Genomic DNA, 144,179 nt, shown 5'->3' with positions numbered 1-144,179 from the left:
AATTTCTGTCAGTCCCAATAGACTGGCTAGAGATTGTCGTCCTGTAAGGTAACACGCCAGAGACAAGGAGTAAGTAATAACCAACGCAGCATTTTACAAAGTGAAGGTTATATAGGTGGACACAGACTGCACTTATATCACATACATACTCCGGTGGTATAAAGTTTGTAAGTACCAGTCATGTCGTGACGTAAGCGTGGATTCCACGACTTGTGAGAATCAGCGGGCCTTCATCTCCTCTGAACGATTCAGGCACAACTGACCTCCAACTACACCTTCACCTGTGTGTGCTGCAGCGCATCTGACGCACTCACAACAGCGCACACAGCTTATCAATGCTGTGTCCTCCAGAAGACACTGTACACAGGTTACATTGAAGAGCACCGAACTGCCTACCACTCAGACGTACCAGAATTATGTCTGTAGTAATACTGTTCAAACAGCCGTCGATTTGACTGTTTATTAGGTAAACAGTTTCGACGTTCCAATCACATGGCACCAATAGCCGTATCTGGTTCCGTAGACATCTGAACGTTTAGACTGCAAAAGAGGGCGCACACTACAAGGACTTTGTTACACTTCCACCATACGGCACATAGTTCCCAAGTGGACATCCATCTGCCAAATGTCGACGTAAGTATACACACCACTCCACTCAGCAGTTAGTCAAGTCGATTAGGTAGTGTTCAAGACAATCATCAGGACAGTATCAGGAGCGTCTCAGGACTCAACTGCAGTCATCGCTGAGGAAAGACAAACTGGACATTACGCAGGTGATGTTAGTCATCGTTCGTTGGATTTAGCACTACACCAAGGTTTAAAGACATATTAGTGTGAGTGAACATTGATCTATATTGCCATCCACAATCTTCATAATCCAGAAGTAAAAACTTCTGTTAATAAATCATCGTAAATTGTTGTTACTCTGTATTGCAACCTATTTTCGCCATATGCGTTTTCCTAACCCTACTTGGCCTTGTGTCAAACCTTTATAGTTGCTGTGTGCAACAAAGACTCCCCATAACAGAAACTACTCGGTGGTGGGAGTATCTCTGCCAGCCATATGGAAAAACATTTTCTAAATCACGGAGGTCGCCATCGTGTTCTCACCTGGAATAAACAAAACGAAATCAAGAGAACAGTGTGCTTTTTATTACAGACATCGCAAAAATTTACGATATACACACATCAAAAAAAGTTTTGCATCACCCCGGTTCCAAGAACTCCTGAAGATAGACATTGACTGTGCGTATTGTATCAAAGACACAGTCTCTTTGACTGTTCAGAGATGTCACTAAACCCGCCCAAAGACGTAAACAACCATGCATGAGCAGCGACTGATTAGACGGAGGGGGTCCGACAGCCGATCAGTTCCAATCATTCCATCCGGAAGGAGGTTCACGGCTCGTTCAACCATGCCTAGATGGCCAGTACCGGGGTTCGATCACGTACGCATTGTTACTTTGTGCCAGGAAGGGCTCTCAACAAGGGAAGTGTCCAGGCGTCTCGGAGTGAACCAAAGCGATGTTCTTCGGACATGGAGGAGATACAGAGAGACAGGAACTGTCAATGACATGCCTCGCTCAGGCCGCCCAAGGGCTACTACTGCAGTGGATGACCGCTACCTACGGATTATGGCTTGGAGGAACCCTGACAGCAACGCCACCATGTTGAATAATGCTTTTAGTGCAGCCATAGGACGTCGTATTACGACACAAACTGTGCGCCGTAGGCTGCATGATGCGCAACTTCACTCCCGACGTCCATGGCGAGGTCCATCTTTGCAACCATGACACCATGCAGCGCGGTACAGATGGGCCCAACAGCATGCCGAATGGAGCGCTCATGATTGGCATCACGTTCTCTTCACTAATGAGTGTCTCATATGCCTTCAACCAGACAATCGTCGGAGACGTATTTGGAGGCAACCCGGTCAGGCCGAACGCCTTAGACACACTGTTCAGCGAGTGTAGCAAGGTGGAGGTTCGCTGCTGTTTTGGGGTACCATTATGTGGGGCCGACGTACGCCGCTGGTGGTCATGGAAGCCGCCGTAACGGCTATACGATATTTGAATGGCATCCTCCGACTGCTAGTGCAATCATTTCGGCAGCATACTGGCGAGGCATCCGTTTTCATGGACGACAATTCGTGCCCCCATTGTGCACATCTTGTGAATGACTTCCTTCAGGATAACGACATCGTTAAACTAGCGTGCCCAGCATGTTCTCCAGACATGAACCCTATTGAACGTGCCTGGGATGGATTGAAAAGGGCTGTTTATGGACGACGTGACCCACTAACCTCTCTGAGGGATCTACGCCGAATCGCCGTTGAGGAGTGAGACAATTTGGACCAACAGGGCCTTGATGAACTTCTGGAGAGTATACCACAACGAATACAGGCATGCATCAATGCAAGAGGACGTGCTACTGGGTATTAGAGGTGCCGGTGTGTACAGCAATCTGGACCACCACCTCTGAAGTTCTCGCTCTATGGTGGTACAACATGAAATGTGTGGTTTTGATGAGCAATAAAAAGAGTGGAAATGATGTTTATGTTGAGTCGTATTCCAATTTTCTGTACAGGTTCCAGAACTCTCGGAAACGAGGTGATGCAGAAATTTTTTGATGTGTGTATTTCCTCAGTTAACTTTGCCGGTGGACTTCCCTGTGCTAACATACTTTTATTTACCATAAAAAGTTTAGGCCACGAACTGTTCGTTAATCGGGAAAACCAGCGGCAATGAAATAAGCTAGCCGGTACACAGTATCTTACCAACGTTGTGAAACAGTGTGAAACGTTGTCCGGCAGCCGCGCGTTCTCGTGAACATTTATTGCCCCGCATGTGTCAGCCGCAAATCCTTGGTGAACCTCTAAACAAGAATAACAAATGTTCCCTCTGATCACGATTCACAATTAGTTAGGATGCATACGATAGTACCTTACAGAATAGATACACCTCAGTGGATATCAAGTAGAATAATTAATGACACTAGAACATATTTTTTTAAGAATAGGTACAAGAGAGGACCAGGGAGGAAATGCCTAATGAAACAAATGCAGCCATAAAATTTAACATATTCCACGATAAATTCATACCATTATTTGAAAACAGCTTTCTGCCATTTACAAACCATGGAGCACTAGAGAGAATAAAGTACATTAAGAAAGGAAAAAAGAAATGTATCTGTTAGCATGAGCAAGTAGAGAGCCTGTAGTATCTGTACTCTACAAAAACTACTAAAAATTGCTAAGAAATTTATTACAACTGAAGGAACATGCACGTTATGTCATAAATAAATAATTGCAACAATATACTTAAGGCTGTATGGAATGTAGTGAAATGAGAACAGAACAATCGGCCACAGAAGAGGATAAAACCACTACTGAATGAAATGGAAGGACTATAAATGATTCACAAGTCAGAAATATAGGACAAACAGTTCAAGAGAAAACTCATAGCACGTATACTGAAAAAATAACTCTCATAAATTGCAATAATATGAATGTAGCACCAGCTGCTCCATAAAAAATTAAGAAAAATACGTATTCTGTCAAAAATAAAAGCTCATCTGGATTTGATGATGTTTCCGACAGAGTACTAATGACTTGTTCCCGTATAATAAGCACTGTGTTTTATGAAATATGCAATACACCACTAATGCAAGGCATTTGTCCAAAGAGTCTGACATATACTATTGTCAGACACCTTAAGAAAGGTGATAAATAATAACTACAGATCTGTTTCACTGCTGACATCATTTTTCAAACTTTTTGAAAAGATGATGTATTCTGAAATAGTACATGACTTGAGCAATAATATTATCCTCAGCAAATCACAGTTTGGATTTCAAAAGAGTTGTTCCACTGAGAATGCCTTTTACATAACCACTCGCTAAATTTTACAAGCTTTAAATAATAAAATAGTGCCAGTTGGTGTTTTCTGTGAGCGTGAAGAAATTGATGAAATGTATGATGAGATAAAAGAAATTTTTCAGGTAGTGAAGGGAGACGAAAATTTAATAGTCATGGGTGACTGGAATTCGACAGTAGGAAAAGAAAGAGAAGGAAATGTAGTAGGTGAATATGGATTGGGGCTAAGAAATGAAAGAGGAAGCCGCCTGGTAGAATTTTGCACAGAGAATAACTTAATCATAGCTAACACTTGCTTCAAGAATCAAGAAAGAAGGTTGTATACATGGAAGAACCCTGGGGATACTAGAAGGTTTCAGACAGATTATATAATGGAAAGACAGAGATTTAGGACCCAGGTTTTAAATTGTAAGACATTTCGAAGGACAGATGTGGACTCTGACCACAACCTATTCGTTATGAACTGTAGATTAAAGCTGAAGAAACTGCAAAAAGGTGGGAATTTAAGGAGATGGAACCTGGATAAACTGAAAGAACCAGAGACTGTACAGAGTTTCAGGGAGAGCATAAGGGAACAGTTGACAGGAATGGGGGACATAAATACAGTAGAAGAAGAATGGGTAGCTTTGAGGAATTAAATAGTGAAGGCAGCAGAGGATCAAGTAGGTAAAAAGACGAGGGGTAGCAGAATTCCTTGGGTAACAGAAGAAGTATTGAATTTAATTGATGAAAGGAGAAAATACAAAAATACAGTAAGTGAAGCAGGTAAAAAGGAATACAAATGTCTCAGAAATGAGATCGACAGGAAGTGCAAAATGGCTAAGCAGAGATGGCTAGAGGACAAATGTAAGGATGTAGAGGCTTATCTCATAAGGGGTAAGATAGATACTGCCTACAGGAAAATTAAAGAGACCTTTGGAGAAAAGAGAACCACTTGCATGAAAATCAAGAGCTCAGATGGAAACCCAGTTCTAAGCAAAGAAGGGAAAGCAGAAAGGTGGAAGGAGTATGTAGAGGGTCTATACAGGGGCGATGTTCTTGAGGACAATATTATGGAAATGGAAGAGGATGTAGATGAAGATGAAATGGGAGATATGATACTGCGTGAAGAGTTTGACAGAGCACTGAAAGACCTAAGTCGAAACAAGGCCCCGGGAGTAGACAACATTCCATTAGAACCACTGACAGCCTTGGGAGACCCAGTCCTGACGAAACTATACCAACTGGTGAGCAAGATGCATGAAACAGGTGAAATTCCATCAGACTTCAAGAAGAATATAATAATACCAATCCCAAAGAAACAGGTGTTGACAGATGTGAAAACTGCCGAGCTATCAGTTTAATAAGTCACAGCTGCAAAATACTAAAGCGAATTCTTTACAGACGAATGGAAAAACTGATAGAAACCGACCTCGGGGAAGATCAGTTTGGATTCCGCAGAAATGTTGGAACACGTGAGGCAATACTGACCATACGACTTATCTTAGAAAAAAGATTAAGGAAAGGCAAACCTACGTTTCTAGCATTTTTAGACTTAAAGAAAGCTTTTGACAATGTTGACTGGAATACTCTCTTTCAAATTCTGAAGGTGGCAGGGGTAAAATACAGGGAGCGAAAGGCTGTTTACAGTTTGTACAGAAAGCAGATGGCAGTTATAAGAGTCGAGGGACATGTAAGGGAAGCAGTGGTTGGGAAAGGAGTGAGACAGGGTTGTAGCCTCTCCCCGATGCTATTCAATCTGTATATTGAGCAAGCAGTAAAGGAAACAAAAGAAAAGTTCGGAGTAGGTATTAAAATCCATGGAGAAGAAATAAAAACTTTGAGGTTCGCCGATGACATTGTAATTCTGCCAGAGACAGCAAAGGACTTGGAAGAGCAGTTGAACGGAATGGGCAGTGTCTTGAAAGGAGGGTATAAGATGAACATCAACAAAAGCAAAACGAGAATAATGGAATGTATTCGAATTAAATCGGGTGAGGCTGCGGGAATTAGATTAGGAGATGAGACGCTTAAAGTAGTAAATGAGTTTTCCTATTTGGGGAGCAAAATAACTGATGATGGTCGAAGTAGAGAGCATATAAAATGTAGGCTGGCAATGGCAAGGAAAGCGTTTCTGAAGAAGAGAAATTTGTTAACATCGAGTATTGATTTACGTGTCAGGAAGTCGTTTCTGAAAGCATTTGTAGCCTTGTATGGAAGTGAAACATGGACGATAAATAGTTTGGACAAGAAGAGAATAGAAGCTTTCGAAATGTGGTGCTGCAGAAGAATGCTGAAGATTAGATGGGTAGATCATATAATTAATGACGAGGTATTGAATAGAATTGCGGAGAAGAGGAGTTTGTGGCAAAACTTGACTAGAAGAAGGGATCGGTTGGTCGGACATGTTCTGAGGCATCAAGGGATCACCAATTTAGTACTGGAGGGCAGCGTGGAGGGTAAAAATCGTAAAGGGAGACCAAGAGATGAATACACTAAGCAGATTCAGAAGGATGTAGGCTGCAGTAGGTACTGGGAGATGAAGAAGCTTGCACAGGATAGAGTAGCATGGAGAGCTGCATCAAACCAGTCTCAGGACTGAAGACCACAACAACAACAACATTTAAGGCATTTACCTGTGTGAATCACAGTACTCTCATAGATAAATTAAAGTTTTATAGAACTGACGGTATAACCAATCAGTGGATATTGTCATATCTAACGAAAAGAATGAAGAAAGTTGGACTTAGTAATTCAACCAATGTAATCTGAGGAAATTATTCTGTCTGGAGGGGAATCACGTATGGAATTACCCAAGGTCGAGTTTAGGTCCACTATTGTTCCGGGTAGATGTAAAAGGTCTTCCACATAATATACAACAAGCATAATTAGTTCTTTTTGCAGATGACATTAGTATTGTAAACAGTCCAGTCATACAAAACTATCATTGACTAGTTTTATGCGAATGGTCTCACTCTCAATTTTGAAAAGACACAACATATTCAGTTGTGCAGATCTAGAGGTAATACAGCAACGATAAGTGTAACACATTGTGAGAAAGTAATAAAAAGGGTGGAAATTTTAAAATATTTAGGTGTCCATATGAATGAGAAGTTTAACTGGGAAAAGCATATTTTGGATCTCCTGGAACAACTTAGTTCATCTAAATTTGCGCTTAGATCATTGCATAACTGCAGAGAGACGAGTCAGTAAGATCACATGCTGTATTTTGTGTATTTTCGTTCAGTGATGTTGTGCGGAATAATGTTTTAGAGTAACTCATCTTTAAGAAAGAAAGTCTTCATTTCTCAAAAACACGCCATAATAATATGTGGTACTCACCCCATGGTAATGTTGTAGGCATCTATTCAAGCAGTTAGGCATTTTGACTACTGCTTCACAGTGCATTTATTGCTTTATTGTAAATAATTCCCTGCAGTTCGGAAGGATCAATAATGTTCATAATTGCAATACCAGAAGAAAACCGACGTTCATTAGTCCATATTAATGTTATCTTCGTCACAAAAAGCGGTGTACAACGCTGCAACCAAAGTTTTTCATCACTTACCCAGTGACATAAAATGTCTAACGAAGTGCAAAGTGAAATTTGCAAACACAAAGTTCCTCCTTGACAGCTCCTTTTATTCCCTCGGACAATTTCTCTTATTGTAAGGTGTAAAAGATGGTGGGTATGAATTACTAATTCACATCCGTATATTAAAAAATATTGTAAATGCTGAGCATGTAACCAAATTTATAAATTTATTTGTGAGGCGAAAATAATATGACTCGTTCCACATCATTAAGATTTATCGTGCAAATAATCCATTGAACATGCCACTAACTGACTGTTCAGAATTTACATGAACACATAACTGATACATTACGCATGTAATACATTCCTTTGAGTTATGTTTGCATCACACGCCAGCTTTTAATAGACACTATCCGACCACTACAGTTGCACAACTCCAGTTCTGGGGGTTATCTTAACAATCAGCACATGTGTACATCCTTCTTCTTTCCATTTTCCTCTTTCCATGAGTACTGTTAACTTACGGTCTCAAATGTATTGTATACACACTGGGCAAAGTGAAACTGACCCGTAAAATATTGTTGTGAGTTGGGTTAACTGTCTTAATGAGCATGAAATTTTTTACAGTCTAGTTTCTTTTTGCCCGCCGTGTACCTTGCGTACAACGTTACGTGTTCATCAAGTGACATAACTGTGCTGAGCCTTAAGATAGATAGTTACCTGCGGACCGCTCAGAGGAATCTAATCCTGTGTGTCTGCTTTGTGGAACTGCTCGGCAGTTAAGTGAGTGAGTGAGTGCAAGTCTACAAAGTTCAGAATTCAATTCCGTAGGGTGTTTTAGGACTATCTTTTGTCACTTATGAGGTCTTATGCTTCTGTCAGTTGTCTGTGTATGTTATAAATTCTTAGTTACGGGAGTGTAGGTCCCCCAACTGACTGGGTAATTAAGAAGTTGGAGGGAGGCAACCCCGCAGACAACTTCTAGCAGACCCGAGCGCTGCGGCATACAAACCAACCTTCTGATTGATGACAACGTTAGTTTACCTCACTTATATTGGAGTTCAGACGAAAGGTGAGCCCATAAATCAAGGAATTGTTGATATAACACCGAATTTTCTTCACGTCGCTGCGTATAGTCTTAAATAAGTTACACGTAATCGAGTAGACGCTGTAACGCATTACTCGGCAGAAACTAAGTAAAACTAGTATTCCTACTGTCAACCACAGAGGATAGGGAGAAGGAAGGTGTATTATCTTGTATCTTGTTAATGTATCAGCCAGAGCCTTAAGCTGTTTGCGCAGAAGTTTGACAATAAACAGGAGCATTACCATTATTAACTTTTTTTTCAAATAAAGGTTTTGTAAGTTAGTCACAGGAGAGAAGAAAATGATAATGGCGTGAATGACCGTCTGCATTTATTTTCAGCTGTTGCGTTCGCCGCCTACTCTGCTTGGAATGCACCAGTCGGATTTGTGGCTCGCCATCCCTTCACGTTCTTTATTCTTGATGAAGAGACGAGAACTGTACTCTTCGCTGGAAGGGTCTATGTCCTCACTATTTAAATTGTAGAAAAACACTGTCGTTGTAACTGTGGACGTATGTCACACATTTTCTTACATTCGTGAGAAGAAATTTTAAAACAGTGTAAACGCAACGAAACGAAACAAACAAAAGTGGACTAGTTGTTTGGGATCAGTATACACAAAACACAATAAATATTTACCAAGAAAACAAATACGCTAACGTACCTTCCACGAAGTGAAACGGTCTTCTTGAATTTCGAATAAGTCAAGAAATCTTAAAGATATTTTTTTTTTTAATGGGAATAAGTAACTTGTCACAAAACACACAAAACAAGTAAATGAGGTGCATATGAGAATTATTAGGTTACATGTAACCATATATCATCATACAGGAAAATCATTTTTCAGCATTTATTTACAATGATGATCTTCTGCCCTGAATTTGAAGACAAGTCAGATTGTACCAATACTCTCGTTATTTGATGTTATTAGTAAGATATACTCATTTGGTTTTGCATAGAAATTCATCAGTGGAATACGTGACAAAACAGGACCTCTATGAATGTTAATCTAGCCAGAAATGACATGGTTCATCTATTAAAAGTGGAGGAAACCTGATCCATCTTCCCAGATTTCAAATTGTTCAAATGGCTCTGAGCACTATGGGACTTAACATCAGTCCCCTAGAACTTAGAACTACTTAAACCTAACTGACCTAAGGACATCACACACATCCATCCCGAGACAGGATTCGAACCTGCGACCGTAGCGGTGGCGCGGTTCCAGATTGAAGCACATAGAACCGCTCGTCCACACCGGCCGGCTCCCTGATTTCTCACGTACGTAAGTTTGTAGGTAAACGAAACCAAGAATATTTGACATTCTGCAGTACTGACTGTAAAGAATACTAGCATTCACGATTCACAATGATCGCTTTCGTTTCTCGCTCCCAATTCTTTGTTCATGCTTTATCTGTGGACCTATCGATATGTTTCTACACCGCTCGACCCACCTTGCTTCACGTTACACTTTAAAAAAATTCCAAGAACATCGATTTACAGTTTCATACAAAATTATAATACCGTGTTATTCTGTTTATGTAAAACATTTTAAGCACCATGTTAATAAACGTGAAAACATATAGAACTAAAACAAATGAAAATAGAAATTACATACATGACCACTGCATGACGTAAACACAAGAAATAAACTTACAGCATTGGTCCTAAAATAACTCTTTCTATGTATCAGGCAAATAAAGTAGAAAAACTGGAAAATAAAGTACAGAAAAAAGGAAAAACAAAATCTACATCGTTCTGTAGTTTTATCTTCAGAAATATAAGACGTTAGCCACCAACAAACTTCTTAGTCTCCTCTTAAACTGAACTTTATTTGTTGTTAAACTGTTTATGGTTGCTGCCACGCTATTGATTAAGCGTGTTCCTGACTAATGGCTACTTCTCTGTTCAAAAATAAAGGACTTTCAATCTTTGTAAAGACTATTCCTATTTCCAGTATTGGTGACATGAACTGAGCAGCTCTTTCACATTTAGTGACGAATTTCATTGAGGAATAAATGTATTGGGGAGCAATATTTAGTACCCTAGGTCTTTAAACCGCATCTGCAGGACGTTCTTGAGATTACACCACAAATAATTCTTATTACCTGGTTTTTACACGAAAAAAGGTCCAATGTGACATTGTGGAATAAAAGTAAGTACAGTATGCTAGCTTTTAGTTTTCATATCAGCTGTGTCTGACAACATTCGCATAGCAAACAGAGACTTGCTTATGCGTTTCAGCAGTTCCATGGTATTCCCCTCCCAGCTGAATTTATTATCGTGCTGTAATCTCAAGAATTTAAGACTGTAAACTTCTTTTATCTGTGTGTCGTCATATTTTAAGGACATACCGGCAGGAAACCACTTGCAAGTTTTAAGTTGCATGTAGTGTATTTTTGAAAGTTTAATGGCGAAGTACTGGCTAGGAAACATTTATTAACGTCGGTGAGAATTTCATTAACCGATCGTTTTAAGAATTTACTTGTTTTGCTGTTTATTGCAATGCTTGTGTCATCTGTAAACAAAACAAACTTGGCATTTGGTAATGTTATTGATGAGAGGTCACTGGTACATACATGAATTGGTGAGGATCTTAAGTACCCTGTGGTCTACCACATGTGATTAGTCAGCAGTTGGATGATGCCGGATAACTTTTAAACTTTGTCAGCATGACAAGGAAGGATTCAGGATTCACACTCATAGCAGTGGAAGTTCAAAAACATAATGAAATAAGTTTTTTTACATGTGGAATTCAATCATTTTTTCACTTGCTTTTGGCTGCATTGTTGCTGTAGGTACACTTTTCTTCATAAGAAAAATTCTTCGATGAATTTTGCACAGCATACGAACCATACTTACAGGTGTATGAAACTCCAGAATTTTCCGAATCTAATAAAAACTGTGTTAAAAATTGAGATAATTAACCATAAAATCTGAGATTTTTCTAAATATGAAGTTTAAAATGTAACAGCTGTAACGTCTAGTAAGAAACAAAAACAACATATTATGTGGTAACGAGAAAATTATATGTATCATATTGTGTTATTGTATAAAATTATGTATTTTTTTTATTATTTATTTTTGAGAATATCTGCGTCGGCGAGTAATGAAACCGCCACAGACGATAAATGTCGAACAAAGATTAAAATAAGTAACTAGTATATAATACGTGACGAATAGCAATTTCTTTGTCTTCTTCATCTGGGAGTCGAACGAGTAAGATATCCTGTGTCGTAGTAGCGAACGCTAGTGTAGCATTCTTTTGTCGAGACTAAGCAATGTACGCCATTACGTGTGAATTCACAAAGGTCTGTAATCACTGAGATATTTAAAGGTTTTAATAGAGTTGTTTAAATGAAAACTTGTATTATTTATTGTTAAGCTTGCTTGCATATTATCCCATCCTGTTGAGACATTTTTCAGTTATATAAATATTATCTGTGGTGCTGAGCTGCGTGGAGAACGAAGAGCCGCTGCCGCGGCGTATTTAAACGACTTACAATATAGTCGAGCATACCGCAAAGAAGCGGTAAAATAATAGTAAAATAATATTATTTCTTTTAGCTCCCAGACTGGCAGTGAAGATCAGCAGATTTTATGATGTGTTGCAGATTGACGCGGGCTGCTGATAGGATATAATTTACAGTGCAAATAATTTAATGTACCTTCAGAATCTGATAGGAATCTTGCTGTGCTCCGTTCTGATCTGGCAAACTTTATAGTGACAACGTATTTTTTAATGAGAGTCTCATGTTCTTGGGCTAGTCGTGGTATGAAATAGCATTTTAACGAGAAATAAAATCCACTGCGAACTTGTGTTTTTGAACGATCACATGGACTGTAACATCAGTGCTCATAACAAAGTAATTTCAACTTTTAATCACTATGAAGTAGGGAAGATATATTGATTCTTAGCATGAGTTGCAGTTACGAAAAATCGTTCCTTAAAGTGTAGGCCAGATACAGAACAATAAGACTTCCATACATACATTTTATTCCGCTAAAGGGTAATGATGATAAAGAAAAGCAAAGCACAGCATTATTAACAGATATTTCGCGGCTCTTTTCGTATACGCGATAATAAAAAACGTGAAACTGTCGCCCAAAAACGCGGGGCCCGAATTTGCAGTGGCCACAAATATAAAATTTTATGTATTTTTCTTTCAGTGTTGATTGTTATGTATGTGTAGATATATATGTATTTAGTGATAAATGTATGTATGTATATCATGATCAATGCTATGTATTAATGAATGTGTAAACACTCTTTCATGACAAAACGTACTACTGCAAACGAGTCTGAGAAGACGATCCTGATAGTACTGAGAAGCTGTAACGACTACGTAATCCGGGGGCAGCCGAACCCCGAGATAAGATAAACTAAAGGTAAGACTACGGTGTAGTTGTCCTATTTGTAGAAGTCGAGCTCCAGTGAAGTGATCTCATTTCGCTAGTGGTGTGCATATTGTGCGTAGTTTGATGTTAGTGTTTGTGACAGGACAAAGTTGATGGTAGATAGTAATTTTTAGTGTGCAGTTAGTGTAGATAAATTAACGTATTTTGTGTGCAAGGGGCAAAACTGTCAGACTTTGTGGTTTAGTAAGCAATTTATGAATATGGTTAAGTTGCGTAGTCAACGTCCGAGCAATATGGATACTGAGGAACAACAATTAGTTAGTGCAGGAAATGTGGAACCGGGTACCTCAAGTAGTACTAGTACTCTCTTTGAGGATATAACATGTGAGAATGTGGGGGCAGGGGCACAGGAAGTGGTGCCACCGCCCACTAGTCCTCAAGGGGATGTAGAGAAAGAAGTTGTACCACCACCAGAAAAGCAGGAACCAGAGAGTGGTAATCTGCCTGGTGGGTATTCGCTTCAGGCTATATTAGAGCGCGTGCTGAATTACCAGGCAGAATTTGCGCAACAGCAAGTCGAGCGAGACCGCCAGCAAGCTGAGCGAGATCGCCGGCAAGCTGAGCGGGACCAGCAACTTGTGCAATCGTTAGAAAACATGAAAAAAGAGATTGCAGATATGAAACAGAATTATGAGTCGATACCTAAGGCCGTGCAGGAGCTGACTGAACAGGTCAACAACCTGCAAGTAGCAAACACTAACAGGGTAGACGAAATAGGTGTATTAGCCAATCGAGTAGAAAAGCTAGAAATAGATTCCACGCAGCTTGTAGAGCAGAAGTGGAACGAAGAAGCAACTAAAATTGAAACAGAATTCAACTCATGGCTAGAAGTGAAGGAGTGTGAGATTGACAAGAACATTAATTCCAAAGTACAAGCAGCCATAGCAAATAGAGGCTCCGAATCGTTCAGTACCGCAGTGAATAGTCAGGTACAGAACGACGTGCAAACCATCAAACAAATACTCAGTGAGGATATTCCGCAGTGGCAAGTGAATATGAACAAACGGATATCCGACCTGGAGAAGGGTTTAGCACAAAGCAGAAAACATTTGGAACAGGAACCTCTGTCGCCAACAGCCCATGGTTTCGGCAACGCACAAACTTATACGCGATACAACAATGGGGAATCTGTAGTCGATAATGCGGAGCACACAGCATATGTCCAAGGAGCAAAACCATGTAGTTCAAAAATATTAGTGGAAGAAAGTTTAATCAAAAATAGACAATTTCAAACGTTTACTACTGAACGGAAATCAGTACACCCAGTAGTATTCATAAAAAGCTTTAAAAATATCTTGCCCAGTGTGTGGAACGAAACACAGAAAATTCAATACGTAATGTCGTACATTCAAGGTGATGCAGCGTTGTGGGCTACAGAAGTAGCAGACAGCTGCATGACATATGAACAGTTCGAAAGGGCATTTCTATCGAAATATTGGTCGCCTTGTATACAAGAGCGGCTAAGAAAAGAAGTATATAATCCCGAACCGTACTCACCTCGTCTGGGGAATTTGAGACGGTATTTTGAAAAATATATAAACAAAACACGCTACTGGGACGAGCCTATATCACCAAGAGACATAATAAGACTACTAAAATCACATTTACCCATTCATATCAAAGAGAAATTAATACACGTACCAGAAAGCGATATGGAAAACTTCCTGTCTGTTCTAGATTCTATAGACTTGATACAGGAAGACGCAAAATCAGCGTGTGATCACTCGCGGAATAATGGGTCAGGAGGTAAACATGACAGAAATAGTAGTGCACAAAACCACAACCATGGAAATGGTGGGGGTGGTAACAAGCGGCAAGAACATTCGCAAAATGGTAGTAATGGTAGAGGCCAGAACGGGTATGGACAAACAACTTATAACAAAAGGCGTCGATTTGACGACCGGTACGAATCTGGAATGTCAGGGACCAACCGCTGGAAAAATGCGCGAGGTCAGTGGCAGAGCAATTATAGTGATAGTAATCGAAATTGGCAGCAAAATCAGCGAAGAAGCCCAGAGCGACAGGGTAATGACCGGTATGACAACAATAGACCACCGCCGCAAAACGCGCCTATTGCGCAGCCGTGGCGGCCGACAAATCAGAGTGTACATATAGTGGAGGTCGCGGACAATAGCCTTCCAAGTACTCCACAAGTAACTAATTCAACAAACTAGAATCGGCCTCGATATGCTCTCCATCGATGGCCGAGGGATGGAGTGAGAGCAACACGAGTGATAATAATATACCTGGGATACGTATGCTGCGATACAACGATGGTGTCAGTATGGATAAAGATCTACTGAACGAACCACACGAATGTCAGAAAGATAATAACGAAAATGTGCAAGCTATTATCGAAGCGAAAATCAATGATGTTGCAGTGAATATAATCATCGACACAGGTGCCTCAGTAAGTGTAATGAGTATGGAGTTATTTAAGGCACTGGGAAAAGGACATAGCGTTCCGACTTTCCCGGTTAATAATTGTAAGGTGTCTGGAGCCATTAGTGCACAGAGCCAATCAGTTAAGTACCAGGTGCAGGTGGAGATTTGTAAGGAGGGCGAAGCCATAGTGAGCTCGTTCCTCGTTGTTAAAGGATTGAAGGTGGCCTGCATTCTGGGAGTAGATTTTCTCCGTGAGAGGGACGCATTGGTCGACCTCTCCTTGGGGAAATTAAGCATAGTTAATAGGGGTAGGAGGATTGAGTTATCTATGATGAAATCGAAGGAGGTACTTGTGACGTGTTGTAATCGAATCAATATCAAGGGTAGGAACCCTTGGGTACTACACCTTGATGATTTGTCACATGCAGCAGACCTCTATTACCCGAATTTAGAGGATCGAAATTTTGAAACAAATGTTGAGGCATTTCAAACCAAAGTGCAGGAATCTGAAGGTTTAAGCGATAAACAAAAGCAACAGTTGACGCAGCTGCTATCGGAATACACTATGGTATTTATCGACCGACCAGGAATAGTCAAAGGGTACCACTATCACATAGAGATGATGCCCCACAAAACATACTGTCGCGCAACTTACTCCATCCCTTGGTCGAGGAGGGAAGTAGTGATTAAAGAGATTCGGAAGATGTTGACACACGAATGTAGCTATTTGTTAGCACATCCCCATACGGGGAAGATCAAAGGATTGTATCCACGTAAAGATGTGAAGTTATTTATTCAGTGACATATCACATATAAAGAGTAATAGTTGTAAGAAGATTTTAATTGTGTTTTAGAATATAAGTATGTTAGTATTAAGAAAGAAATTTGTGTGTAATGAAACTTGGAGGAAGTGGATTCAGAAAGTAGGCAATAGCTTACACAGGAAAGATTTTGTTTACAGACAATTAGAGCCATTTAAAAATTATAGGCTCATTAAGCAACGAACAATCTTCTTGTTGATAAAGTGAGGATTAATTTCTTGAATCATTATACAAAGGATTAATTTCTTGAACCATTTTCTATGTGTAGTATGTAAGTGCAATTAATGATGCAATCTAATATAGTAAGGTAACTGTTGTAATTGTATTAGGATAAGGAACCCTGAGAGAGAGAGTCTTGACTAGCCAAACATGGACTCTGTAATATGCAACAATTATGCGATGTTTGCTGCCAGTAGTGATATGAGAACGACACTGGAGCATAAGCTAATCAAAAAACAAGCCCGTTCCGTGGAAAATCCGCTTTGTATATAACAATGCTTCAATTGAAGCCTGTGTACTTGGTACACGCCCTTGAATATTCATTACGCGATACGCGAATTAAGTCAACCAATGTGGAACCTACACTGTAGTCATATAGGAAAAATCATTAAAAATAATGCTAGTGCTAAATGAAGTATTTATTGATCAATATGCCCAAGTCAAGCTGTCATGCACATGGTAAAATCTGTTTGATAGATGGGTGATAACCAGGCAAGCTACACTGATAAGAAAATTAAAAAATTTCACAAAAGGGCTATATACGCCTAGTAACAATATGAAAAGTGTGTTGTGATAAGGTAAAAACAAATAGACGCCATGTAGATGAGAGTGAGTATGCGAAGAACAGTTAAAAGGTATTAAAAAATAAACTGTGTGCATAAACAATGGAGGAAAGGACGGAATATTGTGTGTAGCAGGGACAGAAAATGACTGTTGTATCTGCACCAATATATACGTCGATAAGTCTAGTGTTGAGTGACAGACTGTCCTAGTGCAGTGCTCAACGAACAATAGACAGTGTATAAAAACAGTAGTTATTGATCCGTTCGGAGTCGAGTTAAACGAACCTAGCTCGACGGGGACATGTAGTATGTGTGTTACGAAACATTTTCACGTGTTGAAAGACGCTCTGGCAGTGTACCAACCGTGGAGTGAGTGAAAATGTGTAGTACAATGTGCGTGTGACGAACCTTGAATACCAGTGTCACAATGCCACAAGAAACCTGTTATCACGCCAAACCATCCTGTGCATACCAGTGAAGCGACGGCTTACTGAACAATAATCGCTTTTAACAAGTTGCATCTTCTTCCACAGCTAGTAATCTGTGTCCTTAAAGGCAGTACACCGTTGTGGAATGTTTGTTTCATGCGCTATAACGGGGAGCCATGTGGAGAAGCCGAGACGAGTGCCGTGCGGCCAGCCAGCCGGTCGCGGTAAACCACTGCCACTCACCGACATCGGCGAATGGTTCGCCGCGGTTCGCGACTGCTTGGGCGCCACGTCAGCACGACGTAGCTGTTACTGAGAGCAGGTCGTCGAACCCAGCGGCCGTCGGCACGCGGCGTTCCAGACGACGCAACTCAACAATTGCTTCGCGCCGCCAGCTCCGTACAACATTGTTGTCATTCAAATGAACTACCAAATATGTGTTTAATGCACTAACATGAATAGGGTTTAGTGGACACGAAATGACGTGACAAACATTTGTTTTTTTTTTCTTGAGTTATTCAATACGGACCCAAAGTATTCATTGGTTCAGTGATATATAGATATAATATGTTTTCGTCATGTTAATGAAGTATACTCGCATGAATGCTAGACATTTTAAACCAATTGTCGCGAGTAAATGCAAGGACGATTCATGATACTACTGTAAAAATGTGTAATAAGTGACTTTCATTACAATCCAAAACACAAATATTATATGGGTAACAAAGAGACTAAAGGTTTAACATGCTCTCACAAATAGCCTTTGTTATATGTGAACATTGGATAGAATCTGAACTTTTTGTGATCAAACTGGGTATTAAAACAAACCAGACGAGATGACCATGGCTCCGGCGCAGTTTTCCCAGGTTTTCTGATCGCACGTAGCCCGAATGGGGGAGCCAAATAAATGTAATGACCCTGGGACTAGGTTTATGGTCACCTCGCAAAGTGTAAGAACAGTATAAAAAGTGTAATTAAACCTACAGTGTAAAAGAACTAAGAAGTTTAAAGTGAATGTTCTAACCAAGGTAACAGACAATAACCAAACAGACGTTAGTGGCAGCATATTGCCGAACATTCTTAACGTTAGTCAATTGCTGCCAGGGGGCATTGTAACGTCTAGTAAGAAACAAAAACAACATATTATGTAGTAACGAGAAAATTATATGTATCATATTGTGTTATTGTATAAAATTATGTATTTTTTTTATTATTTATTTTTGAGAATATCTGCGTCGGCGAGTAATGAAACCGCCACAGACGATAAATGTCGAACAAAGATTAAAATAAGTAACTAGTATATAATACGTGACGAATAGCAATTTCTTTGTCTTCTTCATCTGGGAGTCGAACGAGTAAGATATCCTGTGTCGTAGTAGCGAACGCTAGTGTAGCATTCTTTTGTCGAGACTAAGCAATGTACGCCATTACGTGTGAATTCACAAAGGTCTGTAATCACTGAGATATTTAAAGGTTTTAATAGAGTTGTTTAAATGAAAACTTGTATTATTTATTGTTAAGCTTGCTTGCATATTATCCCATCCTGTTGAGACATTTTTCAGTTATATAAATATTATCTGTGGTGCTGAGCTGCGTGGAGAACGAAGAGCCGCTGCCGCGGCGTATTTAAACGACTTTCAATATAGTCGAGCATACCGCAAAGAAGCGGTAAAATAATAGTAAAATAATATTATTTCTTTTAGCTCCCAGACTGGCAGTGAAGATCAGCAGATTTTATGATGTGTTGCAGATTGACGCGGGCTGCTGATAGGATATAATTTACAGTGCAAATAATTTAATGTACCTTCAGAATCTGATAGGAATCTTGCTGTGCTCCGTTCTGATCTGGCAAACTTTATAGTGACAACGTATTTTTTAATGAGAGTCTCATGTTCTTGGGCTAGTCGTGGTATGAAATAGCATTTTAACGAGAAATAAAATCCACTGCGAACTTGTGTTTTTGAACGATCACATGGACTGTAACATCAGTGCTCATAACAAAGTAATTTCAACTTTTAATCACTATGAAGTAGGGAAGATATATTGATTCTTAGCATGAGTTGCAGTTACGAAAAATCGTTCCTTAAAGTGTAGGCCAGATACAGAACAATAAGACTTCCATATATACATTTTATTCCGCTAAAGGGTAATGATGATAAAGAAAAGCAAAGCACAGCATTATTAACAGATATTTCGCGGCTCTTTTCGTATATGCGATAATAAAAAACGTGAAACAGCTCATTCATTTTCTCATAAATTAAGTAAATTCTAAAGTTTCATACACCTGTAAGTATGATTTGTACGCTGCACAAAATGCATCGAAGAATCTTTCTTACTTACGAAGAAAAGTGTATCTATAGCACCAAATGCACCCAATAGTAAGTGAAAAAATGATGGAATTCCACATGCAAAAATTTTATTCTGTTATGTTTTTGAACTTCCACTGCTATGAGTGTGAATTCTGAATCCTTCCAGGTCATGCTGACAAAGTTTTATGAATGTATTTCTAGAAGTGTAGAAAATGGAAATTAAAATATCCTATGGTGCCTCTCAAGCTTCAAGTCGGCCCATTTGACGTCCTACCTCCGTTAACATACGTCTGTTTCGTAATGACAGCCTCTGTTTCCTGTCAGAGATGTAGGATTTGAACAATTTTCCAGTATTTTCTATTACCTCGTAATATTATAATTTACTTAAAAGGATATTGTGATTTACACTGTTAAATGCCTTTGACATTAAAAAATATACCAGATGCTGGTAATTTGCTGTCTAATGAATCAAATACATTCTCACTGTATGTATAGATAGGTATCTGAATATCAGAACCCTTTAGAAATCCGAACAATGACTTTGACAATATGTTACTTGTTATCAGATGATTAAGAAGTAGATTGTTTATCACCTTTTCTAAAATTTTCGAGAGCCTTGGCAAAAGTCAAATTGGAGAGAATTTTGATTGTGTTTCTTTATCTCCTTTTTTAATCAAAGACTTAACTCCAGCATATTTTAACCACGCAACAAATGCCTCCCTCATAAATGACTTCTCACATATGTCTTACTAAACTCAGAGGCATATCCCTTAATTAATTTTACTTACATTTCATCATAACAACTAGATTTTTCTATTTTAATGGTTTGATGCTGGACATTACTTCTACTGGTATGATGAGGGCCACATTCACATTATTAAAGTTGTTTGTACTGATTGGTCTGAGATATTCCGTGGTAGCATCTACTGAACCTAACAATCCCACCTTTTCAGTAACAGTTATGAAATGCTTGTTAAAAAATTTTGCAACAATGCACACATCTGTTATCAGTGTGTCATTTATTCTTAATGCTATCTGTTCCTCTACGTGTCTGGTTCTCCCTGCTTCACTATATCCCATATTGTCTTTATTTTTTATCTGATGTGATTATCTTCTTCTCGTAATGCATTTGCTTTGATGTCTGTATTACTGTCTTTAATATATTGCAGCATGTCTTGCAACGAGCTGAAACACCAAAATCAGAACTGTTACTGATTATCAATTACAGTTTCCTTTTTGTTTTGGAAGATATCTGTATTCCCCGGATTCTTTGTTGACTTTGGTCTAATCTGAGTTAGTTTTGGGGAAAAACAGTACTGAAATAAGATAATTACTTTATTAATAAAAGTCTTGTATTTCTTTTTTTTTATTATTTATTTGTTTATTGTTCCGTGGGACCACATTTAGGAGAAGTCTCCATGGTCATGGAACGAGTCAATACATGAAATTATAACACGATTATAGAAACAGATAAAATGAAATATCAGAAACATATTCAGGCGACAAGTCGTTAGTTTAAATAAAGAAAATCAAGAATGTAACACTGGAATTTGCTTAATTTTTTAGCTCTTCCAGGAGCTCCTCGACAGAATAGAAGGAGTGAGCCATGAGGAAACTCTTCAGTTTAGACTTAAAAGTGTTTGGGCTACTGCTAAGATTTTTGAGTTCTTGTGGTAGCTTATTGAAAATGGATGCAGCAGAATACTGCACTCCTTTCTGCACAAGAGTCAAGGAAGTGCATTCCACATGCAGATTTGATTTCTGCCTAGTATTAACTGAGTGAAAGCTGCTAACTCTTAGGAATAAGCTAATATTGTTAACAACAAACGACATTAAAGAAAATACATACTGTGAGGGCAATGTCAAAATTCCTAGACTATTGAATAGGGGTCGACAAGAGGTTTTCGAACTTACACCATACATAGCTCGAACAGCCCGTTTTTGAGCCAAAAATACCCTTTTTGAATCAGAAGAATTACCCCAAAAAATAATACCATATGACATAAGCGTATGAAAATATGCGAAGTATACTACTTTTCGTGTTGAAATGTCACTTATTTCAGATACTGTTCTAATGGTAAATAAAGCGGCATTCAGTTTCTGAACAAGATCCTGAACATGGGCTTTCCACAACAGCTTACTATCTATCCGTACGCCTAGGAACTTGAACTGTTCCGTCTCGCTTATAACATGCCCATTCTGTCTGATTAAAATGTCAGTTCTTGTTGAATTCTGGGTTAGAAACTGTAAAAACTGAGTCTTACTGTGATTTAGCATCAAATTATTTTCCACAAGCCACGAACTTATATCATGAACTACATTATTTGATAATGTTTCAATATTACACACAAGATCCTTCACTACCAAGGTGGTGTCATCAGCAAACAGAAATATTTTTGAATCACCTGTAATACTAGAAGGCATATCATTTACATAAATAAGAAACAGCAGTGGCCCCAGCACCGACCCTTGGGGAACGCCCCATTTAACAGTGCCCCATTGGGACTGAACATCATTACCACTCTCAATATTGCGGAGGATTACCTTCTGCTTTCTGTTCTTAAAGTAGGAGGCGAACCAATTGTAAGCTACTCCCCTTACTCCATAATGTTCCAACTTCTGCAGTAATATTTTGTGGTCAACACAGTCAAAAGCCTTCGTTAAATCAAAGAAAACACCTAACGTTCGCAACCTTTTATTTAATCCGTCCAAAACCTCACAGAGAAAAGAGACTATAGCATTTTCAGTTGTTAAGCCATTTCTAAAACCAAACTGTACATTTGACAGCAAATTATGTGAATTTAAATGCTGCAGTAACCTTGTATATACAACCCTCTCGATAACTTTAGCAAACACCGATGGCATAGAAATAGGTCTAAAATTGTCAACATTATCCCTGTCTCCCTTTTTATAAAGTGGCTTCACTACCGAGTACTTTAATCGGTCAGGAAACCGACCACTCCTAAAGGAAAAGTTACAGATATGGCTAAGTACTGAGCTAACATACGTGGAACAGTACTTCAGTATTCTGCTAGATACCCCGTCATATCCATGAGAGTTCTTGGTCTTTAGTGATTTAATTATTAACTCAATCTCCCTCTTGTCAGTATCATGGAGGAGCATTTCAGGTAACAGTCTCGGAACACTTTTTTCTAAGAGCGCTATATGATTCCCTGTTGGGACTAGGTTTCTATTTAGTTCACCTGCTATATTCAGAAAGTGATTATTAAGTACTGTACATATATGCGACTTATCAGTAACACGGACATCCCCACTACGCACTGATTCTATATTCTCGACCTGTCTCTGCAGACTAGCCACATCCTTTACGACTGACCATATGGTTTTAATTTTATCCTGAGACTTAGCTATTCTATCTGCATACCACATACTTTTTGCCTTCCTAATAACTTTTTTAAGCACCTTACAATACTGTTTGTAATGGGCTGCTGCATTTAGATTTTGACTGTTTCTAACGTTTTGATATAATTGCCACTTTGTTCTACAAGATATTCTTATCCCTCTAGTCAGCCACCCAGGCTGCCTGTTTGTGCTAGTACCCTGTTTTGAACGTTCTAACGGAAAGCAACTTTCAAAGAACACGAGAAAAGTCTTGAGGAAGGCATTATATTTATCGTCTACTGTATCAGCACTATAAACATCTTGCCACTCTTGTTCCTTGATAAGGTGTACAAAAGTCTGTACAGCAACTGGATCAGCTTTCCTAAAAAGTTGGTAACTATATTTAACATGTGTTGCAGCACAAAAATCTTTTAGACTTAAAATTTGTGCATCATGATCTGAAAGGCCATTCACCTTTTTGCTAACAGAATGCCCATCTAATAATGACGAATGAACAAAAATATTGTCTATGGTTGTTTTACTGTTCCCTTGCACTCTCGTTGGAAAGAATACAGTTTGCATAAGATTATATGAATTAAGGAGGTCTACCAGCATCCTTTTCCTTGCACAATCACTTATACAATTAATATTGAAGTCACCACATATAACTAACTTTTTGTATTTCCTATAAAGTGAACCAAGAACCTCCTCTAGCTTTAGCAAAAATGTTGTGAAATCGGAGTCTGGGGATCTATAAATAACAACAGTAAGAAGTCTAGCTCCACTAAATTTAACCACACCTGCACAACATTCAAACACCTTTTCAGTGCAGTACTTTGAAACATCAATTGACTCAAATGGGATACCGTTTTGCACATACATGGCTACTCCCCCACACCGCAAAGAGCTCCTCGAAAAGCTGCCAGCCAACCTGTATCCTGGTAAAGGAAGCCTCTGAATTATCTCCTTATTTAAGAAGTGTTCAGATATACCAATAATTTCAGAGTCATGACCACTGTGTACATCACTCCAGCTCATGTCTTTCAGGATTGTCCTAAAATAACGAATTTTTGGCTTATTGACCACCCTCTTGAAATCTGATTTAGTGGATTTTACATCCTGATCAGTGTTAACGTTTAACAAAAGGAAATATCAGAGCCTCATAGGCCATTGACTATAGGTTTTGTAATGCAGTTTTGTTCATAAAGTGAGGATCCGATTCATAATTGATTTATAAACGGCACTGCCTGTTTCAGAGCATTTCGAAATAGTCACATATGCATTGCTGTCGGGTTATTCAATATGGAAAGACGGGCTCACACACTCTCATGTGTAAGGGAGTTAAGAGCAGCTAGGAGAACATGTCATCGAGAGTAACGAGAACAGCTTTGCTCATTAGACCTTTTTATAAAAAATATTATCAATCGCTGTTAGTAAGCAATTAGCTACCCTAATGGGGAAGTTTGTGGCAGAAATTAAATTGAATAATAGTGTTACTGAATCTAATAAATTCTTACTGGAAGAGTTTTTAAGAAAATGTACATTAAAATTACCAGCAACTGCAATATTTCTGTTAAATAGATCAGTAGGGCTTCAAAATGATGAACACATCAAAATTACCTGCAAGTACTCGGCATACATTTACTATTATGAATGATTCTGTCGCACTTCCTTCCGATATGCTATTCTAGAAAAAAATTTATGAATTTGTTTGTTCTTAAATTTTTGACAGTTTCTGATGAATGTGACAACTTCTTTCCCCGCCCATACTCTACAGAAGTGAAATGCTAAGCTAAGTCCTGTAAGTCTTAACCAGTGGTCACATGACTTTCAGAGAGACATATTATGTCAACAGTGATATGTTCTCTCATCATAGTATCTCTGCCGCATGTATGGTCTCAGGAGACAACCAATTATTGTTTCGATAATGACCGACGAAGGAGCGAAGACGTACCTAGCGTTCAGATGACACGGATGCAAAGATGAGTTGTTTAAGATACGTAAACAACGGTCGGACGTCATTTTTTACGTAAACAATTTATTCCCCTACAGCAACAACATAAGCTCGTAGTACATGACTTATCGACGGACATCACAGCTTCGGTAAATTTAAAGGAAGAGATCGCCGCCACAGGGCTGTTCTACGCGAATACTCTGTCAGTGAATGTGGACACATCATCTTCGGAAATAGTATAAGGCATAAGTCACAGGCCTCACGCAGTCATGGTCGTCAACAGACATGACGTTGGAGTATGAATCCAGAAACCATGCGTACAGAACTGCTTGCATTTTAGCCTTGTGTTTTGAAATCTCATAGCGAGTGTTAGAAGTGAAATAGAACGGAGCATTAAGTTTTACTTCACTTTCTCAAATACTTCTGCAGTATGCTCTACAACGGGACATCCAGCTAGAATCCCATCAACCAGTTACTCTCCAGTCTCTACTGAGGTTTCAAGTACCAACGATTTTATGTAACCCTAGAAAGAAGAAATTTATAATAGTGAGATCCAACTAGATACTGGCCGTCAGAACTACTTTCATTTCCTACACACGACACAGCTATCTCTTGGTAAGGAGCTTACAACGTATATATATATATATATATATATATATACAGGGTGTTACAAAAAGGTACGGTCAAACTTTCAGGAAACATTCCTCACACACAAATAAAGAAAAGATGTTATGTGGACATGTGTCCGGAAACGCTTAATTTCCATGTTAGAGCTCATTTTAGTTTCGTCCACCTACGCTCAATGGAGCACGTTATCATGATTTCATACGGGATACTCTACCTGTGCTGCTAGAACGTTTGCCTTTACAAGTACGACACAACATGTGGTTCATGCACGACGGAGCTCCTGTACATTTCAGTCGAAGTGTTCGTACGATTCTCAACAACACATTCGGTGACCGATGGATTGGTAGAGGCGGACCAATTCCACGGCCTCCACGCTCTCCTGACCTCAACCCTCTTGACTTTCATTTATGGGGGCATTTGAAAGCTCTTGTCTACGCAACCCCTGTACCAAACGTAGAGACTCTTCGTGCTCGTATTGTGGACGGCTGTGATACAATACGCCATTCTCCAGGGCTGCATCGGTGCATCAGGGATTCTATGCGACGGAGGGTGGATGCATGTATCCTCACTAACGGAGGACATTTTGAACATTTCCTGTAACAAAGTGTTTGAAGTCATGCTGGTACGTTCTGTTGCTGTGTGTTTCCATTCCATGATTAATGTGATTTGAAGGGAAGCAATAAAATGAGTTCTAACATGGAAAGTAAGCGTTTCCGGACACAAGTCCACATAACATATTTTCTTTCTTTGTGTGTGAGGAATGTTTCCTGAAAGTTTGGCCGTACCTTTTTGTAACACCCTGTATATGAGAGGTAAAAGAACGGACCTGCAAAATTACAGATCAGTATCCTCAACTTCGCTTTTCTGCAGAATCCTCAAACAAATTCTCAGTTCGAACATATAAACTCTTGAGACTGAAAAGCTGATGTTCACGAATCAGCGTGGTTTCGGAAAGCATTGCTCTTGCGAAACTGTGCTTGCCCTTTTCTCACATGATATACTACAAACTATGGATGAAGTGCAACATGCAGATTTCATATTTCTAGATTTCCGGAAAGCATTTGACACGGTGCCCCATCGCAGTCTCTTAACGAAGGCACCAATATATGGGATAAGTTCACAGACATGTGAGTGGGTCAGAGACTTTTTAAGTAACAGAACCCAACATATTATCCTCGACGGTGAATGCAGATGATAAACGAGTATTAATTGGACAAATATACTATACTAGAACTGACATGTGATTACATTTTCACGCAATTTGGGTGCATAGATTCTGAGAAATCAGTACCCCGAACAACCACCTCTGGCCTTAATAACGACCTTGATACGCCTGGGCATCGAGTCAAACAGAGAGCAGAGCTTGTATGGCGTGTACAGGTACAGCCTGCCCACGCGGCCTCAACACGATACCACAGTTCATCAAGAGTAGTGACTGGCGTATTGTGACGAGCCAGTTGCTCGGCCACCATTGACCAAACGTTTTCAGTTGCTGAGATATCTGGAGAATGTGCTGACCAGGGCAGCAGTCGAACATTTTCTGTATCCTGAAAGGCCCGTACAGGACCTGCAACATGCCGTCGTGCATTTTATCCTGCAGAAATGTAGGGTTTCGCAGGGATCAAATGAAGGGTACAGCCATGGGTCGTAACACATCTGAAATGTAACGTCCACTGTTCAAAGTGCCGTCAATGCGAACTAGGTGACCGAGACGTGTAACCAATGGCACCCCATACCGTCACGCCGGGTGATACGCCATTATGGCGATGACGAACACACGCTTCCAAAGTGCGTTCACCGCGACGTCGCCAAACACGGATGCCATTTGTTTTGTCATTTGTGCACCCAGGTTCGTCGTTGAGTACACCATCGCAGGCGCTCCTGTCTGTGATACAGCGTCAGGGGTAACCGCAGCCATGGTCTCCAAGCTGATAGTCCATGCTGCTGCAAACGTCGTCGAACTGCTCGTGCAGATGGTTGTTGTCTTGCAAACGTCCCCATCTGTTGACACAGGGATCGAGACGTGGTTGCACGATCCGTTACAGCCATGCGGATAAAATACCTGTCATCTCGACTTCTAGTGATACGATGCGGTTGGGATCCAGCACGGCGTTCCGTATTACCCTCCTGAACCCACCGATTCCATATTCTGCTAACAGGATCGAAAGTAATATTATGCACTAACTTTACAGCAAATATTCTATTACCTAATGATTCAACAAGGTGTCATGCTGTCGTTGTGCAATGTGTTTTGTGAGGAGGAGATGATGATCTGATACTTAACTGAAAATATTGATAATTTAAATTTGCTATATCTTTTAAACAAATGATGTTACATAGATGGTATTTACAACGTTTGTGATTTTAATGATGCGCTTCTATACGAAATGTCGATCATTAAGATCGAATATAGCGTTCAGATTTTAGAATTCAGGTCTTATTTACAAAAATCGTTAATTTCACTTTAACAGTAAATCCTAAACTATTACAGATATGATCAATATTCAAGTTTTATTGGGATCACCATGAAAATTTATGGAGGATGGCAGATTAAAATTACTGTGGCTTCATTCCCTGCATTACTACAGAATTAAATAGTTTTCATAAATGTTTCCCTTTATGGTCGATCTTAGGTCCGCCATATTTAACACTGCTACGTCTCCTTGGCCACAAACGGCTACTACTGGGTTTCCGTATGACGTAGGTTCTCGTCTGTCTCACTCGCACACTACAGCGCGTAGGCCCCAATAGACGCCTGTGAGTTTCCCCATCTCGTGGCGAATCTGCGCCCTTTGTGGCACACGGTCCTGGACGACAGGGTTCGTTTCACAATTCCTGAAGGCTGACTCTTTCGGTCATATACTTACATGAGAGCGAAATGCTCGTTAACTCACACCTTCATGCTATATAAGGAGGTAAGTAATGTCGTGCCTGGTTGATAGAATTAAATGGGTATTGCAAACACGAATAGAAATGAGAATTAACTCACGTAGACGATTACGTGCAAATAAGTCATAGGCCGTGATTAATGAATTAATGACAGTGTTTACATGACATTCTGGGACTGATGGCGTGGTGAGTTCGTCAAAAATGCGTGATGCTTCGGTTAATCTCACTCCTGTCACATTTAGTTTCGCCAGAGGATAATGAGGCTGATACTGACCAAAATGTCGCGCTTCTTACACTAGTTAACTAGGGTAGAAAGCAATGTACTTAACATTTGGCTAATTGATTGGGAAAGACAACGACATACTATCATTGACAACATATTTATTCAATACTGACGGCCTGTCGTAAGAAACGTGTTCAAATAATTTTCAGAACGTGCGTGTAGTTAGTACTCCCGTTAGACAAGATAAGTATTGTTGCTAGTGCTCAGCAGGAAGCATTGAATCAGAGGCAAAGTTTGGCGGCTTTTCTTGCCAAAGCCGACATCGACATGTAGTTGTAATTGTACTTGGTCTCCCTCGTCATGGGGTCCACGTCCTTTGTCATCCCACCCATCCGGCAGAAGCGCTGGAAGACGTCTTCCAGGAACTCAGCTCTCTGGTCCTCAGGTACTCGATTCACGAACGGATTCACCGACTTCAGCACAACTGCAGGCAGAAATTATTTCACTGTTTTCACCAGCGTCCAGTCGGCACACAGTAACACGCTCTACAGTGTAAATAATTCAATAAGTTAAAAACAATAACTTCTAATAAAAGATAAAAAATTATAATGGAAGTACACGTTTCTTATGACTACCTCAACACTGTGGGTACACTGTAACGCGGAAAATAAAATTGAGAGAAATCATAAGGTAGGCGGCAAACTATTAGGGAACTCCACGTTGTTAAATATATTTAGGGCTAATAATAAGAAGCGATATGAAATGCCATCACATGAAGTCAATGGCAGGGAAGGTGAATGCAAGACTAGAGTTGTTGGTAAGATGCTGGAAAGGTGTGACGCATCTATTATTGTCAAATATGCGGGGCTCTAGATAACTGCGCCAGCGTTTCGAGTCCTAATCAAGTGCCGGCCGAGGTGGCCGAGCGGTTCTAGGCGCTGCAGTCTGGAACCGCGCGACCGCTACGGTCGCAGGTTCGAATCCTGCCTCGGGCATGGATGTCTGTGATGTTCTTAGGTTAGTTACGTTTAAGTAGTTCTAAGTTCTAGAAGACTGATGACCTCAGCAGTTAAGTCCCATAGTGCTCAGAGTCATTTGAACCTAATCAAGTACGCTGAACGACATCAGGAATAAGTTGCTGGAATCGTAATACGTCACTACATTAATTCTTTGTTATTTATATTGATCAGAATATGAATAAGATGTCATATTTTGCAGATCTTTTAAAATATAAGCTCTGCAGCTTTCTAATTACGTATAATAACGGACTTCAGAGACAAAGATGTCAAGAAGTTGATCTACTCCTCATATTTTCAATCGCTAGTGTCTTAAGTCACCAAATTCTGGGGCGACTCTTCATTAGAGAAGAAAGTGTTTTTTGAATATAACAGTGTAATAACAATATCGTGCGGTGCTGACTCTAAAATCTTTAACCAGGGATCTCCATCATACGCCTACACTACGTCGACAGAAATCTGATGTCTGCGTCCTACACCAACACTACATCGACAAAAATGAGACAAGACCGTTCGGAGCTATTTGCCGTAGTTTAGTAGTGATCAGGTGTCTTTCGACTTCGAACTGTAGCATTAAAACTGTGATAAGATACACCAGAATCGATTAACCCTGTGGAAGTAGGTGGGTGTTTACTACAGAAGTGTTCCAACTTTCAGCCAGATCGGAGAAACAACAGATCTGGCACGCGGTCTCGTAGAAAACGAAGAGCGGAAATGTTTTCAGCAGTGAAAAGAACGAGTTCTGACGTGTGTGGACTGAAATGAATCCTATACTGAATGTCGTCACCACTAATTGAACACGGTTGCTAAGTAAGTTTCTGATTATTGTGTACAGCATCATGCAAATCAGGTTCAAATGGCTCTAAGCACTATGGTGGTGGTGGTGGTGGTTAGTGTTTAACGTACCGTCGACAACGAGGTCATTAGAGACGGAGCGCAAGCTCGGGTTAGGGAAGGACTGGAAGGAAATCGGCCGTGCCCTTTCAAAGGAACCATCCCAGCATTAGCCTGAAACGATTTAGGGAAATCACGGAAAACCCAAATCAGGATGGCTGGAGACGGGATTGAACCGTCGTCCTCCCGAATGCGAGTCCAGTGTGCTAACCACTGCGCCACCTCGCTCGGTCTAAGCACTATGGGACATAACATCTGAGGTTCTAGACTTAGAACTACTTAAACGTAACTAACCTAAGGACATCACGCATATCCATGCCCGAGGCGGGATTCGAACCGGCGACCGTAGCAGCCGAGCGGTTGAGGACTGAAGCGCCTAGAACCGCTCGGCCACAGCGGCCGGCTGCAAATCAGGCTGCATCTGTGATATGTAATGTCAATGAGCATTTATCATCTTTCTACTGGTGAAAGCTTTGCTTGAATAGTTTGTACACGTTGTTGATGTAACAAACTTCGAAATGATTGCACTGTTTATCCTCGACATGCGCAGTTCTGCTCAAATATGATCAGATTCCCACAAGTGTTTACGCTTTGAGTAATGAGGACGACAGAATGCGAGGTTGCCTTGTACAAGAAGAAACAAGATAGCGAAAACAGTTATGCTATACGTTTGTGTGTGTGTGTGTTTGTGTGTGTGTGTGTGTGTCTTTGTGTGTGTGTGTGTGTGTGTGTGTGTGTGTGTGTGTGTGTGCCTCAAGGCCATCAGGCCAACAGAATCTTACGTACTCGTACCTTGTGGGGTTAATATTATCGACGTTCCTTTGACCAAATGAGTTAACTTACATAATTACAGTTTCTTGAAATGGTCGGATGAGTGTAATGGACACTGCGGTGCATGTATGAATTTCATTGTCCAGTGGCAAACAAGCAAGCAGCTCTTAACCTGTTGTGGAAGTTATCACCGAATTACAGTGTCAGATGAAAATAATTCTTACGACGGCTATTGTTTTCATATTATTGTAGTTACTGGACATTATATTTTTTAACGCTGTACGTTCAGTACAAGTATCATATAATTTTCAGGTAAACATGTGTATACTAAATGGCTGTCATGTCATTTCTGTATCAGTGTACGAAACCAATGATTATATTTACAACTCCATAATCATGTACAATATCGAGCAGCTGTCCTGTTTTCTTCACAGAGTACAAAACTATTGTTGGATTATTTTTACTGTTACGGAAGTTGCCTCTTTATTCATCGTTGTTGCTATTTTGTGCACATTTGTATTTAATGATGTTTTGGAAATTTGTGGTAAGTTCCTATGGGGCCAAACTGCTGAGGTCATCGGTCCCTAAGCTTACACACTACTTAATCTAACTTAAACTAACTTACGTCCGCTCCCGGTAGCTCAGTGGTCAGCGCGGCAGAATGTGAATCCTAAGCGCCCGGGTACGATTCCCGGCTGGGTCGGAGATTTTTCCCGCCCAGGGACTCGGTGTTGTGTTGTCCTAATCATCATCATTTCATCCCCATCGACGCGCAAATCGCCGAAGTGGCGTCAAATCGAAAGACTTGCACCCGGCGGACGGTCTATCCGACGGGAGGCCCTAGTCACACGACGTTTACATTTAACTAACTTATATTAAGGACGATACACACACCCATGACCGAGAGATGACTCGAACCTCCGACGGGGGAAGCCGCGCGGACCGTGACAAGACGCCTTAGACCGCGCGGCTAATGGTGTTTTAATTTCGTTCGTGGCAAGTCATTGTTGCGGAGTTGATAGAGGATGTGAAAATGGGTGATTTTCCAAACTTCGAACTGTGAACATAATTGGCCAGAGCCAGTTGACATAAACGTTTTCTGAATGTCGTACCGCGTCGAGACTGTGTACGCCACGAGTTGCCATAATTCTTGGTAGAGGTTCGGCGAATCCCCAATCAGGAGAGCTAAGAACTCGTGCTAGGTTCTCAGTGCGCCAGGTTGCAATTGGCTGTCCGTGCTGATTAGGTGTATGCCGGATGTGTTAATTTCTATTAATCCCTTCCTCTTATTGGTTAAACAACGATGTTCCACAGAGCCTATCTCAGTGTAAGTGCTTTTTGATTACCGCACTATAGGAGGGGGCGTTATTGTATGCATGCCATCACCCCAGCCCATAGCAGTAGCGTCGAAATGTCGACAGGGAATATCCACACCAATTGCAGTGCTCCTGTACAAACCTGCTGGCGGACATGAAGTGAACGCTTCACGCACCATTACAACCGGCTAGACAAAACAGTGGGCGTCCTGTTCTGTGGTCGCACTGCGTAACGCAGTACTTTCGTATCGCTATGTGGTTCAAATGGCTCTAAGCACTACGGAACTTAACATCTGATGTTATCAGTACCCTAGACCTAGAACTACTTCAACCTAACTAACCTAAGGACATCACACACATCCATGCCCGAGGCAGGATTCGAACCTGCGACCGTAGCAGCAGCGCGGTTCCGGAGTGAAGAGCCTAGAACCGCTCGGTCACATCGGCCGGCCCATGTCGCTATGTGACAATTGATAGTAAAAAGTAGAGTTTCCATGTCCACCATGAAGAGGAAAAACTGAAGAGAGATCAAAGCCCAAAAGTTGGGCCCACAGACTCACCTCTTATCTGCTCCTCTGAAGCGAAGGCGAGCGCCTCAGGCCTCACGGAACAGTACAACACTTCGAAGCCCTCGCTCTGGAGCAGCTCTTGGAAATCTTTGGCAGCGTCCTCTGAGCGACAGTAAGGAGACACGAAGTTCCGCCAGTCCTGCGGAGAACAGTGCATCTACGTTGTGATATAATTCTGTAGACTTCTGCTTTTGTCAATCTAATTGTCATTTCAGGCACTCGGTCTACATACACAGAAGTCATGGGATACCTCCTAATATCGCGTCGGATCTCCTTTGCCGGCATAGTGCAGCAGCTCGAGGTGGCGTGTGTGATTTGTGTGAAACCTTATGGGACTTAACTGCTAAGGTCATCAGTCCCTAAGCTTACACACTGCTTAACCTAAATTATCCTAAGGACAAACACACACACCCATATTTCAAGATTTTAAACATGGCTGAAACAGCAACTGCTGAAATTCTTCACGCTAAATGATGACAGCCAAAACAGTTGCAGGATAAAGATTTATTAAAATTCTTGACCAAGGTTTCGGTATATATAAATATACCTTCATCAGAAGTAAAATATCCTGAACAGGAAGACACTTTCATTAGCAAAAACATATCATCGGAAATGAGAAAGAAAGAAAACACTACAGCTTAAGTAACCGTAAAATTACCAGAGTATTACAGGCACAAAAACCTTTAGTCACTTACTAAAATTAGATCTTGCAATGGAGATTAATAAAATAATTGTGCCAAAGGCGTCGTCAGTAGTTAAGACATCATCTCCATTTATACAACATGATTATGGACACAGGGTCAATGCGAACACAGTTTAGCATCAGTACTTCGCCTATGAACTATCGTGACGAGAGTGTGAAAGCCCTAGGGCAGATGGTTTCGCCGAGAGAGGGCACTTGTGGTATGTGCCAGGCACTCGCGCACATTAAAATCCATAGATACATACACTGCAAGAGGTCCGAGCAGATGTAATTTCGATGTATTGCTCATGCGCTGCCTGCGATATGCAAGGTCTCTGACCAGAGAGCAGTGTTGACTGCAGTAGGAACTGTGTAGCTGTAGCAGTATGTTGTTGCTAGTCTGGAGTCTGCTCTAGTCTGCTCTGGTGTATCGTGTTGGCTGGGCCGGTCGCGGTGCAGCGATGTCGGAGCCTGAGTATTATTGTATAAGGTAAAAAGCAGCCTCCCGCATATGTAGTAATGTTATCTCATGTCCCATGTAAATGTTTTAAAAATGTCCTAATAATAATCCTTTTCATACAAAGTAATTTGTAACAACCATTCATTTCAATTTAAAGAATTTTTAATTTCTTCAATCCATGATCATCCCGATTATTGCAAAAGAAAAATCAGTTGTTTCCCTTTCATAAATGACAAATCTATCGGCCAGCATTGCACAGGGCTGTGCCAGAAAAATTTATTGTAAGAGCAGATATATATGCGTTATCCGGCGACTTCATTGAGGTAAGAATTTTTCTCTTTTTTATTCAGAATGATCTTTCAGGGCCATGACGCAGCACTGCTGACGTCCAAAATTTTCCAGGTTAAATTCACAGTCAATTATTGAAAAGTCATAAGTGAGCGACAATTTAATTGAGAGGTTAGTTACATTGTATTATTACCAGGTTAGTGAATTTATTTTTTTTGTTGGGACGTTACACATGAATGTGAACGACATAATTATAATTTTTACTGTTGAGAGGTTTTGGAATTTTTCTGTTCTGAGGTTACACTAAATTAGAATCATATTCATATTATTTATTTTATTTTTGTGGGGTGGTTACACTTGGCGACAACCGGCCAGGATCGTATTTCTTTGTGAATTTCTGAGAAGTAGTCATATATCTGTTCTTATTTACTTAAATGTAATTTGCATCTGGCCCAACGCATTTACTAATTTGTCACTCTTTGTTTCACAGATCATCGGGAATTTATTGCTCTTTGTTGTAATTGTGTTTGTTCCATTTTTGCTTTGCCTTTGTTTCATTTTGTGCTTAATTTTGATTTGTGAAAAATGCCGCGAAAAACTGTTAACAGTACATCGCGATGTGCAATGAGTGAAATATCCGACTCGAATAATTTGACCGATAGTTCTTGCGACACTCAGTGTAATAGTGATAACTGTCTAATTACAGATAATCAGTGCGTGCCGATCACTAGTACTGATATTGATCCTAATGATGAGCAAACAAATTCAATTATGTCCACCGTAAATGTAACAACTGATGACGCGGCACGTTCCGTTACAATGAATGCTGTCCAGTTTGACACGCCTGATTTGCAAAATTTACGTAGCGAACAGACAATTGTTTCTAACGAAGTTGACCAATATACACAAAAGTGTCAGATTTATTTGATTCCGGTGTGGTGACCAACAGTGCACATCCAATTGGCGAATCTTTTCAAGAATCAGAAAATGACCAAATGGTTACACAGAACATGACAAATGCATATACACCAACACACAGCATAGAAAATAGAGCCACCACTTTTAGCATGGATCAATTTATGGCAGTATTGCCACAACTTAATGAAAAAATAGACTACAATTTCAAACAGTCGAAGAAAGAACAAGACGACAATTACAAACGACTCAATGAATTGAACATATAAAATAATGAAAATCTCAAACAACAACTTAATGAAATACTCGACAACCATTTCAAACAACTTACTGAATCGTGCAAACAACTTAATGAAAGTTTCAAACAGGCGAATGAAAAACACGACAGCCTTAACGAACAGAACAAACAACTTAGTGAACAGATTACAGCCGTTGCCGTGCAATGTCATGATACTAAAGAACAACTACGTGAGGATACTAAAACTTGTGCTAGGAATAGTAGTGAAGAAATTAGATCTGTTGCACAAGAATTAAGTAGCACATGCGTAGCCACAACTAAATTACTTAGAGATGAAATTAGTGCAGTCGCTAAACAATGCTCTGAAAACGCAACACAGTTACGCGACGAGTTTAAATTAATGCCAGCAGAACTTTGACACACGCTGGATGCGAAAGTAGATACGAAATTTGAACAACAGATCAGCCAAATTGACGAATGTTTTAAAGTGACAGAAATGAAAAATGTTTCAGTCATTAACACGTCACAGCATACGCCACATTCCGAACTTTTGTCACACTCACACAGCCAGTGTAACTTAGGTAATTTACAGAGACTACGTGACTTAGAATCCGAAGAGACACAGACAAACAGATTCTCATGCAATCCTGAACCTGCTAAGACATACAGAGACGATAATTTTTATTACAAACACTTTAAAAATGACAGAGCACAGGTACACGTTTGGACTGGATACGACAATTTGCTTTTGTATTTTCATCAGCTGGACCTGTAATGCAGAAACTAGCATTGGACTGGATACAACAATTTGTTTTTGAATTTTCACCGGCATTGCCTGTAACGCAGAAACTAAAATTTATTTGCAGCGCGTAATAGACCTCAGGGGATTCATTACGCTTCGATGAATATGTGCCGTAGCATGCACAGGGCCCCGAGCCGTAGTAGTGCTATTTCATCTTTAGTTTTCTGCACTGCTGCCTTCTCTTTTACTATCCTTTATATCTATCAAAACAGCTCTTCAACTGTCGATCTATCTAGGATTAAGAATGAGTAAAGAAAACCTGATATGACAAGTTTTACCGAAAGTGACAATTTTCATTAGACACTCGCGAAATAAAAAAGAAATACCAGCATAATTTTAATAACAGACAAAATTTTAATCATCAGTATCGTCAAAATTATCAGCAAGAGCAAACAAATTTTGGTAACAATAGAGGTTTTTCCCCACAACAACAACAAAACCAGCCGGTTAGCATACCTAACCAACAATGTAGTCTGCAAGGTCAACCAAGCTTTAATGTTTCGCCGCCTATACGTATAGCGTCGGCTCCGCCAAATAGTAACGCACAGCAACAAGGAAATCACTACGTACAGAAAATACATCATTTCAATTCCTATCGCAACGCGCCGTATAGAAATGACTATCATGACAGACGTAAAAGTAATGAGCACAGTTTTCAGCGTACGTTTAATAACAGTCGGTCTTACCAGCAGCAAAATCATCCGCAACAACAGATTATCATGAATGAACCAGACAGTCGGTATCATCCCGAACGTAATACGTCAGGAAGAAATAACAGAACAGTACAAATAGTTGAAATACCACAGCATCCTCCCGCGAATAACCGAACGTCAGAAAGAATTTGACTAGATACAGTACAGGTTGCATCTTGCAGCAACGCAAGCAATACTTTTGACACACAGAATCTTGTTCAAGAAAATGTTATTACTTTTGACGACATCCGAGACACTCTTTTGAATAGATCTCGTAATGACGCCGAAATGAAATTTTCAAATGCAACTTGTTGAATATACATGAAGCTAAAATTTGCTTGGCAGAAGTTGGTTGCGATGTCTTGCTGATTGTTGCTGAGAGAACGGGATAGTGCGTCTGCTACAACATTTTGTGTACCGGGAATGTGAACAATTGTAAAATTAAATTTCTGTAAATAAAGTTTCCATCTGCTTAACCTGTCATGTGTAAATTTTGCTGAAAGTAAAAACTGGATAGCTCTATGATCTGTGTAAACGGTCGTATGTCTTCCATAAAGAAAATGCCGAAATCTACAACACATAATGTTTCAAGTTCTGTAACAGAATAATTGCGTTCAGCAGGTGACAGAATGCGACTCGCAAAGGCGATGTTTTTAATTACTGTAGAACCATCTTCTTCAATTTCCTGAAAAATGTGTACGCCTAAAGCGGTGTTAGAACTGTCGGTGGCAATGGAAAAATTTCTAGTAAGATCTGGATGTGATAAAAGTGGTGCATTCAACAAAGCTTGTTTCAGATTGACAAATTCAGACTGCGCTTGGCTATCCCAGGACCAAATAGTGTTTTTACCCGTCAATTGACATAATCTAGGGGTGTCTAAAGCAGAGTAATGAATAAATTTACGAAAAAAGTTAATTAAACCCAAAAAGCTGCGTAATTGTTTCTTCGTCGTAGGAACAGTAATGTCACGTAAAGCTTGAAGTTTTTCCGGGTCAGGCGCAATACCTGCGGCTGAAATTACATGTCCAAGAAATTTTATAGAAGTTTTGCCAAAGTGCGATTTACTGAGTTTAACTGTGAGTCCTTGTGCACGAAAAGTTCGTAACAGTTGTTCAAGAATCAAATTGTGTTCAGACCAGTTAGCTTCTGCAATAAGAATGTCGTCTACATACGTTGTTATTCTGTCTTTTAATTCTGTCGGAAGTATAGTATTCAAACCGCGAATAAATGCTGCTGAAGAAATAGTTAAACCGAACGGTAATTTACAAAATTGATAACAGTCACCAAAACAGAGAAAAGCTGCGTACTTTCTGCAGTTCGGATGGAGCTGAATTTGCCAAAATCCCCATTTAAAATCTAACGTGGAATAAATAGCAGTACCATGAAATTTCTGTAGAAGTTCTTCTAGTGACTGTGGGCGATCTGTTTCATTAATAATAATGTCATTGATGTGACGCGAATCAAGTACGAGGCGAAGTGAACCATCCTTTTTCTTAACAATATGGAGCGGGTTTATGTACGGACTAACTGCCGGTTCGATAATTCCTTGGTCAAGCATAGCTTGCAATTCTTTCTTAACTTGTTCTCTGTGAATATATGGAATGGGATAATGTTTAGCTTTAAATGTGTCGTGCTGTTTAACTTGAAATTCATACATAAATCCGGACATAGTACCAGGGATGTTGTCAAAAACTGGAGCTTGCTGTAAAAGAATTTTGCGTAGCTCTGAACGTTCGTCGTCTGTATATGCACTGCTCTGTTTAACTTTATCACAAATCATTTGCATAACGTCATAGTCGGCTTCGTCTGGAGTATTATAGTTGTGTACGTACGTATCTGTGAACAATGTCAAATGACAGTCTATGTTACGTGAAGCACCAATGACCTCTGTACGATTAATTGTTTGTTCTTCTGCAGATAAAGAGTGCTGAAATTCTAATGCCAGTTGTACATTTTCATCCTTTAACATTAAATAGGAATTTAGAAAGTCAATAATTGCGTCGTGTTGTACCAGAAAATTCGTGCCTAAAATAACGTCTGTTGTCAATAAGGGAATAATCCAAAAATCTGAGTGAAACGTATGACCTGCAATACAAAATGATAAGTGTGTCTGTAACTTTACATCTACTCCTTTACCAGATATTGCTCCTTTTACTTTAATTTTGCCTAATGGTAGCGTAGGATAGGTATTCTCTTTGTTACTTTCGTTGAAAGTTTCTTCATTTATAACTGACATAGGTGATCCGGAATCGATTACTGCTGAAAATTTGGATGATCCAATCTTTACTTCAATGATAGGGTGGGAAATGGTTTTTTGAATAGATGTTTTTAAATGGTTCTGATATATTTTATTTATTAAGACAGAAGGTTTGAATTAGCACAACTTTTAATAATTTTGAAGCGCATGTGTATGTATCCACGGATTTTAATGTGCGCGAGTGCCTGGCACATACCACAAGTGCCCTCTCTCGGCGAAACCATCTGCCCTAGGGCTTTCACACTCTCGTCACGATAGTTCATAGGCGAAGTACTGATGCTAAACTGTGTTCGCATTGACCCTGTGTCCATAATCATGTTGTATAAATGGAGATGATGCCTTAACTACTGACGACGCCTTTGGCACAATTATTTTATTAATCTCCATTGCAAGATTTAATTTTAGTAAGTGACTAAAAGTTTTTGTGCCTGTAATACTCTGGTAATTTTACAGTTACTTAAGCTATAGTGGTTTTTTCTTTCCCATTTCCAATGCTAAGTTTTTGCTAATGAAAGTGTCTTCCTGTTCAGGATATTTTACTTCTGATGAAGGTATATTTATATATACCGAAACCTTGGTCAAGAATTTTAATAAATCTTTATCCTGCAACTGTTTTGGCTGTCATCATCTACCGTGAACACACTCCCATGCCCGAGGGAGGACTCGAACTTCCGCCGGGATCAGTCGAGGTGGCATGGACTCGCTGGAAGTCCCCTGCAGGAATAATGATCCATGCTGCCCCTATAGCGGTCCATTATTGTGTAAGTGTCGCCGGTGCAGGATTTTGTGCATGAACTGACCTTTCGATTATGTCACATAAATTTTTGATGGGATTCGTGTTGAGCGATCTGAGTGGCCAAATCATTCGCTCGAATTGTCGCGAACGTTTCTCAAACCAGTCACGAACAAATGTCGCTCAGTGGCATGGCACATTCTCATGAAATCCACGAAAGGCTGCAAATGGCCTCCAAATACCAGAAGATAACCATTTCTTGTCAATGACCGATTCAACTGGACCAAAGGACCCAGTCCATTCCATGTAAATGCAGCCCACACAGTTAAGGAGCCACCACCAGCTTGCGCAGTGCCTTGTTGACAACTTGGGTGTATGGCTTCGTGGGATCTGCGCCTCACTCGAACCCTACCATCAACTCTTATCACCTGAAATTGGGACTCATCTGAGCAGGCCACAGTTTTCCAGTCGTCTAGCGTCGAGACGATGTTGTCATGAGCCCAGGAGAGGCGCTGCAGGCGATGTCGTGCTGTAAGCGAAGGCACTCGCGTCGGTCGTCTCCTGCCATAGCCCATTAACAACAATTTTCGCGGCGCTGTCTTGACGGATACGTTCGTCGTACGTCCCACATTTATTTCTGCGGTTATTTCAAGCAGTGTTGCTTTTCTGTCGGCACTGACAACTCTGCGCAAACGCCGCTGCTGTCAGTTGTTAAGCGAAAGCCGTCGGTAACAGCGTTCTCCGGGTGAGAGGTAATGCCTGAAATTTCGTATTCGCGGCACAATCTTCACACTGTGCATCTCGGAATACTGAATTCCTTAACAATTTCCGAAAAGGAATGTCCTCTGCGTCTAACTCCATCTGCCATTCCGCGATCATCAAAATAAAATAAGAGAAATCAGAGCTCGAACAGAAAGGTTTAGGTGTTCGTTTTTCCCGCGCGCTGTTCGGGAGTGGAATGGTAGAGAGATAGTATGATTGTGGTTCGATGCACCCTCTGCCAAGCACTTAAATGTGAATTGCAGAGTAATCATGTTGATGTAGATAAGAGTCTGTTAATTTCCGTAGTGCGGCCATAATCTCGTCGGGAAGGTTTACACATTAATCACGTGAGTACAAATAACAGTTCCGCTTTTTTTTCCTTTATTGTATTTCGATTCCCCCCTGAAGGGGGCGGGCTGGCAGCAGCTTATTACGCTGCTCTGCAGCCTACAGACTTTTTAAAACGTAAGAAGAAGATAAGAAACAATAAAAGCAGGCGATAAAACGGTTACTGAAATTGTAAAACGGCGGAAAATTGTGGAAAGTTAAAACATAAAGCAAAGGGTTGGCAAAGCTAAAAAAAGTACACAGGAAGCAGACAGGTAACATAGTAGACAGACAATTAAAAAACATGGCGACAGTCTGGTTTCTGTTCGCAAGAGATATAAAAATCACACCCGGCGACAGTATGATGTCGGTTCGCAAGACTTCGGAGAAGACACACAACACTGAACACTCACTGTAAACACTGCACTAAAATGTCGGCACAAAGATAACACACCACAGCCGAGAGCAGATGGGGGGGAGGGGGACCTGGACAGATGGGGGGAGGGGGAAACAAGGAGGGAGGAGAGGAGAAACGAAAAGGGGGGGGGAACCAAAGGAGGGAGAGGACTCATAAGGGGGGGGGGGGAGAAAAACAGTTCCGCCAACACACTGCCCTTTTATACGTTGTGTCCGCGATACCACCGCCATCTGTATATCTGCATATCACTATCCCATGACTTTTGTCACTTCAGTGTACAATTTACTGCTTCAGACGGAAAGCCCTGTTTTCATTATAATCTAAATTTTGGAGTAATGAAAGTTAATCGTGGTGTTACACACCAGATTCATTCAGGTCCAACATTAAAACGTTCCAAGTTATCAGACTCTTCCATAGCAGATGTTTTATTTACTTTTATTTTATCAGCTGTCATCGTGTTAATGTCGTCCGCGGCTAGCTTGCAGCAAATGCTTTTTATGGTGGTTTTGCTGCGTCTTCTGTCTCCTCGGTTGGTTCGATTGTTCCCTCGAAATTTTAACAGAGAGTTGGAGGCTGTTTGGGTGCATGCACATTACCGTCGGAGAGGCTTGGATTGCAGCACCTGTAGCCACGACGTTATTTCTAGTTGGTCTTGAGAGCTAAGCTGTTGTACGGTGGCTCTGTCCTTCCGGGTTCTCCAGACATGGATGACAATTATTGTGATTATTATACTGTTCTCGCGTCCTGGTTGAAACCCGAGTAATGCGTTTACTTTACTGTCAAGTTATGAACAGTGTTGTGACCTCAAGTTGACAGCGTTTTGTTAAGTTTTAAATCAGTAGCTATTGTGAGTAAGAAATGCAGCTAATTTGGTCCTTCTTTACCGTATAAGTGCCTCCCACTATTTTTATGTGTGTGGTTTGGTTGTGGTAACAAATTTATGTATCAGTTACTTCTTTCCAAATATTCCGCTGTGTTTAATGCACTGTAAAGACCACATTGTTGACTGATGTTTTAAAAAACAGCCATTTGACAGTGGGACTAGTAACTTTGTGTTATTATTTGAAGCCAGGCTCTATGCAAACTTTTTTTTAAAATTTGTTATCCTATTGTAAGTGAGTCAGCTGTAATTATTACTTTGCTATTCACGTTCTGTGTACTGTGCGGACTGTTAGTTACAGAAATTTGCTATTTAATTCCAAGTTGTCATTGCATTTTTTGAAGTCTCTGATTGAACTGAGTGTCTTTTAACACTGTAACTCGGCTATTATAGGTAAATATCATTTTGAAAAGGCTGTGCGCTTGTGATTAATTTTATTTCGTATTTGCGTACTCAGGCTTTAAATTTTAAGAGTTGTTCATTAATTGAACTTATGTTGTTACTGCTGTGTTCTTTTTTAAATCTATTCACTGTACTGAACTTCATCACAACGTCATTTACAAGGTTTAATAATTTATATTACAGTTGCAGGCTCATACTGACTTGATCAGGTGAAAACATTGTAACTGGATTACGTCAAAATTTCGTATGCACAGTTACGTTTGTTCAACTCAGGGCTTCACTTGTCTGTCAAGTGAATCTTTCTTTGTGTAGTTATTATCTAAAGTCTTTGAAACTCATCTGAGTTTTGACACCTTCTCTTTTACTGCCCTATAGACAGTGAGTAAAATTTGTGGTTACAGCTTGGTTTCATGTAATTCACCATCAGACTGTTAAGCTGTTATTCCTTGCAGCATGATGTCAACAGATATTGCAATTTGAATTACAGAGCGTGTGTTATTAATTCTGTGAAAATGGAATGAAAGTTTTCGTGTTTTAATATTGAAGTTTGAATTTCTGCGTAACAAATTATTTTAAGCTAAATTCGTAACGTAATTTCGGCCCAGCACCTGACAGCTTCCTTCTCGCTCCTACCACTCCAGTGCCATTAAAGTTTCTACTTCTGGATTTCTTTTCAAAAGATACGTCCAACATTAACAACATTGAATGAAATTTTCTCTCTACAGTGGAGTGTTCGCTGAAATGAAACTTCCTGGCAGATTAAAACTGTGTACCGGACCGAGACTCGAACTCGGGACTTTTGCCTTTCGCGGGCAAGTGCTCTAGCAACTAAGCTACCCAAGCACGACTTACGCCCCGTCCTCACAGCTTTAATTCCGCCAGTACCTCGTCTCCTACCTTCCAAACTTCACAGAAGCTCTCCTACGCACGAGAGTCTCGGTCCGGCACACAGTTTCATTAATAACATTTATTAGACGTTTCATATGCAGTGACGTAATAGGTGTTGTTGTGAAAGCTTCTTTGGGCCAGTTTCAGGAGAGCAGTGCTTAACCTACTTTTTGACAATTTCCTAAAAAGTATTTTCAAGTAATTGAGGTATCTCAGTTGAAGCCTGCAGTCAAAATATCTTGATTCAAACAATCAGTTTCATCTGAATAACATTAATCAACTAAAACATCGATGAAATGTGTTGATAACTATCAAAATACTTTGCCCGAGCAAAACTGATTCCAGATTTCTGCTCCTGTAATCAGCTGTAATGAATCAAATGGTGCCTGCAGCGGCAGCATCTTATTCCTGGCGCCGCTCGCCATGATCAGCGACCGACGCCATCACAGCACCCTTATCAGCGAGCAGATTCCGGACCCTGGCCTACTTCTACGAGGCAACAACCAGTTTTTCGGACGCTGGCCACCGTTCTACAAGCTTTCGTGGGACGGAAGAATGCGGCCGTCCTACCTCTTCCACATGACCAACCTCCTGACAGTAGTATTTACAGTGAAGCGCCAAAGAAGCTGGTATAGACATGCTTATTCAGATACAGGGATATGTAAACAGGCAGAATACGGGACTGTGGTTAGCAACGCCTATATAAGACAACGTCTGGCGCAGTTGTTAGATCGGTTACTGCTGCTACAATGGCAGGTTATCAAGATTTAAGTGACTCTGAACGTGCTGTTATAGTCGGCGCACGAGCGATGGGACACAACATCTCCGAGGCAGCGATGAATTGGGGATTTTCTAGTACGACCATTTCACGAGTGTACCGTGAATATTAGGAATCCGATAAAACATGAAGTCTCCGACATTGCTACTGCCAAAAAGGTCCTGAAAATTTGAACAACGACGACTGAAGGGAATCGTTCAACGTGACAGGAGTGCAACCCTCCCGCAGTTGCTGCAGATTTCAGTACTGAGCCATCAGCAAGTGTCAGCGTGTCAACCATTCAACGAAACGTCATCGATATGGGCTTTCGGAGCCGAAGGCCCATTCATATACTCTCGATGACTGCACAACACAAAGCTTTACGCCTCGCCTCGACCCGTCAACACCATCATAGGACTGTTGATGACTGGGAAACAAGTTGCCTGGTCGGACCAATCTTGTTTCAAATGGTATTTAGTGGATGGAGGTGTACGGGTATGGAGACAACCACATGAACCCATGGAACCTGCATCTCAACAGGGGACTGTTAAAGGCGGTGGAGGCTCTGTAATGGTGTGGGGCGTGTGCAGTTGGAGTGAAGTGAGATCACTGATACATATAGGTACGCCTCTGACAGGTGACATGTACGTAAGTATCCTGTCTGATCACCTGCATCCATTGCTGTCCATTGTGCATTCCGACAGACTTGGGCAATTCCAGCAGGACAATGCGGCACTGAAAACGTCCAGAATTGCTACAGAGTGGCTCCAGGAACACTCTTCTGAGTTTAAAACCTGCACCGGCCACCAAACTCCCCAGACATGAACGTTATTGAGCATATGTGGGATGCCTTGCAACGTGCTGTTCAGAAGAGCTCTGCAGCCCCTCGTACTCTTATGGATTTACGGACGGCCCTGCAGGATTCGTTGTTCCACTCCCTCCAGCAGTACTTCAGACGTTACTCGAGTCCATGCAACGTCGTGTTGCGGCACTCCTGCCTGATCGCGGTGGCTTTACACGATATTAGGTGTACCAGTTTCTCTGGCTCTTCAGCGTCTATCTCCAGGGCTATACAGTCAACATAGGACAGCTGTGCTATGTTATGATGCCCACCACTCTGTGTCGATCGCTGTAGTGATGACAGTGACATACTTGTGACGCAGCTGCCAAGACTGTCACCCGGGCCTCGATCCCCGACTGCTGTCTGAATGCCCAGGCTCTTGGCAGCCCTCCGCCCTGCCCCACCGTGGGGCTACTAGAAGGGATACAGCCGCCTTCCCATACTCCCGCATTCCGTGGCTTCAGGGCCTACCATCACCTGGTTGCCTTACTGGGACAGCGGCAGACATCGCGGCGGGCCTGCTACGGACTCGGTTACACGAGATGTCCACAGGGCCCGACGCAGCGTCAGCGGGCACTTGGGATGTGCTGCTGCTGACAAGGACGGCACAGCTAGGAGAGCTGTGCTGGGAAACACAGTGGTGGAGACGTAAAAAATCGGTCGAAGAAAACCAATACTGGTATTTTAGTACCGAATAACCGGTGTTTTTCGGTTTTTCTATGGCCTTGGTTATAACTGGATGAAAACCGGTATATCAGACGTTAAAGTAACCTCTGGCGTGCCACAGGGGAGTGTTATGGGACCATTGCTTTTCACAATATATATAAATGACCTAGTAGATAGTGTCGGAAGTTCCATGCGGCTTTTCGCGGATGATGCTGTAGTATACAGAGAAGTTGCAGCATTAGAAAATTGTAGCGAAATGCAGGAAGATCTGCAGCGGATAGGCACTTGGTGCAGGGAGTGGCAACTGACCCTTAACATAGACAAATGTAATGTATTGCGAATACATAGAAAGAAGGATCCTTTATTGTATGATTATATGATAGCGGAACAAACACTGGTAGCAGTTACTTCTGTAAAATATCTGGGAGTATGCGTGCGGAACGATTTGAAGTGGAATGATCATATAAAATTAATTGTTGGTAAGGCGGGTACCAGGTTGAGATTCATTGGGAGAGTGCTTAGAAAATGTAGTCCATCAACAAAGGAGGTGGCTTACAAAACACTCGTTCGACCTATACTTGAGTATTGCTCATCAGTGTGGGATCCGTACCAGATCGGTCTGACGGAGGAGATAGAGAAGATCCAAAGAAGAGCGGCGCGTTTCGTCACAGGGTTATTTGGTAACCGTGATAGCGTTACGGAGATGTTTAATAAACTCAACTGGCAGACTCTGCAAGAGAGGCGCTCTGCATCGCGGTGTAGCTTGCTCGCCAGGTTTCGAGAGGGTGCGTTTCTGGATGAGGTACCGAATATATTGCTTCCCCCTACTTATACCTCCCGAGGAGATCACGAATGTAAAATTAGAGAGATTAGAGCGCGCACGGAGGCTTTCAGACAGTCGTTCTTCCCGCGAACCATACGCGACTGGAACAAGAAAGGGAGGTAATGACAGTGGCACGTAAAGTGCCCTCCGCCACACACCGTTGGGTGGCTTGCGGAGTATCAATGTAGATGTAGATGTAGATGTAGATCATTTTTTCATAGCTGTGCTTATAAAATTTTTTGTTTTTAAATAAGACTTTTTTTCAAACGATTGTGTTTTAAAAACGTCATCAGCCGGTGCTCATACCTCGGGTTCTGTTGGTGATAAAAAGGCAAGATTAAGTGTTTTATATAGCACTTGGGCTAGTGACCGTTTGTGTACCCAATAAAAGGATCCCCTTAGTATCACAGTACAGGGTCAGAGTATGAATGTTACACACTTCCTCCTCCTTAGGCAAATGGAGCAAATCACTTGATTCCTCTTGCATTTGATGTTGTCTACGGTGGGCTTGACGGACTTGTGGAGGCACCGTTAGTTCACAGGCGGTTCCTCGGTTTCGCCATCAGCAACGGATCAAGCGGCAGCCGAGAATTCAAATGTCGCTATGCACAGAAAATGGCTGACTTTTTACGATATTTGGATATTTTTATCCCTTCCCCAGATACAGAGGTTCAAAGCTACCCTACCCGTACACGCAAAACATCCACGTAAATATTACATAGATTGATTGATAACCTCTATGCCTACGAAAAACCCTTGATTTAACTGAAGCGACTGGTATACCCGTGAATGAATGATTAACGAATCAATGACTCATTTACGTAAATTTCTGAGAAAAAAAACAAAAATAGCTTTTCACCATTTCTTTCGCCGTCAGCAGTGGACCAAATCCCATGTCGCGGATTCCAAGTCCGCTACTCACAGCAAATGGCTGAAATTTTTGCACTATATACCTAAGATTCCGGTCTCGAACAACATCGTAATTTTTTAAAAATGTGTTCATGAGTTTTCTAGGTACACAGGTTCAAAATTACTCTGCTTGTGCACGTAAAACAAGCAAGTGAAATGCAGTTTGAGGCGACAACGTAGTTTATGAAGTAACGTAGCGCGGAGAAATATGACGCACAGTGTCTCCGTCTCCATTACCATCGGAAGGGTTCTGGGAACTGCAATTTGCAGCACTGAAGCACATGCAAAATTTTTGTACATGTAAAATCCTGTCTGAAGTGTAAAATTAGCAAATGATAATTAATTGAAACCCTCGGCTGCCGACAGGTGTTGTTGATATACCTCGATGTCGACAGCTGAAAATGTGTGCCCCGACCGGGACTCGAATCCTGGATCTCCTGCGAATATGGCAGACACCCTATCCATCTGAGCCACCGAGGACACAGATGAATAGCGCGACTGCAGGGACTTATCCCTTGCACGCTTCCCGAGCGACCCACATTCCCAACTGTCCACAATCTACATACGTAATCTCCTGCCATGTAAGCAGGAGATCTCGGGTTCGAGTCCCGGTCGGGGCACACATTTTCAGCTGTCCACATCGAGGCATATCAACAACACCTGTCGGCAGCTGAGGGTTTAAATTAATTATTCTAGAGAAGCTGCACGGTCATCAGTGGTATCTGTACTTTCGAGAACAGTTACTATCTTCTCATATATGTAAATTTAGTGTTGAATTATTTCAATTTGACGTAAGTAAAGTATCAAAATTTTAATGACTCATCAAATTCTTTCCATATGAGTGGCATGCTCTGCTGTGGCAGGGTAAGGAAAGGAATCATCAGGAAAATGCTCCTATCGGAGCAGAAAAAAGGCGAATATGCTTTTCTTTATTGAAATGTCCTGACTGTAAAGTGGGATACGAACTACTTCATTCTACCTTCCTCAGCACCTTTAAAAGTTTTCGCAAAAATACTGGCACGCAATCATATTCCCCTTTTTTATGCTGAGAGAGAAGGAGACGGTGGCAACGGGAAAGAGCTGGAGAAGTAATAAATAGTTGAAGATAGCGGACAGTGGTTGTGGTATAGAAAGAGCGACGGAGACAATAGGAGTGTGAGAGAAAGAGAGGGATATAGTGTCAATCGAACACAGTAGACAGTGAGGGAAGAGTGACACGAAAAGAGTGAAGGAGACAGTGCCAGTAGAAGAGGAATAAAGAGGAGGAAGTGGAAGTGGGTGAGAGACAGTGATAATGAGAGGCAGTGTGTATGGCAATGACAAAGAGGAAGATGTAGTGACAGTGGGAGGAGACAGCAGCGGTGGGAAGGAAGGAATGAGATGGTGGCAGTAAGAGAGAGCAAGAGGGAGACAGCGACAGTGAGACAACAATACGAAGGGGACTGTGGATGTGACACAAGCAACAGTGACAGTTGGAGACACAAAAGAGGTAATGACAACGATTTGGGCCGAATGAGTGAGTGAGAATGGCCAACTGGGAGTGGATGGGCATGAACGACTTACAGCGATGGAATAGTGAGTATGAGGGAGTTACAATCAGGGCAGCTTGTAGAAGTGATAGGTGACCTGAATGTTAAAAAAAGTGCGAATATTGTCGCATGCCAATACTTTTTTAGGGTGCTGAGGAAGGTAGATTGAGGCAGCTGGTACCCCACTTTTCAGTCAATATGTTTTAATAAAGAGGGGGCAGACTCGCCTTTTTTCTGCTGTCAAAGAAGCATTTTTCGGCTGGTAAGATATTGGGTTGGCCAACGGCCTTGCCGTAGTGGTAACACCGGTTCCCGTCACATCACCGAAGTTAAACACTGTGGGGCTGAGCTAGCACTTGGATGGGTGACCATCCGGTCTGCCGAGCGCTGTTAGCAAGCGGGGTGCACTCAGCCCTTGTGAGGCAAACTGAGGAGCTACTTGAATGAGAAGTAGCGGCTCCGGTCTCGAGAACTGACTTACGCCCGGGAGAACGGTGTGCTGATCACATGCCCCTCCATATCCGCATCCAGTGACACCTGTGGGCTGAGGATGACACGGCGGCCGGTCGGTACCGTTGGGCTTTCATGGCCTGTTCGGGAGGAGTTTATTATTCTTTTTAATTAAGATATTGGATTATTACAGAAAATGGGAGAATCGATCAGTGATATTTCAATAACATCGCTGACCGTTAGAAATGAGTAACAAACAAATGATGTAAGAATAGGTACAGCATTACTGAAACAATAGACAGGGGTGACAAGAAGTGTTGGCATAGCGATATGCAAATATAAAGATGGCGGTAATACCGCATATAGAAGGTATGAAAGAATAGTGCATTGGCGGAGCTGGTATTTGTAATCAGATGCTTCACGCGAAAAAGTTTCCGGCGTGATATGGCCGCACGACGGGAATTTACGGACTTTGAACGCGGAATGGAAGTTGGAGCTAGAGGCATCGGACATGCCATTACGGAAATCATTAGGGAATTCAATATTCCGAGATCTACAGTGTCAAGAGTGTGCCGAGAATGCCAAAATTCAGGTATTATCTCTCACCACGGAAATACAGCGGCCGACGGCCTTCATTTAATGACCGAGAGCAGCGGCGTTTGCGTAGAGTTGTCTGTGCCAAGAGACGAGCAACAATGCGTGAAATAACCGCAGAAATCAATGTGGGACGTGCGACGAACGTATCCGTTAGGACACTGAGGCGAAATTTGGCGTTAATTGTCTATGGAAACAGACGACCGAAGAGAATGACTTTGCTAACAGAACGACCTCACCTGCACCGCCTCCCCTGGGCTCGTGACCATATAAGCTGGACCCCAGACGACTCGAAAACCGTGGCCTGGTCAGATGAGTCCCGGTTTTAGTTGGTAAGAGCTGATGCTAGGGTTCGAGTATGGCGCAGACCCCACGACGCCATGGACCCAGGTTGTCAGCAAGGTACTGTGCAAGCTGGTGGTGGCACCGTAATGGTGTGGACTGTGATTACATGGAATGGACTGGGCCCTCTGAGCCAACTGAACCGTTCATTAACTGGAAGTGGCTATGTTCGGCTACTTGGAGACCATTTGCAGCCGTTCACGGTCTTCATGTTCCCAAACAATAAAGTCATGTCATCGGCCTACAATTATTTGCTACAGGTTGAAGAAAATTCTGGACAATCCGAATGAATGATTTGGCCACCCAGATCGCCCGACATGAATCCCATCGGACATTTACGGGACACAATCGAGAGTTGAGTCCGTGCACAAAATCCTGCACCGGCAACACGTTTGCAATTATGGACAGCTACAGAGGCAGCATGGCTCAATATTCCTGCAGGGGACTTCCAATGACGTGTTGAGTCCATGCCATGTCGAGCTGCTGCCGGGCAGAAAGAGTTCCGACACGATATTAGGAGGTATCCATGACCCTTGCCGCTTCAGTGTAATGTACGTATTGTCCTTTACTACCCAGAAGCAGCGATCCTTTCAATTTTCGGGAGCAGAGTTGATGTATGCCAGGCTTGTCATTTGTGGTCCAAAAATGTGTATCGTTGGTGAAAAGCTCTGTGGCTTCTGGAGGACTGGTATCGCCTTTCATGATGAAAGGGCTCGATATACTGATCAACACAATCTAGAACAAGTATTTACGGACAGATTGGGCAATAAATATTGACTAACGGATTAATAAATTACTGAAATTATAACTGTTGACAAGTAACTGTTCCTGTTGAATGTTCTATTTTGCCTACAATCTAGACTGTTCATTTGAATTTTTCGAACGGATAGTTCTAGTTTCGTCATCAAAAAAATCACTTGTAATCAAATGTCTGTTATAAAGTAAATAGAAATTTTTAACGACAAAAGGGGTTTTCATTCCAAATAATTCCAGAAAAAGAGTGATACAAATTTTACACAAAAAATGATTTGCCTATCATTTATATGAAAAAATAAAAGCGAAATGAAATTCAGGCAACAGCAATAAATTGAAATCTTAGCAATTCATTCATAGTACACAATTAAAATAGAAAGTAGCTGCTCTCCCACATGTGTCTACATAGAACCTCTATCTGTTTGTAGCCTTGGCAATGGACAAAATAACACGAAAAATAAAGTTCTCCATCCTCAGTTTTCACCCACAGTATTGACCACTAGTAATGCTCAGATTGTTGTTTGGTCCTGATTCCAATATAACTTTTGAGCAGAGTTTCAAGAAATTAGAATCAGTAGGACAAGTCTGGTGATCTTTTGTAATATTCAAACCCTCATTACTTTAAGAAAAATAATAGTCAATAGTATACAGGCCTAATTTCCTTTATTTAGCTTTTTCATTTGATATTTTCTTTCTAGGTATCTTGAAACGTGTGATGCAATAGTCTGAGCGGCTCTTGGAATTTTTCAATCTTCGTTTGACGTCTACGTTTATTACTGGAAATAACAGCAATAAAATCCGAAAATCAGTTATTTCAAAAATCAGTTAAACTTGAGACACAAAAAAAGATAAGCGAATACCAGTTATTTCAGCGATAACCGCCATCCCTCTGCAGTGACGACATACTTGTCGCAGTCGCTGATGTCCCAGAGACCAAAAGCCATCGCCAAAGAAAGTGAATAATTGTAAATAATAAGCAATAAGAGACATTTTGTACCCATCGCCCGCCTTTTTCAGCGATAACCGCCATCCCTCTGCAGTGACGACATACTTGTCGCAGTCCCTGATGTCCCAGAGACCAAAAGCCATCGCCAAAGAAACTGAATAATTGTAAATACTAAGCAATAAGAGACATTTTGTACCCGTCGCCCGCCTTTTTCTGCTGCACCCACGTTCATCTGCGGTAGAGAAGCACTCGCCCACTCTAAGCCATCACGGCACCACATCACCTTTGGTGTTAAGTGGGATAGTGAGATGGATGGAAAATAAGAGTGAGTGATTAAAATAACACCTACCACAAGAGGAGAAGGGTGCAGGAAGACGCAAATGAAAACAAAGCGCTCAAGAATCGTCTGTAAGTAACCAGCTTGAACTTCAATTTAAAACTACTCATGGCACTCCCTACTTGTTACTAATTAAGTACATGTGTTACGTAGGATTTAAGGTTATGGCTACTGGGTCAGTCAGGAATATTGGGACATGAAATCTGGAGATAGTGCGACCCCCCCCCCCCCCCCCCCCATGCAGATACACTGCACAACAGAATTAAAGAATCACTTTTTCTAAACTCGGTAATTCTCTCCCACTGCGAAGCGTAAGTTTGAAATTTGGTTTAAAGAGGCCTACAAGCCTCCTCTCTCGTGGTGAAAAGGCGTAGTGCCCTGTGACGCCACACTCGGGGTCGGTGACGCTTCAAACAGAAGAATGTCGACACACGAAAAAAAAAAAAAAAATGGGCAACGGCTCAGAACTTCATGTAATGCACAGGGTGTGTTAATGAAGTCACTTTGCACCAAAACTTCACCAAAGTTCTGTCCAACGCTACTGTGGATGTGTCAGACGATGGTAAGGTCGTCACTGGCCCTCTTACCTAAATTTCACTCCTTCTTTTGATGCCTCTGCGATGGATGATGGAATCGCGATGCCCAGCGTTGATATCACGTAATTTTCTTATAAAGGGCCGAGGAAAACATTCCAGACACACCGTTGCTCAGGATCGTCACTATAAGGCCTCAGGGAGTGGCATAAGGTGCGTCAGTGAAACCATCCCTTTTCCTGGGGCGTCGATTCCCACACATTTCGCTGCCCAAAACGACAGTTAGCAGTGCTATGAGCAACAAGAAGACGCTCTTGATAGCCTGTGACAGTGCTGACACCGTCAGACGTTTCAGCCCTTCTCTAACGACACTGTGGGTTCAAATGGTTCAAATGGCTCTGAGCACTATGGGACTCAACTGCTAAGGTCATTAGCCCCCTAGAACTTAGAACTAGTTAAACCTAACTAACCTAAGGACATCACAAACATCCATGCCCGAGGCAGGATTCGAACCTGCGACCGTAGCGGCCTTGCGGTTCCAGACTGCAGCGCCTTTAACCGCACGGCCACTTCGGCCGGCGACACTGTGGGGCTGCAGCACAATTAAACGTGATCTATCCGCTTTGGAGGGCAGCATGACCGCAATTTCTGCTCTTGTGTATAGGATGGAACCACCAGGGACAGTTCAAAACATTTCGAACAAATCTCAACGTGATCCGCGGCAGGAAATGGTACTTAAGCATTTTCATCCCTCCTTCTTCGCGCCATCCTATGGCCTGATCATGGGGTGTGCAACATTAAGATGTGCGTGAATAACACGGCAAAGGGTCCCTCTGAGTTCCCCCAGTTAGGTAACACCCTGGATACCGCAAAGGCATCTTAGCTGAGCACCTGTCTGAAACTTCGATACACATCAACTCTCGTGGCTTCTCTAGGGCCTGACAGTTAAGCAACCCCTTCGACACCGCTCAGGCGGTGTCTGCCTGCCTTCAGACGCGAGAACAGCCATAAGGCTGAACGTGTATCGAAGTTTCAGACAGGTACATTTGTAACGTGCTGAGCTAAGGTGCCTGTGCGGTATCCAGGGTGTTCCCTAACTGGGGGGACTCAGAGGGACCCTTTGCCGTGTCATCCACGCACATCTTAATGTTGAACACTCCATGATCAGGCCACAGGACGACGTGAAAATGGAGGGATGAAAATGCTTAAGTACCAGTTCCTACTGCGGATCACGTTCGGATATGTTCAGAATGCTTCGAACTGTCCCTGGTGGCTCCAATCTGTACACAAGAGCAAAAATCGGTGTTGCGTTGCCATTCAAAGTGGACAGAACACGTTTAATGGTGATGCAGCCGCACAACGTCCTTAGAGAGGGTTTGATACGTCTGAGGGTGTCAGCCGTGACAAGAGAATGTCTTCCTGCTCCACACTGCACTGCGAACTGCTTTTTTTTTCTAATGCGAAGTATGTGGCAACCGACGTGTCACGGAGAGGGGTGGGTTCATTGACGCCCTCTGTGCCACCCCCTGAGGCCTTTCCCTGCCTATTCTGAGCGTCGGTGTGTCTGAAAAGTTTTCTTCGCCCATTTATAAGAAAATCGCCTGATTCCAAGGCTAGACGTCGTAGTTCTAACCTCCATCGTGGAGGCGGTGTGCCTGAAATTATTTTCTCGGTCGTCCTTAAGAAAACCACGTGAACTGGACGCTGGGCGTCGCGGTTCTGATCTGCGTCACAGATGCGTCAAGGGAAGGGCTGGAATGTGCGTACCAGGGGCTGTGACGACCTCCCCACCGTGTGACACGCCGACAGTGGCGTTGGTCAGATTTTTCTTGAAATTTGGTGCCATTTGACATAATTAACCCACTTTACACGTCACATGAACTTCTGAGCTGTGATCTTTTTTTCGCATGTCTCGATGCCTTGTTGTCTGAAGCGCCATCGAGCCCTATGGTGCCATCGCAGGGTGCCACGCTTTTGCACCTTTAGAAAGAAAGATAGTACGCATCTTTGACCCAAATTTCAAACTTATGCTTCTCAGTGGATGACAATTATGGAGTGATCCTTTAATTCTGCTGCGCAGTGTAGTTCATTAAGACATGTCCAAGCCGTGATATATCACCAGTGAAGTAGAGCAATGATATGGCGTCGCAACGACATTGTTTGGTTTGGTCTTACTGTCTTCACATCATGCGGAATTGCCTCAAAACAGTAGAGTGCTCAGATGTCGCAGAACGCGATGTGAGTCACTGAACGTGACGTTATCAGCTGAGCTGCTCCAGGTCCTTCGGCAAGCAACATTCATGATAGCGGTAGATCCGCCGACAATACCTGGCCAAGTCAAAGATGTGTCGTAGCGGGAAAGTGGAACAGATGCTGGGAAGATATGTGGAAGTAAGGAAATTAAAAGTATTTGCATACAGCACTGGTGGTGCTCGTATACGCCTGTACATGAAGAAGAGTTAAGGAGAATTGTAGGCTGATTAGGCAGTACAGGGAGCGATAGGAAGTAATAAAGAATTGTAGGTTACGGAAGCTCTGATGGATTCCCCTGTCACAATGTCTTGAGAACGAGGCTAAAGTGAGGCTATTAATGATTTGTTACTTATGTCTCGTCCACAAAACTACCAGCACATACTGAAAATCAGCTAAAATATTACAATAAAATCTTCAAAAACATGTACAAAAATTATATGAGGGCTTAAAAACAAACTACCCAGTGGCTGAAGATGACCATAGAGCCCGATATCGATCAGGCAAAAACGTAGATAAAGAAGCTGCTCACAGTAAACAGTAAAATACGAAGCATTTCGTTATCAGGTAAATAAGGAGCAAACAGTATGAGCGTCTAGGGTATTTCATATGACTATTGTGTATTGGCGTGCACCTTGCTGTCAGATTACCTTCATGTACGGCTCCCAGCGCAGATCTTGCGACATCTTCTCATACGCCTCGTATAAGCAAATTTTTGTGATTATCGTGAAGAAGGCCTCTCCGCCAGGTGCCAGAAGCTTGTAGATGTTTCCAAGAGCGAGCCTGGAAAAATATGTGCGTAAAGGAAGATGACAACCTCAAAACACAAATCCCACAAAGAAGTTTACAGTTGCAAGACAAATAAAAGTCAAGGTCTTATTGTATGTCACCCCAGCATCTTTCGGGTTTTTATTGTAGCTACACGCTGGAATGTTTGTTGTGATTCGGCGACACCTGAGAATTTGTATAGCCTTACCATCTGACGTAAAATCGTTATGGAATTGCAATTTCCATGCAGCCTTTTCGTTTCTGTTAATGACGTACACTGTCTGTTAACTGTGATTTATCTATACAGCCACACTGGCGTCTCAATCACCAAATAGTCACAGTACCGTACTCACAAGTAAGTGATCGATACTTTTTGACACTTGTAGTGCAATTTTTAGCCGAAAAAGCGAAGAAAGAAATATGAATCTTCCAGGTGCACTCCCGAAACATGATGGAACAATCAGAATCCCGTTACACATCATACTGTGAAGTATCAACATTAACTTGTTTCTTTCTTGTCCATGCTGTTCTCTGTATCGTTTATCTGCTTGAAGTGGAGGGCTAGTTTATTACAAGACGGTCATCCAGATCCACATTTGGCCTGTAAAGTGTTTATGAAGGAGTGTGCTGTGCATCAATACCATTTCCCCGCCCTCTTTCTAATCTATTCACACGCGTTGTGCAAGAAAAACAACTGTCTGTACATCTTCATACAAGCCGAAATGTTTACAATTTCACTTTATTTTTATTTTGCTTATCAACTAAACTGAATTACTGTCACGAAATGGGTAAAGTCGACATGAGCATCACGGAGTCACCAAACGCTGCTGCAATATGTATTTATTTATCGACAAGCAATTTGTCGTGTGACCAAAACTGGTAGCCGAAAAAAAAATGCACATTTACCAGCCTTTAGAGGCTCCGTGAAGCCTTCCTTTAATTACACTAAAACTGAGCAGCAATGTTTATAGAAAATATTGTCAGTGAAACGCAATGACACGAAATAATATCAGTGAAGTTTTGTTACGAAACTGATTTCTTGATGACACAATATGTGTCCTGTCAAGTGATCAGTTCTTTTTGTCAAGTTGTACCGCAGTAGGAGGACTGTGTACTTCCTGTGAGGATGATTTATGACCCTTATGTAAAAAAAATCTCTCCCCTCCCCCTCCCTCGCTTCCTGTAAGCCACTTGCGCTGTTTTTATTTAGGCTTTATTGCTATAATTTATTTCCTAATTTATTTATTACCCTTATCGCTATTATATCTTACTGAAGATGGCTCCTGGATGTTTTTCAAGATAGCCATATATCAGTTACTATAATTAACGACCCGCCATGATGTTACTGTCAAACACAGCTACCCAAACACGATACAACCTCCGCCAGCTCCGTGCTCCGTATAAATTGGCACGAAATGCGAGATAGTTTGCTTGTTAAAAAATTACTGAAGTGTTTTAGTACATTATAACTTTTTATCGTTGTTAATCATGAATCAGGAACTCGTTATTTACAATTACGATTAGTTCACTTTACACAGGTTGTCTCAAACCATTTGGGTCCAATTGAAACAGGTGATAGTGGGTCCACAACCGATTATATTGAGATGCGAAACCAGTGGCCGGAAATGCATATTTATTGTGTTATGGACATACACAGCGTACGCTGCGCAACAATAACGTAACTCGTAGTAACTGTGTAAGGCGACGACCACCAGTGCGCATCGCAACGACGCATGCAGTTCTGCCGCATTCTCGCAAAGATGCTGGATGTCTAATGTACACTGCAACAGGCAGCGGGTGACGAACAGTGTACATCACTGCCCACCTAACAAACATACTGTACACAATTCAGCTCATAGCACGTGTGTCATGATTTTGAGGACTGCATGCATCCCACCAGCACATTAAATTGTGCTGCACGATCACTATCGCTGGTGTCAACTGCCTACTGCGTCAGACAGCTTGTGATGCGTCCATGGCGAGCAGTCCTAGGGACCCCAGCGTAATTTATTGGGCATTACAAAGAGTACGTTGGCTCCAGTTCACTGAAAGTCAGTGTACCGGGTGATCAAAAAATCAGTATAAATTTGAAAACTTAATAAACCACGGAATAATGTAGATAGAGAGGTAAAAATTGACACACATGCTTGGAATCACATGGGGTTTTATTAGAACCAAAACAAACACCCCATATTGCTAGACGCGTGAAAGATCTCTTGCGCGCGTCGTTTGGTGATGATCGTGTGCTCAGCCGCCACTTTCGTCATGCTTGGCCTCCCAGGCCCCCAGACTTCAGTCCGTGTCATTATTGGCTTCGGGGTTACCTGTATCCGCAAGTGTATCGTGATCGACCGACAACTCTAGGGATGCTGAAAGACAACATCCGACGCATATGCCTCACCATAACTCCGGAGATGCTTTACAGTGCTGTTCACAACTTTATTCCGGGACTACAGCTTTTGTTGAGGAATGATGGTGGACATATTGAGCATTTCCTGTAAAGAACGTCATCTTTGCTTTGTCTTACTTTGTTATGCTAATTATTGCTATTCTGATCAGATGAAGCGCCATCTGTCGGACATTTTTTGAACGTTTGTAGTTTTTTGGTTCTAATAAAACCCCACGTCATTCCAAGCATGTGTGTCAATTTGTACCTCTCTATCTACATTATTCCGTGATTTATTCAGTTTTCAAATTTATACTGACTTTTTGATCACCCGTTATATTAGATTGGTAACACTGCCTACATGTATGCGACGTTAAATGAAACATTTGCATTGCTGTTGCGGTAGTGTCAAGCTGTAAAGTTTGTTGAACGACCGCGGGGTCTTGATTACCCTTGTGTGCGTTCCGTGTAGCTCATTTATGCAGATTAAAAGTAATAACTTGGTAAGTATTGAAAGGTGGCTACACTGTGCCACTGCGCCAGAGAGTGCGCCAAAGAGTACTTTTAAGCCGCCTCCACAGTGCCTGTTTAGAGTTCGTGGCAGTCAGTGGTTGTTAAGAGATCGGAGAGGACAGTGCGTGTTAAGAACTCATAGAGACAGTGTGTGCGTGGGCAGAGCTCGGGGTTGTTGTGAAGTTGGAGCAAGATGTTGTAGTAAAGAGTATAGTTCCATGTCTTATGCAGTTATTTGATGGGAGAGATAGCAGATGTTATTGTAATGAGTGCATTTCGTCAATATATATGAAGGTAAAATTTATAATGTTCCTTTATTAGTTGTGTATCTGAAATAATGTGTCACTACAGGTTCAGTCAACAAAGCATCTGGCTCGTGTTCTTGTATTAGAGTGAATTCTGGTTTTCTTGCGTAATTATAGTTTTTCTAAATTTCTTTTGTCACGTCAGTATAATTGGTATCAAAATTCTTGTCTTGTTGGAAAAGAACCGTGCCAGATGTGGGCGTTGAGTCACACTCCCACATACAGAACAGTTACATTTGTGCTTGGATTTTGTAGGTTTTATAGTTGCTGGGGACTTAATTAATTAACTGTGTTTATGAAAATTTTCTTACATTGTTCTTAGCAGTCAGATAGCGTAATAATACTAGTCAGGGCCAGCCGATTACGAGACTTACGTAATCGGACAGACAGTTACTAAAATTAAAAGTATTTTCAAATTAATTTAATTAAGCCCCCATGCACGTGGCGACCGCTGCTTCGGATCGTCCCTTGGATTCTTCTGATTGTGAAAATTGTAGACTGTAGTATTGTTGTGGTAATTTGTAGTTTATTAATTGTAGTCTATTTTGCATGTGTAGATTTGGTAATTGGCATTCTTCTAATCGTATTTTTCAAAATTTAATTTTCTATTGCCTTGTATACGCGTTTGACAATTTTGTGCAATTATTGCAATTGTTCGATTGATCGTGTTTGAGGGAGACATTGCGTGTGAATAGTATTGTTGGAGATAAGGAGTCATTGTGTGTGATTTTCGAACAGTGACGAATTTTTTTTATGTTTTGCAAATGATTACGCGGTCAATGCAACAGGCAAAAATGATGAATAGTGAGAATAACGAAATTGTTAACATGGCGAACTCGCCAACAGAGGAAAACAGTGTCATGAGTAATGTAGTGGAAAACAATTTAATAAGCAAGGAAAATAGTCCGGTAACAGTTCAAAATGTTTCTCAATCAGAAAATTCACAGATTACGAGATTAACGACAGAAGAGATAAAGCAGTTGATGAGTGTAATATTAAATTTTCAATCTGAATTAAAAACAGAGATAGGAACAATTAAAACTGAGATGGGAACAATTAGAACTGAGATGGAAGCAATGACAACACGGTTATGCTCACGAATAAGGACATGTTTCAAAAATACGAATGACGAATCAAATAATGAAATTAGAGAAGAAGTACAACCGATTTTGAAGGCTCACAATAATAGTTTAATTTCAACAGAAATCAGACAAGAGGAACAGGACAGAGAACGGGAAGAAAATGATCGCGTGATAGTACAGAAATTTTCAGAGTTAAATTTACAACGTGCAAACGATAAGAAAGAAATATTTGAGAGAATCGAAGGATCCGTACCAAATGACAGAATAAATAACTTAACGCAACAGTGTGAACAGTTAACTACTAAATGTGACAACACCGAAACCCGAGTCGCGACATTTACAGAAGACATAAATAGACAGAAAGAACAATTAAGTGACTCATCGGAAAGAGTTGAGGAGATCTCAGATAAATTGACAAGTGTTAGTTTAGCAGAAGGGTATGAAGAAAATAATTTGTTTCATTTACGGGATGCAACAAGAGAGCGCCAGGCGCGTGAATTTAACAATAATCGACATTGGGACTGGGACAGACGCGGTAGGTCTTCGTCGCCACGAGGCGAAAACTTTGACTATAAACGCTTTTTGACTGTCCGGAAATTTAAGATCTTGCGCAATTCTAAGAATGAGATACATCCATGTTCATGGTTAGATCAATTTACGTACGCACTTCCGCCAAAGTTGCCATTAAGTCACAAACTGGAAATTATGTGCAGCTATTAAAGTCCTCAGGGGATTCACTACTCTTAAGTGAATATGTGCCGTAGCGAGCATAGGGCCCCGAGCTGTAGTGGTGCTATTTCTCTTTTAGTTTTCTGTACCGCTGCCTACTCTTTTACTATTCTTTGCATCTGTCAAAACAACTCTTCGACTATCAATCTATCTAGAGAGTAAGTACACAATAACCGGATATGACTGTTTTACCCAAAAGTGACTTTGGAAATTACCGATTGGACTTACTGTACCTATTGCAGCATTCATTGTAGTTTAAACGAAATTTTATCTGTTTATCTTCGTGACAACATTACTTCGTATGTTGACGACATTATTATTGCTAAACGTTCTTGGAGTGAGCACAACAAAATTTTGGATTCATTGTTACGTATCTTTGCAAGAGTTGGCATTACTGTGAACTTGGAAAAATCTGAATTTGGTCGTTCTCAGATGAAATTTCTCGGTCACATTATTTCTACAGAAGGTATTCTTCCTGATCCAGAGAAACTAGATGCTATTCAGTTCGCAATGACATTCTTTTTAAACGAAAATCGGTCGACAACTTTGTTTGGTTAGTTTGTATTCCTGATGAGTGGGTCAATAAATTGATTTGGTATACGCATTTCAGTTATGCACACTTTGGTCCCAGAAAATGCTTTCATAAATTACGAGAAAATTGTTACTTCAGTAATATGGAAAAACGTATTCGATCTGTTCTTGCCAAATGCAAATTATGTCAAATGGCTAAGCCTCCAACGATTTCTCACAGAGCACCGTTGTTTCCCGTCATTCCAGCGAAATTAAAGGAGATGGCTGCAGTCGATTTGTTCGGTCCAGTGGTTCGTTCTACTAATGGTTTTGCGTACATTTTCGTAGCAGTGGAGTTGACGTCAAAATATGCGTGTTTTACACCTTTACGCAAAGCAACAGCTCGTTCAGCATCTAACGCTTTCATCAAACATTTTCTTAAAGAAGTCGGTCACGTTGATAAGGTTATATCAGATAATGGATCACAGTTTCGCTCTAAAATTTGGCTTCGTACTCTTCAGCGTCGTAAAATTAAACCAATTTTCATTTCACTTTTTCACCCTCAATCTAACGCTTCAGAAAGATGGATGAAGGAAATCAATAAATTGTGCCGTCTTTATTGTCATCAGAATCACAGAACTTGGGATCAGTATCTTCATATTTTTCAAAACATTCTGAATGAACTTCCTAATGACTCAACTTCTTTACCGCCTCTATTAATATTAAAAAATAAAGTACCAACAAATCGCATTTCTGAAATCGTTCCTTTTCCGCCTTCACGGAAACTGCGGCATTCTGAAGTCGTCAACCTGGCTCTACAAAATATTGCATCTGCGACTGCTAGAAGAGAGAAATCAGCGAAACGTCCTGGTCGTTTAAAAATCTTGTCAGTTGGTCAAAAGGTATTAATTAAGTCCCACCGTTTGTCTCATAAAGGAAAAGGCTTGTGTCGCAAATTTTTTCTGCTTTATAACGGTCCATACAGAATTCGCAAAATTATTCATTATAACACTGTCGAAGTAGAAACTCTTAAATCTCGTCGCTCTAAAGGAATACATCATATATCAAACGTTAAAATTTTTGTGGAATAACATACTTTAGAGAAACTAACAGCTACATGTAAACATGCGGAGAGTACAAGGATACCGCGCTGTGTTTTGGCGGCGGCACATACTCAAAGCAACAGTGAAGTCTGCGCGCCGCACAAGGCAGTCGTTGACCGCGAACAATAGCTTCCTACGTCACGCGCCCACAGCTGATCGAGCGCTCAGTGCGAATGCACTGACAGCCGTAAACAAATACACAGTCTAATTTCTCCGACTAAATTCTGTATAAAGCTATAAGGACTTGTTGAATTGTGTTATTAACATTCAGTATTTTGCAGGATACGGTGTATAAAGTATTTAAGACCTTCAGGTAAATTCTGTGTGTCTCCGACGTTAAGACGACTTGCTATCGAGAAAATTTCAGAAAGAATGTAATTTCCAAGAAGAAACCAATAAACTAAAAAGGTAACTACTAATTGAGTTCATTTTTCAGGTAACATATTTCCACTTAGGTACGTACTTTAGACGTAATTTGCTGCTCGAAATTGCGTGATTCATACTTTGTGCTAATTTCATGTTCTATGAAATTACTTGCGTACGTTAACTGATTTTGACAATGATTATTAATGAACTGGGTTGTAACTTGTGTATATTATGCATCGCTTGGCTGCACTGCTTTTTCACTGATGTCATATTCTTTTATTATGTGCCTGCTGTGCTTATTTATTTAAATTATAATTGTAACTTGATTTATTGTGCTGATGTGTTTAGGTATGTAAGTTATACTTTGTGATTTATCTGCTTGCGCCTTCATGTTTATTTATTAGGATGACATATGAACATTTATTTGCTTATGCTGATATGATGCTAATGACCTGTTTATTACGTAAGATATATGTTTGCTGCTTTTTGTATGGATTACATATTTACACATTTCTGTTTTGTTGCCATAACTGCTCTTTAATTTGGTGTATAGCAATGCTGATGTACTGTGTATAAACATAGAGTTTAGGTTACACTGTGGTATTAATTATAGATTGTTCGCTTGGCAAAGCCTCGTTGTAAGAATTGTGCTGCATCCACTTGTTGACATTCTGTTCTCTACTGGTATATTTACTCGCTATTGCATGTTTTGCTTACGCTCAGTGCCTTACACTTTTAAGATAAGAAAATTAACTACTATAATTCGACGAACGACATTAGTACAAGAAAGTCATTGAAGTCACATGAGCTGAGGTTTTATGGAAGCTGTATAAATTTATGCTAATAGGAAGGAAGCTAACGACATGACATACCATTACGAGGTTTAGACCATTAACAATTATTAGACTGCATTTTTCGTAAGCAATTGAAATAGGAAGTGACACTTGACACAAGAAATACTCCACATGTTTGCTTCTGTTTGCCATAATTCTTGAAGTGGTGTACACACTGTGAAATATTATGATCATTCACACTCCGTAATCGTACTTAATTACTGAGAGTTATTCGAACTAAGTCTGTTAGAGGTCATGTATGCATTTCTTTGTTTATAATTTATAATGAGTAGAAAATTTGGGTCAGATGGATTACACAGAGGTTGTGTGTGGACACTGTGTCTTCGGATTGTATGGGATGCTGAATTGAAGTTGCATTAGGATTTTATCTGTTCTTGTTCGAGGAGACTGACTAGAGGAAAGAGTTGTTATTGAAGTGAAATGATATTGGTGCTGAGGTTTATATTTATCGATGTATTATTATAGGTATTGAGAGTATATGAAGTTGTTTGTGGACAAGAGGTAAGGTGATATTGGTGCTGAGGTTTACATTTATCGACGTATTATTATAGGTATTGAGAGTATGTGATGCAGATGATTATTGGAGTTTTGGTGTATAAGAGGTAAAGTAAGTGAGGAGCATATTTTTTTTGTTGGTCTTATGGAACAAAGAGGATGAAGAGAGCAGACTAAAACACTAAAGTAGAAAGAAGACAGTCTATACACACACTTTGTTAAATCACTAAGCAGTATATACTTTTTTTTGGAGAGAGGAAGTAATTGCATATCGTGGCTCACTGACAGTTGTTCAGCAACAGTACATTTGATCTGGCTTGGCAAACATTGGTCTTGACATGATGACTATGACGTTGACTTAACTATTAGTGACTGTTATACATTGCTGCCAGTACTACTTGATACACATGATGAACATCAGATTTTGACAGAATTACATTTACACAATTAACACTATTCAGTTACACAGTAGTACTTAATGTGGATGAGAGATGAGTGAGTGTGTTCTGTGTGTTTTCCTTTACTAATCCTACCCACCTATCTCCTAAATATTATTTTATTTGTTTGTAGTGGCTTGCACTGACACCCATGAATATTATAGGTTTACTGGTATTTGTGTATTGTAATAGTTAATAGGACAATTATCTGACATCATTTGTGTGTTTGTTATGATTTGTATGTTACTGTAAAAGCATTTGTATGTGTATTCAAACTATTGTTCATGCCTGAACTGTCTGATTAGTAAAGATATATATTCTGAACTGTTACCTGCACTTTTCAACATGATGTGTGACATTTGGTCGTGTTTAATTTCTGCTGATGAACTGTGTGATCAGTGCTAGTGAATTTTTTGGAACGGCTTCTGCTGAGAGATGTGACTTTTTGCTGTCTGCACCTACTCAATATTGCTGGGTGCCACGGATGGACTGCTTCTACTGAAAAGATGTCCCCTGTTGCTGTGTGCACCTGATCAACATTGCTGATGCCACTAATGGACTGCTTCTACTGAAATGGTGTCACTTGTTGGTGTCTGCACCTGCTCTCAATATTGCTGGGTGCCACTGATGGTCTGCTTCTACTGAAATGGTGTCACTTGTTGGTGTCTGCACCTGCTCTCAACATTGCTGGGTGCAACTGATGAACTGTTTTTACTGAAATAAAGTCACTTGTTGCTGTCTGCACCTACTCAACATTGCTGGGTGCAACTGATGAACTGTTTTTACTGAAATGATGTCACTTGTTGGTGTCTGCACCTACTCAACATTGCTGGGTGCCATTGATGGACTGCTTCTACTAAAATAATGTCACTTGTTGCTGTCTGCACCTGCTCAACATTGCTGGGTGCCACAGATGGACTGTTTTTACTGAAATGGTATCACTTGTTGGTGTCTGCACCTGCTCTCAACATTGCTGGGTGCAACTGATGAACTGTTTCTACTGAAATGAAGTCACTTGTTGCTGTCTGCACCTACTCAACATTGCTGGGTGCAACTGATGGACTGCTTCTACTGAAATGATGTCACTTGTTGGTGTCTGCACCTGCTCTCAACATTGCTGGGTGCAACTGGTGAACTGCTTCTACTGAAATGATGTCACTTGTTGGTGTCTGCACCAATTCAACATTGCTGGGTGCTACTGATGGACTGCTTCTACTGAATGGTGTCACTTGTTGGTGTCTGCACCTACTCAACATTGCTGGGTGCAACTGATGGACTGCTTCTACTGAAATGATGTCACTTGTTGGTGTCTGCACCTGCTCTCAACATTGCTGGGTGCAACTGGTGAACTGCTTCTACTGAAATGATGTCACTTGTTGGTGTCTGCACCAATTCAACATTGCTGGGTGCCACTGATGAACTGCTTCTACTGAATTAATGTGACTTGTTGCTGGGTGTACCTGCTAAACTTTACTGGGTGCAACTGATGAACTGCTTCTACTGAACTAATGTGACTTGTTGCTGGGTGTACCTGCTAAACTTTACTGGGTGCCACTGATGGACTGTTTCTACTGAAAAGATGTTACCTGTTGGTGTCTTTTTTTGTATAAACTAATCATTGAAAGCATTTTTATGTGAACATTTGTATAAACTGATTTTTTGTATATTGTGTAAACTATTATGTAAAGCCACATGCATGAAAAGAAGTTGTATTGCTTACTGTATTTTATATATTAGGTTAGTGAAAGGTCAGTGCAAAGCCAAAATTTTTAACTAATTATGTGATGTTTAGGTATTAATATTATCTTTTATTTTTGTCTGTGTTTTTGTGGACGAATTTGGTGGTATTTTCACCACCAATGCTGGCAAAAATACCATCAAATTCTGGCCTGTGGAGGAGGGGCATATGAAAGGTGGCTACACTGTGCCACTGCGCCAGAGAGTGCGCCAAAGGAAAGGTGGCTACACTGTGCCACTGCGCCAGAGAGTGCGCCAAAGAGTACTTTTAAGCCGCCTCCACAGTGCCTGTTTAGAGTTCGTGGCAGTCAGTGGTTGTTAAGAGATCGGAGAGGACAGTGCGTGTTAAGAACTCATAGAGACAGTGTGTGCGTGGGCAGAGCTCGGGGTTGTTGTGAAGTTGGAGCAAGATGTTGTAGTAAAGAGTATAGTTCCATGTCTTATGCAGTTATTTGATGGGAGAGATAGCAGATGTTATTGTAATGAGTGCATTTCGTCAATATACACTCCTGGAAATTGAAATAAGAACACCGTGAATTCATTGTCCCAGGAAGGGGAAACTTTATTGACACATTCCTGGGGTCAGATACATCACATGATCACACTGACAGAACCACAGGCACATAGACACAGGCAACAGAGCATGCACAATGTCGGCACTAGTACAGTGTATATCCACCTTTCGCAGCAATGCAGGCTGCTATTCTCCCATGGAGACGATCGTAGAGATGCTGGATGTAGTCCCGTGGAACGGCTTGCCACGCCATTTCCACCTGGCGCCTCAGTTGGACCAGCGTTCGTGCTGGACGTGCAGACCGCGTGAGACGACGCTTCATCCAGTCCCAAACATGCTCAATGGGGGACAGATCCGGAGATCTTGCTGGCCAGGGTAGTTGACTTACACCTTCTAGAGCACGTTGGGTGGCACGGGATACATGCGGACGTGCATTGTCCTGTTGGAACAGCAAGTTCCCTTGCCGGTCTAGGAATGATAGAACGATGGGTTCGATGACGGTTTGGATGTACCATGCACTATTCAGTGTCCCCTCGACGATCACCAGTGGTGTACGGTCAGTGTAGGAGATCGCTCCCCACACCATGATGCCGGGTGTTGGCCCTGTGTGCCTCGGTCGTATGCATACCTGATTGTGGCGCTCACCTGCACAGCGCCAAACACGCATACGACCATCATTGGCACCAAGGCAGAAGCGACTCTCATCGCTGAAGACGACACGTCTCCATTCGTCCCTCCATTCACGCCTGTCGCGACACCACTGGAGGCGGGCTGCACGATGTTGGGGCGTGAGCGGAAGACGGCCTAACGGTGTGCGGGACAGAAGCCCAGCTTCATGGAGACGGTTGCGAATGGTCCTCGCCGATACCCCAGGAGCAACAGTGTCCCTAATTTGCTGGGAAGTGGCGGTGCGGTCCCCTACGGCACTGCGTAGGATCCTACGGTCTTGGCGTGCATCCGTGCGTCGCTGCGGTCCGGTCCCAGGTCGAACGGCACGTGCACCTTCCGCCGACCACTGGCGACAACATCGATGTACTGTGGTGACCTCACGCCCCACGTGTTGAGCAATTCGGCGGTACGTCCACCCGGCCTCCCGCATGCCCACTATACGCCCTCACTCAAAGTCCGTCAACTGCACGTACGGTTCACGTCCACGCTGTCGCGGCATGCTACCCGTGTTAAAGACTGCGATGGAGCTCCGTATGCCACGGCAAACTGGCTGACACTGACGGCGGCGGTGCACAAATGCTGCGCAGCTAGCGCCATTCGACGGCCAACACCGCGGTTCCTGGTGTGTCCGCTGTGCCGTGCGTGTGATCATTGCTTGTACAGCCCTCTCGCAGTGTCCGGAGCAAGTATGGTGGGTCTGACACACCGGTGTCAATGTGTTCTTTTTTCCATTTCCAGGAGTGTATATGAAGGTAAAATTTATAATGTTCCTTTATTAGTTGTGTATCTGAAATAATGTGTCACTACAGGTTCAGTCAACAAAGCATCTGGCTCGTGTTCTTGTATTAGAGTGAATTTTGGTTTTCTTGCGTAATTATAGTTTTTCTAAATTTCTTTTGTCACGTCAGTATAATTGGTATCAAAATTCTTGTCTTGTTGGAAAAGAACCGTGCCAGATGTGGGCGTTGAGTCACACTCCCACATACAGAACAGTTACATTTGTGCTTGGATTTTGTAGGTTTTATAGTTGCTGGGGACTTAATTAATTAACTGTGTTTATGAAAATTTTCTTACATTGTTCTTAGCAGTCAGATAGCGTAATAATACTAGTCAGGGCCAGCCGATTACGAGACTACGTAATCGGACAGACAGTTACTAAAAAATTAAAATTAAAAGTATTTTCAAATTTATTTATTTAAGCCCCCATGCAGTATCCAGTATTGAAACATATATTGTGTGTAACTTATGTTTCCTTTCAATGTCGAAATACAGGAACCATCAGGTATGAAAGAGAGTGGAGAAGATGATAATCATGGTAGTTCTTTCAACTCAAACATCCTTCTAGATATGAATGACTGTAAGTGGTCTTCAGCTGCACCATCTAAGAGAGGAAGAACTAAATACAGAAATTTAGTCACTCACCTCCCAGAACCAAAAGGGTCAAGCAAGGTCTATTTCTAGTCCAATTGAAGCATGGCGATTATTAGTGACAGACGAAATGCTCGACATGTTTGTCACTTGCACGAAAGACGAAATTACTCGCAAAAGTTCTTCAGTCGGAATCCCGGAAGCTTACCATAACACTAAAAATACTGTAGAGCTAGGAGCTGCCACTGGACTCTTGTATCTCTGTGGCGGAAACAAGGCTGCTCACACAAATTTAGAATAGCTTCGGTCTCCTAAATTTGGCAATTCCCTGTTTCTCACTACAAGGTCACAAAGGTGATTTCAGTTGATTAGTTGTCTAAGATTTGATGACAAAGCAACCAGCATGCAAAGAAAAGAAGATGGCAAATTTGCACCCATTCGGAACATCTGGACTAAATTTATTGGTAATTGCAAGTCCCTAGACACCCCTTTCGAATACTGAGACGAGCAATTAATGGGCTTCCGTGGCAGATGCCCATTCAGAATACACATGCCTTCAAAGCCGGAAAAATATTGAACTAAGATTTTGATATTGAATGATTCTAAGACCTATTACGTGCTAGACGCTATTCCGTACATTTGCAAGGTAGTAACAGAAAAAATGAAGCTGTCCATCTTATTATGTGAGGAAGTTATCAGAACTCATTCTTGGCACTAATAGGAACCTGTCTGTTGACAATTTATTTTCACCAGTTCCTCTTTATCACACAATGATTGAAAACTTTGGTTTGACAATGTTGGGAACTGTAAGAAAAATAAACCTGAAATACCACAATCATTTTTACGTTCTCAAAATGTTGGAAAAACACAATTTGCCTTTGAAGTCAATAAGACGCTACTGGCACATGTCCCAAAGAAGAACAAAGTTATACCCTTCCTGTCTACCATGCACTACTCAAACGACATCGGCAAAACAAGAGAAAAATCCGAAATGATAATTTCATACAGTAAAACAACAGGTGGTACTGACACTTTTGATCAGCCGTGCCTCGCTTACTCCACTGCAAGTGCAACAAGAAGATGGCCTATGAAGGTTTTCTGTGGCATTTGGGATCAAAGTGAGATAAACTCTGTGGTTCTCTTTACCCTTTCCAGCACTGAAGTTAAGAAGCCATGAAGAAAATTTCTGTATGAGCTGCAATGAAACTTAATTGCGCCTCACCTAAGGGCTAGAATTAATATTCGTTCACTACGAAGAAATGTGAAGAGAACTCTAGCAGAAATATTGGAAACAGATACTGTGGCACCAGACAGAGCAGAACCTCTAACCAGCAAAGCGAGACGTTCACTATGTTTAAGGAAAAGGGACAGAAAAACAAAAATGTGTTGCCAGGATTGTAAAAGGGCGAACTGTGATGAACATGGAGCCCTAATTTGTACCGAGTGTGCTCACTGACAACACAGGTGGTGACTGGTATGTTAGTTACAGTTTTTCACTTAATTCTAATATACGTTAGTTTCATCTTTCGTATGCGTTTTTGCACAAATATGTTACAACAGTAATTTTGTAAACACCTTATGCCGAAATATCCTGTAAAAATCAAGAAATCCATTATATTATATTACATTATATTACTTTATACATTCAGGCTCAGACTCATGTTGAATATATATATATATATATATATATATATATATATATATATATATATATATATATAGTGTTACAAAAAGGTACGGCCAAACTTTCAGGAAACATTCCTCACACACAAAGAAAGAAAATATGTTATATGGACATGTGTCCGGAAACGCTTACTTTCCATGTTAGAGCTCATTTTATTACTTCTCTTCAAATCACACTAATCATGGGATGGAACACACAGCAACAGAACGTACCAGCGTGACTTCAAATATTTTGTTACAGAAAATGTTCAAAATGTACTCCGTTAGCGAGGATACATGCACCCATCCTCCGTCGCATGGAATCCCTGATGCGCTGATGCAGCCCTGGAGAATGGCGTATTGTATCACAGTCGTCCACAATACGAGCATGAAGAGTCTCTACATTTGGTACCGGGGTTGCGTAGACAAGAGCTTTCAAATGTCCCCATAAATGAAAGTCAAGAGGGTTGAGGTCAGGAGAGCGTGGAGGCCATGGAATTGGTCCGCCTCTACCAATCCATCGGTCACCGAATCTGTTGTTGAGAAGCGTACGAACACTTCGACTGAAATGTGCAGGAGCTCCATCGTGCATGAACCACATGTTGTGTCGTACTTGTAAAGGCACATGTTCTAGCAACACAGGTAGAGTATCCCGTATGAAATCATGATAACGTGCTCCATTGAGCGTAGGTGGAAGAACATGGGGCCCAATTAAGACATCACCAACAATGCCTGCCCAAACGTTCACAGAAAATCTGTGTTGATGACGTGATTGCACAATTGCGTGCGGATTCTCGTCAGCCCACACATGTGGCGGTGAATCGAGGAAGTACAGTACATACTGACGAAACTAAAATGAGCTGTAACATGGAAATTAAGCGTTTCCGGACACATGTCCACATAACATCTTTTCTTTATTTGTGTGTGAGGAATGTTTCCTGAAAGTTTGGCCGTACCTTTTTGTAACACCCTATATATATATATATTCAGTATAGTATTGAAGTGTAACATGAACCAAATTTGTAAATACTGTTTGTTACTCCTTCTAACAACTAAATAAAGTCAAGTAAGACATTCTGTTGCATTATACACGTTCAAATATGAGAAAGCTAAACATAACGAAATACAAAACATTAATTGTTAATAATACTATGCGCATTTTATAAATACCATATGTTATTCACTGTTGTTCTAATAAAAAAGTCACTACAGATAACTACATAGTCATTTACAATGTCCCATATACATAAGCCAGTCCAATGTATGTATTAATGTGCCTGGAACACACGATATATGATAATATTTTACTGGGGTCCAGTGAATCCCAGTGTGGGCTGCAAGCTAATTCAAGTCAAGTGTGCAGTGCGAGGGTTAATGTACAGTGCATCAGGAAGCAGCACGAATGTACAGAGAACGCTTTCCCAGCAGGTGTCATTCTCACTAGAAGAAGTTTATCTCTGTGGATATCAGTTTATGAGAGACGTGATTGTCCACGCAACAGTGAGCCGGTAAGGGTTTCCACCAAAAACATGTCCGAACACTGTACTTTGAGTAGATGATGTTGGATCGTATGGACGACCACTCAGCAATAAGCAACCCTCTACTTGCCCATGAGACACACGCACACTTATACAGTGTGGAGAGCACTGGTGGAACACGTATTACACCCATATCTTAAAAATGTGTGCAAGCACTGGGAGCAATTGATTTTGAGTCCTGCGTTCACTTCTATCAATGGATAATCTACAACTGTGCTGTAGCGCCAAACTTCATACAGTTTGTATTGTTCACAGATGAGGCCTCAATCACGTGTGATGGCGTTTTTAACAACCATGTCTGGAGTGAAGACAATCCCCACATCATCCACGTCGGTGGCCACCAGCAACGATTCTCTGTCAACATATGAGCAGCCATTGTTCAGGATCACCTAATTGTACCTTATTTCCAGCCTCCCCATTTGACTGGCCCACGGTACCTGGTGTTCCTGTGAGATGTGCTGCCATAGTTCTTGGAGACTGTACCACTTATTATCCGCGAAAGGAAGTGATTTCCAGACGACGACGCACCAGTCCACTTTGATGTTAAAGGCCGTGAGGACCTGAACAACATGAGCCCTCGTCATCGGACTGGAAGGGGAAGCCCTGTTACATGGCCAGCGCGATCGTCAGATCTCACACCTCTGGACCTTTTCCTCTGGTGCTATGTTCAGACGCTGGTGTGTGAAACCGCAGTATATATGGAAGAAGACTTGCTTGCTGAGGTCCAAGCTGCCTGTCTCCAGGCACAACAGACCCCAGACATCTTTGAGAGCATGTGGCAAAACTTCATGCGCCATTGCCGTGCATGCATTGAGACTGGCGGTCTTCACGTTGAATAGTTACTATGAGCTACATTGTTGTTATGTGGTGTACGCTGTGTACGTCCGTAACACAATTCAAATAAATTTTCGACCATTGATGTCCTACCTCAATACAATCGGTTGTGGACCCTGCGTAAACACACTCTTGCTATGAAACAGTCACGTTTGGAAGGACAGGCTTCATTTAGCACACTGTTGATATGTAACAATTTCTCTGTGGAGGTACGTAAACAATTTACACTGATAGCGCATGGTTCCATGTTTAACAGTTACCACAGCAAGTTTTTATGTCGTCGTGCTGTACCACTTGGTGTGGTAGAAGGAAGGGAACAAATACGCCTTTGTTTGAAGTAAACAAAAGGCAGGAAGACCCATCCCGTGGCCCGTGCGAAGACCGTTACGACGGTGTGCTGTAAGTGCAGCCGCCTTTCAATCCACTGCCTTAGCGTAGAACAAACACCTACCTACTCGCTCGCCGTCCTTGACTCACTAAAAGCCCGCCTTCCTTCCCCCCCTCCCCCCTCCCCCCTCCCCCCTCCCCCTCCCCCTCCCCCTCCCCCTCCCCCTCCCACCATGTGACCGCCGTGCGAGTGCGGCCCCAGGTAGGTACCAGACGGCAGAGCACCTGGATAAACAGGCATTAAACGCCACACCTCACATCAGGAGCAGATAGTCGTCTCTTCAAGAAATCACGCTCTTAGCCTGAGGCGTTGTCCGACTTAATCACCTTATGTAGGGAACAGCCGCCAGTCTTACACTTAAATTTTGTACCTGAGTGGTTTATAGCCTTTTAGCTACCTCGAATATTTCCAGGAATGAGATGGTGTTAACATTCCACCACCCAGACATATTACCCCTAGCAAAATTCTCCTGTATAGAGCTCGATACACTTTGGTCACAAACTTTAAAAGGATGACACTCCTGTACAATAACCTCACAGAGGCAGCAACAACTACACACTTTTTTTGACATAAGATCGATCTCTGCAATATATAACTACTAAAACGATTCTAGGATTTTCGTCTTTCCTCTAATCTTCTAGTGTAGCTTAATCATAGTTTACAGTATGTCCTTACAGCTCTAATTCGACCCATGATTTGTACAGGGACTGGGAATTGACACTGAACGTAAGTAAATGTAATGTAGTGAGTGTGCATAAATAGGTGTAGAAATCCAGTATTGTACGATTACACTAATGACAACAAATCACTAGAAACAGTAGCAACCGTGAGACACCTGGAAGTAACCATGCGCAGCAATCTAAAGTGGAGTGATCACACAAAACAAAATACAGGGGAAAGTAGATATCTGACTTAGATTCATTGGAGGAATCTTAGGGAAAGAAGTTGGTATGAAAACAGTTATTCGACCGATTTTTGAGTCCTGCCCGGCGGTCTCGGACCCTTACCAGCTCACATTAATTGAAGAGGTAGGAAATATAGAATGCAGAGCATCAAAATCGCAGTCACAATTAATAAAATATTCCGGGCTACTATGCCGTGGTCTAAGGGATTTCACTTCAAAACCCAACGTTTCGTTCCCATCTGCGGAATACATTTTCAAGGGGGATCGTAGCTTTGTTGAACGTCCGATTCACACCATGGCTCGGTCAGTAGCGTGCCAGGGTGTGAATTGGGCATTCAACAAAGCTACGATCCCCCTTGAAAATGTCCTCCGCAGATGGGAATGAAACTTCGGGTTTGGAAGTGAAATCCCTTAGACCACGGCATAGTAGCTCGGAATATTTTATTAATTGTGACAATTCCGGCCGTTAAAGTTTACATTTTACAAAATGGCAGTCGTTTAGCTGGTGCGAAAACATTACGGAGGTGCTAGGCAAACTCCAGTAGCAAACACTACAGGAGAGGCGTTGTGCAGTCAGGAGAGGTTGACTGCTGAAAAAAATCCAAGAGGATACGTTCTACAAGAGCTGGGTAACATATAACCTTCTCCCACATACATCTCGCGAAATGAACACAACGAGAAAATCTGAGAAATTAGAGCTGATACGGAGTTTTGACGACAATTATTCTTTCCATGCACCATTCAGAGGGATTTGGTTTAAATAATGGACGTACTCTTCACCACGCAACGTGAGGCAGCATACGTATGTTACACAGTCCTGATATAAATGATAGCATCATCTGAGAAAAGCTTTAGGGAGTGTACATACAATGTCATCTATCGAAATTAGTAGAGGGAGTACAGGTGTAGATTAGGAACGGATAAGGATGTAAATCGATCTCTTACTTCTCTCCAAAGAACCATCAATCCTATCTGGTAAGGTTCAAATGGTTCAAATGGCTCTGAGCACTATGGGACTCAACTGCTGAGGTCATTAGTCCCCTAGAACTTAGAACTAGTTAAACCTAACTAACCTAAGGACATCACAAACATCCATGCCCGAGGCAGGATTCGAACCTGCGACCGTAGCGGTCTTGCGGTTCCAGACTGCAGCGCCTTTAACCGCACGGCCACTTCGGCCGGCCTATCTGGTAAGGACCTCGTACCAGACAGCAATACTGTAAAAGGGGTAGTGTAGGGAATATTTTTTAGTATAGACTTTTTGCATATTCTTAGTGTTCTGGCAATAAAACGCAGTGTTTGGTTCGCTGTTCCATGCCTACTAAACACTGTTGTATAGTCATTTCGCTGGATCTGTGTCTGGACAGATGTTGTTCATAAATGTCTAATTATTACTAACTTTAATGATGGAAGTTATTACACAACCCAGAAATCATTAGAGGATATTATCTTAATGCAATGGATGATACCTGTATTAGGCATTTGATCTCATTCGGTACTTTCTTGACAGAGATAGATTGTGGTGTGAGATGTTCATATCCAAACTTGCGTGGTAACTGCTGCTGACTCCATCCTGTTTTTAGAAAAGTGTAAACTATTTGTTGTCACATACAAACGCAGCACACTGTCGAGTGTGTTGCGTTTTGCTATGCAGCTGTACACTTATCAGCCAAAGCATTATCACCACCTACCTAACAGACAGTATGTCCACTTTTGGCACGGATAACAGCGGTGACGTGTCGTGGCATCGAAGCAATGACGCCTTGGTTGGTCACTAGAGGGAGCTGCCACAAAATCTGCACACACAAGTCATCGATTCCCATATACTCTGGGGAAGGAGGCAATGAGCTCTGACGCCACGTTCAATCACATCCCAGATGTGTTCGATCGAGTTGGGGGTGTGGGGGGGTGGGGGGGAGGGCAGCACATAAAGTAGAACTCGCATCTGTGCTCCTCGAACCACTCCATCATTCGTGGCCTTGTGGTACGGCGCTTCATCTTGCTGAAAAATGCCTCTAACTTCGGCAAATATGATCGTCATGAAGGGGTCCCCGTGGTCTGAAACCAGTGTACTATACTCCTTGGGCGTCACTGCGCCTTGCGCGAGCTCCACTGAACCCATGGATGTCCGTGTGAATGTTCCCCAGAGCATAATGGAGCCGCCGCCAGCTTGTCTCCGCTCCGCAGTGTAGGTGTCAAGGAGCTGTTCCCCTGTTTTCGGTACATTGTGTGGTCAGACATACTTGCACTCTGCCCAACATTAAAGTCTGATGTTAGTTCCGCCTTTTTGAGTTTGCCTAGTCTACGACGTCCGACATCTGCAGTGAGGGGTGGCCGCCCAACCGCACGACGTCTGGAAGTGGGTTCGCTTTGGTTTCGCCATAATGCTGAAGACACTCACCACAGCATTCTTCGAACACCCGACAAGTCGTGGAGTTTCCGAAATGCTCGTGGCGAGCCTCCGGGCCATCACAATCAAACTGAGATAGATCGCGCGCCTACCCCATTCTACACAGGGACAGCACGCTCATTCATATTGCATGCACCGTTCTTGTCTGTGATTAGCAGTCATTCCTTGTCACGTGACGTTGCTATCGCCCGGATGGCTTTATATCGATAGTAGATCGGTGGTTATAATGTTCTGTCTGGTCAGTGTATGATCTATGGACCAGTGGCTTTTAAACTTTTGGACGCTGTTTCTCTTGACCTGAACGAAAAAATGTCGGCTCCTTTTGCACATGACATCCGACTCAGAAATTGCGGTAAACAAACTTACGTTTCGAAAAAAGGAAAGAATGAAAGTAGTTATTTTTGTATTAAGCGTTACTATGACACCTTTTTATGTTGTTATACCTTATTCTTGCAGCGAAAGGAATGGGAAGGATGAGACTACTTCTTCAGCATCATTTCTTTAAAACTAAGCACAAACTTGGAAACTGCGACTCGCATCATTTTCTCCACATTCATACGCGATCTGCATTTCGTGTAGGTGACAGACAATGCTGATAAACATACCTCACTTCACTAGGATGTTGCAATAGATATCGAAACCCGTGAGGTCTTCTTACCTAGTTGCGGATATTCCTATTTCACCAAGCTCCAAAACTCAAGCAGTGATTAGGAAACTAAATTCGATTTCATTGCGGAGTCTGAAGAAATATCAAGAAACTAGATTATTTCCCGCTGCTTCGCTCACGTAGACTTTATGGTCTACATGGAATTTTTTTTCTTTATCGATCTTTTGTGTTGTTGACTGATTGCATCATCTTCTAAGCTTTTCACGCTAATTAAGGCCATAGTATTTTCCGAATGTACTCCTGACCAAATAGCGATCTTGATAGCTGGAGTCGGACATCATTGTTATTCCTGCCTTTTGAGTTCTTGTGGTGAAATTTCCATAAAAACTTTCGTCCCTAACATATATTTCTTTAGACATCAAATACAAATTTTCATAGACTTAACTTTAAATATGTATTAATATAACAAAATATTTTCATAAAAATTTTCAGCCCCTTTTCCACCCCCTTAGCGGCTGAATTTTCGAAAAACACAAATAACACGTATTTTTTTATTTCTAACCGAGAAACCAAATATAAATTTTCAGAGATTTAGTTTCAAAAATGCTTTCGTAATGAAATAGTTCCATAAAAACTTTCATCCCTAGTTTCGCTGCCTTAAGGGTTGAATTTGCAAAACAATGAAACACGAATTTTTAAATTTCTAACCGAGAAGTGTCAAATACCAGTTTTCACAGATGTATCTTTAAAAATGGTTAAGTAGCACCGGTACTTTTAATAACGATTTATTTTCAAAATAAATTACGACAAACTACTTTACTCACTTAGTGGATAATTTTCAAAAATGATGAACCGAGTATTAATTTTCGTAGTTCAAGTTTCAAAATTGGCTTAATAGCAACATATTTTCAAAAAACCTTTCAATCCCTTCTTCGCCCTCTGAGGGGTGGAATTTCGAATAATTCGTTAATAAACGATGCCTACAGTGCAAGATCAACATTCCCTCCAAATTTCAAGTTTCTATCCTTAATTGTATGGGCTGGGCGATGATAAGTCACAGAATCAGTTACGCCCTTTTTCACCCGCTTATGGGTTGAATTTGTAGAAACACTGAAACACATAATTTGTTATTTTCAACCGAGGAGCAAAATTCAAATTTTCATAGATTTAGCTTTAAAAATGCTTTCATAGTGAAATATTTTCATTATGGGATGGAATTTCGGAAAACCTCTTCTTACATGAAGCCTACAGTACAAAATCAACACCCTCCCCAAATTTGTAGTTTCTTTTCTCAGCAGTTTGTGCTGGGCAATGAAGAGTCAGTTAGTCAGGACATTTATAATAATAATTATTGTTATTATTCACGTATGGGCCCAACAGGACCACACGAGGTATAATCCATTAATGTCACTTTTGGCCTCCTCTATGTCCAAATTTGTTTCATCCTTGCAGAATGAAGTCTCTTTCTTTCATCAGACCATGGTGTTCCAGTCCGTTTTATAATTTTCCTCTTTCCAACTTTCCAAGCAAATATCTTTTGTTTGAATGTTTTGCTATCTGTAACGTCTACCTCAGTTATACCAGCTACTTCAAGATCCTTCTTAATCACAGCGATCCACTTAATGGGCTCAGTTTTGGCCTTACTTCTGTTTCCATAGAATTCTACTATTTGTTTTGTCAACTAGTGGGTACCATTCTTTTAATGTGCCCATAAAATTTAAGTCTTCCTTTTCTCATGTCACCATGTATGTCTGTGCATTCTTCTATTTCCTTATTACTTCTCGGAGTACAAGTTACTGCATCAGTAAGTTTGGGGCCTAATATTCTTTCTTTCTTTTTTCTTTCTTTCTTTTGAATTTCTTCAGACTCCCTCTTTCTATTTAAAATTAATGTTTCTGCTCCATAAAGACATTCAGATTTTATTACACTGCTGTAATGCCTAAATTTACTGAATTTAGAAAGTGATTTTTTATCATAAATATTTTGAGTTGGTCTGAATGCAGTTGCCACTTTTTTAACAGTGATCTTCGTTTGCATCTTTTCCCCAGACAGTTCTTTTTGTATTATTTCCTCCCAAGTATTTAAACTGAGGAACCATTTTATTTTTTCCACATTTTGTGTTCAAAAACTTTGGTGCTTTGTTGTCGTATATCATATATCCCGTTTTTTTCGAATGATATTTGTAGTCCTACTTTTTCCGCAACTTATTTAAGAATTTCAGTTTGTTTTTAATCTGTGATAATATCCCTAGTTAAAATTGACAGATCATCTGCAAAGGAGAGGCTATCTACTCTAATATTACTTCTGCCCTTTTTTTTTTGGTCATCACTCTACTGACTGGTTTGATGCGGCCCGCCACAAATTCCTTTCCTGTGCTAACCTCGTCATCTCAGAGTAGCACTTGCAGCCTACGTCCTCAATTATGTGCTTGACGTATTCCAATCTCTGTCTTCCTCTACAGTTTTTGCCCTCTACAGCTCCCTCTAGTACCATGGAAGTCATTCCCTCATGTCTTAGCAGATGTCCTATCATCCTGTCCCTTCTCCTTATCAGTGTGTTCCACATATTCCTTTCCTCTCCGATTCTGCGTAGAACCTCCTCATTCCTTACCTTATCAGTCCACCTAATTTTCAACATTCGTCTATAGCACCACATCTCAAATGCTTCGATTCTCTTCTGTTCCGGTTTTCCCACAGTCCATGTTTCACTACCATACAATACTGTACTCCAGACGTACATCCTCAGAAATTTCTTCCTCAAATTAAGGCCGGTATTTGATATTAGTAGACTTCTCTTGGCCAGAAATGCCTTTTTTGCCATAGCGAGTCTGCTTTTGATGTCCTCCTTGCTCCGTCCGTCATTGGTTATTTTACTGCCTAGGTAGCAGAATTCCTAAACTTCATTGACTTCGTGACCATCAATCCTGATGTTTGCTGTTCTCATTTCTACTACTTCTCATTACCTTCGTCTTTCTCCGATTCTCTCAAACCATACTGTGTACTCATTAGACTGTTCATTCCGTTCAGCAGATCATTTAATTCTTCTTCACTTTCACTCAGGATAGCAATGTCATCAGCGAATCGTATCATTGATATCCTATCACCTTGTATTTAAATTCCACTCCTGAACCTTTCTTTTACTTCCATCATTGCTTCCTCGATGTACAGATTGAAGAGTAGGGGCGAAAGGCTACAGCCTTGTCTTACACCCGTCTTAATACGAGCATTTCGTTCTTGATCGTCCACTCTTATTATTCCCTCTTGGTTGTTGTACATATTGTATATGATCCGTCTCTCCCTATAGCTTACCCCTACTTTTCTCAGAATCTCGAACAGCTTGCACCATTTTATATTGTCGAACGCTTTTTCCAGGTCGACAAATCCTATGAAAGTGTCTTCATTTTTCTTTAGCCTTGCTTCCATTATTAGCCGTAACGTCAGAATTGCCTCTCTCGTCCCTTTACTTTTCCTAAAGCCAAACTGATCGTCACCTAGCGCATTCTCAATTTTCTTTTCCATTCTTCTGTATATTATTCTTGTAAGCAGCTTCCATGCATGAGCTGTTAAGCTGATTGTGCGATAATTCTCGCACTTGTCAGCTCTTGCCGTCTTCGGAATTGTGTGGATGATGCTTTTCCGAAAGTCAGATGGTATGTCGCCAGACTCATATATCCTACACACCAACGTGAATAGTCGTTTTGTTGCCACTTCCCCCAATGATTTTAGAAATTCTGATGGAATGTTATCTAACCGTTCTGCCTTATTTGACCGTAAGTCCTCCAAAGCTCTTTTAAATTCCGATTCTAATACTGGATCACCTATCTCTTCTAAATCGACTCCTGTTTCTTCTTCTATCACATCAGACAAATCTTCACCCTCATAGAGGCTTTCAATGTATTCTTTGCACCTATCTGCTCTCTCCTCTGCATTTAACAGTGGAATTCCCGTTGCACTCTTAATGTTACCACCGTTGCTATTAATATCACCAAAGGTTGTTTTGACTTTCCTGTATGCTGAGTCTGTCCTTCCGACAATCATATCTTTTTCGATGTCTTCACATTATCCTTGCAGCCATTTCGTCTTAGCTTCCCTGCACTTCCTATTTATTTCATTCCTCAGCGACTTGTATTTCTGTATACCTGATTTTCCCGGAACATGTTTGTACTTCCTCCTTTCATCAATCAACTGAAGTATTTCTTCTGTTACCCATGGTTTCTTCGCAGCTACCTTCTTTGTACCTATGTTTTCCTTCCCAACTTCTGTGATGGCCCTTTTTAGAGATGTCCATTCCTCTTCAACTGTACTGCCTACTGCGCTATTCCTTATTGCTGTATCTATAGCGTTAGAGAACTTCAAACGTATCTCGTCATTCCTTAGTACTTCCGTATCCCACTTCTTTGCGTATTGATTCTTTCTGACTAATGTCTTGAACTTCAGCCTACTCTTCATCACTACTATATTGTGATCCGAGTCTATATCTGCTCCTGGGTACGCCTTACAATCCAGTATCTGATTTCGGAATCTCTGTCTGACCATGATGTAATCTAATTGAAATCTTCCCGTATCTCCCGGCCTTTTCCAAGTATACCTCCTCCTCTTGTGATTCTTGAACAGGGTATTCGCTATTAGTAGCTGAAACTTGTTACAGAACTCAATTAGTCTTTCTCCACTTTCATTCCTTGTCCCAAGCCCATATTCTCCTGTAACCTTTTCTTCTACTCCTTCCCCTACAACTGCATTCCAGTCGCCCATTACTATTAGATTTTCGTCCCCCTTTACATACTGCATTACCCTTTCAATATCCTCATACACTTTCTCTATCTATTCATCTTCAGCTTGCGACGTCGGCATGTATACCTGAACTATCGTTGTCGGTGTTGGTCTGCTGTCGATTCTGATTAGAACAACCCAGTCACTGAACTGTTCACAGTAACACACCCTCTGCCCTACCTTCCTATTCATAACGAATCCTACACCTGTTATACCATTTGCTGCTGCTGTTGATATTACCCGATACTCATCTGACCAGAAATTCTTGTCTTCTTTCCACTTCACTTCACTGACCCCTACTATATCTAGATTGAACCTTTGCATTTCCCTTTTCAGAATTTCTAGTTTCCCTGCCACGTTCAAGCTTCTGACATTCCACGCCCCGACTCGTAGAACGTTATCCTTTCGTTGATTATTCAATCTTTTTCTCATGGTAACCTCCTCCTTGGCAGTCCCCTCCCACAGATCCGAATGGGGGGCCAATGGAGAGATCATCATGACACTTCTTCAATTAGAGGCCACATGTCCTGTGGATACACGTTACGTGTCTTTAATGCAGTAGTTTCCATTGCCTTCTGCATCCTCATGTCGTTGATCATTGCTGATTCTTCCGCCTTTAGGGGCAATTTCCCACCCCTATGACAAGAGAGTGCCCTGAACCTCTATTCGCTCCTCCGCCCTCTTTGAAAAGGCCGTTGGCAGAATGAGGCTGACTTCTTATGCCGGAAGTCTTCGGCCGCCAATGCTGATTATTTATCAAAATTTAGGTAGTGGTGGGGATCGAACCCGGGACCGAAGACGTTTTTGATTATGAATCAAAGACGCTACCCCTAGACCACGGGTCTAACTTGACTAATTGATCTATATTTTGAGGCAACTTTTGCACTCGCCATTCTGTAATCACCTTTTCCATAACACAGTTAAACAGTAATGGGGGTGTCCATCTCCATGTCTGACACCAGTCTTTACATCAAATGGTTCAGAAGTTTTATTATCTAGCCCTTGTTCCTTTAAAATCTGGAAAAGATATTCAAGATCAACTGAGTCGTAGGCCTTTTTAAAATCCACAAATGTACATAGAATATTGTTATCAGAAATCCTTGGTGCCTAAAGTTTGGTTTTAAATTAAGAATTTGTTCTGGACAGGATCTGTTTGGTCTCAAGCTTGCATGGTATTCACCAATTTTAGGTTCTAACTGTACTTGGGCTCGATCAAGTAAACAATGCGAGAGAATTTTGTATGTGTTTGGGAGAAGAGAGATTCCTCGGTAATTATTAACATCGGTTCTATCCCCTTTTTCCAGTCCTCAGGTGTTTTCTGAGTTTGCCAGATATGTCCTATTAGTTGACTGATCTCTTTCATTGTGTTAGCGCCAGCTGATTTCAGTGCTTCTGCAATTATGCCGTCTTCTCCGGATGCTTTGTTTTAAGCCTCTTAATTTGTTTAGTTATTTCGATTTCGTCAGGTTCTTTAGAGTTAGGGTTGATGTTATTAGTTTGCTGTGGTTGGAATTCGCTGGTTCTGGACAGTTTTTTATACATAGAGATTGTTATTGTTCTTCAGTGGCAAGTGTTGATGAAAGTTCTGTACTGAAAGGAACTCTGTTCCAGTAGTATTGATCAATTTCTGCTGGAAAGTACTTCAGAAAGTAAATACTGAGTTCAGTTAAATGATCCATAAACACAGACCAAATCTTACCCAACTAGTAGTCACTGTCTTCTAAAATCGTGTGAAGAGCAGAGAAAACGTAATGTATAGCTTTATCATTCAAATTTTTCTTCAACAATCGCAGTTTCTTTGTGATGAATGAAGTTTTGCCTGATAGTTGCAGAATTTGGTCTCATTACCTCGAAGAGACATACTCCAAGGATTAAGATGTTCAAGATGTCACAAAGAGCAAGAAGCTTCAGTAGTCATTCACTGTCTACGAACTTCTCGGAACTCAAATGTTTCTCTTGAACAAGAGAAGAGCAAAGTTCATTCATGAATTCCTACACCATTTTCAAGACCTTCTCACGTGAGACGCAGCAAGAGCTACTTTAACAAATTAAGTAAGTGTGTTCAGGTACGATATCAACATACATTCGTTGATTACATCGCAGCTTAACTGACTTCACTCAATGAGTGCAGAATCTCATGAAGGATAGGGTTCATGATTTTTTATTTTTGATGCTAATGATTCTTTCTTTTCTTTTGCTAGAGCCTTATCCCGCAGTTCTGCAGGGTCGGCATTGTTAGGAACGGATTTGGCAAGGTTAATTTTAAAGAGTGGCCAGATGCCCTTCCTGCCACCGGGAAGTAGCTTGTGTACGCCAGCTGTCTGCAACTAGAGTAATCCATGGAATAGTGTGAACATGTCCAGATGTCTGTGAGTCGTGCAACTGAGGCGGAACGAGGGGACCAGTCCAGTATTCACCTAGTGAGATGTGGAAAACCGCCTAAAAACCACATCCAGGATGGCTGGCACACTGGCAGTAATCCACCGGATTCGATCCGGGGCCGGTGCGCCTACCCGAGCCCAGGAAGCAGCGCATTAGCGCTCTCGGCTAACCTGGCGGGTTTTGATGCTAATGATTCTCGGCGGATAAAACAGTGTTTCCGAATACATTGCGCAACACAGTTAAGCGGTCACCACCTTTTCGAAACCCCGTAATTGTCTCCCATTGCGATGCAGAAATTTGAAATTTGGTTTAAAGACACCTACAAACTTCCTCTGTAGCAGTGCAAAAGCGTGGGGCCCAGTGACGTCACTCGCGGCCTCGGCGACGCTTCAAATAGCAAGTTGTCGACACATGCGAGAAAAAGGCGGCAGCTCAGAAGTTATTATAAGATGTAAAGGTGAGCGCAAAATTTCACCACGATTCTGCCGAATGGCACCATGAACGTGTCACAGGATGGGGAGGCCGTCACAGCCCCTCTTATCCATACTTCATCCACTCTGTTGCCGCACTGTGACGGAGGCTACAACCGTAACGCCTAGCGTCCAGTTCAGACGGTTTTCTTTTGGGTGCCGAGGACATAATTTCAGACACACTGCCACCCAGAAGCCACACGAAAAGTCCTCCCCTTGGGACGTGATTCCAACTCATTTTCCGGTCGAAGACGACAGTTCGCAGTGCGATGAACAACAGAACCTCGCTCTTGACAACCTTCGATACTGCTGATATCCCGCGGACCATTAAACCTTTCTGTAAGGACACCGTAGTCCTGCAACACCACTGTATGTCATCTTGACACCGAGTCTCATTTCGTGTCAGAAACGGGATCGATGGAAAGGAAGAGACTGGTGAAAAGGAGAACTAATACTAGAGGACAAGGGTGCATGAAGAAACAAGTGAAGACAAAGTACTTAAGGATCGTCTTGGACAGAATGACAACATCTGTAACACATGCAGTTCCCTACACCCTTAGGCTTGACCTAGCCCTACTTGTGAGTAATTAAGAATAGGTGTCACGTAGACTTTAAGGTCACGGCTACTTAATATTAAGACACGAAATCTGGGGAGAGTGTGACTCCTACACTGCACATCACCATTGCAGGATCACTTTTCCTATGTCCCATAATCCCCACCCGTTACGATGCATGTGTCTGAAATTTCACTGGAAGGGGCGTACAACCTTCCTCTCTAGACACGAAACAGCGGGATAGATCGTCACCCACGGGCTCTGTGACCCTTCTAAGAGCAAGGTGTCGACACGTGTGGAATGAATGCCACAGCTCAACAGTTTACGTGACGTGTAAATGGGTTAATGATGTCACATTGGCAACATATTTCATCACAGTTCTGCCGAACGGCAACATAGACATGTCACACGGTGGAAAGGTCGTAACAGCCCCTCTTTTTGGTGGCCGAGGGAATAATTTAAGGCACACTGGCACTCAGAATACACACAAAAAGGCCTGAGGGAGTGGCATAAAGGGCATCAATTACACATTTTGAGTCGAAAACGACAGTTCGCAGTGCGATTAGCATCAGTGTTCTTTACAACCTCTCACACTGTTTTTTTTATCCCCCGTCCCCGGACAATTCAAATCTTCCCACGGGCATCACTGGCCTGCTACCCCACTGAGCATGATCGCAGCCCTTCAAAGAGTAGCACAACCGCAGATTTTTCTCTGGTGTACTGAGTGGAAGCACTATGGACTATTCAAAACTATTCGACGAAAGCTGAACGTGTTCCGAAGCAGAAAATGGTGTTTATGATCTTTCAGCTGTCGTGTCACGCGCTCTTTTGTGGGATGATATGCCGGGGGGTGCGGGAGAGGGGGGGGGGGGGGGCATCGACATTAGTTTAAATGGCTCTGAGCACTATGGGACTTAACATCTGCAGTCATCAGTCCCTTAGAACCTAGAACTACTTAAGCCTAACTAACCTAAGGACATCACACACATCCATGCCCGAGGCAGAATTCGAACCTGCGACCGTAGCAGTCGCGCGTTTCCACACTGAAGCGCCTAGAACCGCTCGGCCACACCAGCCGGCTCGACATTAGTGACACATGCATATGTAAGACAGCAAAGGGTCCCTCTCACCCTCCCTCACCCCCCTCCCCACCCCAAGTTTAGCAACAGCCTCGTTGCCATACGCACACCTTTGTAGGTCACTTTAAAAATGTCGCTGTACACAAATAGCCATTCATTGATCGCTAGGCGCCGGTCTGATGAGGCAACCATTTCGACATTGCTCAGCAGAGTGGTGCTATGTCACTGAATTAATGTGAAATCTAACGGGTGTCTAAATGGATACCTGTCATGCTAGGCCGTAGTAATGAGTGAATGGCTCTCTCTGTACAACAACATTTTAAAGGGGGCAACACAGTTGCGCGGATGGCACCGAGCGTGTTGCTGAACTGCGACTCTTAGGCAGACCCTTTGCCGTTTCATTCACAACGCCGCGCGGGATTAGCCGAGTGATCAAGGCGCTGCAGTCATGGACTGTGTGGCTGGTCCCGGTGGAGATTCGAGTCCTCCCTCGGGCATGGGCGTGTGTGTGTCCTTAGGATAATTTAGGTTAAGAAGTGTGTAAGCTTAAGGACTGATGACCTTAGCAGTTAAGTCCCATAAGATTTCACACAAATTTGAACATTTTTCATTCACAATTGTGACTGTGGCACACATCCTGCCCCCTACCCCGGTGATCACGCTACAGGAAGGCGCGAAACAGGTGGGCTGGAAGCATAAGCAGGTTCATTCGAATCTTTTCAAATGGTTTTGAACGTTCTCTAGTGGTTGCACTCTGTACACCAGAGCAAAAATTGCGGTCGTGCTCCACTCCAAAGCAGTGCGATCACATACAGTGAGGTTGCAAGCCTACGCTGTCCTTAGAGATGGGTGGAATCGACGTGGAGAGTCAGCAGTATCAAAGGTTGTCAAGAACGAAGTCCTGTTGTTCTTCGCACTGCGAACTGTAGTATTCGACCGCGAAATATGTGGGAATCAACGCCCCATGGGAAGGACTTTTTGTGAGGATTCTGAGAGACGGAGTGTCTGAAATCTTTTCCTCGGCCACCAATAAGAAAACCGCGTGTCTGGACGCTAGGTGTTACGGTTCTGACCTCCGTCACAGCTGCGACGAGGGAAGGGGTGAGATGTGGGTCAGAGGGGCTGTGCGACCTTCCCAGCGTGTGACACGTCCATGGCAGGATTGCGGTGAAATATGGTGCCAGTGTGACATCTTTAACTTCCGTCAAACCTCGCATGGACTGAGCTGTGGGTATTTCGTCGCATGTGTCGCCACCTCGCTGTTCGAAGCGTAACGAGCACAGCGTGTGGCGTTGCAGGGCGCCACGGTTTTGCACCATTGCAGAGGAAGTTTGTAGATGCCTTTGAGTCAAATTTCAAATTTCTGCTTCGCGATGGGAGAAAATTAATGTGTGTCGAAAATTTAGTGACCATTTAATTGTGTTGCGAAATGTAGCATGATGAGCCGAAAGCATTTTTATTTCATTTCTTTTAACTTGCGTAAAACTTATCCTCGTAAATTGTTTACCAACTTTCTGTTTATTCTTACCATGGTTCGACTGTAAATGTGACTTCATTTTGTTTGGAAGCATACTTTCAGTAGATGCAACTGTGAAACAAACGACACAGAGTGGTCGTTCTTCATTTTCAACAGTAGCGTATGGAAATCCGAAACTGAAGTAACTATCGTCATACTGCAATTTCGTCTATTACTGTCCTTAGGACTGCATGACACATTTAAAATATCACGCTTCGGCTTACATTTAAAAAATTTTCCATGTTGTTGTTGTGTGGTCTTCCGTCCTGAGACAGGTTTGATGCAGCTCTCCATGCTACTCTATCCTGTGCAAGCTTCTTCATCTCTCAGTACCTACTGCAACCTATATCCTTCTGAATCTGCTTAGTGTACTCATCTCTTGGTCTCCCTCTACGATTTTTACCCTTCACGCTGCCCTCCAATACCTTCTTCTGGTCAAGTTGTGCCACAAACTTCTCTTCTCCCCAATCCTATTCAATACTTCCTCATTAGTTATGTGATCTACCCATCTAATCTTCAGCATTCTTCTGTAGCACCACATTTCGAAAGCTTCTATTCTCTTCTTGTCCAAACTATTTACCGTCCATGTTTCACATCCATACATGGCTACACTCCATACAAATACTTTCAGAAATGACTTCCTGACACTTAAATCTATACCCGATGTTAACAAATTTCTCTTCTTCAGAAACGCTTTCCTTGCCATTGCCAGTCTACATTTTATATCCTCTCTACTTCGACCATCATCAGTTATTTTGCTCCCCAAATAGCAAAACTCCTTTACTACTTTAAGTGTCTCATTTCCTAATCTAATACCCTCAACATCACCCGACTTAATTCGACTACATTCCATTATCCTCGTTTTGCTTTTGTTGATGTTCATCTTATATCCTCCCTTCAAGACACCATCCATTCCGTTCAACTGCTCTTCCAAGTCCTTTGCTGTCTCTGACAGAATTACAATGTCATCGGCTAACCTCAAAGTTTTTATTTCTTCTCCATGGATTTTAATACCTACTCCGAACTTTTCTTTTGTTTCCTTTACTGCTTGCTCAATATACAGATTGAATAACATCGGGGAGAGGCTACAACCCTGTCTTACTCCCTTCCCAACCACTGCTTCCCTTTCATGTCCCTCGACTCTTATAACTGCCATCTGCTTTCTGTACAAATTGTAAATAGCCTTTCGCTCCCTGTATTTTACCCCTGCCACCTTTAGAATTTGAAAGAGAGTATTCCAGTCAACATTGTCAAAAGCTTCCTCTAAGTCTACAAATGCTAGAAACGTAGGTTTGCCTTTCCTTAATCTAGCTTCTAAGATAAGTCGTAGGGTCAGTATTGCCTCACGTGTTCCAGTATTTCTACGGAATCCAAACTGATCTTCCCCGAGGTCGTCTGTAAAGAATTCGTGTTAGTATTTTGCAGCTGTGGCTTATTAAACTGATTGTTCGGTAATTTTCACATCTGTCAACACCTGATCTTCAAGATGGTTCATAAAATAACCAGACGCACCAAATAATGTACCTATAGAATTGAAACGTCTTCAAGTGATACTAATTAAAATAATTAAGCGTCTCACAAGGGAACCTCCCCATCGCACCCCCCTCAGATTTAGTTATAAGTTGGCACAGTGGATAGGTCTTGAAAAACTGAACACAGATCAATCTAGAAAACAGGAAGAAGTTGTGTGTAACTATGAAAAAATAAGCAAAATATACAAACTGAGTAGTCCATGCGCAAGATAGGCAGCAAAAAGAAAAGAACAAGCTCAGGGGTGCCGTGGTCTCGTGGTTAGCGTGAGCAGCTGCGGAACGAGAGGTCCTTGGTTCAAGACTTCCCTAGGGTGAAAAATTTAACTTTTTAATTTTCAGTTTATGTGACAAACGCTTATATTTTCATCATGTGACAAACGCTTATGTTTTCATCACTTTCTTGGGAGTGATTATCACATCCACAAGAAAACCTAAATCGGGCAAGGTAGAAGAATCTTTTTACCCATTCGCCAAGTGTACAAGTTAGGTGAGTCGACAACATATTCTTGTCATATGACGCACAAGCCGTCGCCAGTGTCGTATAGAACATATCAGACGTGTTTTCCTGTGGAGGAATCGGTTGACCTATAACCTTGCGATCAAATGTTTTCGGTTCCCATTGGAGAGGCACGTCCTTTCGTCTACTAATCGCACTGTTTTGCGGTGCGGTCGCAAAACACAGACACTAAACTTATTACAGTGAACAGAGACGTCAATGAACGAACGGACAGATCATAACTTTGCGAAAATAAAGTAAGTAAAAATTTTCACCCGAGGAAAGACTTGACCCTGGACCTCTCATTCAGCAGCTGCTCACGCTAACCACGAGACCACGGCGCTCCTGAGTACGCGTTATCCTTGATGTTGCCTAACTTGCGCATGGACTACTCAGTTTGTATATTTTGCTTATTTTTTCATAGTTCCACACAACTTCTTCCTGTTTTCTCGATTGATCTGTGTTTAGTTTTTCAAGGCCTATCGAATGTGCCAATCTATAACTAAATCTGAGGGGGGTGCGATGGGGAGGTTCCCTTGTCAGCAGCAATTTGCATATTTGTACTGCAACTGTTAAACACATTTGTTTTACAAAAAATTTAGTATAGAAAGACTTTGAAATCGAAAAAACGGTTACTTGAAAACGTATTTATATTCCTTTTTGACCTTGATATCGTATGCCAAATTATTTATATTCATCCTTTTTATTGTAATTAACACATCATTTGTATTCCCTTAATACTTAAAACTGTGGTAGTATTGTTTAAGGGACTACAGGTGCGTCCACAAACGTCAGTAGGTCAGTTAGTCACTAGGCTATGAATTCAAGACATATCAGCTTAACTTTTCAAAGTTTCTAGATTTTGTATTAATGTTTGTTAACGAAAAGTTATGAAGTGTCACTAATGATGAGAGAAAATAATGATTGTTGGTAAGTCATTTACACTCTGAGACAAAAAGACAAAAGGATGCTCCACGAAGGAATGATCCGAATGGGACGGAAAGGGTAGGTGCAATGTACATGTACAAATAAACAAATGATTACAATTTCAGACTATTTGGATGCTTGATTCAAGGGAACAGCTTCACAAAATGAGCAAGTCAATAATGAATTAGTTCACTTTGTAAGTAGGCTGTTTAGGTATTATGTTGGTAACGCCACGTAGCACTCTATATGATAATCACTGACTGTGCTGTGTGAATTTTGTGGTTGGTTTGCATTGTTGGAGAGTATGCTATTGTAGTATTGGGAAGTAGGCTATTAACAGCGCGTAGTGTTGCGCAGTTGGAGGTGAGCCGCCAGCAGTGGTGGATGTGGGGAGAGAGATGGCGGAGTTTTGAGAGCGGATGAACTGGACGTGTGTCCATCAGAGAAAGTAAATTTGTAATACTGGATGTCACGAACTGATATATATATATTATGACTTTTGAACACTATTAAGGTAAATACATTGTTTGTTCTCTATCAAAATCTTTCATTTGCTAACTATGCCTATCAGTAGTTAGTGCCTTCAGTAGTTAGAATCTTTTATTTAGCTGGCAGTAGTGGCGCTCGCTGTATTGCAGTAGTTCGAGTAACGAAGATTTTTGTGAGGTAAGTGATTCATGAAAGGTATAGGTTATTGTTAGTCAGGGCCATTCTTTTGTAGGGATTTTTGAAAGTCGGACTGCGTTGCGCTAAAAATATTGTGTGTCAGTTTAAGCACAGTCATTTATAATTTTTCTAAGGGGACGTTTCCACTTCTGGCCATTATGCAAGCAGTTATTCGGTTTGGCATTGCTTGACAGAGCTGTTGGACGTCGTCCTGTGAGATATCGTGACAAATTCTGTCCACTTGGCGCGTTAGATCATCAAAACACCTAGCTGGTTGGAGGGCCCTGCCCATAATACTCAAACTTTCTCAAGTGGGCGGAGATCCGGCATCCTTGCTGGCCAAGGTAGAGTCATGGGGGCTCGTTTCGAAGCGAATCTCACTTTTGAAGACGATTCTACTCCAATCAGTGTGATTCCAGGCCGAAGACGTGTCTGGAGAAACCTTGGACAGTGGTGGGACACCAATCTAACTGTCGCCCGCCATAAGGCCCGACAACTAGAAGAGATGGTCTAGAGAGGGGTTTGTACCTCCCATACCAACACCCCTATCGTTGTCGTGTACGACACCCATACGGCAAAGGTTCATAGCTCGTGGTCTAGTGGCTGGCGTTGCTGCCTCTGGATCATGAGGTCCTGGGGTTCGATTCCCGACCGGGTTGGGGATTTTCTCTGCCCATGGACTGGGTGTTTGTGTTGTCCTCATCATTTCATCATTATCATTCGTGACAGTGGCTATACTGGACTGTGTAAAAATTGGGACTTCGTATGGGAGCTGATGACCGCGCAGTTGAGCGCCCCACAAACCAAACATCATCATCATACAGCACAGCGGTGCGTTGACAGTATTCTGCACCCCGTTTTGTTGTTCTTCATGCAAACCGTCGTGGGCGTACATTTCAACAAGTTAATGCCTACCCACAGAGTGCGACAGTTTCTACTGTTTGTCTTTGTGCTTGACACTAAGGTCGCCAGATCTCTCCCCAATTGAGAAGTTTGGGCTATTATTGGGCTCCAACGAGCTCGGGACTTTGACGACTTACACGTCAGTTGGATAGAATTTGGCACGATATTAAATGGTTCAAATGTCTCTAAGCACAGCGCACATTTCAACAAGTTAATGCCTACCCACAGAGTGCGACAGTTTCTACTGTTTGTCTTTCTGCTTGACACTAAGATCGCCAGATCTCTCCCCAATTGAGAAGTTTGGGCTATTATGGACAGGGTCCTCCAACGAGCTCGGGACTTTGACGACTTACACGTCAGTTGGATAGAATTTGGCACGATATTAAATGGTTCAAATGTCTCTAAGCACTATGGGACTTAACATCTGAGGTCATCAGTTAAAAAAAAAATGGTACAAATGGCTCTGAGCACTATGGGACTTAACATCTGTGGTCATCAGTCCCCTAGAACTTAGAACTACTTAAACCTAACTAACCTAAGGACATCACACACATCCATGCCCGAGGCAGGATTCGAACCTGCGACCGTAGCAGTCGCGCGGTTCCGGACTGAGCGCCTAGAACCGCTAGACCACCGCGGCCGGCAGGTCATCAGTCCCCTACGCTTAGAACCACTTAAACCTAACTAACCTAAGGACAGCACACACATCCATGCTCGAGGCAGGATTCGAACCTGCGACTGTAGCAGCAGCGCGGTCCCGGACTGAAGCGCGTATAACGCTCAGTCACAGCGGCCGGCGGCACGATATCCCACAGGGGGACATCCACCAATTCTCTCAGTCAACGCAAGCTGAATAATTGCTTGCATAAGGGACAAAGATGGACCAAGTTATTGCCTTTCTCAGCCTGTGAAGCTCTTTTTCTTGAACAGATCATCCAGCTTTTAGTGAAATTGTGGTAATTTTTTGTCTGTACATCACACCTACCGATTTTCGTCCCATAAGGATAATTGATCCGTGGTGCGGCTTTTTTTTCGCTGAGTGTTGTAGTGATACATCCCATTGCTTGAATGAGAGGTATCATGTCCCTAAATACACATGTCAGAAAAAAATATGTTTGTGACTCAGAGTAGTCAATAATTGGTGAGGACCCCACTGCTAGGAGGTGTTTTAAATCTTAGGTGCTGATACCACAGCTAACGACACAGTGACTGTAAGGAAGTGGGCAGCGGTCAGACGGCCCCACCTGCTGAGGTGGAGACAGGAGTTCATGGAGCGTGCGGTGCGGAAGAAAGAGCTCTACGAAAACTGAGAACGCGAAATTTCGAAGATAATGAATGTCTTGTAATTGTTAATTATCAAGTTGAATATCAAATCTGTTATGGACGCAGTACAGAGAGGCAGTATACGAGTTGGTAGCTGTCCTCATTTGTCATGTATTGAGTTGTAATTTTGAAGACAATATACGAACGTGAATCGCATCTCCTTTCTTATTAATGTGGTGGAGTGAATGAGAACGAGAAGTTAGTTTTCAGTAGCTTTATCAGCAGCCTGTAATTAAGCGGAGTCTGAGTCAAGTTGGAGGAAGAACTCACACGAATTCAGGGAACAGACTAGACGGACCCTGATTGATAATAGTTAACGGCGACCGAATATTCAGTGAGCAAAATTCATTGTATATAAAAGAGTGTTCAGGTGGCAACTTAGTTAAGTGTTTGGTGCATAAGGTGAAGCATAACAAACCTCCACTCAGCCCAAGCCAACCTGTCATTGTCACCACGTGGAGTGTTCAGGTTGGCTTGGGCTGAGTGGAGGTTTGTTATGCTTCACCTTATGCACCAAACACTCAACTAAGTTGCCACCTGAACACTCTTTTATATACAATGAATTTTGCTTACTGAATATTCGGTCGCCGTTATTATTAATCAGGGTCCAGCTAGTCTGTGACCTGAAACCATATGCCTTCTTGCTCCAACTTGGCTCAGACTTACAGGCTGCAGACAAAGCTGCTGGGAATTAACTTCTCGTTCTCATTCAGTGCACCAGATAAATAAGAAGCGAGGTGAAATTCACCTTCTTAGGTTATCTTCAAAATTACAACGCAATGCATGAAAAATGAGGACAGTTACCAAGTTGTATACTGACTCTCTACAGTACCTACATAAAAGTTCTGATATTCAACTTGACATTTAACAATTACAATACATTTATTATCTTTGACATTTTGCGTTCTTAGATTCCATGGAGATGTTTCTTCCGTGCCACCCTGTCCATGGAACTCTTATCTCCACTTCAGCAGGTAGGGTCGCCTGACTGCTACCCTCTTCTGTACAGTCACTGGATCGTTAGCTCTGGTATCAGCTACTACGATTTAAAACACCTCCCAACAGTGGGGTTCAAAATGGTTCAAATGGCTCTGAGCACTATGGGACTTAACATCTAAGGTCATCAGTCCCCTAGAACTTAGAACTACTTCAACCTAACTAGCCTAAGGACATCACACAACACCCAGTCATAACGAGGCAGAGAAAATTCCTGACCCCGCCGGGAATCGAACCCGGGAACCCGGGCGCGGGAAGCGAGAACGCTACCGCACGACCACGAGCTGCGGACTAACAGTGGGGTCCCCACCACTTATCGACTACTTTGACCCGAACATCTTTTGTCTGACACAAGTATTGAAGGACGTGATACCTCTCATTCAAGGAATGGCACGTATCGCTACAGTGTCTTAGTGTTTATTAAGACAAAATGCAACGTAACTCCAAGAGATTCACCCCTCCAACGGACTAGAATGCGTTTAATTTATCGTCAATAATAAACACCTCCAACTGAGTAGTTAAGCATTGATGTTTTCAGTGAAATGTTTGCAGGTCTAAAACGCTTTATCTGGTAGCTTTTAAACACTCGTTAAACAATTTTGAGTATAATGCGGAATACAAAATCTGAACTGTGTACTGTTTGAAAGTATGATAACGTTGCAGGGCAGTAATTAAGGACAGAGGCGGCGCTACAAGCTATTAACTCGTAGGACGTGACAAATTTTTTGTCCATTTAACGATATTGTGAAAATGCTGAGTCGTATACAGGCACAGCAAAAAGACTGTCGTTAATAATAGCTTCCGGTCAGTAATGCCTTCGTCAGAATTAGATGGCAAACACCCACATACACACTCACGCAAACGGAACACACAATATTGTTACATTCCATCCTGGATTTTCCATTTTTTGATTTTTGTCCATTTAAGTTGTTCCTCGGCCTCTGTAAGCCAGGAGGGCTGGGGAAGAGAGAAAGAGAGAGAGTGCAGGCTGACCTGTTGTCGGGCAGCCACTGGAGCAGCAGGAAGGCGAACGCCTTGGAGTAGGGCCCTCGCCGCCACACGCCGCTCTGCTCCAGCTGCAGCGCGTCCGTCACGTCCAGCCGCTCGTACGCTACGACGCCGGGCAGCGAGTTGTTGGTCTGCGCGTAGCGCAGCATCTCGGCGCTGATGTCGCACGCCACGATCTTCGTACCACGCGGCAGCCACGGCGCCAACACCTGCACACAGGTGGAACGTAACACAGCGCCTGGCGTCGCTATGTGGAAAACGATGTCTGTCAACTGACACGTGAAGATCCGTGCAGTCTTACACTCAGGGTATAGCGGGACTATTCCACTCATTTCAGCCGTAAGCCCCATTTGTATGTATGTATTGATCTGGGGACCTAGAAACGACGGAGAGGCTTTGTCCCCGCCGTACCCCTCAGTGCTACACAACCCCACAACAGGCTTCAGCAGTCCACGCACCGTACCGCCGCCCCACACTGGACCCAGGGTTATTGTGAAGTTCGGCCCCCCCCCCCCCCCCCCCCAGTGGACCCCCCGGGAACGTCTCATTCCAGACGAGTGTACAACCCAATGTTTGCGTGATAGAGTAATTATGGTGTACGCGTAAGTGGAGACAGTGTTTGCGCAGCAGTCGCCGAAATAGTGTAACTGAGGCGGAATAAGGGGAACCAGCCCGCATTCGCCGAGGCAGTCGGAAAACCGCCTTAAAAACCATCCACAGGCTGGCCGGCACACCGGACCTCGACACTAATCCGCCAGGCGCGTCGTGCCGGGGACCGTCACGCCTTGCCGCTCGGGAAGCAGCGCGTAAGACCGCACGGCTAGCCGGGCGGGCTATGCCCCGTGTAATACAATACGAAAAATGGTGCAAATGGCTCTGAGCACTATGGGACTTAACATCTGAGGTCATCAGTCCCCTAGAACTTTTTTTTTTTTTAAAAAAAATCTTTATTACAAAACCATTTTAATTATACAAACTAACCCACTACCTTACTACATTAGTGGGTCCTAAACATTTATACATTTTTATTGAAATGTTGCAGCTAGTTTAGTATTAGTTGGTGAGCTACAGTTAATATTAATGTTAATAACAATGGGCATCTAATATCTACATATACTATTTATTTCTTATTCCTATGACTAATTTAATTATACTGCAGCGTCACATGTTGTGCCAGTAAAGATATAAACCTACTTGCATTGGCCTTGCTCTTCGAGCTAACCCCGAAGAGCATGCCCCTGGCACTGGGCAGGCCTCGATGTTTACTCGCTGCAGTCCCTATCTTAATTTCCTATAACTAAGTCCTACAAACTAACTTATCCTACGTCAAATCCGGTGTGTGTCACGATCGGTGGTTGTTCCCCACTCCCCCTAGTCCTGCACGTGGCGGATTCCAACTTAGATGTGGTCGGCCAGTCCACGCACAGGCGGCATGGGAGTGGGGCTCCTAGACGCAATTGGTGGTTATTGTATCTCGCCTAAATAGTCAATGAGAACTTTTCGAGATACCTCGTTAGCCAAGGTGTTTAAGGTCTGAAATGTTTCCTCTTGTCTGAGTAGTTGGTATGTGTCGCGGTTGGGTAGTCTATCTCGTAGTGTGTTGGCAACATCATTGAAGAGGGGACATTCGTAAACTACGTGCTCGGGTGTACCCTCCGGATCACCACAGTCACACGCTGGTGTTGCCCTCTTCCCAAATCGACATAAATAAGTCGGGTAGGGTCCATGGCCAGTGAGAAAGTGGATCAACCCTCGCGTAGGCTCGAAGTACTTCAGTCCAAGTCGTTCCCTGACATCAGGTAGGAACTGGAAGGTTCTTCGTCCCGTCTCTTCTGCCTCCCAAGTCTCCTGCCAGAGCTCCTCCCCTCTTTTCCTTATCTCTCTTATCCCCCACTCTAATACCCATAATATCAGCAATCTTTTCATGATTTCCCTTCTTGGCCCAATACCATGCCGCCTGCTCTCTTATCTTTATGTCTAGGGGGCAGAGCCCCATTATGGCTAATAGGCCCCCCCCCCCCCCCCCGGAGATGTTCTATAGGCGACTACTGCTCTTAGTACCATACTTCTCTGGACCCTTCTCACGGCCATGGCGGGCACAACCCTCGTGAGCCTGTGCGCCCAGACTCCTGAGCCATAGCCCACAACTGAGGTTAAAATACTATTGTGATAGAGTCTGATTAAGTGTGGAGGAAGATGAAATCTTTTGTGACCTATTGAAATGAGATTATTTAATATCTGAAGGGCTCTTTGGGTGACAGTATCAATGTGTTTACCGAAGTTCCACCTCTCATCAATGATGACTCCCAGGTAGCGTGTCTCTCGTCGTCGGAGAACTGGTGAACCGTCTATTCTTACTGTCGGGTTTCTGATGAGTTGTCCTTTTAGTAGTAAGTAGGTGGATTTACTGGGTGAAATCGTCATTTTAGTCGTGTGGCACCACTGTTGGAGTTTGTCTAATGCTGTCTCTATTTTTGGCTCAATGTCTTCGCGGCTACGGCCACCAACCAACAGAAGGAGGTCATCCGCGTAGGCTGTCACCTCTAGCACCTCATTACTTTGTTGCAGTCTATCTAATAAAGGCTCCATATGGGTGTCCCAAAAGAGGGGTCCTAAAACAGAACCTTGGGGACATCCTTTGGTAATTACCTTCCCAACTCTTTCGCTAGATGATGATAACCAGACCTCCCGATCCTTACAATAGCTCCTCAGGCAACCATATAGCGGCCCTGGACACTCTTTCTCCCGCAAGCAGGAGAAGAGCGAAGGCCACCACAGGTTGTCAAAGGCGCCACTGATATCCACCATGATGCCAACCACGTATTTGTGCGGGGTCGAGTCACAGACCTCGGCCGCCAGGGCAATTGCATCAGATGCCGATCGCCCCGGCCTGAACCCGAACTGCCTGTCACTCATCCCACACAAAACTCGAACTTAGAATTACTTAAACCTAACTAACCTAAGGACATCACATGCATCCATACCCGAGGCAGGATTCGAACCTGCGACCGTAGCGGTCTCGCGGTTCCAGACTGCAGCGTATACAACCGCTCGGCCACTCCGGCCGGCACAATACGAAACTTTTTCAAAAATCTATCAATGTGATACAATTATGGTATGTTGATTGTGAATACATTCCACTATATAAGAGGGTGGGGGGTGGGGGGGGGGGGGTTGTTTGGGGAAGTAGACCAGACAGCGAGGTCTCATCGGATTAGGGAAGGATGGGGAAGGAAGTCGGCCGTGCTCTTTCAGCGAAACCATCCCGGCATTTGCCTGGAGTGATTTAGGGAAATCACGGAAAACCTAAATCAGGATGGCCGGACGCGGGATTGAACCGCCGTCCTCCCGAATGCGAGTGCAGTGTCTAACCACTGCGCCACCTCGCTCGTTGTATATAAGAGGTCGAAATTCCTTTACACGAGCAAAGTATTAAATACCCAAAGAAGGCAGAAATCACAGTATATAAGCAATGATGGGGCTATCCCACCTATCAAGAGTCTACTCCATCCAGTGCACTTAAGTGTCAAAATCTGAGCAAACGCTTTTCGTCCTTTTTGCACCTATGCACACTTGGTGAAACCTAGTAGCACATTGCTGGCAGTTTATCCAGACAAGTTGCCTACAACACACGTTACTGCTTGTTTCATATTTTCGTCAGACCATGAAGCACTTGGCTTTTCCCTCTTCGTATGTACTGATCAACTGAGAACAAACCAAAATAATGTGTTCTCTAGAATTTCACAGTGATTTATCAATTAAACAAATAATTTGACTGATCGGAAATAACCACACGTTTACGTGGCGAAATACCCCGATGTGCAGACATTTCCAAAGACTTGGCAAGTCACATCTTTGCGTGCCAGCAATATATACACACACAGTGTAGCCTGTGTTCTTCAAAACACCGTTACTACAACCATATGCGATGACAAAGAGACCTTTGGCACACACTGAAGTCTCTGTGAGGAACTAGTGTACTACTGCAAAACTTATTATTTCAGGAGGATGAGCCCCGTGAGTGTAATAGCCCCACTGTACCCTAAATCTGAAGCCGTTTTATACCGCAGTCTTTTTGTTTAAAAAGCTCAATAATTATATCGCCACGTTCTATTCTTTTTCCGGTCAGGGATGCTCTCTCTTCGCCCTTGTGCGGAGACAACAGTTCTCTGAGACTTACCTTGCGTAATTGTGACCATAAATTTCGAGAATTTGAACTAAAAAAAACTGTTTTACTTTTCAAACTTAACGAAAGCAACCACGTCAGAGTTTGGCAACAAACACAAAAGAACATATAGGAGGAAAACTCCCGCAAATATATTCGTAAATAATTAAGGAGATGACTACAGTTTTGCTCCGTTACAACTGAAAGAGGTAAATAACTCGCATTTGTTGGTGAGAAAGCCGTAATATGATGTCTTCTTGAATGTAAACAAAGTTTACGTAGTTGAGAGCTGTCGAAATCAAACATTCCGCCAGTAGCGTGCCTTGCACCGATAGCAAGCAAGCAGCTTTGCTACGATTGGTCGGCGCCCGGAATTTAATGGAGAACGCCACAACTTAAGCGGGCTGGCACACACGACAACTAAGCCGTCGTTCCTAAGAGGGACTTGGACCTTATAAACTGCTTCCCTATCTTTACCGAGTATGACTGGCAACGCATAATCGCTGCTATTCCAAGAGTTAAGCAGAAGAAGAAGACCGAACATTCCTCTTCCTCGCACCGCTAGTTTCCTAGCACTCACAGTATTTTATCCTGTCGAGCTCAGACAATTTTATCTTATATAAGTGGAGTAAATGTCAACAGACAAAAGACTCCTATATTGTAGGCCGCCTCAGGGAAGGTTGTCCATACAAGAGAGCAGTGAGACACGACAACCAAACTCGAAACTGCAGTTGGCGGTCGTGTACGCGTGAGTGTGTTGTGTACCCTTGTGTGTGTATGAATGGTGATGTCTCTCCTTACTGATGGAGGCTGTGGCCCAAAGCCTTATGTAAGTGTCTTTAATTGCACCTGTCTGTAACCTGACGTGTCTTCTTTACGGTAAGTAGCAATCTGTCTTTTCCTACATTGTTGATATTCCTATCTGCAGTTTCCATTGTTTGAAATGCGTAAATGTCTGATAAAACACTGCCCACATACATGAGAACACAGCCTCCAAAAGAAAACGTAAAATCACATGCGATAACAGCTACAATAAAATAAAGGAGAAAGAAAGAGGTAGCAAATGGCAATAACTACAGTTAATGGTAGGTCAACACAGACTGTAATTCACCGAAATCACATTTATTTTTAAAGAAAGCAACTATGATGAAAAGTTTGTCTCAAGAGAGAAAGAAATTATATTTAAAACAACACGAAAGTCTCTGAGTATTTGGTGTTGCAGCTTAACTTATTGTAGACAATGCGTTGTGACGTCAGCGGTGGCTCGGTGCTGGAGGCGTAATTAAAGCAACTCCATCGGTTGTGAAATTGCAGAAAATATTTCTTACTTGGAATGTGTTTCTCCACACAGTTATTCCATTCCTCGTTGCATCTCTTACGTCATAGGCCGATAGAACGTAGTTGTCTGTGTATAAATCCACCTTGGTATGCGCATGATTACAATGTTTCTGTTTATAATGTCCCGTACACCGTTTTAAAACAGTATAAAATTCAGTTCCACCTCTGACTGCACTATTACATTCCGTACACTTTTAGTAATCATGATCGCGAATTTACAGTTCTGGCGAAAACGGTGCCACACTTCTCAATCAGTATGCAAGTCTCCATGGCGACAGTTCATTCAGTTCCAAACTATATACACACATCAAAAGGTTTTGCATCACCCCGGTCCCCAGAAATCCTGAAGATAGACGTTGGCTGTAGATGTTGTATCACAGACACAGTCTCTTTGACTGTTCAGTGATGTCACTAAACCCGCCCAAAGATGTAAACATCCATGCATGAGCAGCACCTATTAGACGGAGGGGGTCCGACAGCCGATCAGTTCTAATCATTTCACCAAGAAGGAAGTACACGGCTCGTGTTGTCTGTAGTTCAAACATGCGTAGGCGGTCAATACCGCGGTTCGATCGCGTCCACATCGTTATTTTGTGTCAGGAAGGGCTCTTAACAAGAGAAGTGTCCAGACGTCTCGGAGTGAACCAAAGCGATATTGTTCGGACATAGAGGAGATACAGGGAGACAGGAACTGTCGATGACATGCCTCGTTCAGGCCGACCAAGGCCTACTGTGCAGTGGATGACCGCTACCTACGGATTATGGCTCGGAGGAACCCTGAGAGCAACGCCATCATGTTGAATAATGCCTGTCGTGCAGCCACAGGACGTCGTATTACGACTCAAACTGTGCACAAAAGGCTGCATGAAGCGCAACTTCACTCCTGACGTCCATGTCGAGGTCCATCTTTGCAAACGTGACACCATGCAGCGCGGTACAGACGGGCCCAACAACACGCCGAATGGAGCGCTCAGGATTGGCATCACGTTTTCTTCACCGATGAGTGTCGGGTATGCCTTCAACCAGACAATCGTCGAAGACGTGTCTGGAGGCAATCCAGTCATTCTGAACGCCTTAGACACACTGTCCAGCGAGTGGACCAAGGTGGACGTACCCTGCTGTTTTTGAGTGCCACTATGTGGGGTCGACGTACGCCACTGGCGGTCATAGAAGGTGCCGTAACGGCTGTACGTTACGTGAATGCTATCCTCCGACCGATAGTGCAATCATATCGGCAGCATATTGGCGAGGCATTCGTCTTCACGGACGACAATTCGCGCCCCGTCATGCACATCTTGTGAATGACTTCCTTCAGGTCAACGACATCGCTCGACTAGAGAGGCCAACATGTTCTACAGACATCCCTATCGAACATGCCTGGGATAGATAGAAAAGGGAAGGCGTGACCAACCACTCTGAAGGATCTACGCCGAATCGCCGTTGTGGAGTGGGACAATCTGGACCAATAATGCCTTGATAAACTTTTGGATAGTATGCCACGACGAATACAGATATGCATCAATGTAATAGGACGTGCTACTGGGTGTTAGAGGTGCCGGTGTGTACAGCAATTTGGACCACCACCTCTGAAGGTCTCGCTGTATGGTGGTACAACATGCATTGTGTGGTTTTCATGAGCAACAAAAAGGGCGGAAATGATGTTTATGTTGATCTCTACTCCAATTTTCTGTACAGGTTCTGGAACCCTCGCAAGTGAGGTGATGCAAAACTTTTTTTGATGTGTGTAGTAAGTAACTAGATAATATGTTAGTCCGTGATGTTCGCTTAGCTGCAAACAGTTCAGCTCTCACAACGACAATCACAATCTATTCGCGCAAACATTCTCACTGTTGAATGAGATTTTCACTCTGCAGCGGAGTATGCGCTGATTTGAAACTTCCTGGCAGATTAAAACTGTGTGCCGGACGGAGACTCGAACTCGGGACCTTTGCCTTTTGCGGGCAAGTGCTCTACCAACTGAGCGACCCAAGCACCACTCACGTCGCGTCCTCACAGCTTTACTTCTACCAGTACTTCGCCTCCTACCTTCCAAGCTTTACAGAAGCTCTCCTGCGAACCTTGCAGAACTAGCACTCCTGAAAGAAAGGATATTGCGGAGACATGCCCACGAAAGGCAAAGGTCCCGAGTTCGAGCCTCGGTCCGGCACACAGTTTTAACCTGCCAGAAAGTTTCATATCAGCGCACACTCCGCTACAGAGTGAAAATCTCATTCTGGAAACATCCCCCAGGCTGTGGCTAAGCCATGTCTCCGCAATATCCTTTCTTTCAGGAGTGCTAGTTCTGCAAGGTTCGCAGGAGAGCTTCTGTAAAGCTTGGAAGGTAGGAGGCGAGGTACTGGCGGAAGTAAAGCTGTGAGGACGGGGCGTGAGTCGTGCTTGGGTAGCTCAGTTGGTAGAGCACTTGCCCGCAAAAGGCAAAGGTCCCGAGTTCGAGTCTCGGTCCGGCACACAGTTTTAATCTGCCAGGAAGTTTTAATTCTCAGTCTTGTTTATAGAACTCGCCGAAACTCACAGTGTTCATATAGTCTTAACATTTTGTTCAATAACGTTCACGTTGAAGTTTAGCTTAAGCTGTCGCCCGAAATTGAGAACGCGCCCATGAATTTCCGTGGGATTCTGTCTAGAATAGTTACACAACATAACCTGCGCGTTCGCCACGATACTACACACTTTCTGAATGACTTCACAGTTCCACTGCAATTATCGATATCGTCCTCGCATCACAGTTCATACTACAGTGCTGCATTTGGTTTTAACACAGTCTAACGTATCAGTCGTGACACTCTGTCTCGTTATTATTACCCACTGCTATAGCATCACGCCAAATGGCCAACGAGTGACACTTCTGAAGGCGGTTGGTCACAGCCAGTGTGCTCTCTGCCGCCGTTGGATAAGCAGCTGCCAGCAGAAAGTCGTATACTCACTTGCATTGTTTAATTCATAAATTTTGTGCGTATTATAGTATTTGAGAGTCGTAGCATCGCGTTTTAGTACCCGAATAGTGTAAATTCGCGTAGTCGTCTGTCTTCTGTTTTTGTTTTGAACGGCCAGTGCCGGTTGGTCACAGCCAGTGTGCTCCCTGCCGCCGTTAGATGAGCAGCTGCCAGCAGAAAGTCGTATACGCCTAGCTCACTTATTTGTTACATAGTTTAATTCTTAATTTCTTTGCGTGTTTTTGGTACTTGCATTGTTTAATTCATAAATTTCGGGCTTATTATAGTATTTGAGAGTTGTAGCATTGCGTTTTAGTACCTGAATAGTGTAAAATCGCGTAGTCTCCTTCCGCCGCCGAGCAGTGAGTCAGCAGTGCGCAAGTAGCAGCATTACTGCATATACTAGGCAATCTTGTATTTTAATAACCGTTTAAATTTTGTGTCGATTTGTTTGTGCTCTCTGTACATTAGTTCAGACGTTCTTTGCACAACAGTTATTAGCATGGATAGGGACTGCAACTGCTGTGTTCGGATGCAGGCTGAATTGGTGTCCCTTCCCTCCCAGCTTCAGGCAGTGTTGGCTTCGGTCACACAGCTTGAGGCTGTTGCCAATGGGCATCACTGTGGGGGTCCGGATGGGGGTTTGTCGGGGACGGCCTGTTAGTCCCACGCATCCCCCGATCGGGCTACGACTGTGGCTGCCCGGGATACTGCCCACATTGAGGCTGATTCCTCACCTGTGGTAGAGTAGGAGGTCGTCTCGAGGTGTGGCAGGGGGCGAAAGACATTCTGGAGGGCTGAATGGAAGGCCTCTCCAGTTTGTCTGACGAACCGGTTTCAGGCGCTGTCTCAGGCTGATACTGATCTTCGGCCGGACATGGCTGCTTGTCCTGTTCCAGAGGTTGCCCCTCAGTCTGCAAGATCTGGGCGGGCGCAGAGGGTGGGCTTACTGGTAGTTGGGAGCTCCAACGTCAGGCGCGTAATGGGGCCCCTTGGGGATATGGCAACAAGAGAGAGGAAGAAAACCAATGTGCACCCCGTGTGCATACCGGGGGGAGTCATTCCAGATGTGGAGAGGGTCCTTCCGGATGCCATGAAGGGTACAGGGTGCACCCATCCGCAGGTGGTCGCTCATGTCGGCACCAATGATGTGTGTCGTTACAGATCGGAGGAAATCCTCTCTGGCTTCCGGCGGCTATCTGATTTGGTGAAGACTGCCAGTCTCGCTAGCGGGATGAAAGCAGAGCTCACCATCTGCAGCATCGTCGACAGGACTGACTGCGGACCTTTGGTACAGAGCCGAGTGGAGGGTCTGAATCTGAGACGGTTCTGCGACCGTGTGGGCTGCAGATTCCTCGACTTGCGCCATAGGGTGGAGGGGTTTCGGGTTCCGCTGGATAGGTCAGGATTCCACTACACGCAGCAAGCGGCTACACGGGTAGCAGGGGTTGTGTGGCGTGGACTGGGCGGTTTTTCAGGTTAGATGGCCTCGGGCAAATACAGAAAGGGCAACAACCTCAAAGGGTGCAGGAAAAAGTCAGGACATGCGAGGACCAAGCAGCAATCGGTATTGTAATTGTAAACTGTCGAAGCTGCATTGGTAAAGTACCGGAATTTCAAGCGCTGATAGAAAGCACCGAAGCTGAAATCGTTGTAGGTACAGAAAGCTGGCTGAAGCCAGAGATAAATTCTGCCGAAATTTTTACGAAGGCACAGGCGGTGTTTAGAAAGGATAGATTGCATGCGACCGGTGGTGGCGTGTTTGTCGCTGTTAGTAGTAGTTTATCCTGTAGTGAAGTAGAAGTGGATAGTTCCTGTGAATTATTAGGGGTGAAGGTTACACTCAACAACCGAGCTAGGTTAATAATTGGCTCCTTTTACTGACCTCCCGACTCAGCAGCATTAGTGGCAGAACAACTGAGAGAAAATTTGGAATACATTTCACATAAATTTTCTCAGCATGTTATAGTCTTAGGTGGAGATTTCAATTTACCAGATATAGACTGGGACACTCTGATGTTTAGGACGGATGGTAAGGGACAGAGCATCGAGTGACATTATACTGAGTGCACTATCCGAAAATTACCTCGAGCAATTAAACAGTGAACCGACTCGTGGAGATAACATCTTGGACCTACTGATAACAAACAGACCCGAACTTTTCGACTCTGCAAGTGCAGAACAGGGAATCAGTGATCATAAGGCCGTTGCAGCATCTATGAATATGGAAGTTAATAGGAATATAAAAAAAGGGAGGAAGGTTTATCTGTTTAGCAAGAGTAATAGAAGGCAGATTTCAGACTACCTAACAGACCAAAACGGAAATTTCTGTTCCGACACTGACAATGTTGAGTGTTTATGGAAAAAGTTCAAGGCAATCGTAAAATGCGTTTTAGACAGGTACGTGCCGAGTAAAACTGTGAGGGACGGGAAAAACCCACCGTAGTTCAACAACAAAGTTAGGAAACTACTGCGAAAGCAAAGAGAGATTCACTCCAAGTTTAACGCAGCCATAACCTCTCAGACAAACAGAAGCTAAACGGTGTCAAAGTTAGCGTAAGGAGGGCTATGCGTGGAGCGTTCAGTGAATTCGAAAGTAAAATTCTATGTACCGACTTGACAGAAAATCCTAGGAAGTTCTGGTCTTACGTTAAGTCAGCGAGTGGCTCGAAAAGCATATCCAGACAGTCCGGGATGATGATGGCATAGAAACAGAGGATGACACGCGTAAAGCTGAAATACTAAATACCTTTTTCCAAAGCTGTTTCGCAGAGGAAGACCGCACTGCAGTTCCTTCTCTAAATCCTCGCACAAACGAAAAAATGGCTGACATCGAAATAAGTGTCCAAGGAATAGAAAAGCAACTGGAATCACTCAACAGAGGAAAGTCCACTGGACCTGACGGGATACCAATTCGATTCTACACAGAGTACGCGAAAGAACTTTCCCCCCCTCTAACAGGCGTGTACCGCAAGTCTCTAGAGGAGCGGAAGGTTCCAAATGATTGGAAAAGAGCACAGGTAGTCCCTGTCTTCAAGAAGGGTCGTCGAGCAGATGCGCAAAACTATAGACCTATATCTCTGACATCGATCTGTTGTAGAATTTTAGAACATGTTTTTTGCTCGAGTATCATGTCGTTTTTGGAAACCCAGAATCTACTCTGTAGGAATCACCATGGATTCCGGAAACTGCGATCGTATGAGACCCAACTCGCTTTATTTGTTCATGAGATCCAGAAAATATTAGATACAGGCTCCCAGGTGGATGCTATTTTCCTTGACTTCCGGAATGCGTTCGATACAGTTCCGCACTGTCGCCTGATAAACAAAGTAAGAGCCTACGGAATATCGGACCAGCTGTGTGGCTGGATTGAAGAATTTTTAGCAAACAGAACACAGCATGTTGTTATCAATGAAGAGACGTCTACAGACGTTAAAGTAACCTCTGGCGTGCCACAGGGGAGTGTTATGGGACCATTACTTTTCACAATATATATAAATGACCTAGTAGATAGTGTCGGAAGTTCCATGCGGCTTCTCGCGGATGATGTTGTAGTATACAGAGAAGTTGCAGCATTATAAAATTGTAGCGAAATGCAGGAAGATCTGCAGCGGATAGGCACTTGGTGCAGGGAGTGGCAACTGACCCTTAACATAGACAAATGGAATGTATTGCGAATACATAGAAAGAAGGATCCTTTATTGTATGATTACATGATAGCGGAACAAACACTGGTAGCAGTTACTTCTGTAAAATATCTGGGAATATGCGTAAGGAACGATTTGAAGTGGAATGATCATATAAAATTAATTGTTGGTAAGGCGGGTACCAGGTTGAGATTCATTGGGAGAGTCCTTAGAAAATGTAGTCCATCAACAAAGGAGGTGGCTTACAAAACACTCGTTCGACCTATACTTGAGTATTGCTCATCAGTGTGGGATCCGTACCAGATCAGGTTGACGGAAGAGATAGAGAAGATCCAAAGAAGAGCGGCGCGTTTCGTCACAGGGTTATTTGGTAACCGTGATAGCGTTACGGAGATGTTTAGCAAACTCAAGTGGCAGACTCTGCAAGAGAGGCGCTCTGCATCGCGGTGTAGCTTGCTCGCCAGGTTTCGAGAGGGTGCGTTTCTGGATGAGGTATCGAATATATTGCTTCCCCCTACTTATACCTCCCGAGGAGATCACGAATGTAAAATCAGAGAGATTCGAGCGCGCACGGAGGCTTTCAGACAGTCTTTCTTCCCGCGAACCATACGTGACTGGAACAGAAAAGGGAGGTAATGACAGTGGCACGTAAAGTGCCCTCCGCCACACACCGTTGGGTGGCTTGCGGAGTATAAATGTAGATGTAGATGTACCTGATGAGTGCGAATACTATAATTTATATTGATTTACAACATAATGTTACAAACAGATAGCGTATATAGTGCCACAGCAATTGACAGTAACTAAAAAACGGCACTACTTTTGCCACTCTTTAATTTCCTAAGGACCCTGGAAGGTAAAAACTGTACATTACTGGATACTTCATTTACGATTTCTTTGTAACGTACAGATATCTGCTGAAGGATGTCGTTTTTCTTAATAACTAGAAATTGCTAGTAAACACCGGAGAACCCGACGTTTTGCAGAAGGATGTCGTCAATGTGCCCAACAATTAGAAGTTTTGTTCGCTACATTTCCTGCCAAATCAGTGAATGTGTAACGTAGAAAATTTGTGTGGATCGTAATACCAACATTATTTAACACATCAAATATACCAAAACATCTGTAGCTTAAGAGAAAACGACATAGGCGTGCTAAAAAAGGACAAAAGCAATAAAACCGTTTCCCATTACATTTGAAACCAATTCCACAGTTGTTGCTATATCTGACTCACAAACGGCAAGTATCTTCAACACATTTGCTTTTGAAGGAGATATAATTACATTTACAAATATATTCGCGTATTAAAAAGTTGAGTGATGTGTAAGAATGGGCAAATCGCGTCAGAGTCCACAAAAAGTTCTTGATTTTCAAGTGTGACACTTCTTATCTTGGTTTAGACATAAACTATATATCATTTAATAAATATAGGAACATTGTACGGGGTAAATTTGCAATATAAACATGGTCGTGCCAAAAAGAGATATGTTCGAAAAGAAAGATGAACATATACCTGTATTCTACCGTTTCCTTAATAGATAATTGTAGTAATTAAAATATGTATAAGACGTGCTGTAAAAATTTGCATTTGTATTAGTTCTCTTTTGTAATCTTTGTTATATAAATCAAATAATATTGCCGAGAGACAGAGAGGAAGGATCAAGAAATAAGGGTATGCATAGAGGGAGAATAAAATTTGTATGGAAACTACCAGAAAAAAATTGTGAAACACATCGACAAGGTAGGAAAATTCTAACATATGGCTTGCATGACTGGTCTTGGTAGCGCCACACTGGTATCTAATAGTAGTAGTACCTCTCCCCTCCCATCCTAAAAACTGGAGCGCTTTAAATTTCAGTAAAATGGTGTATTCATTAAAAATCATTTTTTGGCTGATAATTTTGAATTAGTGTAAGTGTGACAATAATGAGTTGCAGTATATGTTCGCAACACTTCACAGGATAATCCAAAAAATTTTCTCAGAGAAACTAAGAAAGGGATATACATTTTAAAATTTTGCAATTATTAAATCACAAGAACAGAAGTTGATACGGCAATCATCGTTGACAGTTCAGTAATTAATGTGCAAGCACAAAATGTCGCCCAACTAACGCGACGACAAATGATAGTGACCGTGAACATGTTGGTGAGTCAGATGACAATCGCGAGTATTATTTAAGCTCAACTACGATTGGGGATACCTTTGTTGTGATAAATGACATGCTTTACTTACGGTAGATGAAATAAATTCTCGAATATCTCTGGGACGCATTTTTTTCACAGGAGGCGAGTGAAACACACGGTAGCGCAGATTCTGGTAGATCTAAAATTTCCGCTTTGGAAGAAATGGACCCGAATATGATCAGATACAACTCAATAGTTGTTCAAAATGATGAGCCAACATTGATACAACTTATGCAAGGGATGAAGAAAAGTATTAATGATTTTAGGAGTGAACAAGCAAAAATTTAATGAATAGACACAAAAGTGTAATGACCTAAGACAAAAATTTAAGAATTTAATACAAAAAGCGAAAGATTTATCAAAACAACAAACACAAACATTTAATGATTTTAGGAATCAATGTGACAAATCTGAAGAAACTTTCAAATCAACAAATGCAAAAATTTTTATGACAAAAGTAAGAAGCTGCACGCTGACCTGTCAAACGATTTAACATGTAAATTAAAATGGGAAAAGAATTAAAAGTGGAGTTATTCAACGATCTATCACAGGAAATAGATAAGCTAGGTAAAAAGGTATCGGATGTTGATAACGCACAGGAGGAAGTGGCAGGTAAGCTGAAAAACGTGAGCAACACGCAGACTAAAATGCAAGTAAGTCAAGCATTAATTACTAAAAGTACAAAGGAGATCCACGATAATATTATCGGCTCCAAACAATAAGTAAAGATTTATCTGAGGAAGTACAGCAAATGACTGTAGAAATGAATAATTTAAAATTGAGCTGTAAGTTCGTATGAAAACCCAAGAAACAATTGATAAGGACATAAGGAACTTAATGGAGAGAGGCGAATCAGGATTATTAGATAAGGGTACGACACTAGCACAAGAGAGTAAGACCTGTGTAGAAGCTGTCGAAGAGGTAGTCAAGGAGAAGGAAAATGAATTGCCAGGACTGAATCAGATTTAAAGGCAGCGGAAGAAAAATTGCGGAACAGTTTGACTAGTGGTATTGATATGACAAAGGAGCCATTAATCGTTATCAATCGGGATCAATCGGGTGTAAGCACGCAGAATAGAGAGTTGCAATATCTATCCGCCGTTTACCACTAGGCCATCAGGCGAAGAGAAAGGGGAGTACACTACTGGCCATTAAAATTGCTACACCACGAAGATGACGTGTCACAGACGCGACATTTTACCGACAGGAAGAAGACGCTGTGATATGCAAATCATTAGCTTTTCAGAGCATTCACACAAGGTTGGCGCCAGTGGTGACACCTACAACGTGCTGGCATGAGGAAAGTTTCCAACCGATTTCTCATACGCATACAGCAGTTGACCGGCGTTGCCTGGTGAAACATTGTCGTGATGCCTGGTGTAAGGAGGAGAAATGCGTACCCTCACGTTTCCGACTTTGATAAAGATCGGATTGTAGCCTATCGCGATTGCGGTTTATCGTATCGCGACATTGCTGCTCGCGTTGGTCGAGATCCAATGACTGTTAGCAGAATATGGACTCGGTGGGTTCAGGAGGGTAATACGGAACGCCGTGCTGGATCCCAACGGCCTCGTATCACTAGCAATCGAGATGACAGGCATCTTATCCGCATGGTTGTAACGGATCGTGCAGCCACGTATCGATCCCTGAGTCAACAGATGGGGACGTTTGCAAGACAACAACCATTCAGTTCGACGACGTTTGCAACAGCATGGACTATCAGCTCGTAGACCATGGCTGCAGTTACCCTTGACGCTGCATCACAGACAGGAGCGCCTGTGATGGTGTACTCAACGACGAAACTGGGTGCACGAATGGCAAAACGTCACTTTTTCGGATGAATCCAGGTTCTGTTTACAGCATCATGATGGTCGCATCCGTGTTTGGCGACATCGAGGTGAACGCACATTGGAAGCATGTATTCGTCATCGCCATACTGGCGTATCACCCGGCGTGATGGTATGGGGTGCCATTGGTTACACGTCTCGGTCACCTCTTGTTCCCACTGACGCCACTTTGAACAGTGGACGTTACATTTCAGATGTGTTACGACCCGTGGCTCTACCCTTCATTCGATCCCTGCGAAATCCTACATTTCAGCAGGATAATGCACGACCGCATGTTGCAGGTCGTGTACGGGCCTTTCTGGATACAGAAAATGTTCGTCTGCTACCCTGGCCAGCACATTCTGCAGATCTCTACCAATTGAAAACGTCTGGTGAATGGTGGCCGAGCAACTGGCTCGTCACAATACGCCAGTCACTACTCTTGATGAACTGTGGTATCGTGTTGAAGCTGCATGGGCAGCTGTACCTGTACACTCCATCCAAGCTCTGTTTGACTCAATGCCCAAGCGTATCAAGGCCGTTACTATGGCCAGAGGTGGTTGTTCTGGGTACTGATTTCTAAGCATCTATGCACCGAAATTGCGTAAAAATATAATTACATGTCAGATCTAGTATAATTTATTTGTCCACTGAATACCCGTTTATCATCTGCATTTCTTCTTGGTGTAGCAATTTTAATAGCCAGTAGTGTATAAAACGCAACACGCAATGCTAATATCAATACCAGTTGCACCGGCATACACGAAGTATACCCGTATGCAGCCGAACAATGTAATGGCAGCAACAGGCGGTACCTCCTGTCTGTCTACTCCTCTAGGGTTACTCCGGCGTAGGCAGTTTCCGATTTTTACTTCTGAGGGTAAATGAACGAATCCCGTGGTATTCATCAGAGCCTTCTGTAAAGTGTTACCGTGTGACTGGACCGAAGCGTAGAAGATCAGGTTCGTTGTGGGGTACACCCAAGGCGATGCTTCATTATGGGCAACCGACATGGCCGAGCGGAGCCATACTTATGAACAGTTTGAGCGTGCCTTCTTGGACAAATTATGGTCCCTAGCAGTCCAAGAAACGCTACGGCGAGAGGTATTTAACCCAGCACCATTCAATAGTAAACATGGGGGACTACGGAAGTATTTCGAAAAATACGTGAACAGAACAAGGTATTGGGCAAATCCAATTCCTACTGGGGATGTACTAAAAATACTCATAGTCGCTTACTAGCACATATCAAGGAAAAGTTGATAACAATATCCGAGAACGACACCGAATACATTTTATTCGTTCTGGACTCAACTGATTTGATTTCCCCGCGTGATAGTGATCCACAAAATAGTAACGGCGGAAGCAACTAACATGGTGACACCCGTATCACCCGCACAATAATAATCACACACGAGGTAACCGAGGCAATTGGGGAAACCAAAGACGCAAAAGTGGTTTTAAAGGAAACCACGATCCTAATTACAACGGACTTCAGTGCGAGATGCCTTTAATAGGTTCCACAACGAAACGTTGTCTCGAAATTTGGTAGAAAATCCGAAGAAATTCTGGTCGTATGTAAAGTACACAAGCGGCAAGACGCAGTCTATACCTTCGCTGCGCAGTGCCGATGGTACTGTTACCGACGACTGTGCCGCTAAAGCGGAGTTATTGAACGCAGTTTTCCGAAATTCCTTCACCAGGGAAGACGAATGGAATATTACAGAATTTGAAACACGAACAGATGCTAGCATGAGTATCTTAGAAGTAGATACCTTAGGGGTTGCGAAGCAACCAAATCGCTTGATACGGACAAGTCTTCAGGTCCAGATTGTATACCGATTAGGTTCCTTCCAGATTACGCTGATACAGTAGCTCCCTACTTAGCAATCATATACAACCGCTCGCTCACCGATAGATCTGTACCTACAGATTGGAAAATTGCGCAGGTCGCACCAGTGTTTAAGAACTACAGACCTATATCATTGACGTTGGTTTGCAGTAGGGTTTTGGAGCATATACTTATTCAAACATTATGAATCACCTCGAAGGGAACGATTTATTGATACGTAATCAGCATGGTTTCAGAAAACATCGTTCTTATGCAACGCAGCTAGCTCTTTATTCGCACGAAGTAATTGCCGCTATCGACAGGGGATCTCAAGTTGATTCCGTATTTCTAGATTTCCGGAAGGCTTCTGACACCGTTCCTCACAAGCGACTTCTAATCAAGCTGCGGGCTTATGGAGTATCGTCTCAGTTGTGCGACTAGATTCGTGATTTCCTGTCAGGAATGTCGCAGTTCGTAGTAATAGACGGCAAATCATCGAGTAAACCTGAAGTGATATCAGGTGTTCCCCAGGGAAGCGTCCTGGGACCTCTGCTGTTACTGATCTATATAAATGACCTGGGTGACAATCTGAGCAGTTCTCTTAGGTTGTTCGCAGATGATGCTGTAATTTACCGTCTAGTAAGTCCACTAAAGAGACAGCTTACACTACACTCGTTCGTCCTCTGTTAGAATATTGCTGCGCGGTGTGGGATCCCTACCAGGTGGGATTGACGGAGGACATCGAAAGGGTGCAAAAAAGGGCAGCTCGTTTTGTATTATCACGTAATAGGGGAGAGAGTGTGGCAGATATGATACGCGATTTGGGATGGAAGTCATTAAAGCAAAGACGGTTTTCGTCGCGGCGAGATCTATTTACGAAATTTCAGTCACCAACTTTCTCTTCCGAATGCGAAAATATTTTGTTGAGCCTAACCTACATAGGTAGGAATGATCATCAAAATAAAATAAGAGAAATCAGAGCTCGAACGGAAAGGTTTAGGTGTTCGTTTTTCTCGCGCGCTGTTCGGGAGTGGAATGGTAGAGAGATAGTATGATTGTGGTTCGATGAACCCTCTGCCAAGCACTTAAATGTGAATTGCAGAGTAATCATGTAGATGTAGACGTAGATGTGGACCAGCGTATACCGAACAGAGGGATTTCGGATAACAGATTCAAAATGTAACACCGACGGGCGGTAACAACCAATATAATAATTGGCAAAGGCCAACTGGTGGTCAACGGCCAGGCTAGCTACAACCAGCGGAATAACAATCATTTAGCAGGCGGAGGTCAAGATCAAAGAGATTTTAATTCACGGATATCACTAAAAACAAATTTGCGAAGTCAAGATTACACTTTGTATACAGTGTTGGTTACTCGGGATGAACGATTACCCCCACCTCCCCACCCCCTGACTAATTAGGAAAACCAAAACAGGGCGCGACATGACCCTGTTCGCAGACCGAGGAAGGGGATGGGGGCGTACTATCAATTCCTAACTATTTTCTGAGATATGACAGAAGTAGATATCAAGGAGGACTTGCGTCAGGAAAATGGAGAAGTTTGGAGGAGAACGTTAGGGAGTCTGTACAGGCCTTAATACATGCCAGATTTAAATATGAACTTTATACTGGATACAGGCACATCGACAAATGTAATGTCAAGGTTTATTTAAGGCTTTCCAAAAGCACACATACCAACCTAGCTTGTGCAGGGCTGTTGAATTCTGACTGCAGTAGGGAGCAAGTCTAAAGGTACGGAAACTTCAAGCATTAATACCCATTACCACCGAATTTTTTTTTCAAATGTATATTTGTAGTGGTGCAAAAACTTGTACTTAATTGTCATATTGGTATGGATACCCTCTGACAATAAAAGATACAGACTGGCTCGAAACACGGAAAGTTTTCTTTTACAATTAACGAACAAAGTACAGCTGTGTTTTTAGACTTATTGTTCTGCGATGCACAAAAGACGAAGAGCTACATTAAATAAGTACGGATCTAGCACTAGTACAAGTAAGCGAATAAGTTTGCTTGTCGGAAGACCAGAAAGAGGAGCTACATAAATTAATACTTTGGTACGCGCATGTGTTTGAAAGGCGCACAGAGTAATAAAAGGCTAAACATACACTCCTGGAAATGGAAAAAAGAACACATAGACACCGGTGTGTCAGACCCACCATACTTGCTCCGGACACTGCGAGAGGGCTGTACAACAGCATTTGTGCACCGCCGCCGTCAGTGTCAGCCAGTTTGCCGTGGCATACGGAGCTCCATCGCAGTCTTTAACACTGGTAGCATGCCGCGACAGCGTGGACGTGAACCGTATGTGCAGTTGACGGACTTTGAGCGAGGGCGTATAGTGGGCATGCGGGAGGCCGGGTGGACGTACCGCCGAATTGCTCAACACGTGGGGAGTGAGGTCTCCACAGTACATCGATGTTGTCGCCAGTGGTCGGCGGAAGGTGCACGTGCCCGTCGACCTGGGACCGGACCGCAGCGACGCACGGATGCACGCCAAGACCGTAGGATCCTACGCAGTGCCGTAGGGGACCGCACCGCCACTTCCCAGCAAATTAGGGACACTGTTGCTCCTGGGGTATCGGCGAGGACCATTCGCAACCGTCTCCATGAAGCTGGGCTACGGTCCCGCACACCGTTAGGCCGTCTTCCGCTCACGCCCCAACATCGTGCAGCCCGCCTCCAGTGGTGTCGCGACAGGCGTGAATGGAGGGACGAATGGAGACGTGTCGTCTTCAGCGATGAGAGTCGCTTCTGCCTTGGTGCCAATGATGGTCGTATGCGTGTTTGGCGCCGTGCAGGTGAGCGCCACAATCAGGACTGCATACGACCGAGGCACACAGGGCCAACACCCGGCATCATGGTGTGGGGAGCGATCTCCTACACTGGCCGTACACCACTGGTGATCGTCGAGGGGGCACTGAATAGTGCACGGTACATCCAAACCGTCATCGAACCCATCGTTCTACCATTCCTAGACCGGCAAGGGAACTTGCTGTTCCAACAGGACAATGCACGTCCACATGTATCCCGTGCCACCCAACGTGCTCTAGAAGGTGTAAGTCAACTACCCTGGCCAGCAAGATCTCCGGATCTGTCCCCCATTGAGCATATTTGGGACTGGATGAAGCGTCGTCTCACGCGGTCTGCACGTCCAGCACGAACGCTGGTCCAACTGAGGCGCCAGGTGGAAATGGCATGGCAAGCCGTTCCACAGGACTACATCCAGCATCTCTACGATCGTCTCCATGGGAGAATAGCAGCTTGCATTGCTGCGAAAGGTGGATATACACTGTACTAGTGCCGACATTGTGCATGCTCTGTTGCCTGTGTCTATGTGCCTGTGGTTCTGTCAGTGTGATCATGTGATGTATCTGACCCCAGGAATGTGTCAATAAAGTTTCCCCTTCCTGGGACAATGAATTCACGGTGTTCTTATTTCAATTTCCAGGAGTGTATAAAAACGCTCTGCTTTTCATCACACCCCGTACTCTGATCCAAGAAAGAGGCAGTAAGGAAGGGAACTGATGAATGATACATTGGGTGTCATACAAAACTCATATTCGCCGTGTTGTAGTCCTACGACTATTTTAGATGTTGCCAAACATGAGGGTAGCATCAGGCTTATGCTCGACACCCGATCATTGTTCATGTTACGACACCCCGACAACTTAGGAGAACGGTTACCAAAGTTCCATAAAGTTAAGTACCTTACCATAATCGACTGAAAGGCATCGTTTGTCAAACAGCTCTCCGTAAAGCTTATATGTGAGGGCAGGTGTCTTCATTTCCGCTCTGGACAAAGTTTTAGGTCCAGAACTTCTTAATAAAGTCATTGTGTGCGTCAATGACTTGCTAATAGCAACGCTTGCCTGGGAAGAGCATTTGCGGCTTTTTGGACAAGTATTATAGCGATTCTCAGAATACAGTGTTACAGAAAATTTAAAGAAGTCTGAATTTGGGAAGGTAAAGGTCAAATCCCCAGGACGCATCATAACACTACAAGATATTTTGCCAGGCTAGATACAGACATTTTCCCTCGCCTCGGAACAAAAAATCCTCTCAAAACTTATCTGGACTTAGTATTTTTCTTTAGAAAATTTATTCCTAACCAGTTGCTGAACACCGATGCCCTGTTAAACTTGTTATGGAAGGATAATCCGTGGATTTGGACCAATCAGTGTCAAGCCTACTTTGAAAACATGAAGAAACTCTACTCAATGCAGATATATTGTGTCATCCAGACATGTCACAAGAGTTTTGTTTAAGCACTGATGCATCTTCGTAGGGTCTGGAGGCATGCCTATTCCAAATCACCGAGACAGGTGAACAACAAACGTCCAAGAAATTGGTTTTGCAAACAGAACTCTTACTGAATGTCAGCGATCATACTCAGTAACTAAGCTGGAAGCTCTTCTGTAGAATGATCGTTTAAGAAATTCGAATATTATTTGTGAGGAAAACTCACCAAAGCCTACTGTGACCACAAGGCACTTTCTTTTCTCTTGACGTGCGAATTGCTGCACTGAAGAATAGTCAGACGGTGTCTTTACTTGCAGGAATTCAATTTCGAGGTAGTGTACAACAAAGGTAAACAAAACATAGTAGCTAACGCCTTGTCGAGGCTACCCCAAGGGTTAAATGAATTTTTAGAACTCACCGAACAGAACTCTAAAATCCGCGACTCACATAAGCAAGACAAAACTTACTACTCCTGTTATGTAAAAATGCGCAACAGGCTGAAGCAATTGCAAGAAGAAGATTCACGCTGGAAAAAGATAACACCTAAACTACGTGAAAGAGATTATGATAATAACTTTAAAAAATTTCATACTGTTTATAAAGGAGTGCTGTATCACCGACGTACACCTAACCAAGAACGGTGATGCGTGTGTCCACCTGAAAAGTACTCAGATGAATACATTCTTTACACTCACAACTTATAGGTTCGTTACAGTGTTTCTAAATGTACCGATAAGATAAACACGTACTGATACTTCCCCAACATGCGGCGCCTAATTCTCTAAATAATTCGAAAGTATATTACTTGTCAGAAGACTAAACATTCTAACAAATCTAAATCAATTGAACTGCTTCCAATAGTTTGCAGAAAATCTTTAGAATTAGTGTCAATGGATGCTGCCGGGCCTTATCCAAGAGGAAAAGGGGATGCTAAGTATGTAATTGCCTTATATGTTTTTTTCCAAGCATGTTAAGTTGTATGCAGTGAGGTCAGCGACCTCCTGTTCTATTATTAGCAGAATTACAGACTACTTTCTCACTAGAGTAGGGAAACCGCAAATACCATTAACTGATAATGCATCGTACTTCACACGTAACGATGGAAGGAATTCATGGCGACAAATAAAATAAACCGTATACTGGTATCACGATTCACCCCGAATTAAGTTCCACAGAAAGGGTGTTTAAGGAATTTAATAGATTGATACGCTGCTACACGCCACAGAAACATACAAAATAGATCGAGTTCGTCTCGCCATTTCAGCAAAACATTAATAACTTGTCACATACTTAGACAAGTTTTACACCAACTGAATTAATGTTTAAGAAACGAGAAATGGGTGAGCGGGAAAAATCACTGTCTACAGTACCCAAGGGAGATATGTCATTTGAAGAAAAAATACGCCAAGCCTTGACTAAGTGGGAAGGACAAGGGCCTGTATCCACTCAAGAATCTAAAGGAATTCACAGGGTGAATGGGTGTGACAGAAGGTTAAACCAAATCATGACATTATGTTATTTATTTAATCGTATGGCTAGGGCCCCCCGTCGGGCAGACCGTTCGCCGGGTGCCGGTCTTTCAATTTGACGTCACTTCGCCGACCAGCAGTCAAAAAAATGGCTCTGAGCACTATGGGACTCAACTGCTGAGGTCATAAGTCCCCTAGAACTTAGAACTACTTAAACCTAACCAACCTAAGGACATCACACACATCCATGCCCGAAGCAGGATTCGAACCTGCGACAGTAGCGGTCGCGCGGTTCCAGACTGTAGCGCCTAGAACCGCTCGGCCATCCGGCCGGCGACGTGCAGTCGATGAGGATGATAGAGTGATGATGAGGACAGCACAACACCCAGTTCCTGTGCGGAGAAAACTCCCCGACCCAGTCGGGAATCGAACCTGGGTCCAGAGGATTAACAATCCGTCACGCTGACAATTCAGCTACCGGGGGCGGTCAATTATTATGTTTATGTATGGTGAAAATATTTCAATATAAATTATGAAAGATGTTTACTTAGTTTTAGGATAAGTTCCTTTCGTGTTATTTATATGTCTGTAAAAGGAAATAAGGTAAGTCATCAGTTATTTAAGATTTTGTTCACTGACAAAAATATGTTGTGAAATAAGTAATAAACTGAATTTAATCGCCACGATGTGAATTCACTACTAAAATACATATACCTTCCAATTGCAAATTGATGAATGTGATGGGGTGAAATAAATGATGTAGCATCACGACGAGAGGCAACTCGCAAGCGCAGTAGAAGTTTGCATAGCGGGACAGTGACCTCGACGCATGGGTGAAGGCGAAACGAGTCCAACACACTGCTTAATCCGCCAGACGATCAGCAAACATTAGCATCTGTACATCAAGTAGAATACACCTGGAAGATTATGAATGTAAATTGACTACCAAAATAAATATCAAAGTCTGCACTGTAAGAATAAAACTAATATAAAAAAGGAGACCTAGGGAAGGAAAGAAAATGAACTAACCTCGTGAAGATATCTACATTCTAGATTACTATTTATCATAAGTACATTTTGGTTATATACAAAATAAACTAAGCACTGCAGTGTAGGAACTCTGTATATCAAAGAGTGAATAATTCTAGGGATATGCTTACGCGCTGAATAAGCTACGAGAGGAAATAATGACAATGTGCGCAGTATAGGAAGGTACCTAGTTTCATGTGCACTCATTATATGAATATGGAAGAGTCAGGGAGTATTGTGTTGTCAGTAGGGGATCAGAAACAGCAGAAAGGCTCTATAAAAAGTGGACTAGTCGTTGGACGTCACCTGAGTAACAAATCTGATCAGGGACATTTCATTCCTTCTCAGGCGATGCGATTGTGAGGTGATAACGTGAAGTAACTACCTCGGGTAGCCAAACCCAACCAGAACTCACGTTCTGACTGACTAGGACCACAGAGCTTCGCGACGCCTCATTCAAAGTGTCTGTAGCAGAGCAGAATTGTAATCGCACGCCATAGTAATAGCCACTAATAGGTGTCCGGACACGTTTCATCCAATAGAGTAATCGTTGCTGCTATGGATGCTAAATGAAATACACTGAGGAGCCAAAGAAACTAGTACACATGCCTAATATCATGTAAGGCCCCAGCGAGAACGCAGAAGTGCCGCAACACGACGTGACAAGGACTCGACTAATGTCTGAAGTAGTGCTGCAGGAAATTGACACCAGGAATACTGCATGGTGGTCCATAAATCCGTAAGAGTACGAGAGGGTAGAGATCTCTTCTGAACAGCACGTTGCAAGGCATCCCAGATATGCTCATAGCGTTCATGTCTGTGGAGTTTGGTGGCCAGGGGAAGTGTTTAAACATAGAAGTGTCTTCCTGGAGCCACTCTGTAGCAATTCTGGACGTGTGGGGTGTCGCATTGTCCTGCTGGAATTGCCCAAGTCCGTCGGGATGCACAATGGACATGAATGGGTGCAGGTGACGAGACAGGATGCTTACGTACGTGTCACCTGTCAGAGTCGTATCTAGACGTATCAAGGGTTCAATATCACTCCAACTGCATACGCCCCACACCATTATAGAGCCTCCACCAGCTTGAGCAGATCCCTGCTGAATTCAGGGTCTAAGGATTCAAGAGGTTGTCTCCATACCCGTACACGTCCATCCACTCGATACAATTTCAAACGAGACTCGTCCGACCAGGTTTCTAGTCATCAACATTCCAATGTCGGTGTTGACGGGCCCAGGCGAGGTGTAAAGCATTGTGTCGTGCAGTCATCAATGGTACACGAGTGGCCATTGCGCTCCGAAAGCCCATCTCGATGATGTTTCGTTGAATGGTTCGCACGCTGACACTTGTTGATGGCCCGGCATTGAAATCTGCGGCAATCTGCGGAAGGGTTGCACTTCTGTCGCGTTGAAGATTCTCTTCAGTCGTCGTTGGTCCCGTTCTTACAATCTTTTCCCAGCCGCAGCGATGTCGGAGATTTCACGTTTTACCGCATTCCTGATATTCATGGCACACTCGTGAAATGGTCGTACGGCAAAATTCCCACTCATTGCTGCCTCCGAGATGCTGTGTCCCATCGCTCGTGCACTGACTACAACACTCCATTCAAACTCACTTAAATCTTGATAACCTGCCATTGTAGCAGCAGCAACCGATCTAACAACAGCGCCAGACAATCATTGTCTTATACAGTCGTTGCCGACCGCAGTGTCGTATTCTGCCTGTTTACACACCTCTGTATTTGGATACTCATGCCTATACTAGTTTCTTTGGCGCTTCAGTATATGTCAAATGAGGAAAACATAATTCATATGTACGCCAACAAACTTCTAATTATAGTTATCATATTAGTAACAGGTGCTTTATGTGTTGATTAATATTCAGACACATTGTAATGAAGGCATAAAATTGTAGAGCTCATTTGTATTACCATATTATCATATATTTATGAGACAAGTGCTAGGTTGATTCGGTGGTGTGGAATCTACTGCCACTCAAAATGCTGAATCCCGACATAATTTGAGCCATGTTCAAATGGAGATGAAATCTCTAATGGTAGACTAAATCATCCCCTTCATATCATTCTGTTTTCCATCTACTGCACCGAGCGAGGTGGCGCAGTGGTTAGCACCCTGGCCTCGCATTCGGGTGGACGACTGTTCAAACCCGCGTCCGGCCATCCTGATTTAGGCTTTCCGTGATTTCCCTAAATCGCTTGAGGCAAATGCTGGGATGGTTCCTTTGAGAGGGCACGGTCGACTTCCTTCCCAATCCTTCCCTAATCCGAAGGGACTGATGACCTCGCTGTTTGGTCCCCTTCCCCACACCAACCAACCATCCATTGTAGTTAATTCTACAGTAATCACAGATGTTCTATGACGAGGTGTTAAATTTTCAGTTTCCCCAAGGTTGAACAAAGATTTAAAAAATTGTGCAAGAATGCAAAAACACAAATATTTCATTGTGTGATAAATCGCTAATCTACTACATCTCTTAGCTCAATATTCCTTTCGCGACGCACTCACTTTAACGTACTGGGAAAGCACTCCACAGTCCCGCCGCAGTATAAGTTATTGAAACAGGTGCAGAACCAAACCTTAAAAATATCCCTGGCTATTGTCTCCTTTTCCTTTACCAAAACAATTTAATATATTTGAACTGTGACAGATGTGACAAACGAGCGAAATACTTTTGCATTTATGTCTTAAAAGCATGAAGCCAAATTCATTCCACATATCAAATGTAATTTTTTTGAGTCATCAGTCTTCTGACTGGTTTGACGTGGCCTCCACGAGTGCCTCTTCTATGCCAACCACTTCATCTCAGAGTAGCACTTACAACCTACGTCCTCAATCATTTGCTGGATGTATTCCAATCTCTCTCTGCCTCTACAATTTCTGCCGCCTACAGCTCCCTCCAGTACCACGGAAGTCATTCTCTCATCTCTTAACAGATGTCCTATCATCCTGTCCCTTCTCCTTGTCAGTGTTTTCCACACATTCCTTTCCTCACCGATTCTGTGCAGAAACTCCTCATTCCTTACGTTATCAGTCCACCTAATTTTCAGCATTCATCTGTAGCACCACATTTCAAATTCTTCGATTCTCTTCCGTTCCGGTTTTTCCACAGTCCACGTTTCACAACTATACAATGCTGTGCTCCAAACGTTCATTCTCAGAAATTTCTTCCTCGAGTTAAGGCCCATGTTCAATAGTAATAGACTTCTCTTTGCCAGGAATGTTGTTTTTGCCAGTGCTAGTCTGCTTTTGATATCCACTTTGCTAAGTCCGTCATTGGTTATTTTGCTGCCTAGGTAGCAGAATTCCTGAACTTCTAGTTCGTGACCATCAATTCTGATGTTAAGTTTCTCGCTGTTCTCATTTCTGTTACTTCTCATTACTTTCGTCTTCCTTCGATTCACTCTCAATCCATATTCTGTACTCATTAGCCTGTTCATTCCATTCATGTAATTCTTCTTCATTTTCACGTAGGATAGCAATGTCATCAGCGAATCGTATCACTAATATCATTTCACCTTGAATTTAATCCCACTCCTGAATCTTTCTTTTATATCTATTATCGCTTTTTCGATGTAGAGACTGAACAGTAGGGGAGAAAGACGACAAACCTGTCTTACACCCTTTTTAATCCGAGCACTTCGCTCTTGGTCGTCCACTCTTATTGTACCCTCTTGACGCTTGTACATATATAAATTATTAATTGCAAACCCCGTAAACGTACGTAAAAACTACACGAATTTTTTTTTTGCTGGAATTATCTATACTAGGGATTTGATGACATTAAAAATTTGCAGGGCGCTTACCGGCAAGCGTTATGTGACTTTTAGAATCAATGTAAATTGGCGACAAAAATTCTGTTTTGCGCATCTGCCTCCTCACTCCATAGATATTCCAATTTTGTGTTATTAGCGTGTTCTTCACTTGTTACCTCTAAGACGAAAGACACGACGCTGAACTTGACTTAATGAGATTTCGTGTCGTATCACAGCTGACGCAGTTGTGCACTTTTGCCATGCGGTTGGGTCATCCAGGGCAGGGGTAAGGGGGACGACGTCCAATGAGAATTCACGATATCGAACAAAACACTACTCGCCCTTCTCCCCCGCGAAAGCGAGTATTATAGAAAGTTTGGAAAGGACTATAAATAACTGAATGTGGATGAGGTTTAATCTTCAGGGTCATACAAATGGTCAGACATTCTTCCACAAATAACTGCGCAGCATAATCGTACGATTAAGGTTAAACCTATTGATATTCATGATAATGTACTTCTAAATACAGAACTGTCGTATGAACCTGGTGGATCTACGTAAGCATGAATTCAATGTGGGTGATTTGTTGCATGTGTCGAAAAGGGTTAAACGACGATTTGAAGCTAGATGAGATGTTGCTTAATATGTGTAGTTTTGATTGGTGTGAAAATGATGTTGCTAGGGGCTCCTGGTAGGATTTTAGGTCATCAGTTTCGATGCAGAAGAGGTTTGTTAGGGGCTGATGTAATAGAGGATGTGGGGTGAGTGTTGGGAAGAGTCAAGAGATGGTTTGTAGGTAGCAGGAGGTGGGTAGGAATACAGCATCGCAGCGAATGCGGAGGTTGTGACATCCACTGGGAATGGAAGCGGTAGAATAAGTAATATATAAGTAATATATAGTTGGTAGGGGGGGGGGGGCAGATCTCACAGTTAAATTCATGATCTGGTGGGGGAATGTGGTTGAAATTACCCTGGGGAAAGACATAGGGTGTGTGGAGGTCTAAGGAAGGCGGGACGAGGGCACAGATTATCGCAAGTGGTCGGAATTTTCAAATATGGGGGATACATTGAGGTACTGGGATTCTATTTTCCGAGAGACAAAACTGGTGAGGGTATTCTAGATATACACTGAAGCGCCAAAGAAATTTATTTAGGAATGCGTATTCAAATACAAAGATATGTGAACAGGCAGAATACGGGATGTGGTCGGCAACCCCAACATAAGACAACAAGTGTCTGGCGCAATTGTTACATCGGTTGTTACTCCTGGTACAATGGCATATTATCAAGATTTAAGCGAGTTTGAACGCGGTGTAGTTGGCGCACGAGCGATGTGACACAGCATTTCTGAGGTATCGATGTACTGGGGATTTTCCAGTACGGCCATTTCACGAGTGTACCATGAATATTAGAATCCAGTAAAACATCAAATGTCCGACATCGCTGCGGCTGGAAAAAGATCCCGCAAGGACGGGACCAACGACGACTCAAATGGTTCAAATGGCTCTGAGCACTATGGGACTCAACATCTTAGGTCATAAGTCCCCTAGAACTTAGAACTACTTAAACCTAACTAACCTAAGGACATCACATACACCCATGCCCGAGGCAGGATTCGAACCTGCGACCGGAGCAGCCCCGCGGTTCCGGACTGCAGCGCCAGAACCGCACGGCCACCGCGGCCGGCTCAACGACGACTGAAGAGAATCGTTCAACGTGACAGAAGTACAGAAGTGCAACCCTTCCGCAAACTGCTGCAGATTTTTTTTTTCAATTTTTTTTTTTTTTTTTTTTTTTTTTTTTTTTTTTTTGCTGGGACATCAACAAGCGTCAGCGTGCGAACCATCATCGATATGGGCTTTCGGAGACGAAGGCTCACTCTTATAGCCTTGATTACTGCACGACACATACTTTTACACCTCGCCTGGACCCCTCAACACCATCATTGGACTGCTGATGACTGTAAACATGCTGCCTGGTCGGACCAGTCTGGTTTCAAATAGTATTGAATGGATGGGCATGTACGGGTACGGAGACAACCTCATGAATCCATGGATCCTGCATGTCAGCAAGGGACTGCTCAAGCTGGCGGAGGCCGTATAATGGTGTGGGGCGTGTGCAGTTGGAATGATGTGGGACCCCTGATACTTCTAGATACGTCTCTGACAGGTAACACGTACCTAAGCATCCTGTCTGATTACCTGTATCCATTGATGTCCATTGTACATTCCGACGAGCTTGGCCAATTCCATCAAGACAATACGACACCCCACACGTCCAGAATTGCTACAGAGTTGCTCCAGGAACACTCTTCTGAGTTTAAACAATTCCGTTCGCCACCAAACTCCCCAGACACGAACATTATTGAGCACATCTGGAATGCCCTGCAACGTGCTGTTCAGAAGAGATCTCCAGCCCCTCCTACTCTTACGGATTTATGGACAGCCGTGCATGATACATGGAGTCAATTAGTCAATTTCCTCCAGCACTACTTCAGACATTGTCGAGTCTATGCCGCGTCGCGCTGCGGCACTTCTGCGTGCTCGCAGGGGCCCTACACGATATTAGGCAGTTGTACCACTTTCTTTGGCTCTTAATTGCAGGAAGAGATTTGGGCAATTCGTGGTTTGTAAACGGTACCTGCATGAAAGACTGGGGTCAGTTCCTCGCTATGATGTCTCGACCAAATGGCAGTACCGTGCAGCGTACCTTGGCAGCCACGTCCCCGGGTCCACAGCCGATGTCGAGGATGGGCAGCGCGGGCCTGCTCCAGCGCAGCAGCGGCCACACCTCGTCCAGAGCCCTGGCCGCCGCCGCCTCGATGGGACCGCTGTACCTCCCGTACAGCTCAGGCTTGTCCATCACTCCTGAAACACGACAGGCGGCACAGGAGCATTTTAATTCGCACAGCTAATACGGTGTGTTCAAAACGTCTCCTTTATAAACTCATTTCCTCAGTGGTGATACATTTATAAACATTATTACTGCATCTGTTGACGAATGCAGGCAATTATGAGGTGCTTGTTAGAGATACACGCCAAAGACCGGTTCCCGTCAGATCACCAAAGTTAAGCGCTGTCAGGCTTGGCTGGCATTTGTATGGGTCACTGAACGCATCTGCCCGGTGCTGTTGGCAAGCGGGGTGCACTCAACCCTTTTGAGGCCAATTGTGGAGCTACTTGACGGAAAAGTAGAGCCACCAATTGAGCCGTGGCGCCATTAAGTTAGCAGACTGTTCTGTCTGGCGCCACTGGCTCAGGTGTCGTATTGATTATCCCTCTAGCGGCCCCATTGCCACTATCTGTGAGGAAATGTTGGTATCTGTGGGTTGTGTCATTTGAAGGTCTTTGCTTGCCGATGTATATACGGGGTTTTTCTTGCTGGAGGGGGGACTGGCGGTAGCGTCGCGACAAGATGTGGTCACGAGGTCCGAGCGGCCGAAGCCACCAGCTGCGCAAGTAGGGCCTGCGCACAGCGAAGATACCGGAATGGTCAGCGTCGACTACAAGCAGCAGATCGACATCCCGTCTGTTGGTTGGCAACATTCGTGTCTCGCGACCGCTCGTGGCCTGGCTGCCGTCTTCTACCTGGCTTTCATCGGCACCACTCAGTAACCGCTGCGACGCACCGTGGATCCATGGAACTGCTTGCTGGTAAAGGGGAGTAACATTCTGTAATTCTCTTGCTTGTTTGTTTCATTGTCTACCTGCCCTCCTTATAATTTTCTGGTTTGTACCCGACCTTTAGAGTTGTACCCGACCTTTAGAGTTGTACTCGGTCGGCTCTTTGGACGTAAATATAGGCAGTAGTATTGTACTGAGACAGTAGTTGTCGTCTGAAAATTTGTCCCGCTATTATGTTGCCTTTCCTTTCTGGTTTGTACCCGATCATTAATGTTCTAACTAATCGGCTCTTGGTCGTAAATACAGCCTGAACAATTGTAGTAAGCCACAGGTTGCCGTTAAACAAAAGAGGGCCCTTGTGGTTAGATTTAGCTGTTGACCGGTTCAATTCTTTGATTGTTATTGCATTTCTCAGTCATTAGTTATAATCTGAACAACCTGTTGTACTAAGCTGTTCGTTTCTGTGTGTGAAAGACCGAGTCATTATTGGCGTATTTTAGTTGGATTTTATGGTTCTGCCGAGTGAGTTATCTTGTAATAAGTGTTCACCCCGTAATGTTTTAAGACGTTGCTTGAGAGCGGTCTTAATAACTGACAATCAGTTTAACTTTGAAAGTATTAACAGCCAACTGTCACCAGGGCTTTAGTCAAAATAAAATTGTCAGAAGGGACGGGTTGGAATCCAGTCGCACCTTGGTTGCTGATTGAACTCAAGAGGTTGGTTACTTTGAAGTAAGCCTTATCATTGTCATATTGTTTGCTAATCTGTTTAACCTTTAAGCACAGGTGCGTATCTTAACCCCGAACCTTGCGACACACAGCTTTCAAATTAAAAGTTGTCATCTGTTTTGAGTAACTGAATCACTCTTATTATCAATGGTGCTTGTACAGTTTTCATGTGTTGCAGACGGGCAATTAATAAGACAGACTGTATCCAGCGCGGTAGTAAACACCGCTGTTTCACGCGATAACGGTCCGCCCCCGCTAGCTGTTGGTCGGCACGACAGAATGCCAATCCTAAGGGCCCGGGTTCGATTCCTGGCTGGGTCGGAGATTTTCTGCGCTCAGGGACTAGGTGTTGTGTTGTCCTAATCATCATCATTTCATTCCCATCGACGCGCAAGTCTCCGAAGTGTTGTCAAATCGAAGGACTTACAACCGGTGAACGGTCTACACGACGAGAGGCCCTAGTCACACGACCCGGTAACGGGCAAGCTACGGGTCCGGCCGTCTTGTAATCATTGCCATATTGTTTGCCGTTTTGCAATACAGCACTTGAGATTCCTTTTGCAAAGATTAAAAGCTTATTCAACTTGAGGTTTAAGGTTAAAAGAATTTTGTAAATTTGTTCATTTTGTTAAAGAAAATTTTGCGGTTAAATGTTTCGATTATCTGTAAAACACGGTTTATATACTGTTAAATAAACAGGTTGTGAGAAAAGAAAGTTATATTGGTGGGTCATCCCTTCCACGTTTTCGTTAATTCCAGTAAGTACCACGTATCACTGGCAACGGCCAGGAGAGCAGAGTACTGACCACACGCCCGTCCGTAACCGCATATGATGACACCTAAGGGTTAAGGGCGACACAGCGGCCGGTAGGTACTGTTATGTCTTCAGGGCCTGTTTGGACGGCGTTTGATGTTTGTTTGTTTGATTAGGGATAGACAGGTAAGTAGTATTTCGCTCGGTCTGGAGCCCTCCCTCCCTGAACACAGGTCAAACACGGAAAAACGAAGAAGGTGTACTCAACTGCAAAAAAAAAAGCAAAATAGAAACAGTGAACGGTACAAGCTTAACAAGTGATACGTTGAGGGAAACAGAAGAGCCGCGACGTTCTGGTTAAGTGGTCAAGGTGTTGTCCTACAAAGGGGTAGAGCCGTGTTCAATACTCCCGTGCCTTTTATTTATATTTGTTCCTTTTTTTTTCACAAAATTATGAATTGTCCGCCCGATCGCTGAAATGTCTGTTCGCTTTCTGTAGTCCAGGCGGTTGTCATATTATATATTGGTTGTAGAATATGAGTCATGGGCTACGAATACATTACCGTCACAAGTAAATGTGATTAATAGTGAGAGGAGGCGAGATACCACTTAGGTGCCGGCCGTTGTGCCCGAGTGGTTCTAGGCACTTCAGTCCGTAACCGCGCGACTGCTACGATCGCAGGTTCGAATCCTGCCTCGGGCATGGATGTGTGTGATGTCCTTAGGTTAGTTAGGTTTAAGTAGATCTAAGTCTAGGTGACTGATGACGTCAGATGTTAAGTCCCATAGTGCTTAGAGCCATTTGAACTTAGACGTCTCACAGAAACGAAAACAACAAATAAACGAGTGTCAACTATGTTACAACAAAGGAATTCAAGAGCCAAAATTTCAAAACGGAACTCAAATTCAAAAACGTTAAAAACATATATTTCGATAGCGCACAGAGAAATTATGCGATTGGAAAACTGTTGCGTTCATTTGTTGCAGCTTATGTGACAAACTGTTACGTTTTTTCATTTCCTTGGGAGTGGTCACTTTCAACACCTAATTCGGGCAAGGAGGCATGTTCCACTCCGTCACCATGTTAGATGCGTCGATGAGACATATCTATTACATGACACACGTACTGTCACTAATGCTGTGTACAAGACACCAGGAGTGTGGAGGATTCGGCTGATTTCTCACCTTGTCATCAAACGTTTGCGGTTCCCTTTCGCAAGCCACTTCCTATCGGCTGCTAATAGAGTCGCTGTCAGAATCAAATTTCATTATAGGTCCCTTCCTTCCTTACATCTTCCTGTTGAAAACGGACGTTACATCAAGACACACACACAAATCTGAATACGGCGAACAGCGGAAAAAAATGTTAACAGGAGCGAACTTTGAACACTGCTCGCCCACTTCATAGTCCAACACCGAGACCTCCTTTCTGTTTTCATGTTTGATCTGCGTTCAGTTTTTGACGGGCTGTCCCGTGGTCTCTCTTACCAGTCAAACTGAAGGGGATGCGATGGGGAGTTTCCCTTGTCATCTCCGTGCAGTTGTCTGAAGGTGGCGCTCACAAACACGGTCAACTTCCTGCTTCTGTGCCACTTCCTCCAGCGCGTAGGGAGTGCTGCCAACCAGGGAATACATTGCTTCCGCTTTGTATCGACAGAACCGGAAATCCTTCTGCCGACAGTCACCAAAACACGACACACCATGAGCACTAAGTCAATTATAACTGAGCCGTTGGACAGTTCAGTTAATGCCTGCAGTCAGCTCAGTACACTACTCTGAAGACTATCTTCCGACATAGCAGTTGTTACTTGTGAAGAACTTGGACCATTATCAGTGGACATCGCCAAGCAAACAGCAGGGCCGCACGTGAGAAAGACGGGGCGCGCACGCTACTCGACTGAAACAGCTATAAAAAGTTTAGAATTTATAAATTACAATGTTGTCGTAATTGCTGTAAAAAGACCAGATACAGGGCTGAGGTGTGCAAAGCGAAGCACAACCGAGAAACGCAGCAGACACTCAAGCATACTGCAGTTGTAAAAAGTGGAAAGTCAGGTACTATTCATAACGAACATTTGTAAATTCAAAAACTTTCACGGATGACACGTTATGTGAATTCAGTCTTTGCTGGCAATAACAAGTCGTTAGCAGTAACTCTACCAATTAACAAAGTGTCGATCAAGTCTCAGATTGACACAAGGTCGTCAATTTCAATCGTATACCTGCAGAAGTGCAGAATTTTAGGATTGCCGACATTAACAGTTTGAAAGTACGCTCTTCAGCTGCTGGAATCAGGAGATTCCTGTGAAAAGACAATTTCCAAGCAACGTTGCGTATAAACAACTTACGAAACGAGCTACGTCGGTAATTGTAAATTCCGATAAAGCAACGAATTTACTGCGTCTTGAATGCTTAGGTCACGAGTGGGAAAATCAAATTTCAACTGACATTCCCAATGGAAAGTCAAATGAGCTGTTGCAAAAAATATGTTGAGATATTTCCCGAAGCAACAAGCAGTATCAAAGGTTACAAAGGCCTTACTTAGGCTGAAGTCGAATGCTGTGTCAAAATTTTTCAAACCACGCGACATTCCTTTCGTGTTGAAAGAGATGGCCGAGCGGTTCTAGGCGCTACAGTCTGGAACCGCGCAACCGCTGCCGTCGCAGGTTCGAATCCTGCCTCGGGCATGGATGTGTGTGATGTCCTTAGGTTAGTTAGGTTTAAGTGGTTCTAAGTTCTAGGGGACTGATGACCTCAGAAGTTAAGTCCCATAGTGCTCAGAGCCATTTGAACCATTTTTGTTGAAAGAAAAAGTAAAGTAAGAAATCCACTGTCTTGAATAGAAAGAGCCTATAGAAGCAATAACTAGGGGCCAATGAGCAAGGCCGATCGTAGTTCTATAGATTCCAAACGGCTCCCTTCGCACCTGCAGAGTTTATAAAGAAGCAGTTAATTTTCACTCTACTTTCGATTCATAATCTGTTCCAAAGTCGGTAGAATTGATGACAAAATTTGCTGGTTGTGTGTACCTCGTCAATCCACACACATCAAAAAACCTTTCTGCATCACCCCGGTTCCCACAACTCCTGAAGATAGACGTTGACTGTGGATATTGTATCACAGACACGGTCCCTTCGACTGTTCAGAGATTTTACTAAACCCGCCCAAAGATGCAAACAACCTTGCATGAGCAGCGCCTATTAGACGGAGGGCGTCTGACAGCCGATCAGTTCCAGTTATTCCACCGGGAAGGAGGTACACTGCTCTTGTTGCCGTGTTGTCTGCAGTTCAACCATGCCTAGACGGTCAATACCGCGGTTCGATCGCGTCCGCGTTGTTACTTTGTGCCAGGAAGGGCTCTCAACAAGGGAAGAGTCCAGGCGTCTCGAAGTGAACCAAACCGATGTTGTTCGGACAAGGAGGAGATACAGAGAGACAGGAACTGTCGATGACATTCCTTGTTCAGGCCGCCCAAGGGCTACTACTGCAGTGGAAGACTGCTACATAATGAGTATGGCTCGGGGGAACCTTGACAGCAACGCCATCATGTTGAACAATGTTTGTCGTGCAGCCACAGGACGTCGTGTTACGAGTCAAATTGTGCACAATAGGCTGCATGATGAGCAACTTCACTCCCGACGTCCATGTCGCCGTCCATCTTTGCAACCACGACACATTGCAGCGAGCTACAGATGGGCCCAACAAGATGCCGAATGGACCGCTCAGGATTGGCATCACGTTCTCTTCACCGATGAGTGTCGCATATGCTTTCAACCAGACAATCGTCTGAGACGTGTTTGGAGGCAAGCCGGTGAGGCAGAATGCCTTAGACACATTGTCCAGCGAGTGCAGTGAAGTGGGTGTACCCTGCTGTTTTGGGGTGGCATTATGTTGGGCCGATGTACGCCGCTGGTGGTCATGGAAGGCGCCGTAACGGCTGTACGACCGATGGTGCAACCATATCGGCAGCATATTGGCGAGGCATCCGTCTTCATGGACGACAATTCACGCCCCTATCGTGCACATCTTGTGAATGACTTCCTTCAGGATAACGACATCGCTCGACTAGAGTGGCCAGCATGTTCTCCAGACATGAACCCTATCGAAAATGCCTGGGATAGATTGAAAAGGGATGTTTATGAACGATGGGACCCACCAACCACTCCGACGGATCTACGCCGAATCGCCGTTGAGGAGTGGGACAATATGGACCAACAGTGCCTTGATGAACTTGTGGATAGTATGCCACGACGAATACATGTATGCATCAATGCAAGAGGACATGCTACTGGGTGTTAGAGGTACCGGTGTGTACAGCAATCTGGACCACCACCTCTGAAGGTCCGCTGTATGCTGGTACAACATACAATGTGTGATTTTCATGAGCAATAAAAAGGGCGAAAATGACGCTTATGTTGATTTCTATTCCAATATTCTGTACAGTTTCCGGAGCTCTCGGAACCGAGGGTACGCAGACACGCTGATTTATGGTAAGAAATAAACCATTTTGTCTCTACCATAACACACGGTTGCCGTTCGGAATAACCAGAGCATCGAATTTGTTGCGGCAGTATGCAGAACAGTTACTTCGGAAAGCTCCGAAAGCTGCGAACTACCTTGTTGACATAATTGTCTCGGGCACAACTCCACAGCAACTCTTGCAGAATTTGGAATTTATTTTCCATAATTCTGAAAGTGGCAAATTTGAAATGCAACAAGGCCAAGTGCATCTTCTTTCAATGCGAAGCGCAATAGCTAGGGCACATACTGTCTGCACTCGGCATCAAGCCTACGCTGCAACGCACCGTTAAAAACCTTGCGGCTCCCAAGGACGTCAATCAATTACGATCTATACTAGGACAAATAAATTATTATCGGAAGTTTCTGTCTCATGTGGCTTCCATCAGTGATCTACTGTATATGTTGTTATCTAAAGGCACCATATTGAACTGGAACAGTGGATGCTAAAGTACATTTAATAAATTAGAACAATGTTTGATGGGAAATGTCTTACGACACACAATCTGAGCAAAATGCTCACAATTGCTGCAGATGTTTCAGATTACAACATAGGCACCGTTCTGTCACATCGACATCATGATTTTGAACGACAAATTGAGTTCGCACAAACAAATTACAGTCATATCTATTTGCAGTCAAGAAATATCATGATTACATTTATGCATGTAAAGTGATCCTCCTCACCGACCACAAACCTGTAGTGGCTATGCTACGACCGAACAGTACTGTTCCTACAAGGACAGCTCAACGACCAAGCGAGGTGGCGCAGTGGTTAGCATATGGTACTCGCATTCGGGAGGACGACAGTTCAAACCCACGTCCCCCCATCCAGTGTTAGGTTTTCCATGATTTCCCCAAGTCGCTCCTGGCAGATGCTGGGATAGTTCCTTTCAAAGGGCACGGCCGATTCCCTTCCCCATCCCGGACGCAATCTGAGATTGTGCTCCGTCTCTAATGACCTCGATCTCTACTGGACGATAAATCCAATCTCCCTTCCTCCCTTCCTTCCTTCCTCAGCTCAACGTTAGCAGCGTTGAGTGTGGCTTCTGTGGAACTATGGGTATGAAACGTTGTTCAGGTCTACAGAACAACACGCGAAAACAGATTTACTGTCACATTGCCAACAGTGCAAGACAAAAAGTCTGATCATCAGGCCAAACTTGTATCTACAAATCTATGAGGTCTAGGAGCAGGTAAACAAAAATCTGGAGCTGAACCACTAGTATCTGAGTAGCTATCGATACTTTGATCGCATTCGACAGCCCGAGAACAGGGGCGAGGCGCCATGCTGGTGTGTTCTGCGGCAGTCGCGTCATCGGTGCCCGAGGAATGAGACACTCCCAAGGTTACCCAGACACAGGACATACCGCGAGTCATCGTGTCGAGGACTTTGGAAGCAGCCATCGCCACCAGAGCCTACTGCCCTTGGTAAGGCATGTCGATGCCACGAGACGCCGCCAAATGCCGCAGGTTGCAACAAATCAGCTGCCGTATCACGATCTCCTAATAGCCACCATCCAGAACCAACTCTTCGCTATGGGGAAGAGGATTATCGCCACTCAGAGGTATATCTAATCATCATATTAGCATGAGCTCACGAACAACGCTATGGAAAAACGTCACCTGAAGCGGTAAGTCGCGGTACAAGTTGGCATGCACCAATGGCAGTATACAAAGCAATGAGCGATATCGAGAGTGGATCTCAGATTAGTTCCATATCTATAGATGTGCACGAGGCTTTTGACACTGTCATTCACAAGCGGCTTCTAATCTCAATTGCGTACCAACGGAATATCGCCGCAGTTGTGTCACTGAATTCGTTATTTCCTGTCTGAAAGGTCACAGTTCGTAGTAATTGATGTAACGTTATCCAGTAAAACTGTAGTTACATCTGACGCTTCTCAGGGAAGTGTTCTAGGCCTGCAGCTGTTCCTTATCTGTATAAACGATTTAGGAGTCAATCTGAGCAGCCATCTCGCATTGTTTGCAAAATATGCTGTCATTTACCGTCTGTTAAAGTCATCAGAAGATCAACACCGATTACAAAATGACTTAGATATGATATCTGTATGGTACGTAAAATGGCAATAGACTTTAAATAATAAAAAGTGTGAAGTCAGCCACATGAGTACTAAAAGAAATCAGTTAAATTTGTGTTGTGGGAGCAGAACATTTACGTGCCATCAAAAAGGTCCCTGATAACTTCTCTCATTGGCAGTTGACACAGGAACCTGTTGTCCGATCACATTTGTCTCTTAGTTCACCTACGTCACTCTTCACGAAAAGGAAGCTATAGTTGAGAAGGGAGTGAGGTAGAGTTGTACCGTGTCCCCAATATTATTCAGTATGTACATCGAGCAAGCAGTTAAGGAAACCAAAGAAAAATTTTGAGAAGGAACTAAAATGCAACGAGAAGAAATAAAAAGTTTGAGTTTTGCAAATTACATTGTAACTATGTCAGAGGCAGCAAAGGACTTGGAAGAAAAGTTAACGGAATGTATACAGTTTTGCAAAGAGGTTATAAGATGAACATCAATAAAAGTAAAATAAGGATAATGGGCTTTGGTGGAATCAAGTCAGGCGATGGAGAGGGAATTAGATTAGGCAATAAGAGACTAAAAGTAGTGGATGTGTTTTGCTATCTGAACAGGAAAGTAACCGATGATGTATGAAGATGAGACGATATAAAATGCAAACTGGCAATAGCACGAATAACTTTTCTGCAAAAGAAAAGTTTGTAAACACTGGATACAGATTTAAGTGCTAAGAAATTTTTTCTGAAAGTACTTGTCTGGAGTGTAGCCTTTTACGAAAACTGAAACGTGGACGACAAGCAGTCCAGAGAAGAAAAGAAATGTGATACTACAGAAGAATGCTGAAGCTAGACGGAGAGATCGTGTAAGTAATGTGGAGGTACTCAATCGAAAAGAGGAAAATAGAAATTTATGGCAGAAAGTGGGTAAATCAAGAATTAGTTTGATAAGACACATCTAGAGACGTGAAAGACTCGTCAGTTTGATAATGAAGGAAACTGGGGGGAATAAAATTGCAAAGGGAGATGAAAATATGATTATAATAAGCGGCTAGAAACATATGTAGGTGGCAGTAGTTAAGCAGACATGAAGAGGCTTGCACAGGATAGAGTAGCTTGGAAAGCTGCAACAAACAAGTTTTCGGACTGAAGATCATAAAAACAACAACATCCTACTGATGCATATTCAACAAAGCAAGGCATCATCATCCAGTCGCTCCACAAAATTACAATTTTGCTGGGAGGGGTTGAGGAACATTGATGACGTCGTCTGTGTGTCGACCTCCCCCCCCCCTCCCCCCCCCCTCTTCACCGCTCCAACAACCCAAGTAACCCAAGTTACTTCATCTCAGTCCCGTTCAACATATCTGGGGTGCAAAGTCATAGACTTAGGAAGAAGGTGTGGCAGAAAACCGCCGAAACTAAACTGGGGGAGGGGGCAGGGACTTACAAATTATATATCACACACAGTTGTAACTTATCCATGCTCCTCCAAGGGTCGACGAACGCTTCTTAAATTATATGATGTAGGAGTAGGTTTTAATTTCCAGTATCGGCATGGATTTCTCCCTGTGGGAGACCTGAGGAGAGGACCTTTTACATCGTCTCAGACGGAACAAACTTCCTGGTTCGTAATCACTGAGGCAGAATGCAGTAACTACATTACGTAAGCCAACACTTAGTTGTCGGTACAAGGACAAATGTAGATAAGCTGACTATCACTGTGTTTCACTTACCTGTTCTGTTGTCAACGAAAGGAAACCCTTTCCTTTTTTTCAGCATAACAGAAGAATTTCGCGTGGCAGGGAGTGGATGGTGATGTTTTAACCCTGTAGTTATTTGGACAGTATTTCTCAGAACTTACTTGTTGCATGTCTTTGTTGAAACTCCAATGACGATTCCTTTTGTACATAACGCTTGTTACTTACGAATGAATAAGTTATAAAATGGACTAGTACGATGACCCTTCTTCCTCTGTTGTGGTAACTGAATAAAACAGAACGGAATAGAGCAAGCTTGAAATTATATTGAAAATAAAATACACACTGATATGAGGAAATTCATGGGATACCGATGTGCACATATGCAAATGGCAATAGTGTCGCAGAATGGTAGTTCGAGCTAGATGTATGGGACATTCCATTTCGGAAATAGGTAATTCAACATTCCTAGACCCACAGTGTCAAGAGTATGCCGGGAATACCAAATTTCAGGCATTATCTCTAACCACGGACAATTCAGCTGCCGACGGCCTTCACTTAACGATCGAGAGCAACGGCGTTGCGAAGATTTTCAGTGCTAGCAGACAACTGCGTGAAATAGCCGCAGAAATCAATGTGGGACGAACGATGAACGTAACCGTTAGTATAGTGCAACGAAATTCGGTATTAATGGGAAAGAATGCCATTGATAGCAGCACGACATCGCCTGCAGCGCCTCTCCTGGGATCGTGACGTTTTCAGTTGTATCCTAGACAAGTGGAAAACAGCGGCCTGGTCAGATCAGTTCCGATTTCGGTTAGTAGGAGCTGATGTTAGGGTTGAAGTGTGGCGCAGACCCCACGAAGTTGTCAACAAGGCACTGTGCAATCTGATAGTGGCTCCATAATGGTCTGGGCTGCGTTTACATGGAATCAACTGGGTCCCCTGGTTCAACTGAACCGATAATTGGCTGGAAATGGTTACGTTCGGCTGACTGGAGACCATTTACAGCCATTCATCGACTCGAGCGAATAATTTGGCCACCCGGATCGACCGACATGGGTCCCATCGAACTTTTATGGGACATAATCGAGAGGCCAATTCGTGCACAAAATCTTGCACCAGCAACAAGAAGTTTTGGACGGTATATAGGAAACGTGGCTCAGTATTTCTGCAGAAGACTTCCAACGACTTGTCGATTCTATGCCCCGTCGAGTCGTTGCACTACGACGGGCAAAAGCATGTCCGACACAATGTTAGGAGGTACCCCCCGATTTTTTCACGTCATCGTAATAAGACTAAATTAAACGTTAACCGAAATACCGAAATTAAATTAATACAACAATAAAATAGTCCAAATTAACAGATGAATCACAGAGCCAGTTGATGCGTGTTTCTCTTTGGAGCAGGCGAAGACAATGACTGGTTGGAGAGCAGAACAAATAAACAGAAGATTTAAATGTCCTGGCTTACATTTAGTGTCATTAGGAAACTGAGGAAATGGCATGAACGCGTACAGATGAAAAGGTAGTGCTTGGAGAAGTCTAGCCGATGCCTTTATCCAGCAGTGGATGTCGAATGGTTGATGATTATGGTGATAATGACGATAGCGATTATGTTGATGATGATGGTGATGTGTCGTAATATCACTCTTTTCTTGTCATTTTTTCTCTTTTAGCGCAAATGTTTACGCGTAACCGAGCAAGTGGTTTATATTGACTGCGAGAGAGAGGGCGCGAGAGGAAGAGAGAATTTGGAAATTTGTGACAAGTTCTATGGTTCAAATGGCTCTGAGCACTATGGGACTTAACTTCTGAGGTCATCAGTCCCCTAGAACTTAGAACTACTTAAACCTAACTAACCTAAGGACATCACACACATCCATGCCCGAGGCAGGATTCGAACCTGCGACCGTAGCGATAGCGCGGTTCCAGACTGTAGCGCCTAGAGCCGCTCGGCCGCCCCGGCCGGCTAAGTTCTATGGGACCAAACTGCTGAGGTCATCGGTCCCTAGGCTTACACACTACTTAATCTTACGTAAACTAACTTACACTAAGGAAAACACACACACCCATATCCAAGGGAGGACTCGAACCTCCGACGGGGGCCGAGCCGTGCGAACCGTGGCACGGCTACCCCGCGCGGCAGGAAGAGAGAGAGAGACAGAGACAGAGAAACAGAGAGAGAGAGAGAGAGAGAGAGAGAGAGAGAGAGAGAGAGAGTATCTCTGACTCGTGATATAAAACTCTGTGAATGTAATGTGGAACATTAAGCACTTACTTACACCTAATTTAGTAACTGCGGAGAGGAATCGGATGATATGAACGCAGTTGAACTGTAATTAGCGGTATTGTTGAAAGCTGTCATTTTGAATATGGAACGTAATTTGATTAATTATGATAACATTTCATATGGAAAAATATAATTTCATTAATGGAAATGGTTGGTTTAACGTTTTGGTTATTTTAACTTCTTCCTTGTATGTGGCTTGGAACATTATTCGGTATGTCGTAACTCGTAGGGAACTTTGTATCCTGGAAAATCAGTAAAGCCTGCACCACCGTCGTTTATGCTCTATTTTGAGAGATTAATTTCTGGACTTTTATAGAAATTAATACACAACCTGGACACTGATCCACTTGCTGCAGATTGAGTACATCATAGCACCCAAGACGGCTTGCCGACGGCGTACGATTGTGCCTCTCACTGTTTTAAGAATTTTCAGAGTCGACGATCGCCGGGGTTCTGCAGAGACACACAAATTTATTCCAGATGCTGACTTAGACATCGAGAGTCAGGCAGAGTATGATTACGAACTGTAACTGCCCTTTACATTAATCATTTTTCTTGACAGACCTGAGAATTCAAACAGGAATTAAATTAATACCTGGAAGTGTGGAAGATATTTGTGTTAAAAATATAGGGGAAGCAACTTTTCTCGCCGAAAAGTTTGCGTTCAAGTAACCAGATATTTTTCAGTCAAAATAATTTAACTTCTCCATCTACATCTACATATATACTCCGCTAGCCACCAAGCGGTGTGTGGCGGAGGGCACAATTCGCGCCGAAGTCATATTTCCCCCCTCTGTTCCATTCGCGAATCGCGCGAAAAAAAACGACTATCTGAACGCCTCAGCACGAGCTCTTATTTCCCTTATCTTTGAATGATGATCATTACGCGATTTGAAAGTTGGTGGTAATAATATATGCTCTACATTCTCGGTGAAGACTGGATTTCGTAATTTAGAGAGCAGCCCTTTCTGTTTAGCGCGTCGTCTATCTGCAAGTGTGTCCCACTTCAAACTTTCTATGAGATTTGTAACGCTCTCGCGATGGCTAAATGTACCAGTCACGAATCTTGCAGCTCTTCTTTGGACGTTCTCAATCTCTTGAATCAGACCCAACTGGCAAGGGCCCACACAGACGAACAATACTCTAAGACTAGACAAACTAACGTATTGTAAGCTTTTTCCTTTGTTGAAGGACTGCATCGCTTCAGGATTCTACCAATAAACCGCAATCTAAAGTTCGCCTTACCCGTTACTTGTGTAATCTGATCATTCCATTTGAGGTCATTTCGAATAGTCACACCCAGATACTTGACTGATGTTAGCGCTTCCAAAGACTGATCATTTATTTTGTACTCGTACAGTAATTGGGATTTTCGCCTTGTTATACGCAGTACGTTACACTTACTCATATTGAGAGATAACTGCCACTCATTACATCACGCATTTATTTTCTGCAAATCCTCATTGATTTATTCACAACTTTCGTTTGATACAACTTTCCTGTAGACTACGGCATCATCGACAAACAGTCTAAGGCCGCTGTCAATACCATCAACCAGATCGTTTATGTAAATCGTAAAAAGCAGAGGACCTATTACGCTGCCCTGGGGCACACCTGAGGTTACTCTTGTTTCTGTTGAAGTCACCCCGTTCAGGACGACATACTGCTCCCTGTCTGTTAGAAAACTTTCTATCCAACCCCATATGTCATCGGATAGACCGTAAGCGCGCACTTTTTGTAGCAAGCGCCAGTGCGGAACTGAGTCGAACGCCTTTCAAAAGTCGAGAAATATGACACCAACCTGGGAGCCGGTATCTAGAGCCTGTTGTATATCATGCACAAAGAGGGCCAGCTGTGTCTCGCATGACCGCTGTTTCCTAAAACCGTGCTGGTTTGTGCAGATGAGCTTCTCAGAGTCTAGAAAGGTCATTACGTCTGAACACAAATATATGTTCCATGATTCTACAACAAATCGATGTCAGTGAAATTGGCCGGTAATTATGTGCATCCGATTTTCTTCCCTTTTTATAGATTGCTAAGAGAACCACTTGCATGAATATCAAGAGCTCAGATGGAAACCCAGTTCTAAGCAAAGAAGGGAAAGCAGAAAGGTGGAAGGAGTATATAGAGTGTCTATATATGGGCGATGTACTTCAGGGCAAGATTATGGAAATGGAAGATATAGATGAAGATGAAATGGGAGACACGATACTGCGTGAAGAGTTTGACAGAGCACTGAAAGACCTAAGTCGAAGCAAGACCCGGGAGTAGACAACATTGCATTAGAACTACTGACAGCCTTGGGAGAGCCAGTCCTGACAAAACTCTACCATCTGGTGAGCAAAATGTATGAGACAGGAGAAATACCCTCAGACTTCAAGAAGAATATAATAATTCCAACCCCAAAGAAAGCAGGTGTTGACAGATGTGAAAATTACGGAACTATCAGTTTAAAAAGCCATGGCTGCAAAATACTAACACGAATTCTTTACAGACGAATAGGAAAACTGGAAGAAGGCGACATCGGGAAAGATCAGTTTGGATTCCGTAGAAATGTTGGAACACGTGAGGCAATACTGACCCTACGACTTACCTTAGATGCTAGATTAAGGAAAGGCAAACCTACGTTTCTAGCATTTGTAGACTTAGAGAAAGCTTTTGACAATGTTAACTTGAATACTCTCTTTCACATTCTGAAGGTGGCAGGGGTAAAATACAGGGAGCGAAAGGCTATTTACAATTTGTACAGAAATCAGATGGCAGTTATAAGAGTCGAGGGGCATGAAAGGGGAGCAGTGGTTGGTAAGGGAGTGAGACAGGGTTGTAGTCTCTCCCCAGTGTTATTCAATCTGTATATTGAGCAAGCAGTACAGGAAACAAAAGAAAAATTCGGAGTAGGTATTAAAATCCATGGAGAAGAAATAAAAACTTTGAGGTTCAAATGGTTCAAATGGCTCTGAGCACTATGGGACTTAACATCTGTGGTCATCAGTCCCCTAGAACTTAGAACTACTTAAACCTAACTAACCTAAGGATCCCACACACATCCATGCCCGAGGCAGGATTCGAACCTGCGACCGTAGCAGTCGCGCGGTTCCGGACTGAGCGCCTAGAACCGCTAGATCACCGCGGCCGGCCCTTTGAGGTTCGCCGATGACATTGTAATTCTGTCAGAGACAGCAAAGGACTTGGAAGAGCAGTTGAACGGAATGGAAAGTGTCTTGAAATTAGGGTATAAGATGAACATCAACAAAAGCAAAACGAGGATAATGGAATGTGGTCGAATTAAATCGGGTGATGCTGATGGAATTAGATTAGGAAATGAGACACTTAAAGTAGTAAAGGAGTTTTGCTATTTGGGGAGCAAAATAACCGATGATGGTCGAAGTAGAGAGGATATTAAAGGTAGAGTGGCAATGGCAAGAAAAGCGTTTCTGAAGAAGAGAATTTTGTTAACATGGAGTATAGATTTAAGTGTCAGGCAGTCGTTTCTGAAAGTATTTGTGTGGAGTGTAGCCATGTATGGAAGTGAAACATGGACGATAAATAGTTTGGACAA

The 144,179-nt window shown here is 42.8% G+C and overlaps 1 protein-coding gene and 1 non-coding gene across 2 annotated transcripts; one reads left to right on the top strand and one right to left on the bottom strand.

The window, feature by feature from the left end:
* Positions 1-28,720: 28,720 nt before the first annotated feature.
* LOC124777730 (juvenile hormone acid O-methyltransferase-like) lies at positions 28,721-141,019 on the bottom strand. The gene is made up of 6 exons (XM_047253229.1): positions 140,952-141,019; positions 127,679-127,836; positions 96,475-96,698; positions 56,340-56,472; positions 33,207-33,354; positions 28,721-29,133 (listed from the first exon to the last, which is right to left on the bottom strand). Exons 2-6 carry the CDS (start codon positions 127,829-127,831, stop codon positions 28,931-28,933), a joined length of 861 nt encoding a protein of 286 aa, XP_047109185.1. The 5' UTR covers positions 127,832-127,836; positions 140,952-141,019; the 3' UTR covers positions 28,721-28,930.
* On the top strand, positions 104,387-104,461 carry Trnal-caa. The gene has a single exon. It is a non-coding gene; the product is annotated as a tRNA-Leu (tRNA).
* Positions 141,020-144,179: the final 3,160 nt, after the last annotated feature.

Source organism: Schistocerca piceifrons, chromosome 2 (genome assembly GCF_021461385.2).
Source record: "Schistocerca piceifrons isolate TAMUIC-IGC-003096 chromosome 2, iqSchPice1.1, whole genome shotgun sequence".
Classification (NCBI taxonomy): Eukaryota; Metazoa; Arthropoda; class Insecta; order Orthoptera; family Acrididae; genus Schistocerca; species Schistocerca piceifrons.
This window is presented reverse-complemented; position numbering and strand designations above follow the sequence as displayed.

Excerpts from the sequence above, each read along its gene's own strand:
- LOC124777730 (XM_047253229.1), bottom strand. The coding sequence starts at position 127,831 with ATGGACAAGCCTGAGCTGTACGGGAGGTACAGCGGTCCCATCGAGGCG. Across the intron at positions 56,473-96,474 it reads CAGTGGCTGCCCGACAACAG|GCTCGCTCTTGGAAACATCT; the intron begins GTCAGCCTGCAC and ends ATATTTTTCCAG. Across the intron at positions 29,134-33,206 it reads TTCAGAGGAGCAGATAAGAG|TTGTGCTGAAGTCGGTGAAT; the intron begins GTGAGTCTGTGG and ends TTCTGCCTGCAG.